At 35.3% G+C, this 125,033-nt stretch overlaps 3 protein-coding genes and 1 long non-coding RNA gene across 6 annotated transcripts in view; 1 reads left to right on the top strand and 3 right to left on the bottom strand.

The window, feature by feature from the left end:
* Window positions 1-11,370: 11,370 nt before the first annotated feature.
* Window positions 11,371-105,312, top strand: pax1b (paired box 1b). 2 transcript variants are annotated; one of them, XM_073933824.1, is made up of 6 exons: window positions 11,371-11,592; window positions 30,555-30,661; window positions 100,951-101,556; window positions 102,306-102,439; window positions 103,212-103,407; window positions 104,795-105,312. In XM_073933824.1, the coding sequence occupies exons 3-6, from the start codon at window positions 101,433-101,435 to the stop codon at window positions 104,869-104,871; spliced, it is 531 nt and encodes a 176-aa protein (XP_073789925.1). In that variant the 5' UTR covers window positions 11,371-11,592; window positions 30,555-30,661; window positions 100,951-101,432; the 3' UTR covers window positions 104,872-105,312. The 2 variants fall into 2 exon arrangements, with proteins under 2 accessions (XP_073789925.1, XP_700877.6); XM_695785.10 differs by lacking the exons at window positions 11,371-11,592; window positions 30,555-30,661 and adding an exon at window positions 98,962-99,105.
* nkx2.2b (NK2 homeobox 2b) lies at window positions 14,134-18,023 on the bottom strand. Its single transcript, NM_001007782.2, has 2 exons — window positions 17,585-18,023; window positions 14,134-15,248 (listed from the first exon to the last, which is right to left on the bottom strand). The coding sequence occupies exons 1-2, from the start codon at window positions 17,778-17,780 to the stop codon at window positions 14,731-14,733; spliced, it is 714 nt and encodes a 237-aa protein (NP_001007783.2). The 5' UTR covers window positions 17,781-18,023; the 3' UTR covers window positions 14,134-14,730.
* Window positions 25,101-61,319, bottom strand: gfus.3 (GDP-L-fucose synthase, tandem duplicate 3). Its single transcript, NM_001077284.2, has 10 exons — window positions 61,227-61,319; window positions 54,882-55,024; window positions 46,076-46,190; window positions 43,459-43,587; window positions 35,017-35,090; window positions 31,238-31,371; window positions 30,506-30,637; window positions 26,587-26,666; window positions 25,729-25,828; window positions 25,101-25,629 (listed from the first exon to the last, which is right to left on the bottom strand). The coding sequence occupies exons 1-10, from the start codon at window positions 61,296-61,298 to the stop codon at window positions 25,574-25,576; spliced, it is 1,035 nt and encodes a 344-aa protein (NP_001070752.2). The 5' UTR covers window positions 61,299-61,319; the 3' UTR covers window positions 25,101-25,573.
* A 12,122-nt stretch (window positions 105,313-117,434) lies between the features above and the next one.
* Window positions 117,435-125,033, bottom strand: part of LOC141379465 (uncharacterized) — an 8,940-nt gene continuing 1,341 nt past the window's right edge. Inside the window, exons 1-3 of one of the 2 annotated variants that reach the window (XR_012396144.1) lie at window positions 119,955-121,937; window positions 119,516-119,672; window positions 117,435-118,908 (exon numbers count right to left, since the gene is read on the bottom strand). This is a non-coding gene — a long non-coding RNA (uncharacterized lncRNA). Of the gene's footprint in view, window positions 118,909-119,515; window positions 119,673-119,954; window positions 121,938-125,033 lie in introns of those variants that run through there. The other variant, XR_012396143.1, reaches the window with a different exon arrangement.

The raw sequence follows: 125,033 nt of genomic DNA, 5'->3' as shown, positions 1-125,033 counted from the left end.
ATTATTAAGGTTTCACGAACAGATAAGATATGGTATTTTTGTTGGAATTTTGTTCGTTCACGATTATGTAATTGTGCATATTTATAACTTTTTCAAAACGTTTACCCTTAATTTATTTAAAAATAAATGCATCTATTTAGCTTTCTGTTAGGCTTATAAATATTAGTTATGAAATGTATACAAAAAGCTTTCAGTGTTTGGTCTAACTAATCGTGTCTTCAGTACGTTTTTTTTTTAGCTTTATCGTAAAAGCCTCAATAATATTTGACAAATATCCTACAAAAAATAAAGATGCATTATATAACAAAATGTCGAAAAACACAGGAAATAGATGTTATTTATGAATGAAAATGCTTGAGCAAAATGAACAATCGATTACGTTTTTTTTGTAAGACAAATATACGGATTTATAAAATATAGTCTTTATTTACAAAGCTAACAAAACATTAACAGACGTTTACGCTTCAGACAAACAAATTTCAACCAACTGTACATGCTTCAATTAATGTTTTGACCGATAGCTACATCAGTTTATTCAACACAAAATTTACTTTTAATTTCCACTTATATGCCTAGCCTATTACGTGAAATACACATTATCCTACGATAAATACTGTAACACTGAAAAATAAATTAACACATCGCTGTTCTCCATTCGTTTCTGTAAGAAAACTTAATTAAAATATGGTAATGCATTATTAATTTTAATTATGTAAAATGTCATAATATTGTTTTTAATATCTACAACATTTGTTAGTAGCGCTTTGTGTTTTGCATAGTATCTATAAACTAAATTATACTAAATGCACTAAATTAATTAGGATGAAATATGGACAAATACATTTTTTCCCTACTCATAATCTACACTGTAAAAAAATGCTGAGTCCCACACAAATCTGTCTTGTTGTCCCAACACAAAACGTTTAAGTTTACGCAATTATTTTTACACATTTAATGGGATTGAACATAAAACAATTAAGTTGTCCCCATAAAAAAAATCTCAAGAATTGTGTTGCTTCAGCTCATTTCAAATAAGTTGTTTGAACAAGCAACATAAATATTTCGTGTAGTCTTGTAGAATATTTCAATACGGTCATGTCATTGGCCCATGAACATTTCCTGCTTATCAAACTATTTCAACTGTAACAAGAGGCAAATCAGCCATAATTTAATATTAAAACAGCCACCATAACATTATTTATCAATACGTGGCTCTTTTTGGATTCACGAAAGCTACACTCAAAAATATTTTTGCTGCTTGTTCAAACTACTTATTTATAATGAGCTGAATCAACACAGTTATTTGTTTTTTTTTAGAATAACTTAAATATTTTATGTTTAATCAACTTAAATTTGAAAAAGCAATTAGGTTAACTTAACAACATGAAGGATTTGTGTGGAACTGCATTTTTACAGTGTGTAGAAATTAAAAATGTAAATCAGGATATACGTATGAACTATTGTTTTTGTTTACATTCCTCAGAATGGTTTATAGGCTTCCCAAAACATTAAAGCAGTCATTAATATGAATGAGATGCAAACCTAAACATTATCCAATCAGCGATCCTATAAACTGATTAAACATTTGAAGGAATACCACAGATCATCCAGCCATCAACAGCAACTGTTTTTTCCCCAATCCAAATATATCGAGAAGAAAGAGCTGGGTTTTTAGGCCATGCTCTCTGCTGAATTCACATCTGACCTCTAATCTCCTCCCCCTCTTCAGCAGGCTTTCCACCGCTCTTTCTCACACACCTACCCACCTTCTCTCTCTCGCTCTCTCTCTCTCTCTCTTTCTTTTGTCCTTCGTCTTCCCCATCACCTAAAGTAGCAGATCTGCGGCTCTTTCTTTCTTTCTTTCTTTCTTTCTCTCTCTGAGTTTAAATGAGGAGAGCAGCTGAGCTCCTGCGGGATTTTAAGAGGTGACCCACTCGGCCCGCTTTAAAGGCCCGGTTCAGGCCACCTGGCGGCCCCGCATCACCCCATCAAACTACTCCCTCTTTCTGACGCTTTGCTTCCTTAATCTGCGGTGTGCTGTATATTATAAAAGCTGTAGACGTCCATTTAGATTTGATCATTATTTGATTATAATCTAATCTAGAATGATCTGTACGTGTGCCAGTGTGTGTGGATAGATAGATAGATAGATAGATAGATAGATAGATAGATAGATAGATAGATAGATAGATAGATAGATAGATAGATAGATAGATAGATAGATAGATAGATAGATAGATAGATCACTGTGTCAGTTGTGCACATCAGAAAAGCTGTTCCTCATTTCTTTGAATAAGTTGCAAGTGCTTGCGTACATCCATGCAAATGGTTTTGAGCTTTTCTCTGATGTTTCCTACCAATTGCTTATGTCATGTTGATAAAAATGAATCATTTTGGTCTCTGTCTTAGTCTCACCCCCACAACATTTAATCATTTGTTGATGGCATAAATCTTCACATGCAAAATGGCTGAACAAGTTGTCATATTATTTTGTCATAATGCATAATTCATTTAGACCTTTTTTCTAAATCGATCTACAATTATTAAATTTCTCCCATCAGGTAAATCTTCCTTCTAATGAAGATGCATCTCAGAGGAGACTCATATGTTCACATTTCTACTTTTGTTTTGCTTTTTCTTTGTGCTATGTACTGCTGTCTTTTCCTTTCTGTATCACAATGACATTATCTTTCATGTCAAAGTTTACATCAGACAGCCCTCCAGAGTACACTGCTATATTGACAACATGACTAAGTAATTAGACTGTCTGATCCGTACACAAGGACTTGTCATTCTGACGCTACTGACACGTTCACTGATACAGAAATTCAGTTTTGAGAGATGAACTAAGGGTTTTGAGCAGAAAACTGCCTTTTGCTAATCTATGGTGTTTTGCTATTTGCTCGTGTTGTTTTGAGAAATGCACTTACTGTTTTGCAAAATTTCAATTCTGATCTGAGAAATGTTCCCAAGCAAAACTGTAAATATGGACAAACGCTGGGTTTTTATTTATTTATTTATTTATTTATTTTTCTACAGTTTTTCTCAGTGGCTTTGGTGCATTTCGCACAACACTATTTACATTTGCACAACAGCTCATGCATTTCTCTAAACAGTAAGTACAAACTGCAATAGTTGATAACCTGCAAAAGGGTGTCACTTGCTCAAAATGGAGAGCTCATTCCTCAAAAGCAAGTATTGATGTCAATGAAAGTGTCTGTGTCATCAAGATGAAAAGTCCTGACACCATTGTTTGTGAACAAGATAGTCAAATGGCTTTGTCGTGTTTTCATTATGACAGTTTTACTCTGTGCATTTTTTTCCAATGCAAAAAAGTCCGATTTTGGTGACACTTCCTGAAAATGCTCAAGACAGCATACTATTTGCACGGCCATTTGAAAACTACAGTGAAGTTAGACATCACTGCGTTTAGTGAGGAAACTGAGTACAACACACTATGTATGCTTCAAATTTTTACTGCATTTTGTCTTTACAATTCTACTTTATTCTTAGCATTTTGCAAAAGAATAAACACACCCTTATTTACAACAAACATAAACTCCCTTTGGGTAGAGCTGAGCACAACTGTAAACAATATTGCAGAACATATTAGAACTGAAACTACAACATACACAGGTCTGTAAATCATTCATGAAGTTGTTCTATCCAGAAGACATTTTCAGCAAAAAAAATTATTATTTTTTTTAAATAAAATCAGCTAGACAGATTTTGACTACTAGTTCAACATTTTAGTATGTAATGCCTCAGAAATGAGGACTACTAGTTTTATATGGAATGACTATTCAGCATTCACAAGTTTAGTTCATTTAACTGACATAACAAGCAAATGAAAATGTTATAAACAGCAGAGTTGTATGAAAGAAATTGATTTCCAACAGCATTTGGAATTTGTTGGAAGGAATGAGAAACTGCTACTATGATGTGCACAAATGACTAGTTGTTTTGAGAAATGCATTAACTGTTGTGCAGATGTAGACAGTGTTGTGAGAAATGCACCAAAGCCACTGAGAAAAACTTTAATTGAAAGCCTAAATTTGGGGGTTTGTACATATTTCACCAAAATCCTGGGTTGAAATAAATGGTGCAAAAAAATATTTTTTACACATAATTTAGTGGTAAATGTAATAATTTCAAAATCAAAGACTATAGTGTATTTACAAACGCCAAAAAGCATTTAGAAGCATAAGTAAATAGAACAAAATAAATAATATGTGTATAAGATGTGAATTGCTGAAGTGTAAACATTTAAAATATTTATTATATTACCTGCAAGTAAAGACATGCAAGTACAAAGGACCATACGGTAAACAAAATGGTTTGAGAGACCATAATCTGAAATGAAATAATTAGGTCTCTAAGTGTAGACAGATTGGAGTTTAAATTAAATGTATCTTTAAAAAAAATAAAGAAAGGTTACATAATTAAGTATGAAGTATGAGCAAAACATGTCTAATACTTTAGACTTCCGACGGACGGACTGACGGACGGACAGACAAACAGACACAAACACAGACAGACAGACAGACAGATAGATAGATAGATAGATAGATAGATAGATAGATAGATAGATAGATAGATAGATAGATAGATAGATAGATAGATAGATAGATAGATAGATAGATAAAATTTCAAAGATAACAGATACTTAATTTACGGATCATAGACAGACAGACAGACAGATTCAGCATTTATTTATTTCCCTTCATTAACTGCAGATTGTGCTTGATTGGGTCATACTTTGATGTCAGTTTCTGCTCTAAATGCTCGTTTTTAATGATAAGGCCTATTTATGCATCTCAGTCAACACTCCACTGCCATTAAGGATGTCGGGACGAAGTGACATTTGCTGCTTATTTGCTGAAGTAAGCATATGTTTTGTGAAGATGTTTGTCCACAGAAGAGCCCTCGAGAAAGCTCGGAGCACTCAGGTAGATCCACACACGACTAAAATGACATCTAACTTTATGTGGAGACGTTCAGCTTCAGCGGACAAAACCACACAGGGAAAGAAAAGTTCTGGATCAGCAGAATTACAACATCTCTCCACCGCCGTCACTTCAAAACACATGAGTCAGCCGGACAGATCCAGAAACGTGTTTTGGGTTGACTTTTACACTTTTAATAAAATCAGTCTTATCTCCAAACTTTTGTAGGTCTCTAAAATTGTATTCTTCAGTTACTCTCCCTTTCATTGTAAATTTATTATTATTTATTGCTTTTTCTTGTAAAATTTCACACCCATAAATGTACATTACTTTTTCATTTTTTAATAGATATTTTGATATAAATGTATATATGTAAATATTTTCATATACAGTTCATCCAAAGCAGTATTCATAGCGCTTCGCGTTTTCCACATTTTTTGATAACAGCCTTATTCCAAAATGGATTAAATTAATTTAATTCCTCAAAATTCTACACACAATCCCCCATAATGACAATGTGAAAAAGAGTTTTTGAAATTGTTGCAAATTTATTACAAATAAAACACTTGAAATATCACATGTACAGAAGTATTTACAGCCTCAATACTGTGTTGATGCATCTTTGGCAGCAATTACAGTCTCAAATCTTTTTCATTCCTCTTTGCAGTACCTCTCGAGCTCTATCAGGTTGGATGGGAAGCAACGGTGTACAGCCATTTTCAGATCTCTCCAGAGATGTTCAATAGGATTTAGACTGGGCTCTGGCTGGGCCACTCAAGTACATTCACCGAGTTGTGATGCCACTCCATTTATATTTTGGCGCTGTGCTTTGGGTCATTGTCCTGCTGGAGGATAAACCATCGCCCCAGTCTGAGGTCAAGAGCACTCTGAAGCAGGTTTTCATTCAGGATGTCTCTGTACATTGCTGCATTCATCTTTCCCTCTATCCTGACTAGTCTTCCAGTTCCTGCTGCTGAAAAACATCCCCACAGCATGATGCTGCCACCACCATGCTTCACTGTAGGGATGCTATTAGCCTGGTGATGAGCGCTGCCTGGTTTTCTCTAAACATAACGCCATTCACTCTAAAGAGTTTAATTTTAGTCTCATCAGAGCAGAGAATTTTGTTTCTTATGGTCTGAGAGTCCTTCAGATGCCTTTTGGCAAATTCCAGGCGTGGAGTGGCTTCCATCTGGCCACTTCACCATACAGGCCTGATTGGTGGATTGCTGCACAGATGGTTGTTCTTCTGTAAGGTTCTCCTCTCTCCACAGAAGAACGCTGGAGCTCAGACAGAGTGTCCATCGGGTTATTGATCACCTCCCTGACTAAGATTCTTCTCCCCCGATCACTCAGCTTAGATAACCGGCCAACTCTAGGAAGAGTCCTGGTGGTTAAACATCTTCCACTTACGGATGATGGAGGCCGCTGTGCTCATTGGAACTTTCAGAGCAGCAGAAATGTTTCTGTCACCTTCCCCAGCCTTGTGCCTCGAGACAATCCTGTCTTCAAGATCTACAGACAATTCCTTTGTCTTCACGCTTGGTTTGTGCTTTGCCATGCACTGTCAACCCTGGGACCTCATACAGACAGGTGTGTGCCTTTTCAAATCAAATAAATGTGCCTCATGTGAACTCCAATTAAGCTGCTGAAACATCTCAAGAATGATCAGTGTACCTGAGCTCAATTTAGAGCTTCACAGCAAAGGCTGTGAATACTGATGTACATGTGATTTTTCAGGTTTTTATTTTTAATAAATTTGCAAAAACCTCAAAAACTCATTTTTCACATTGTCATTATGGGGTATTGTGTGCAGAATGTTGAGGAAATAAATGAATTTAATTCATTTTGGAATAAGGCTGTAACATAAAAAATGTGGAAAAAAGTGAAGCGCTATCAATACTTACCGGATGCACTGTATAATCTCCTAAAAGACAATCTAAATAAATTAATTATAAGTGAAGGAAAATGAATGAATGAATGAATAATCAATTTGTTTTTGGACAACATGGAGGAATTGTGTGCAACCCAGCATTTTTTACAATGTAAACCATAGTGTTTTTGAACCATTTGATAGTTTTAAGAGTTCACACTTAGCTGAGGATTGATTATAAAGCTTGTTTGGCATGCTGTCCTGGGAGAGAGCCCTGAGCTCTTAAGATCCCCCCCGTTCGCAGGGCGAGAGGAGAGTTGGAGCTCAGGTAGATCTTAAGAACTCCCCTGCTGTAGTAACTAATGAAAAGATAGTGATTGCTTTTAAGAGATAACTACTTAATAGCTGCATGTCTATGATATCAATTTGGATTCGTCAATTAACTTAAGCTGCATGTTTTTGGATGGTGGGAGGAAACCAGGAAACCTGGGGGAAACCTACGTGAGCACTGAAAGAACGTGTAAACTCCACAGAAACGTTCTTGTGTTCACCGAAAGGAGGAGGAGGAGTAAGGGTGGAAGGGGGGGGGGATTCTTCAAAACGAAGATGGCTGTTATATGAAACTTAGGGTATTTATGCTGGCTTAGGAATCATCTGATTAATGAATCATAAATTAAATAATGCGGGACCGGCTACAAGCAATCATAAGCACGTGATCCTCTCGAAAACTTTAAACATTCAGCTGAGAGTTCAGAGTTCAACTTTGAGTAATTTGTTTATATTACTATAGTTGTTGCGTTACCATAGCACAACAGATTATTTACCATATGATTCAAAAACACAATAGTATTTACTAAGTAGGAATGAGATGTTGAGAAGAAAATGTAAAATCTATAGTAAAGTAAAGTAAAGTAAAGTAAAGAACTTTTATTGTCATTGTAGTTAAACAACGAAATTTGTTTGGTAACTCACAGAGACCAGCAGCAATATAAAAAGAGAGAAAACAAACAATAGACATAATACTAAAATATAAGATGCAAGATAAAATATACTAAATGTAATGTCACATAAAACAAACAATAGACATAATACTAAAAATATAAGATGTAAGATAAAAAATACTAAATATAATAAGTCACAGTATTTACATTGTGGCAAATGAGTGCAAACATGAATATCCATAAAGATTCTAGTCATATATAGTCATTCCTTAATTCATTTATTTTTATTTACATTTATTTTTTTCGGCTTAGTCCCTTATTTATCATGGGTCGCAACAGCGAAATAAACCGTCTATATGTAAAATCTATATAGTCAAATATGAGGTATATTATTGCACATGATGAAACACCATAGTTTAACAGAATCATTTTTAAGATGAGAGTCTTCTTTACACCTGAACTTTTGAAATCATACATTTTTTACAGCTTCTTTCTTATTTTGATTTAATTTGAACACAAAACTGATGGTTGACTTTTCTGAAATGTCGCCACCTCCAGGCCAAAGACAGAATAATACAATAATAAGGGATATAAACAGCCATTGACTTCCAACAGAATTACTATAGATGTCATTGGCTGCTTTCCCCCTGATAAAAACTTGAATGTGAGTACATGTTGAGGACATTTTAATTATTTGGCTCTTTAAGAGCACTCTGCATTCTGTTCAGTTGTGATAAATTCTGTTAAACTGAAACGATGACTAAGTAAACAAAATGCTATAGGAAAAATACTTAAGTAGCTATTAAATACTAGTAAAGCCTACATAGTAAAGTAGGCTACTTAAATTTATCTGTTGTTCATGTACAAATTTGATATGAGCAATATGTTTATCTTCAGTTGTTTCACATTAAAGGCAGTGAAAAATTAACTTTTTTTCATAAAAGTGAAATTATTGGAAAATAATTTACAAGGAAAAAAAGCTTATTGTAGAAGAACATGTCAGATTTAAGCAAATATGCAATTCGCATAAATGGCATACAAGTTCATGGTTGCATTTTGCATATAAAAACATATGTACAAGTATGTAACATATATTTCAAAATATTACAAAATCGACATTTAGATACATATTTTTCAACCATTATAATTACAAATATGTTGAAATATTTTAGCTACAATTTTATATAAATTATATGTTAATCTATTGACATATATCGTATTTTATATGAGGTGGTAATTATATACAGTTGAAACCAGAAGTCTACATACAATAAAAAAAATGAACATAACCATTTAAAAAAAAATGTCTGATGGTAAATCATATTAAACGTTTACTATTTTAGGTCCGTTCGGACAACCTAAATGATTTACATTTGCTAAATGCCAGGACAATGAGAGAATGTTTTTTTTGAGAATGTTTTATCAATGTCTAGACAGTCAAAAGTTTATATACATTTCCTTGGTATTTTTTTAGCTTTGCTTTTAAACTGTATAACTTTGGTCAAATGTTTTGGCCATCCTTCCACAAGCTTCTCACAATAGTTTGAAGGAATTTTAGCCCATTCCTTCTGGCAGAATTGGTGTAACTGAGTCAGATTTGTTGTCTTGCGCGCACAAGCTGTTTCAACTCTGCCCATGCACAAATTCTCTGTAGGATTGAAATCAGGGCTTTGTGATGGCCACTCCAAAACATTCACTCTGTTGTCCTTAAAGCACATTTAAACTAATTTGGCAGTATGCTTAGGGTGATGGTCTGTTTGGAAAACCTATTTGTGGCCAAGTTTTAATTTCCTGGCTGATGTCTTGAGATGTTGCTTCAGTATTTCTATATAATGTTCTTTCTTCATGATGCCGTCTATGCTGTGAAGTGGACCAGTCCCTCCTGCAGCAAAACAGCCTCACAACATGATGCTGCCGCCCACATACTTCACAGTTATGATGGTGTTACTAGGCTTGTAAGCTTTCCCCTTTGTCCTCCAAATGTAACTCTGGTCATTATGGCTAAACAGTTCAATCTTAGTTCCATCAGACCACAGGACATGTCTCAAAAATTAGTCTCTTTCCCAGTGTAATTTAGCAAATTGTAATCTGGCTCTTATGTTGATTCTGGCTTGTTGATTTTCCCATGTTGTCACACAAGGAAGCAGTGAGTTTGAGGTTTTCCTTAAATACTATTCTACAGTTGTGCCTCCAGTTAACTAAAATGTTGTCAATTAGCCAATCAGAAACATCCAAAACCTTGACACCATCATCTGAGCTTTTTTAAGAGGCATAATAATCTTATTGTATGTAAAGAAAGTTTAAAACAATTTCTCAAAAAATATCTCTCATTAATCTGCTATCAAGCACAAAAGAAACAAATATGATAATCTTAATTTACCTAAAAGAGAAAAAGTTTAGTCATATAAGCATCTGACTTTTTTTAAATGGCTATGTGCCTTTTTATACAGTCTATGTACTTCTGGTTTCAACTGTAGTTCAGGCCTGTAGCCAGCTTATTGAAAGAGGTGGGGTTTTTTTTCTGAAAAACTGAACTAAAATCACTTTTTTTTGTAATTATTTGCCTCATTTTATATTTAATTATGAGGTTTAAACATTACATTTTCGTGATATCAAGCACAATTTTTGCTGGATTAGCTTGATGGATTGTCAACATAACACTTTTTTTTTTTGCCAAATTCCTATTTTAAGTGTTTATTTACACATATACATTTAAACTGTAAGTTTTATATTACAGTTTAATAAATAATGTTGAGATTAGCATTTAAAAAAAAATAAAATGAATAAAGAAATATGAAAAGATACTTATTTTTAAAGTACAGTTTTATTTTATTCTTTTTTATGGGTCTGTTAAAGCTTGTTTTAAATAAAAAATTTAAGCCTATAAGTAAATAACAAATTGTCCAGCTCATTCCAGTTTCCTCATTCAGAATTTGGCCATGATTTGAATAATTCACACACAATACTCAAACATATTAACATTAATAATAATGGTAATAATAATAATAATACAGCAGAATATTTCTCTTGCTTTTAAAACATTCTTTGATTGGTTAGTGTCACAATTTATGATAGCAGAAGTAAAACATGGGATAAATCAACACAAACAATCTCACGGCTATTCGTAACTTTTTGATTCAGTGGCTAATTCGTATGAATTCGTACGATCTAATTCGTACAATTTAGTACGATTTGCTCATCACCCAATGACTGTTGGGTTTAGGGGTGGGGTTAGGTGACCAGTTCTGAACCTTTGTCAATGAGGGGTGGGTTTTTCGAACCACCCGAACCCCTCCTGGGTACGTGCCTATAGTTATGGAAATACAACTATTAGGCCAATATAATCTCATACTGTATTCGTTTTTCTGTATTATCCAACACAGTTTGTAGTCAAAATTAAACTATGCATGTGCAGTCAAAATGTACCTGTATGTATCATTCATTTAGGCTAACTATACAGTAGAATAGACTTCACTAGTATTTTTTAAAAACACTTTACAATTTATTATAGATTACTGTAGTATTTCCATGTTAGGCCTTTTATTTGCTACATGTTTTATTTTATTTGTGTATTTGTCACAGTATTTGCGACATTTTGGGGCTTCACCGTGACGTCATCCTTCCCACAATTCTATGCTTGATTTTCTCACCAAAAAAAAAAAAAAAAAAAAAAAAATTTCTCCCCAAATAAAATCAAACCTGAGCTAGCCTGTCTGTAACTTATCATTATAAGTCTCGAGAACATTAATGTGTGTGCTGGAAGCTGAAAACACCCGATTGAAGGACATTCGTGTGCATGTGGCGTTTTCATGAAGAGATCAACAGACACAAGGTCAGTTTGTTTTCTGAGATGTTAGGCCTGCTTAAAATCTTGTTTTTCAATTCTAATAGGTTTCTCAAAGGCCTTGTTAGAATAACATTTAAGTTGTCGTTCTTTTCAAATGTAAAGAAATTTCGTTTTTTTAAACGAATTAAGACCCGTAAATGCTGTCCAGATGGCGAACTATTATTAGCGATTCATTTTTAATATGTGATTGATGTGGTTTTAAGGCTCAATCCTCATACAAAAGCATTGCGTGATCGAGTGTATTGAAAATCACAACAGTTGAGGAACACGTTTTTGTTTGCTCTTTTATTCTCTTAAACTCTTTGATGTATAGGCCTACTCTGAATTTGGCCTGTGTACTCTTTTCTGTGTACTCTTTAAACCAAAACCAGTAAGTGTTGGTTTGTGTAGGAGGTATTCATGGCGAAACTGAATTGGAATGTGTCAAAAGATATTTCTCAAGACTTTTATTATTATTATTATTATTATTATTATTATTATTATTATTATTATTATATTATTATTATTATTTTAGCAATTTCTTAAAGCCGAAAGGGTTGTCGTTTTTAATTATTGATTGATTAGCCATCAATTTATTTAAAATTAATTACATAATACATACAATAGAGATAAAGTTGGCTTTATATTCGCACATTCGGACTTTCCCTTCAATAATATAATTTCATAAAAAATATTATTTGCAAACTCTAAATAGCTAAATCTTATTAGCAGCCAATGACTATTAAAGTACAACATTGTTCATAGTCAAATAAACAGTGTTAATGTTGTTTTCAAGTCACACTTGGATGCTAATTTCTCTTGAATATTCAAAGTAACATGGTAAACAATACAGAGACTTCTAAATGAAGAAATATGCGAATATAAAACCAACTTTACCTCTCCACACATACATACATGAATAAATAAATATAAAAAATACATTTTCGTAATTTGTTTTAATCGCATTTAATAGTCAAATTTAATAGTTTATTTTATGATATAATATTAACAACGATTATTATTATTATTTTAATTTTATTAACAATATAATATTAAAATAATTTATTACTTTTTATTTACTCTAAATATTAGTCTTACTCTACAGATGTTCTTTTCTTTATCCTATTAATATTTTTCACAATCTTTTTGCTAACTTAAGTTAATAAAATACATAAACAATTTATTAACATTCATTCATTCATTTTATTTTCGGCTTAGTCCATTTATTAATGTTTCAAGCTGCGGATGCTCTTCCAGCCGCAAACCCAACTTTATTTAAATTTATAAACATTTTTTCTTTTTTTCTTTCTTTTTAATAAAGCTTTATTGTAATGGAAACATTTATAGTCATAGTCTCTTAGCGCACCCTCGCGGCCCCCTGAGGCTCTCTGTACCCAGTTAGAAACCTTCTGCAAGCAACATTAGTAGTGCAATTGGTGTTTCTCATTTCAGAGATTATACAATGCTGCCATCGAGCGGTCTTTAAAGAGAATGCAGCGTGTGTGCTTCGTATTTGAAGTATTTATAATTTTCTGACATTTGCCAATATGTAGTTTGACCTCGTTGAGTTTTAAGTGCTCCCAAGTTTCTTTCTTTATTATTGTTCGACAGCATAGCACAATAAAATCAACCTGAATTCACTAATCAATGCCACTGAAAGTTATTAAACACCCCATATTTCATTAGTGTTCCATGATTTCCCGAGTTCTTTTAGCTGTAATATCCCTGCTGAAAAATCCAGCTTAAACCAGCCTAGGCTGGTTGGATGGTTTTAGCTGGTTGACCAGGCTGGTTTTTGAGGGGTTTTGGCCACTTCCAGGCTGGTTTCCAGCCATTTCCAGCCTGGTCTTAGCTGGTCAGGCTGGAAAATGACCAGCCAAATCCAGCTAAAACTAGCTTGAACAGCCTGGTTTAAGCTGGATATAGCTGGTTTTGGCTGGACTCCCAGCTTGGCTAGGGTGGTCAAGCTGGTTTTAGCTGGTCATCTCCCAGCCTGACCAGCTAAGACCAGGCTGGAAATGGCTGAAAACCAGCCTGGAAGTGGCCAAAACCCCTCTAAAACCAGCCTGGTCAACCAGCTAAAACCAGCCAACCAGCTTAGGCTGGTTTAAGCTGGATTTTTCAGCAGGGATGTATTATATAATACATATATATTATATTAGTTTACACTGCAAAAGCAATTAGTTACTTAAAAAAATGAGTAAACCTGTTTTAACTTCATATGCACATAGTTTATTTACTTATTAAACGGGGTTTCTCACTTTTTAAAGCAAAGTAAACTCATTTTAGTAATCTTTACTTAAGTAAGGTCATCTAATCGCTAAAGTGTACTCCCATTGTTTGTTTTGTAAGCCTATAAATTTAGATCCCTGCGTGTGTAACTGTGGGACAATGATTGTAAAACAGCTTAAATGAGCCCTGAAAACAGCTACAGAGAAAAGTGCATTGGACGTTAAAATTGTAACATTGTTTTATTCTCACAATCAAATTTAACCTCTCTCTAGACAAAGATTCAAAGGAAAAAAAAGCTTTCAATAAAAACTTTTCATTCACAATTTTTATTACAGGTTAGTCTGAATAATTCCAGCTATTCAAATAAAATAAAAAACAACATACTATAATCTACTTTCCCCAGTCTTTTCTAATTGCAACTAAAAGGAACATATCAGAGAACTGAACTTAAATGAAATCAATACAAAAAGATACTCTCCAGCATAAATATATCTACATGATGTCCCAAGTGTATGTTTTTTTTGTTTTTTTATTAAATTGCAACTAACAGATGGGAAATACAATATTAGACAATTGAAAACATAGACATAAAGAATCCACCTTGCAGTAAAGACGAAAACAAAAGCGCTCCGTGCCCAAATAGCACACGTTCGTCTTCAAGAAGTATTTGGTCTGGAAAACATCTGCTGTGTTAAGAGGTCTGATAAACGTCATAAAAAGATCTGCTCCCAATTGTGACGTCATTGTAATGTCATAAAAGTTCTGCTTGTAATTGTAAGTTGTAAATACCTTAAACACGTACGTCTATATTTAACGTCTCAGATTGACGTCTAATAGGCATTTCACAGATGCTCTAAATACATGTAAGCGCAAACATCAAATCAAGACGTCTCCGCGATGTACGTGTTCTCTTCACCAGGACCATGGCTGCATGTGGCCCAGATGATTGACAGATGATGTCAGATGTGTCACGATGTTGTTATGACTGTGGTGAATCTGCGGAAACGGCTTCATATTAAAGGCAGTAAACGGCGCAGTTGCCGGAGGAATCGAGGCAGTTATGTCCTGAGGGCCGAGAAGATGACACGGTCTTCCGTCCCTCACCAGAACGGGAATTGACACCCTGCGCGGGGAGAGCAGATACGGGTCCAATCCCTTCTCAGCCCGCGCCCTTTTCACTTTGTACCGATGGTTCTGGAACCATATCTTCACCTGCGTTGGAGTCAAGTGTAAAAGCTTGGCTAGATGCTCTCGCTCAGGCGCGGACAAGTATCTCTGTTGCCTGAAGCGTCGCTCTAACTCAAAGGTTTGAGTCTTTGAAAACAGGATTCTTCGTTTGCGCTTTTTCCCGGAGTCCTCCGAGCTTTCCCGGTCAACGGACTCATCCGCGGACAGTTCTGGATTCAACTCCTCTGGAGATGCTGACGGCACTGTGGAAAACAATTTGTTGTTGGCTAAATTAGTTTGATTCCACAATATACCATGCACTTTTCAAAATTAAGGGTTTTACAAGCGATGTAGATAAATAGTCCACATTTTAAGCTTTAGTATTGGCATTTATAGATCAACAAATTACATATTTTGTACAAAACTTATATTTTGACTCAAAATAGAGGATATTGAAGGGGGTTGAGTGCACACACCATTTTGGGTTACCTAAATAAAATAAGAAGTAAAAAGTAAACCATTTTTTAATCTGATAATCGGAAAGTAAAATACGAATAAACGCGTTTTGGTTTTAAAATGTTATGGATGTTTAAAACGCTTCTTCACTTTTATTTGTATGTGCAATAAACATTTAAAATAGGTTTTGGAAGCATTTTGTTTGTAGAAGAACCTAAAAGTCCTAAAGGTCCATACAGTCAAACTGCTCGGTTCTTGTGAACCAACATTGTTTTTTTTATGCATTTTAATGCATTTAACTCAACTGCACTGAAAAAAATTATTCAGAGATGATTCATTATTCAGAGATGATTCCTTGGATTTACTCAATTTTTTACGTTAAGTGGTTGTAAACATTTTATTTGTGTTGAATTTAAACAAACAAATTAAGTTGAACATTGTTAAACTTAATTTGTTTGTTTAAATTCAACACAAGTAAATTGTTTGCAACAGTTCTGCATGCAACACTTTTTTCAGTGATGCTGGGTTTATCCATGTTTTACCCAACTATGGGTTACATTAACCAAGCGTTTTTAAATAGAGTTATTAAAAGAGTCACTCTTTTCATTAAGTACATTTTAATAATAAAGTAAATATGCCTACTTTTTTTGCTTCTGTGGATGTCAAAGTTTATTTACTTTAAAAAAATGCTGGGTTCCACATAATCTATTTTTGTTGGGTTAACATGAAGGAACTAGGCGTCACGGTGGCGCAGTATAGCACGATCGACTCACAGCAAGAAGGTCGCTGCCATTTCTATATGGAGTTTGCATGTTCTCCCCGTGTTGGCGTGGGTCTCCTCCGGGTACTCTGGTTTTCCCCACAGTCCAAAGACATGCTAGATGTCCTTAATTGGCCATATTGTATGTGTGTGAATGAGTGTGTATAGGTGTTTCCCTGTGTTTGGTTGCGGCTGGAAGGGCATCCGCTGCGTAAACCATATGCTGGATAAGTTGGCGGTTCATTCCGCTGTGGCGACCTTGTGGCGATTATTAAAGGACTAAGCCGAAAAGAAAACGACTGAATGAACGTGAAGGAACAGAGTAAACTTGCTGGTTTTAACAAATTTAAGTGGATTGAACAAAACAATTAAATTGTGTCCCCCCAATAAACTCAAGAATTGTGTTGTTTCAGCTAATTTTAAATAAATAGTTTGAGCAAACAACAAATATTTTTTGTGTTTTTTTTGCCTATATTTTTATAAAAACAAGAAAATTATAGCCTACTTAATTTTTAAGCTGTTTGTTGTACTTTATTGAACTCAATGTTGTATTTTTCACCACAGTAGCATATACGTAGCCTAAATAAAAAGGCGAATCCAAAAATATAATTACAACAAATATAAACAAATTGAATCTAATCCAAGAGTGCAGTTACAATCGTCTAATTGTGTGATTAGTGTGGATAATAAGCTAAAGTTTAAACAGCAATCTGTGTTGATAACAGCACTATATGTGTTGGTGCTCAGTGGGTAAGGCATTCATCAGCATAGACAGCAAAAATTAGTCCAAGGCACTCGAAAAATGTGGCCTTTATTAACATGGTCATTAACATGGATTATATAACATAATCCTTGTGTTTTGAAGTTTAGGCATGATGAAGGCAGTTTTTGCTGTTTTTGAGGGCGGTTTTTTTAAGGATTAGTCGTATAAATAAACGCTTTTAAATATTTTTTCCACATTTTTCGAGTGCCTTGGACTGATTTTTGCTGTTTATGCTGAGGAATGCCTTACCCACTGAGCACCAACACATTATTTAAGATACCTGCCCTGAGCACTTTTTGTTTGATTTTAATAATTTAAACCGTCGATGTCAATTAAGAAAATGTAACGTGTGTGTGTATGTATGTATGTATATATATATATATATATATATATATATATATATATATATATATATATATATATATATATATATATATATATAGAGTGTGCGTACGATTCCAAACAAAATCTCTAGGGATTAAGCGAAAAAAAAAAAAAAATGTCAGAGATGATGATTTTTGTTTTGCACTTTAATAGTTTTTTTTAACTTAATTTCATTAGAATATAAGCTTCTCCAGCGTATTGTAGTAGGCTAAAATAATCAAAATGCGTACTCTTACCTGGATATTTGTGTCCGCACGAAGATCCGAGCCAGAGCGCGTCTCTAGAGGAGTCGTGCTGTTTTTTCTGATTTGCATTGAGTCCTTCATCCTGCTCATCTTCAGTGTCTTCACTCACAGATCCTTCGTCGTTGGTGTCCGGGAGGTCTAAAATATCACGTACAGTGAAACCCGACTTTGAATTCTTTAGGGACATTTTCCAAACCAGTAGGACTGCGACAGTGAAGGTCTCTCGGTGAAGTTATAAATAATAAATATCCTTCCTATTGGACAGCGCACACACGGATCACAGATGCTTTTCAGATGTTACAGTGCTTGACCGAACCAATCCATTAGTCTGGTCCATTTAAGGTCGTGGATAAGTGTTGGAGCTCCAGGAAAAAAGCGGCCTTGGCGATTAAGGGTGGATCTGTGGAGTCAAGTGCTCGAGCGCTTCTGCGGGTGTGAAATATAGTGAGTTGAGCTTCAATCAGCGGAAGATCAGAAATGCATGAGTGGGATGAGGTGACACGACTAAAACACGCAGAAGAGGGGGAGAGATGCCCCCCGGACGCATTTACATATCAGTGGCGCAAATGGAAACCCTCCGTTATAATTATCTTTAAAAACACTCGCTTTATTTTAACCCGTGATTGGTCTGCGCATTAAAGGTGGCGTTGTGGATGACGAGCTGTCCGTGTTGAAATTAGGTTGGTTAAAGTGGCAAGTGGACAAATTATGGAAACCTTTTGGGTCAATATTTTGTTTAGAGCTTAAGTCAAGTACCAAATTCATCAACCCATATTTGACGACAAGAGCCGAATCCTGTTATACTGACCTCCTTCAGAATTCAAGCTATATATATGATGTAGGTCATCGATACTTTTAGTCTGGTGCTTAAAAGCTTTTCGTTGATGATTCATTCAGATGTTTAAAATAAATTGATGGCTGAAGCACGTTATACTTCACTAAATGATCACAAGCCAATGCGTCTATTTTAGGCACGACATATATTATTGAGTATATATCAGGCTACACACTCAGACAATATTTTACAAATGCATTCAGAAACTTTTGTAGATTTTTATTATTATTTTTATTATTATTTATTTATTTATTTATTTATTTATTTTATCATCATCATTATTATCATTATAGCTGTAGTGAATCCTTTGCTTTTTGTATGTTCATTTGTGATTTGTTTTCATTATTTTTCTATAGGCAACGTTTTTTTTTTATCTCCAAAAATGAAGTTAAACTATAAATCAATGCAATCGAAGCCATTTTCGCTTCTTTAAAGAACAATTTCAACAAATATTTGCTTATAAAAGCTTTGTTGACAATTTAAATGTGGGGATAATTGGCCCATGAACATTTGCTTGTTCAAGTATTTCGTACAAGAGGCAATTCAATCACAACGTTACATTAAAACACCCGCCATAGGATTATTTATCAACATGTGAAGCTTTTTGGAGTTTTCTGAAGCTATGGAAATTGACAGGAAACGCATTTGGACCATTCTTATTGTTTACATCCCTTAAAATGGTCTATATATATAGTCAATGAAAATTATGTTTTAAGATTGTCGTTTTTTCTCTCCATTGCTTGCACAAACTCCTTTGTGCTTCCTATTTAATTAGCCTCCCAACTTTTAGACGCATAAAAATGCATGCACGAATAAATGCAACACAATTAGCCTACATCTAAATGTAAAGGAGTGTGTGGCTCTCGTTTTGTTCATATCGCCTCATTTTATTCGAGTTGTTGTGAAATGATTTTGGGTGTCTCCTCCTTCGGACAGTGTATATTATGTGATGTGAATGTTCAGTGGGCTCTGCGTGCGTCATGGGTGGTCGGACTGTGCAAACACATCTACAAACCAACAGCTAAGCTCTGGACAATAGGCCAATGAAAGGCTCCCTCTGGAAGTTTTTTGTGCTAGATCAGGTTTTGCATTTATTTGGGGCGCAAGAAATAATGGTTGATTGACGCCCCCGCACAATACACCCAAACTGGTAAAATAAAAGTGAGCTCGTTCCTTGTTGTCATGGCATTCAACTGGCTTCAATGAACGATCCCTTCATTCGTGTTTAGGGCTTTGACTGTCTTTTTAAAACCAGATTAGACTAGATAGCGAAATGTTTGCGTGTTTTTGGCAGTTATAATTTCCTTCGGTAATACACATATTTCCGTCTCACGTTGCATGGACCTGACAATTAATTAGCAGGTGTGATCTAAAAAGACGCTTACTGTTAATGAATGAGAATAGGAGTTTAGCCAAGTGCTTTTTAAAGATTGAGGCTTGTACACAGATCAAGCTTTTAAGAAAACTGCACAAAACAAATCTCAAGGATGATTTTCCGATTGAAACAGCTGAATATTTTCAGATGCTGCCTTAAATTTGGGTTATAGCTAAACTTTCCATACAATAAACTGAGTTAAAATCAAGTTAAATATATTATGTTTAATTTAATTGAATCCTTCCTCGTCATTTCAATAAGTTAAAATAACACAAGAAACGTCACGACTGCGATATTTAATAACCTTTATTTAATCAGGTAAGTCAAATGAGAACCAGTTCTCATTTACAATGACGACCTGGCCAAGAGGCAACATACAAACCAGATAGGAAGCAGCAGGGACACAATACAATAACCCAAATACTTGTATGACCAGAGTGTTTTATTGGTTATGTACAAACAATGGTAAATACTGGAAAGCACACTTGAAATAATATTTGATCCCAAGTGTGTTGTCGAGCATTTACCAGTGTTTGTACAGGTACATAATCAAGAAATCACTCAGTCATACAAGCATTTGGGAATTTACATATCGGGCTCTAACATGGAACACCCATGTAAATTAGAAAGCCTTATCAAAGACTTTATTTTCTACGAATGTTAGGGTTCTATGATGTTGACAAGAAAATCATATACTTATTTCATCAGGCTGTGTTTGAGAGTGTCATCAGGTATGGTCTATCTACATAGTATGGTAATCTTTCTGTAAATCTAACTACTATCAGAATTACTATGAGATTAATAGGATCAGAAATTTTCACCAGTAATCAAACATTCTACGAGCAATGCACTCTAAATGAAGCGAAAATAATTCTGAAGAATCCATCTCATATTCCCATGTTATGATTTTTTACATTCTGGTAGAAGATGCAGAACCTTCCCCTGGAAGTGAAATAGACTTAAGAACACTTTTATCCCAGTGTCAATCAGACTATTGAACACTGATCGATATTATGCATATGTTTGTATTTGTGTAATGTAAATGTAATACTTTTGCATGTTTGTTTTTTATAATTTTTATCATGTCAGAACCTGCCCACAATCCACAGAAAACTTCCCCTTGAGGGACAATAAAGTATACACACACACAAACAAACAAACAAACAAACAAACAAACAAACAAACAAACAAACAAACAAACAAACAAGCAAACAAACAAGCAAACATATTAATTTAACAAATACAGATAATCAAATATAAAACCAAAGAAAAAATAAAAACAAGCACAGTGATCTTGTTCTGTTAACTATAATACACTCTCAAAAAAAAAGATACAAGGTGGTACAATTAATGTTCGTTAAGGAACAATTTTGTACTTTTGTAAAAGTTGTCCCTTATATGGTACAGAAAAAGCCAATTATGATACTGTTCTGTACCTTTTATGGTACAGCTGAAGTAAAGGTACACAATTGTTCTCATATAAAAGGTACATAAGTGTTGAACAACTCCTTCTTTATTACACTGTCTATGAAAATAAATATTACTGGAAAGGAAAAGTAATTTAATGAATAATTTCCATATAAAAACACGAATCATTACAAGCAAATGCTTAAAGAAACTCATAAACATTAATTATTAAGTTATATAATACAAAACAACGGGTAAAACAAAACTATCGGTATTGTAAACTAAACATTTACGGCATTTTTATTAAACATTCGAAAGGCATTTTCTGATAAATACAGTTTCGTTATTGATATCCACGCCTTTTGGTGTTTGCTTTTCACTACACGCATAAGCTGGCAAAAGTCCTGCATATGCAAAGTGTTCATGCAGACATTATAGTATTGTAAAACTAATAAAACATTGTGCAAATCTCATTACAATACTTTTGCATAATTCTATTTCTATTTTAATATTAAGTCAATGAAATGAAGTTTTAATTGGTTATAAAGGTGATTATAAAGCAGTACCTTTGATGAAGGTACAATATTGTATATGCAAGTTTTAAAAACCAAAGATGCATTTTAGTTTCCCCATGGTACAATCATACTTAAAGGTACAAAATGCAATGTTTTTTTTTTTTTTTTTTTTTTTTGTCTTAAGGTACAATTTTGTTCCATAAAAAAGGTACTGCCCCAGTGACAAGGGTTTGTACCTTCTTTGGTACAACATTGTACCCTTTTTTTGGAGAGTACACTATATACACACTAGGAAATAAAGGTACGAGAGCTGTAACTGGGGTGGTACCTTTTCAAAAGGTACAAATTTGTACCTAAAAAGTCCATATTATTAAATTAAGGGTAAATTTTAGTACCCTAAAAGTACAAAAGTGTTCCTCTTTAAATTTTTAGGTACTAATATATACTTTTGAGGTACCAATATACCCAGTGACAGCTCTCATACCTTTATTTCTGAGAGTGTATTGTGCTATATTAAAAGTGTTGAGCTTTAAGGTCTGCTGCAAATAATTCCAAGCATCAGAAAACTGAAAAGAGTATAGCGACCAAATGAAGTGCGAACTTTAGGTATACAAGGGTTAATAAAACAACTAGAGTGCAGATTTCCACATGTTTTCTGAATGTTAAGAAACAAGGCGAAATTTGGGCTGTCAGTGAAAATCTTAATAGAAGTCTAAGAATAGGCCAAAACTAGACTCATCAAATAAACATAATTTATGACTACACATATAAAGTCTGTCTAATCTGTCAATTTGATGAGTAGTCTAGTTTTAGACTTTTCTTAGATGTCTATTTGATTTTCACTGACAGCACAACTTTATCCTTGTTTCAGCCAAGCTGTCCACATTTAGATTTCTATTAGACGTCTATTTGAAACAAAATTGCTTGCTGGGTATTAAATGATTCACTAGTAACAAAACGAATTGCTGCATGGTAAATAACATCCAGTTTGTGAAGGAGAGTTTAACTGAATTCAATTGAATGTACCGTAATTTGAAAGAACCGAAAATTTAAGGCAAATAAAGTGACTTCATAGCCTAATATATTACAACTATAACTATTATACAAAACTTATTTTGACAATTAAACTTTTTAATTTAAAACTTAAGGAAATTCAACTGAATGTATGTTTTTTTGTGTGTTTTTTGTTTTTAAAAATTAAGATATGCTTAAATTTTGTAATAAGCTTCCTTTAAAAGCAACACTATATAACACAATATAACATGAGATACATACATTTAAATTATTTATGCAAAAGGGAAAGTGTAAAGTGTTATGTTGCAGATTTATTTGTATTTACATGTATTTGTTGCCTCAAACTATGACAAAGGATAGCTACATGTATGTAAAACAAACAAAAAAGCTGATTTGAGTGCGAGCGCCTCCTGTAGGGTTGCGTTGTGCGAGAGCGCCACCTAGTGTCGAATTATCGTAACTTTTTGTAACAATATTCAGCAGTTCTCTTTTTGGCGACTTTATAATCTGGTTTTCTAAAGTAGTTGTCTAAATACAACCATCAGTAAAAAATAAATAAGTAAAAAGAGTCCTACATAAACGGCTTTGATGTGGCATATTTGGATTAACAATTTCTTGTAATCAGTTATTTGTACACCAAAAATTCCTGGTTGCCTTAAAAATGTAAGCTGAATTAAATTAACCTTATGAGTCAATTTAACTTATATTATGTTAAACTGACTTATAACAGCTTGCATAACTTATAAAATTAAGTTAGAACATGATTAGCTTAGTTTAATAAATCACAATGACCTAAAATATACAATATTCATTCTTTTTCCACTGCAGTATGACTTTATTTTCTATACTGGAGATTGTTTCTGTTCAGTGACGGGACTTTTGTCTCAGAAAAGTCAGAGCTCACTGTCCTAATTAAATATTTAAAAATCAAGTCATGATCATATTTTATTTTGGTAAAATAAACGTAATCTAGAGGCCTTTGCCTGTCATACAAGCCACTTCTGATACCAAATGATCAACTAGAAGTCAAGTTATTATTTGTTGTTCCTAAAACTTGGATAGGCAACAAGAGTTTTGTCAGGTAGTGTATTGAAATACTTTATTTCAGTCTTTCTCATCATGTACCCAACACTGCATGTTTTGAATATTTCCTTTTGCTCTCACACTTATTACAGGTCTTTCAGTCTCTGCTTATGAGCTGGTGATCTGAATCAGGTGTGTTTGGTTAAGGAGACATGGAAACTGTGCAAAGCTGGTGGTACCTGGATGAGAAATACTGCTTTATTTTATTAGCACTCCACCTCGTGGAAACAAAACGCCACTGCCGGTCTTGAGCTCACACATAAATGGGCTATACTTATAAATACGTCCTAACATAAAATAAGATATATTTGTGTGTATGTATGTTTATATATATATATATATATATATATATATATATATATATATATATATATATATATATATATATATATATATATTATGTTCACTTTGTTAAACTGCAGAGTTGAATTTGCAACATCAAAAGCATTTTAATTTCTTTTCTCTTGAAGTGAGAAGGTACATTTATGCTAGAGGGGATAAAGCTCCGCCAGGAGATTATTAACGAAAAATATTATTTATTTACTAACCATTTTCACTATGTTTTATTAACGTTTACCTCTACCCTAAACCTACCTCTCACACTGTTGAAAAAAAATTCATTGTTTATGTACAGTGTCACAAAATTATGTCATGATGTGCGCATGCCAAGTCTATCCGCAGCTTTCGCCCTCATAAGTCTGGAGACAGCTGCGGATACTCGCATATATAGCATAAATTTCTTGAATCTGCACTGCAATAATAATTTATAATTTTACATACTGTGAGGGTTGGGGTAGACGTATATAATTCAACGAGTAATAGGCTAAATAATATGAATTGGTATAATTAGCATTAGCTACTGTGATGGTAAGTTTTAGAGTTGGGATGGGTAGGCTAGAAGTCAATGGGTAGCTAATGTAATAAATCATAAATTCTAGGTGTAACATAGCCTAATTACTGTTTTACAGGCATGGGTGTGGTTATGGTAGTGGTAGTATTCAATAACATATATAGGCCTACAATTAATGGGTAGCTTAATGTAATAAATAATGCAAATAATACTCGGTATAATTACTGTTTTTACATTAATGTGATGGTGGGTTGAGTTATGGTAAGGGTAGACGTTAAATTACACATATTATTTCGAACTACTAAAATGTCAATAAAAGTCAATTTGTTTAACTGTAGAGTTGAATTCGCAACATCAAAAGTCGGCAGAACAGAGATCAAGCTAAATTTACAACCCTAAATAAACGGAAAACACTTGTGAATCAAATATGGAAACTTCTAATAAACATTTATTTGCAGTGTAATGAAAATATTCAATTGACAGATTTAAAAATATCCTATAGGATAAAGTGAAATTCCATTAAAGTGTTTATTATACTGTAAAAATCAAATAAGATCCTAAAAGAAAAGATAGAAAATCCAGTAAATTAAATCATAATGCCCAAAGGGATTTTAAAATGGACGAAGTGAAATTATTGTTGGAAAATGCATAAAAATTCTTAATACATTATGGATGTCTATTAGAAATGTAACAATCCATTAAGATCATGTGACAGATAAACTGAAATTCCAACAGTTTTTATTAGCCTAATCATTTGTAGAAGGTTGCTTCACCCCAAACAATGTGTTTTTTTAAGATAAAACTGAACCAAACCTGAAAAGAAAGTTAAGACGTAATTATATTAAAGCTTTAGTATAAAAATATGGCTTTTCGTTTATATGGCTCCCAGCACTCAACATCTTCATTTACGGGCGATGTCATAATTGGCCACAAACCAATCGCACGTCTCCTTGATGGCTGGAAGAAAAGAAAAACATTTGTAATGTTTTATCGTTTTTAACTCTTAGAGTAGCTTACTCCTAGTAAAACACACTCATATAGTCTATGACTGATCACCTTCTCTGAACGGAGTGAACTGGAAGTCTGGCAGGTATTGGCGCAGTTTGGCGTTACTGGCGGTCTTCTTGAACTGGCCGTCAGCTTTACTGGTGTCGTACTGAGCCGATGGTTAAGATTTGTTAAAGTGTTTTAAGGTTTCGTTATCAACAGAAATTATATCATTTAAGAAGTACTTTAATTGTAATTTTTCTTCACTCTTGATTTTTTTTTTTTTTGCTAAAAAATACAGCTCCGGCTAGAAGTTAACGTAAAATATTATTTATAACAATTTTCATCATGTTTTATTACCGTTTACCTCTACCCTAACCCTACCTCCCACACTAACGGGAAAAAAAACATGTCATTATTGCTGTACAGTGTCACAAAATTATGCCATGATGTGCGCATGCCCAAGCCTATCCGCAGCTAGAAGTCTAGATGAGATACAGCTGCAGATACTCGCATGGATATAGCATAATTTTTGTGACACTGTACAACAACAATTAATAATTTTGCATTACTGTGAGGGTTGGGGTAGACGTTAATAGAATATAATTTAATGGGCAATAAATAATATGAATAAAACTAGGTAGCTATTACCGTTTTTACAGCTACGGTGATGGTTTTGGGATAGAGGTAGACGTTATAATATACAATTAATGGGTAATATAATACATAATATGAATAATACTCGGTTAAATTACTGTTTTCACTTTAATGTGATGGTGTGGTTTAGAGTTATGGTAGGGATAGACGTTATTAAAATACAATTAATGGATAATATTATAAATAATATAAATAATTCTTGTTAACTTCCGACAAATGATACAGCTGTATCTCTTCTAGCAATAATCCGACTTTACCGTTGAAGGATACAATTACATCACCGTTGAATCCCAAAGCGTCAACCACAGCATCTGCACAGTCCTTTATAGACAACTCGTCCTCCTCGCCGACTACAAAAAAAAGGTCAATGATAAACAAATTAGGTGAAGGAAATTCGTTGCAACGCACCATGTAATATGCAATACACCTTTATGTAAAACATGGCCACATGTTAATAGGTTGCTGAATACGTTTTATTCAGTAGGCTATAGGGACACTTGCAACACTTTTTGCATTTCCTTCAGTTTCTCAGAGACTTTTTTGAGAAACACACAATTTTAATATAACATATTATATAGTATGCTGTATATACACTATATTATCCAAAATTAAATTTCATCTAAACTAATAAAATTACAATTATACATTGTTAATATCACAAGCTTATAAATGAATGTTGTAGGGACTGATGCAACCATCTCTGTCAATGATTAAACATATGTAGATACAATAGCTTTAACACTTAAAAGCTATACCTACTGAGAAAGCATTTATATAAACTGTATGATCAAACAATGTTTCACAAAAACAGATTAGACATAAGAAATTTTCCACACACACAAACACACACACACACACACACACACACACACACACACACACACACACACACACACACACACACACACACACATGTATATATATATATAATTTATTTATTTATTTATTTATTTATTTATTTATTTATTTATTTATTTATTTATTTATTTATTTATTTAACCTCAAAATTAGTTTTATACTGAAGGGATGGTCACATATGGTTGATTTCCTTCAGATTGAAGGAGGGTCTACATGAATATCACCACAATATCATTCCTGAATGTAGAAATACACTACCTGACAAAAGTCTTGTTGTCTATCCAAGTTTTAGGAACCGATAAAGTGACTTATATGAAAGGCAAAGGCCTCTAGATTACGCTTATTTTACCACAATAAAATATGATCATGCCTTGATTTTATATTATTTAATTAGGACAGTAAGACTTGACTTTGCTTAGACAAATGTTTTGTCACTTATTAGAAATAATGTTGAGTATAGAATATAAAGTCATGCTGCAGTGGAGACAGAATGAATATTGTGTCTGACTCCTATGAGCTTGGAGAACTGCATCTATACATCTCTGCAATGACTCAAATCACTGATTAATAAAGTCATCTAGAACGACAAAGAAAGCATTCTTGCAGGACTCCCAGAGTTCATCAAGATTGTTTGGATTCATCTTCACTGCCTCCTCCTTCATCTTGCCCCAGACATGCTCAATAATGTTCATGTCTGGTGACTGGGCTGGCCAATCCTGGAGCACCTTGACCTTCTTCGCTTTCAGAAACTTGGAAGTGGAGGCTGAAGTATGAGAAGGAGAAGATGCCTCAGGCTGTTGATGTTGCCATCCACTCTGCAGATCTCTCGCACACCCTCATACGGAATAAAACCCCAAACCATGATTATTCCTTTACCATACTTGACTGATTCCTGTGAGAATCTTGGGTCCATGCGGGTTCCAGTAGGTCTTCTGCAGTATTTATTATGATTGGGATGCAGTTTAATGGATGATTTATCAGAAATCGACCTTCTGCCACTTTTCCAAATAATCAGCTAGAAGTCAAGTTATGATTTGTTGCTCTTACAACTGGAATCGATGACAAGACTGTGAAGTCTTGCTGCAATAGCCCTATTTTGCAACTGTCCACAATCTCAATCATTACAGATTATTTAGGTAGGCTATATGAGATTGAGTAAAATGCTAATGTTTGTTTTATTCTATGACACATATATTGTGAGGTCTGCTATGATGATCCTTATTTTTAGATTTAATTATTTTAAAGCTTTTTAAAATGTAATTTAAAGTATTTTGAGTGTTTTTATTTCTTCAGCAATCAACTTGTCAGAATTACCAATATATTATTGTATTTGTTGTGATTTAAAATGACCAAAAAATGTTCACCTTTAGCCATTGAATCATCCCTTTTAGACTTTTGTTTTACTATTTAAAGGGATAGTCTTAAGCTGAAAGTCCTGTCATGGTTTACTCACCCTACATTTGTTCAAAAACAATTTGAGTTACTTTCTGTTGGACACCAAAGATGATATTTTGAAGATAGCACAAAAACCATAACATTAACTTCTATAGTATTTGTTTTTCCTTCTATGGAATTCAATAGAAACAGGTTTACAGCTCTCTTCGATGTTTTCAAATTTTTTTCAATGCTTTAATCTTCTTTAATGTTTGACATTTGTAATTATGTACACCCACTGCACATATACATTTGTAATTATGTTTATTTATCTGCATACTTTTGATTATGTACAGCAACCTGTACACATATTCATTTATTGTAAATCTCTGTTCACAGCTAATATAACTTGTATATAATGTTGATAGCACATCCATCTGTAAATATCACCATAGTTTTTCTTTAACTGCACTTTATATCTTATACCTGTATCCTGCACTTGCTGATATTGCACTGCTGGTTAGACCTAAACTGCATTTCGTTGCCTTATACTTGTACATGTGTAATGACAATAAAGTTGAATCTAATCTAAACAGAATTAAGAAACCCATAAATATTTGGAACCCCAAGGCTAAGTAAATAGTGGGTTAATTGTCATCCTTTTATGTTAGTTATACTTATTGTAAGCTTCAGTTGGCTTAAACTTTAAAACTCTGGGAATGCTAAACCGTTAATATTTGGTCGATTAAAGGTTTGACATTGATATCAGCCTGACATTGGGTTTTGATGTCAACCAGATTTCCATTTTAAATGCAACGTCCCCAAGACGTTGAGGTACAGCGTCAATCTGACGTCATGTTGACGTCTTGTGTCTGCTGGGTGTTTAAGGCCATTTTGGTCATCATACAGTAAACATCCGTCATCTTTTCATCAGTGACATGCATCTAAACAGTCTCTGAGTCAATGCGTGTAAAGATTTTGGACATCTTGGACACTTTTATTGCTTCCAAACAGTTTGCTGCAATTGTAAATCACCCATGTCTTGAGGTAATATAGTATGATGGGATTTACTGTCTATGTGCGATTTGGACAGGAATCACAGGACTGATTTTCTAATCCCCATAGACAATAAAAAATAAAGTAGTGACTGCAGGTTGAAGAAAAGTAGTGGAGTAAAACTAGCGATACTGCACTAAAAATGTACTCATTTATTTCATCAAACCCTAGTTTTCCTCAATGTTTGTAACATTTTTTCAACGCTTCAATCTTCTTTCATGTGTGACAGAATAAAAAAAAGTGAGTATTTTTTCATCCCTTTAAGTTAGTTATTACTTATTGTGAGCTTCAGTTGGCTCAAAGCTTATAACTCTGGGAACACCGAGTACACCTTAATACTGCACACTTAATATAACACATAATCATTGCACTACACTGCACAAACCCATTTATAAATGTACATATCTACTGCACATCTAAATTCTAAAATTTATGCTATACATATTACCATATCTATTTGTAATTCCTGCAAGTAACAATATATTGTGTATATTATGTTTATATATTACATATTCCTGAATAAAGCAATATTTGTTTTCAATTTTCTACAGAACAAACCATCTTATGCAATGATTTGCCTAATTACCTCAACTTGCCTATAACCTATTTAAGCCTTTAAATGTCACTTTAAGCTGTATAGAAGTGTCTTGTAAAATATCTAGTCAAATATTATTTGTTGTCATCATGGCAAAGATAAAATAAATCAGTTTTTATGAATGAGTTATTAAAACTATTATGTTTAGAAATGTGCTGAAACAATCTTCTTTCCGTTGAACAGAAATTGGAGGAAAAATATACTATAATATATATAATGGTTAGACGCCTGGTCAGACCGAAACTGTATTTCATTGCCTTGTACTTGTACACGTGTATTGACAAAAAAAGTTGATTTTTTTTCTACCTGAGAGAATGATTGGATCCACTTCATCGTATTCCCTTAAAACCCACAGGAACAGACGAGCCAGATCCAAAGAATAGATGAACTGACGCAGAGGTTTCCCTGAACCCCAGACCTGCAGAGGTTTACCTTCCTCTACAAGACACACAGGCACAAATGGTTAGTATCAAAAAGAGAGCTCAGCTTAAATGAGATTTTAAGCCTTTCATAATGTGTATTTGATTTTGATGGGGTTTATGCATGCACACAGACTTTTTTTATCTGTCAGTCAGCTCAAGCGCATCCAGTGAATGGTCATGCCATTCTAAAATCGCCATGTTTAAGATCTGATTTCTTTAAATATCAGTGATCTTTACTGTCTTATTGATTAATATATGATATAAAGTGGGTCTCAGGCCGGAAAAGAAGCGCTGCATTACAATGAAATTTAATGCAATTCTATCATGTCTTTAAAATATGGAAGTGTATTTCACCCCAGTATTTTCTGTGTTTTTAGCCTGCTGCTACTGACGGCACTATAGTTTACATGGTTTTTCATCTCGTTTTACTCTTGAAAAACTTAATGAATGCTTAAGTTTATTTAACTGATTGTATTTTAATCACATTACATAATCAATGCTGTAAAAGGAACAGTATAGAAATTGAAAATCGTCACATAACCGGAAGTTCAACTGGAAGTTCAGTCAGTCACAGGCTGAAAGACACTAGCTGTGCATGTAGCCCATTGTATCTCACTTTTTGCCAGGTAGGTCTTGTGAATCAATCCTGGCAGCACGTGACCGTCCTCAATGTTGAAGTTGTCATGAGCGCCAAACACATTGGTAAGAATACCGGCTGTGTATCGCCGACCGTACTGCTTAAAACAAGTCCTAATGAACAAACACACAAAACACACACAGGTTTGAATTTTAAAAGCTATAAACAATGTTTTACCAAAAAAATAATATTGAAATACAGTTTGGGTTTTTCCTAAATAGTGTTATTAAACAATTAGTTATAATTAAAAACAAAAAAAAAACTTTCTTTAAAATGGCCAAATGTTTGTTCATTGTGGTAATGGCTGTGATTTATTTAACTTATAATGATTTAACGGCATAATTCACCCAAAAATTACAATTTATTTGACCTCAATTGGTTGCAAACCTTTATGAGCTTCCTTTTTCTGTTAAACACTAAAGAAGATCTCTTAAATAAGGTTTGAAACCTGTAACCATTGACTTACATAGGAAAACAAATACTGTGGAAGGCAGTGGTGACAGGTTTTCCAACATTTTCCAAAAGAACTTATTTTATGTTCAGGTGATTAAAGAAACTTAAATAGGATTGTGACAACAAGTGAAAGTTTCAGGTTGAACTGAATAATGAACCAATTGCTTTGGTTGAACTGTCACTTTAAATGCATCACAGTGACAATATTTAAATGAAATCCACCTAATAGTTTAAAGAAAATTATAATAACATTTAAATCAAGTGGGCGACGTGGTGACACAGTGGGTAGCACAATCGCCTCACAGCAAGAAGGTTGCTGGTTTGAACCTCGGCTGGGTCAGTTGGCATTTCTGTGTGGAGTTTGCATGTCCTCCCTGCGTTCGCGTGGATTTCCTCCAGGTGCTCCGGTTTCCTCCCCAAGTCCAAAGACATGTGATATAGATAAATTGGGCAAGCTAAAATTGTCTGTGGTGTATGTGTATGATTGAGTGTTTATGGATGTTTCCCAGTGAAGGGTTGCAGCTGTAAGGGCATCCGCTGCGTAAAACATATGCTGGATAAGTTGGCAGTTCATTCCGCTGTGGCGACCCCAGAGTAATAAAGGCACTAAGCTGAAAAGTAAATTAATTGATTTACAGATAAAAACGGATGAACTCATAACTGAAGTGAAAAATAAAGAAAAAAAATGTGTTTAAATCTCATATAAATGCGTTGGTGAAATTGCAATGATATAATGTAAAATAAAACAACAAATAAAAAAAAGTTTGTCCTTTGAAATGCATAATGTCATAAATTGATCACAGTGAGATGAGCTAAATCGGTTTTATTTTAACTAGAACAGTATTTGTTGTAGTTACCCGGCCTTACCATTCACTAACCATGATCAGACTGGAGGTTCTGAATACCAGAAAATACTGTGATGTCTGAAAACAGCTGAACAACTGAAGTCTCCCCTATACCATCTGAATTGTACACTGTAAAAAAAAAAAATCCTGGTTGCTTTAAATTTTTAAGCCGAATCAAATTAACCTTATGAGTTCATTGAACTTATATTATGTTAAACCAAAGTCCCTTTAAGGCAAGTCATTTCACTAGGCGGTCATCTTCAAATGCCTCTCGGGCAGTATGCTCAGGCATTCTGTTTGAATGAGTAAACATCAAATTCTCCAACATTACTTGCCAAGCTTACCATTAAATTTCATATTATGAATAACCAATAAAAGTGCCCCCTCAGTTTTTATCAAGAATTGTTCACTTAAAACTGAAAATTCTTTCTATCATTAATTACTAACACTCCTGTCATTCCAACCTTCAGAACACACATTTAGATATTGTATAATATGAAATAGCAATAAATTATGAAAATTGTGAGATTAAAACTAGGCCTATAGTCCAGAGATCTGGTCCCCGCGTCAGGTCAGGGTGCGTCCGTATATAGTCTTTAAAACGCGAATTCGGTGGTGGAGGCGCACTCAACTCACAAGGGAGAAAGTGGACTAGTAGATGACATGAGACGAGCAGCCTAATTCATTACATGTTTTGGTTAACTAATTCTTTAAGTACAACTCTCTTGAACTCTAAAAGGAAAAAAAGCTGAAGAAATTTGCAGTTTAATTAATTTTAGCAAAAACGCAACTGCCAGTAATCTTCACAATAGTTTTTCAGTTAGAAGATATGTAGCCTAATAAACATGTTTAGTTCACTGCACAATCCCACAGTAGTCTACACTATAATTAATATTACTATTTATTGTATTCATTATTAATATTAATAATATTAAAATTAAGCTAAAATTGACGAAACGCAGAACCCTTTTGAATGTTTGCTTTCATTTTGATATGCTAAAGCACACTTTTACAGTTTTGTAGAGAAACATCCCATTATGCAGCAGCAGTCAAGTTAGGACACTTATAAAATGCCTTTTGCGTTTATAGATGATCGGCCTGCGAAGTCAAGTTTACAGTTATAAATGAAATAGGTATATAGTGTATAAGTGGATTTGCGGTGGATCAACCTCTCACGTGCGCTGCAGGTAGGCAGAATGATAATCTTTTAAAAATATGTCATTTAGGCTATACTGCTATTTGCTCATGCAAAATTAAACACCAGAAAATATATTGTAGGCCTATATTAAGAGCTAAAATACAGTTAGCACATCAAGATTGCTTTGACTTGTAGCTCACGGCCCTACAAAATTAAAATAACCTGAAACAAGTGATTTAAAATAGGCTAAATAACTAAATTAAATGACGAGTAGGTCTAGTAACCTAATAGTTTATGATGGTGTTTTTACAAATGGCAACCAGACAAATCACATAAAAAAAAACATAATTTACAATAGCCTAACATAGATCTTTATTTTTACTTTTAAAATGATGAAAAAAAAGTTAAATAGCATATTATTTGTTATCCTAAAAATTAACCAATTTTCACGGTTATAACTGTGAATTTGGAAAGAAACAAGCAGAATAAAATATGATTAAAAGAACTCGTTTGGCGCTGAAGCCATGATTTGTGTGCATTAATAAACGGTGTCGTTGCATTACTTTATTTAAAAAAAATTAGTAATTGCAATACTGCATATTATTATTATTATTATTATTATTATTATTATTACTATAGAAAAGGTATATTACTGCCTTAAGTCAGTAACTCAGGCAGTAATGCAAAGTAAAAATAAATGTGAATAAATAGCCTAAATGAAAGGAACAAGAGGGACCAAAATCAGTCACCAGGTCTAGGGCCTCCTGCGAACACAGGGAGAACATGCAAACTCCACACAGAAGCGCCAACTGACCCAGCCAAGGCTCGAACCAGCAACCTTCTTACTGTGAGGCGATTGTGCTACCCACTGTGCCACCGTGCTGCATAATTCTTTACATGTTGCATAATTTTACATATTCAGTTATTCTCTTGCCTCTCATAGTTGCTTCTGCTCTTCTGCAGGCTGCTCATCTTTCACACATAGCACAATTTTAGCCTGGCTCATTTCTTCTTCAATACATGCTTGACTTTCTTTAAGTTGCATGTCTGTACACTTTTAGAGACACTACTGCATACTTTTGGAGAATACTAAATCTTCTTTATATACTACACTACTTTCCAGGCTGCGAGAATTGCTGGAATGTTCCACAATTTAAAATATTATGGCTTTTTATTCTCTTTTTCTTTATTTATGTTACGCTTCCTTGATACAATCTTTATTATAAAAAACACTACAGAAATATTGATGTATTGCAGTGCATTGAAATGTGACCCAGATATGCTTTCATGTGGGGCATACATGCTTTAAACCTGTTTCTAACCTGTTTTGGACATCAATCATGCGCTTGGCGAAGGCATAACCGAAATTAGAGTCATGTGGTGGACCATTGTGGATCTGAAACAAACCAAGCAGTTACAAATAAATGATCATAAACATACGGCCTTGTGAAAAAGAAAGTACACTCACTTTTAATTCCATTGACACAATAAAAATAGTCTGGTTCATGAAAAGTGATAACTTTAACTGGACTGAAACAGTTTCAATTTACACTTCTATGTTAAGCTGCTTTGACACAATCTATTGTAAAACACTATAGAAATAAAGTTGAATTTAATTGAACCACACCTGGCCTTGATTTGGAGCACTCACACTTGTCAAACTGCAACACTGACACTTGGCCCTGCTTTCCCATATCTATCAGCTGATAGCCACTGATAATGCCCATTTAATCAAGTGATAACATTAGAAGCGGGCGCACCATTATACTCTAGATAAATACAAATAATACTGATAACATCTAAAAAAAAAACTTTAATTTTATTGGACCTTTAAATGCTAACTTCATTACCTCATATTCCAAACGAAAAAACATTTGTAATTGTGTTGTTCAATTTGAAACTCTTCACATCATGATAATCAGAATTATTTTATATGTGGCAACACTTAAACCTATTGGCATTCAGTGCACACATACGCTGTAAAAGAAATCTTTCTGCCTAACATTTATTTTAGTTTAATCAAATTAGGTTTTCTAGTCATCTTAACTCACCAAAAATGCATGAAGTGAAACTTTTTATAATTAAAAATATTTAGCTGAAACCTGATTATCTGTAACATAAAGACGTTTTTTACAGTGTAGCTCAAGTCGTAGTTCTCAGAAAATAACCAGTGCACAAACTGTAACTGAGTTGACAGTCATAATGGTTGTTTTCAATATATGACATGAGCGCAGCAGTTGTCATCCAATCCTCACCTATCCAACAACTATCGAGCCAATGGTTGGTATGAGGCAGTGCTGTCCGAACTTGTTCCTCACTTGTTGTTGCTATCATATTAAATATAATCAAAAAGCAAATAATGTCCTTTAGGCTTTTTCGAAAAATGCATGTAATTTGCAACAATCAACCAAATTTGAACCAATTTGAGTTTGAACCAAATGCAGAGTAGTGTCCCTGGTATGGGGTGTTTATGCTGATATGCCGTGTTTTGTTTTTCAGCAAACATGCTACTGTGCATTGTGCACAAACATCTCCTTATTGGTCCATTTTTGTCCAGAATAAATTTTTTGCTGGAGTCTCGCTTGGAGTATGCAGAGTTTATTTGAGTTTTCCTGGGTTCGGGTTTCCCTCACAGTCCAAAGGCATCCACTGCAGTGAATTAAAACTAAGATTAAAAACTAAATTGGCAAAGTGTATTGGTGTTTCCCAGTGATGGAGCTTAAAACTTATGGCACCTCCACGACACCGTTAACGTGTGGTCTTCCCCAAGGCTCAATTATCAAAGGAGAAAATTACATCTGTACTTATTTATTTTAAAGGCTCTTTTAGGTAAATTACCATCCTATCTTTCTAATTTGTTAACATTTCACACAAATAACCAACACACTAGATCTGGTTCATGTATTCGTCCAACAGTCCCAAGGGTACTGTCAGAACTTGGCAGACGTGCTTTTTCCGTTTACGCTCCCAGGGGTTGGAATGACCTGCAAAATCAGCTCAATCTTGACACACTTCCGACTCTGAGTACTTTTAAACATCTTTTATACAACATCTTAAAGGACACTTGTAATTGTTCTTTATGATCTGATGTTTTTATGAACAGTGATTTTGTAACTTTGTGTTATTGTTTTTGTGATATTATGTGAAACTTTATGTGCTGCCTGCCATCTTGACCAGGTCTCACTGGAAGAAGAGACGGTACTGTCTCAATGTGATCTCCTGGCTAAATAAAGGAAATAATTATAATTCTAGCACCTTCACTATTCTCTCTTTATATGCTCTCACTAGGTTCTTTTTTTCAGAAAATATGGCCTGCACCTTTATCCTTATGCGCGCGATAAACAAATCAATCTGTCATTCAAAAAGGAAAATGAGTCCTCTGTTTTGAACTCATTGTCGCTGTGCCTGGGGATAGGTAGAAGCATGGCTTTCTGAGAACTTTTTACTTCTAAATGAGGAGAAAACAGAGGTTGTTATATTTGGGCCCAATGATTTGTCGGACTGTAAACGCCTCAGGTTGGGCAACTTGAAGGAATTCAGATCACCCTAAGTACGTAACCTGGTACATTAGACCAGAACTTAAAGTTTGATAAATGTATCTCAAAAGTGGTTGGAAATAGTTTCTACCAACTCTGCCTTCTCTCTACAATGAAATCCTCTCTTCCTTAGAAATTGCCATACATGCGCTTATAACCTCCCGGTTGGACTATTGTAACTCTCTCTATTTTGGGCTGCCTAAGTCTCAGATTGCTCGCGTACAGTTAGTGCTAAACACAGCAGCTAGATTTTCTCCTATAAAGATGTTACTCCTATTTTGAGGTCTCTTCATTGGTTTCCAGTGACACAAAGAATCCAATTTAAAATCCTTCTCTTTGTGTTTAAAGCTCTACATGGTCTAGGCCCTCAATATTTATCCCAACTGATTGTTATTTACACTCCATCCAGACACTTGCGTTCCGCTGATCAGTTTTTATTAAAATTTCCAAAGGCCCACCTCAAAAGTAGCTAAGCAAGTCTAAATTAAATACTCATTTATTTTCTAGGTCTTTTAAAGCGCAAAGCCTTCTCTTCGGGGGTGGGGGGATTGGGGTGTTGGGAGTGGGGAGGGGGATCAAAACAGACCTGTTCTTAATCGTGTTTAGTGTTGGTCAACTGTGGTAGCATCTTTTAATTAGGCAAAATAAATTTTTTTTTGTTTTTTTTTATTGTTACACTTTCACTGTTTCTTTCTTATGTGCCTATTGCTGTTATTGTTTTTAAGCCCATATCTTTTGTTTATTTTTTCTCTGTAAGGCACTTTGTTCTGCCTTGTGGCAGTTGGAAACGTGCTATAAAAATAAATTGAACTTGAACTTATGCCACAGTAATTGTCAGTTCATTGCGCTGTGGCGACCCCTGATAAATCAGTGTAAGTGAGTGAACTTTGCCAAACTAAGCATTGCTCTTATGGTGTTTTCAGAGAATCAATCCTTCCAAACAGTCTGTTGTAGTCATTATATCGTCAAGAGCTGAAACGTTTAAAATGCCAATTTGAAGAGTTTGAGTTGTCGCTCATAGACAATTTTTGTCATTGCATAGGGAAATTTTCGATCTTCTGTGATCTGTGGATTATCTTGGATGTTTTCCACATGCAAATCATCTTCAGCATAGTAGATTGATTGACTTCCTCCTGAATATCCTCATTTCTCTTCATAAAATAAGCAGCCACAGTTGTTTCCCTAGAAAGATTGTTGACGATAGACCTACAGAGAATCTGCGCCCATCATATTTCAGCCCATTATTGAGTTGAATTATTTAAATGCATGTAACTGTCTATTTGGTCAGTTTCATATCAATTATACACAGAAAAAAAAGATTCATTGGATTTATTAAACATTTTTTAATGTAAGTGGTTGCATTAGGTGGAAGGGTCAGAATCATCCAGTCAATGTCTTATCATGTTGGCATTCGTTGAGGTCTACATGATCAGTTAATCAAGTGCATTCAATTTGTAGCCTTAACTCATATGAAAGCTGTGGGGCTGTACTTTGTTTTCCACACGTTTTTTTTGTTTGTTTTGGTTTTGGTTTAGTTTTTTCTAAATAGATAATAAATATATCTGTCATCTAAGGTTGTTAAACTTAACATTTTTTCAAGCTGCTAAGAATGGGGGCAGATGCACCATCAGTGTGCAATTTAAAACATAGCTTAGTTGACAAAAAGGGATAAGAGGTTACAACCTGCGCACTAAAAAATAGTTTTCTGTTGCACCATTGAACTTGGATTCAATGTAACTATATGGAGGCCCCTCCTCTTTTTTCCTTTTTTGTGACAGTTTAATTTTCGTTCAAACAGTGTTTTGTTTGCATCCAACAATATAGAAAAATAAGAACTTACTGAAGTTTTCTTCGCTTTCATGTGTATTGCAAGTTTAACATTTTGATTTTAATCACTTTTCACAGTATTTTCCTGTCTAACAATTTAAAGGTTTCCTAGAACTGGGTCGCATGCTGGTGTAAGATGGCTAAATCTCTCCAGAATATCAGACCCTAATAACTCTTATGGACTTTCATGAGGCAAGACCATAAGAGTTGCTATGCAATGCTACAATGGACTTTCTGATCTAAGAAGGGATCAGGAAACCAGCTGTTCAACTGTTCTATTCAAGTCATTCTGATTAAATCTTCCTGACTGTATGTCTTTGACAAAATCAGGGAAGAATGCCGGAATGCACCCTTCTTTCACCCCAAGCCCCTCTTCTTGACCCTAAAGCGACTTGCTGATCAGAGCACATTTCGCATAAAATGTCCAAGGTTTTAATATGGTGTATCTTGCAGCACTATATTCATGTTTGGTATCAATTTAAATGTCTCAGTGTGATTGGTAAAGTGGTCTTAATTTCACTGTATTATTTTACTTGTACATGCTGATTTGGTTTTTGACTTTGATTAAGATCTTTGCCAGATGCTCCCCTGACAAATAAAATGTTAAGTTTTGATTAATTCTGGAGTTTTGCGAATTCATTGTATCCAGTAGATTACGAGGAGTCTTCGCTACCCTTATGGTCCGGCATAAATTATTTGATTGATAGGCGCATTTGATTATACGTAGCCATTCCGAGCCGATAACATGTAGACCTTTTAATCATTTAACCACTGAAAGTAGCAAGTTGCACAGGCTTGGCTAAAGGATCTATTCTTTTAGGAATAGGTGAGCGTTATGCAACCAACCTATTTGAATATTAGTTAATCCTGCACCCTCTGACTATTTGTAGAGTGTCGACATATTGTCCCTGAGAAGACAAGCAAACCCGGGGCGTGAAACTCTGAGCGATATTGGTCCCTAATGAACGTACAATTTAGAATATCGGAACTCAGATATAAATCAAAACTCTAAATTAAATCATATATGACGAATGTGATCCGTTCTTACAATTAAAAATACAATCTAAATTTTAGGATCATTTAAATTGGAGTCAGATTGAATTAGAAGCTAAAAAACGAATATAAATAAATTCTAATAAATAATACAACTCTTTTCAGAAGCACTAGAAAAGGCTTACATGCATTAAACCTTCGACCATGCTGTTAGTTTCGTCATTGGGCTAATAGGTGGACTCCTACACTGGAAGGGCATTTGCTACGTAAAACTTATGCTGGTATAGTTGGTGGTTAATTCCACTGTGGTGATCCCTGATAAGTAAGGGACTCAACCAAAAAAAACTATTTAAAGGCCTCTGATTAAGTATTGCGTCATTCAGTGCAACTACTGAATGTGTAAGAGCCAGTTATGCATAATTCATTTGTGATAATGGTCACACTTTACAAAAAGGTTCATTAGCTAATGTTAGCAATGCATTTACTAACAGGAACAAACAATGAACAATACATTTACTACAGTATATATTCATGTTATTAAACGTTAGTTAATTAAAATACAGTAGTTCATTGTTAGTTCATGTTAACTCATGGTGCATTAACATCTATTAACATTAACTATGTTAACAAGCATGGGCTTGGATGTTAATAATGCATTAGTAAATGTTCAATTATGATTAATAAATGCTGTACATGTGTTGTTCATGATTAGTTCATGTTAGTAAATGCATTAACTAATGAACCTTATTGTAAAGTGTTACCATGATAATAATTTAGTTAAAAAGGTCAAAACATGATAAAAATTGATATTTAAATATAATAAGAATTAATTGTGGTTGTATTATCTAAAATGCATAATTTAATAATTGATACAGTTTAAAAACCTTTACTTTGGTATTTTGGCTTCCGACAGTAATACGTCCCAGGGTCATTAGTTCATACGTTTAAGTCAGATTGCAGTTATGGATGTTGGAAGCGACACAGTTTTTTGACCGAGCTGATCGAGTCTATTGTAACTTTGTATTTTTGTTTGCATTTCTTCAGTAAACCTATTTTTAAAAGAAGATTCGGTCTTACTCGCATTTTTGCAAATACTGGTTGTTGGAATAGAAGCTGCAAAAGGTGGTACATAAAGATTTGCATGAAAGGTGTGCCGCTACAGTATGCATTACCTTACGGAGAGCTTACTGTACAACCTATACTCTGAAAATATCCGTAAAGTAGTAATCCATATTCATTTTTTCCCCCCATTTATTTGTTTTTAAATTGCATTATGGGACCATGATCTTTCCATCTTTTAATTTTGAAAATTTATTAGAAAGTGACATTTACTGACATTTTTAATGGTTTGATATATAGTTTGGTTTGGTGTTGTGAGTTATGATACAAAATAAACTGCCAATATGTTTTCTGTCATTTGTTATTGAACATAATTTTCTCTATATTATTTCTTATACAATGTATTGTATTATAAATATTATTAAAAGACTCTCGATAAACTGCAGCGTTGAATTAAAATGTAAAACATTGAATTGAAAACATCGTCAACAGAGCAGAGATCTTCATCGCATAAGGCAGTTTTTTTTTTGTTAATAAACAAGAAAAACCTGTCGATCACACGATACATTCATTCATTTTCGGCTTAGTCCCTTTATTAGTCCGGGGTCACCACAGTGGAGTTAAAGGGTCACGAAACACCAAAACACATTTTTTGAGCTGTTGACAGTCGTATATGTGTCCCACACTGCTAAAAACACTATTAGGACACCTATATTCCACTAAAAAGTGTAAATTGGTTGTTTTTGCGTTATTTTAAGCAAATTCGTACTTCCTGTTTGAAACAAATTTTTGAAGCTGCATCACGGTCATGACATAATAGCGTGTATTCCAGCGTGCAGACTGGGCGTCTGTGCCAGAGTGAGTCTTATTACGTCTTACAGTGTGATGCATTAATGCATGAGTAAGGCTTGGGTCAAACCAATCAGCGCGCTCTATTGTGCAACTTCATTAATATTCATTAGTGTCATCGTGTCTACACGACAGAGACGCCACGTTGTGTTGGCAAAACAAGCGTGAAGTGTTGTTTATATAGTTTGCTGCAGTTAAGTTTTGTTTTCATTTTCTCTCTGTGAGAGCTCAGCTGGAGTCACGTGTGGATTAACAGTGTACGTGACGCTCGACAACAATAACTTACGTGTCTAAGGAGGAACATTGTTTACATGAGAGCTGTTCTCATCTGCAAACGCTGAGATCCGGATTCGCTTGTAGTTTTCTCTTTATAAAGACGCGGCTCTAGTTGCTGGTGATTGTCCTGTCTCTACAGATTTGGTAAGTGAGCGACCAGTGCTCTTTGTTTGTTCAGTTTGTTCGTATCGAACTACGTTAACTATTGCACCGAGTGTAAACACGTTAGCACCACAACCAAACTTTAACCTCGGGTAGGGTTTTTACCGCATTTTGTGACTGGAATAACACACGCGGCTTTCTGACGCTACCTGCCGAGTGCATCTAAGTTTCCGGGAAATGCGGAGGGTTTTTTTCTCTCATTCGCCGTGCGGTATCAAACATTGCATGAAAAATACACGGTTAGAGCAGATCCTCGAATCAAATATCTCGTTTGTCGCGAGGGGCATGAATGAATTCCCTGAATGAAAGAGCCAAACTGCTGTTAAAGTCCAACATTTAATAATTTGGCAAATAATTTGACTACAGATGTCCATGTAGTTTAAACACCATCACTTTCTCTTGTGTGTGTATTTTGACTCCGAAACTTGTGCGTGCCCAAATAGACACTCCCACACCCTCCCACTTTAGTTCCTCCGACACTCCCCCTAAACAGAGCTGGACACGCCCACTTTTCTGACTTTTTCCAAAGTAGAGGTGTGAAAACACCCTGCTGAATCGAGGGGGTTTCATGGCCCTTTAACAGCCAACTTATCCAGCACATGTTTTTACCCAGCGGATGCCCTTCCAACTGCAACCCATCACTGGGAAAGATCACACGATACAGAACCTGTTAATTAATAGGTAATTTTAGAGTTCTGCCTTACAAACATGTGGTCTTTGTACAAACTATAACTAGTTGCTAATCTTCTACTGTGGAATTTACATTTCATTTTAAACAAGAGCTTATGGACAGTTGGTGGAACCCTACCCAAATTATGATTTTTTTATTGTGTCCTGATACAGGAAGAGTTTAGAGGTTGTCCTTTTTTATCATGTGACTCCACTAAAATGTCAAAAGGTGTTCAAAGTCTCTCAGGTCCTAAATTCTCTAAAAAATAAACTTGATCAACTGGTTTGTAATTATAGAGGAAGGTTTCAGTCAACTGATTATGGTCAACAAATGCATCATGGTATGTGAAAATGCATGCCAGAAGCTTTTAAAGTAATGCTATAAATATTTACCATGGTCTCATCAATAGGGTATGTGGTCTTATCTGGGAAAATACAGGTGGACAGGCAAGAGACGACCTTCACCACTCCAAATTCATTAGCCGTCTGAAGCACGTTGTCATTTATGAACACATTATTTCTCTGAAAACAACGACAACAAACAAACAAACAAACAATACAAGTTATCACAAGTTACATGTCCACCCTTTTATATGCATTATATATCAGGGCCGGAGTGGGACTCCTTTTTAGCTCTGGAGTTTCAAGCCTTAGACTGGCCCACCTCAGTCGACAACTGACTATATTAAAATAACGTCATTTCCAATTCAGTTTCAAATGACACTAACACATCTTTTTCAAGGACAAAGCTGCTTTAGAACTTCAAATGTTTTTCATAAATATGAGAACATTAATTCTTTATCGATATCCAGTCCTTTGTAACAGTCGTCACACACACAAAAAAAATTTGTATCCCTACATAAGTAACCCAAACAGTATTTTATGTCTTAATACTGAAAATGAAAAAAAACACATTATTCTCTGGTGAGGATCGAACTCGGGACAGTCGCATCATTATGTAACGTGCTAACCACTAGACCACGATGGCACTGTTAAGCTATAGCCCCTTTCACACAGTGATACCGGTAAATATCTGGAAAATTTATGGAACGACTTTACCGGTATATTCAAAAAAGCGCTGTTCACACAGGCGAGGACGTTACGGAAATTTTCCAGAAAAGAGCATTCACACATCCATTCCAAAATAGCGGTAAATTCTGACATCATTCACCACAAATGAGCTTTAAACGGCTGCGCTTGTGTTTGTAAACATTTGACTAAATTACAAACTCTGTGGATGATCAATATTGTGAACAACTTTCGCAGGATCACTTTCGCATGTCGAGATGTTCATAATATGTGTGTGTGCAGGCGCTCACAGGCTGTTTCACAGGCACACACAAAGCTTAAAGGTAAACAAACAACGGCTTATCATAAGCATCTCATTTATGATTATTTACACAGTTGGCATTAGGAAGAACATATAAACGTGATCTGACTAACTTCTAGCAGCTGAATGTGTCTGGAAAAATATTCAAAGGCTTTTATTCTCACAAACCGCGCGGACGTAAATGCGTCTGACTGTTGTGATTGGCTAAAGCAGACGTCTCACGTCAGCACGTTCTAGACGTGCACGCGCTTATTCCGGCAGTCTTCCATCTGCGTTCACACAGCGCAGCATTCCGGCAAATTGCCGGTAATGTTAAAACTTCTCTTTCCGGAAAATAGCCAAAGCGAATTTACCGGTATTTTCAAAAAGGACCTGTTCACACATACAAGCTTTCCGAAAGGTCTGTATGTGTGAAAGGGGCTTATGTAATGTTATCTGCTCCTATTGATGTCTACTCTTTTTGTACCCATTTTAGATTTCTGATCAAGTTATATCAGATTTATTAATGTAGTGCATCATCTGATTTTCATTGAGCAGGTGTAATATTCGTTAATATTAATTAATATTCAATAAGGTGCCGTTGTTTGGGGTGAAATGGTGTGCAGCCCGCAGGTTAATGATCATCATTAACCTGCGGGCTGCATTTTGCTCACTGGGCTGCGAGAAAATAAATAAAAAGAGCGGAGCTGTGGCAAAATAATGATTAAAAAGAGTGAGGTTATGCTCAAATAAACAAATAAATTTCAAAAAGTGCAACTGCTGAGGATGCAAGCAGCTAGGGACACCGGCCCTCGCGGCCAAAAAACGGACCGGCCCACTGGGAATTCTCCCGGTTCTCCCGATTAGCCAATCCGGGCCTGTTATATATATATATATATATATATATATATATATATATATATATATACAGCTGGAACATTTTGGATTTTTTTTTTTCTAGGAATAATATTTCTAAAGGAGCTGTTGACATGGAAATTTGGTAAAATCCCAAACAATACACACACAAAAGTAAAACAAAAAAACTATTTGAAAATGAGTTCTGTGTAACAACAATGAAATGACACAAGGCGAAAGCGCTGAACTACTGAAATGTGTTTAATATTTTATATAAAAGGCTTTTTTGGTGCTGGCAGCTTAAAGATGCTGAGAGTGAATGAAGTCACATGGAATTCTCAGGTGTGAGTTTCTCACAGACTTCAACAGAGTGTAAAAATCTTGATGGTTCTGTGGGTCTCGTCTATTAAATCTGAGCTTTATTTTGTGTTTTCTATTGGATTTAAGTCAGGTGAGAGTTTCCTTGGCTGTGTTTTGGATCATTGTCTTGCTGAAATGTCCAACCTGGTTTCATCTTCATTCTCCTGCTAATGTAGATGTTGAACTGAAGCAGCTGATGTTTACACTGAGTAAGAGCAGAGGGTTGCTGAAGAACTACTGAGAGATTTTAGCTGCTGTCTGGGCTTTCACTGCCTTTCTACACCTCCCTTTCTTCATGTGTTCAATACTTTTTCCCTACGTCATTTCCTTTTATTACACATAACTTCATTTGTGAACTAATTACATTTGTTTTCTTTGGATATATGGATTTTGTTGGTTGTTACCAACATCAAAATTGATGAAAATTCAAGTCAACAGCACTGTTCAGTACTCATTTCCCCCCACATTTCAAGTGTTAATAATTACCCAGAAGTCCAGGTTTTGTCTCATGTTCCTGAAGAGCCCGCCCACCATGGCAGCTAAATGAATGACGTGTGTCGGACGATATTTCTCAAAGATTGCCCTGGTCTCTTTAGCGCTCCTAAAACAGTGAATGTTAATATAGTTATCATGCATGACAGCCACGTTAAAATCTGTTTGTATTTCTAAGGAACAATATTCAGGGAAATGTTTCCAATATGTGGATTGATGACATGGTTTACTTTCGGGATTATAAAAATACCTGTTTTTTACAGCCATTATAAAATCTGCTTGAATTCCTGAGAAACAACATTCAGGGAAGTGTTTCAAAACTGTGGATTTATGATCTGGTTTACTTCTTATACAAAGACCAGTTCTATACTGTATGATTTAGGTGCACACCTCTTTATTAAATTAACCATATAGGTGTGGCTAACTTGACTTTGGGATTTAGCTGTATTGATATCAAGAAGCATTGAGAAAAATAAACAGACAAAACAAATACAGTAGGGAACAGGCCCGGCGCCAGGATATCAGAACTGAGGGGGCATTTTAAATCCAGAGGGGGGCACTAGACCTGGTGGCTGATTTTGGTCTCTCATGTTCCTTTCACTTAGGCTATTTATTTACATTTATTATTACTTTACTTTGTTACTGACCTAAGGCAGTAATATACGTTTTAATAGTAATAATAACAGTTTCGCTATAACTGATTTTATTAATGATGGTAATGCAACGATACCGCTTATTAATGCAGACGGATCATGGCTTTAGTGCCAAACGAGTGCTTTAAATCATATGTTATTCTCCTTATTTATTTCCATTTTATTTCAAATAACAGGCATATGAATGTTTAAAGTTTTAGGTAAAGACGTCAAATTATGCCCACACATGCAAGCTGACCCACGATCAGTATAACCGGTAAATAAATATAGTGAAATCAGCTTAACCGAGTCATCACGCTTCACGTAGCCTATTACCCAACCAACATCAGTGTTAGGGAAAAGCTGAATGTTACAATCTAATGTCATTCAAAACAATTACTTAGTGCCATTTTAAGGCATTAGTGTAGCCAGAAAAATACCTAAAAAAGATACCAAAATTCATAGTTATTACCGTAAAAATTAGTTTGGCACGGATAACACGCAACTCAGGCAATATAACTTTTTTTCTTTAAAAATAAAGATTTATCTTAGGCTATCATAAGTGTGTTTTTCGTGATATTGTCTGGTTGTCATTTGTAAACCATCATAAACCATTAGGTTACTAGGCCTACCCGTCATTTTATTTATTTATTAAGCCTATTTTAATAACTTGTTTTCTGGTTATTTTCATTTTAGGGCCATGAGATACAAGTCAAAACAAACTCGATATGCTGACTGTATTTTAGCTCTTAAAATAGTTTTACAATATATTTTATGCTGTTTAATTTTGCATGAGCAAATGGGAGTATAGGCTAAATTACATGTTTATTAAAGATTATCATTTAGCCTACCTGAAGCATGTGAGAGGTTTCTCGGTTGATTCGTGGTAAATCCACCTAAGCAATATATTCCATTTATAACACTGCAAACTTGACTTCGCAGGCCGATCATCTTTAAACGCAAAAGGCATTTATTAAGTGTTATACCTTGACTGCTGCTGCATAATGGGATGTTTCTCTACCCAACTAGTGCGCTTTTTAGCAATGTCAAAATGAAAGCAAACATTCAAAGGGTTCTGCGTTTTGTCAATTTTAGCTTAATTGTAATCATATTAATAACAATATTAATTAACAAATTAAAATATTATATATAGTGTAGCCTACTGTGGGAAAACACTGCCTACTGGTTTTATTAAAACATTTTATTTGGCTACATCTTATCTTCCCAAATAACTAATGTGAAAATGACTGACAGTTGCGTCTCTGCTAAAATTAATTTAACAGCAAATTTCTTTTGCGTTTCTTCCTTTTAGAGCTCAAGAGAGTTGTGTTTAAAGAATTAGTTAACTAAAACATGTAATGAATTAAGCTGCTCGTATCATGTCACCCGCTTTTCTCCCTTGTGAGTTGAATGCGCCTCCATCGCCGTGTGCGCGTTTTATTTACGGGCGCACCTGACCTGACGCGGGGACCGGATCTCTGGACTATAGGACTAGCTTTAATCCCACAATTTTCATAATTTAATTGCTATGTCATATATTTTAAAATATTTAAATGTGTGTTCTAAAGGTTGGAACGACAGGAGTGTTAGTAATTAATTACAGAAAGAATTTTCAGTTTTGAGTGAACAAGCCTTTATGAAAACTGGGGGGGGGGCACAAATTCTTTCTGAAGGGGCAATGCCTCCCTTTGCCCCCCACCCCTCGTCCAATATAAAGTCCAATATAGTCCAGTGATAGACTTGTAGTCAAATACACATGGGTGAATACATTTTGTCTATTGAATGACTAGTCTGTGTCTTGACTGTTGTTGAACATCTATTACATTTTCTTTCACAGCCAAAATTTCAACCAAGACAACATCTATTTTTAGATTGTTATATTGTTTAGTTGACATCTATTAAATAAAGAAAAAATGTTTGGTATGTTAAACAGTAAAAAAAAAAAAAAAAAATGAAATTGCTGTCATCTGAGGAGTTTCTTCCTTATGTTGAAAGCAAACAATCTTTTGAAGAATGTTTGTAATCAAATACTAGCTGTTTTCTCATACAGTCATAAAATATAAGTCCATTTTTGCAAAGTTAATGGCTGTAAGACATGTACAGGGCATCCGGAAAGTATTGATAGCGCTTCACTTTTCTCCCACATTTTATATGTTACAGCCTTATTCCAAAGTGGATAAAATCCTTTTGTTTCTTCAAGATTCTACACACAATACCCCATAATGACAATGTGAAAAAAGAGTTTTTGAGCCTGTTGCAAATTTTACAAAAATAAAGAAGCTGGAAAATCACATTTACATCAGCATTCACAGCCTTTGCCATGAAGCTCTAAATTGAGCTCAGGTACATTCTGTTTGTACTGATCATTCTTGAGATGCTTCAGCAGCTTCATTGGAGTTCACATGAGGTCAATTCAGTTGATTGGACATGATTTGAAAAGGCATACACCTGTCTATATAAGGTCCCAGAGTTGACAGTGCATGTCAAAGCACAAACCAAGCATAAAGACAAAAGAATTGTCTGTAGACCTCCGAGACTGGATTGTCTTGAGGCACAAGGCTGGGGAAGGTTACAGAAACATTTCTGCTGCTCTGAAAGTTCCAATGAGCACAGTAGCCTCCATCATCCGTAAGTGGAAGATATTTGGAACCACCAGGACTCTTCCTTGAGCTGGCCGGTCACCTAAGCTGAATGATCGGGGGAGAAGGACCTTAGTCAGGAGGTGATCAATACCCGATGGTCACATTGTCTGAGCTCCAGCAGTCTTCTGTGGAGAGAGGAGAATCTGTGCAGCAATCCACCAATCAGGCCTGTATGGTAGAGTGGCCAGACGGAAGACACTCCTCTCCTGGAAATTCTCTTTATGGAGTGAATGCCAGGCGTTACGTTTGGAGAGAACCAGGCACCGCTCATCACCAGGCTAATAGCATCCCTACAATGAAGCATGGTGGTGGCAGCATCATGCTGTGGGGATGTTTTTCAGCAGCAGGAACTGGAAGACTAGTCAGGATAGAGGGAAAGATGAATGCAGCAATGTACAGAGACATCCTGAATGAAAACCTGCTTCAGAGTGCTCTTGACCTCAGACTGGGGCGACGGTTCATCTTCCAGCAGCACAATGACCCAAAGCACACCGCCAGAATATCAATGGAGTGGCTTCACAACAACTCAGTGAATGTCCTTGAGTGGCCCAGCCAGAGCCCAGAACTAAATCCTATTGAACATCTCTGGAGAGACTTGAAAATGGCTGTACACCGTCACTTCCCATCCAACCTGATAGAGCTCGAGAGGTACTGCAAAGACAAATCGGCAAAAACTCCCCAAAACAGGTGTGCCAAGCTTGTGGCATTATATTCAAAAAGACTTAAGGCTGTAATTGCTGCCAAAGGTGCATCAACACAGTATTGAGCAAACTCTGTGAATACTGATGTACATGTGATTTTTATTTTTATTTTTTATACATTTGCAACAATAACAAATCTTTTTTCACATTGTCATTATGGGGGATTGTGTGTAGAATGTTGAGGAAATAAATAAATTCTATCCATTTTGGAATAAGGCTGTAACATAAAAAATGCAAAAAAAAAGTGAAGCGCTATAAACACTTTCTGGATCCCCTGTAAGTGTTTATGGTTAATAACATTCTCCAAAATGAAGTAAGTAAGTTGAACATGTGGAGGTTGGATAATTTCCAACTTCTAAAACAAACCAACAAAATAATGCAGTAGCATTCGAGTACTATTGCAAGATGCACTAAAAGCACAAAGCATTCAAATCTTATGAGATTTTTATTTATTTTTTATTATTTTTTATTTTGGTACCAAAAGGAATGGTTCAGTCAAAACCGAAACTTCTGTTAACATTTATACTTGCAGTACATCACTTGTTCCCATTTGAGGTTTTTCTGCTAAACACAAAAAAAGATATTTTGAAGAATGCTGGCACCCATTGCCTTCCATAGCAATGTTTTCCAACATTAGAAGTCTTTAAAATATCTTCGTTTGTGTTTAACAGAAGAAAGCAATGGACGAAGGTTAAAAGTATATGAGTGTGAATAAATGAAAATGTAATTTCTATTTTTGGATGAAATATGCCATTGAACTTCAGTGACCCAATGCACACAACTATGTTTTATTTTTTACATGTATAAAATGTTTTTTTCTTTCTTTATATTTCCTTCTGGGAAGGAACCCTGTTGCTGATGCCCAATTACACCAACAACAATAAACAATCACTCTAGTATTATGAGAGAAAGCACTGTAATTTCATGAATTGTTTTTATTTTTTATTTTTTGGTACTTAAAGGGATTTCTGTCATCATTCATTATACATCACTTACAACCTATTTGAGTTTCTTTCTTATGTTAAACACGAAAGAAGATGTTTTGAAGAATACTGGCACCCATTGACTTCCATAGTAATTTTACATGCATTGGAAGTCTTCAAAATATCTTCTTTTGAGTTCAACAGAAAAAAAAAAAGAAATGTATGAAGGTTAAAACTACATGAGTGTGAATAAATGTCATTTTCATTTTTTTTATTTATTTTTGTGAAATATGCCATTGAACTTTAGTGACCCAATGCACACAAGTGTTTTTATGTTTTGCATGTATAAAATGTTTTTTTTTTTTTCTTTCTTTATATTTCCTTCTAGGAAGGAACCCTGTTGTTAATGCCCAATTACTCTAAGGACAATAAACAATCACTCTAGTATTATGTGAGTTACTGGAAATGGATTCAAATTAAATTGGTGTTGACCTTAATTCAGTTACCATACTTGGTAACAATGGTCCATTATTGCACTTTCACTCCCCATTAAATGACAGAAAGAGAGTAGAAAGAATCTTGTGTAGGGGTATTATTTCAAAATACAGCCAAAGCACTCAAATTTCATGATTTTTTATTTTATTTTTGTATAAAGGGGGGATTCAGCCAAAACTATCATTTCTGTCATCATTTATTCATCCATCACTTGTTCCTATTTGAGTTTCTTTATTCTGTTAAGCACGAAAGAAGATATTTTGAAGAATGTTATAGCACCCATTGACTTCCATAGCAATTTCCTTCTACTTTGGAAGTTTTCAAAAAATCTTCTTTTGGGTTCAATAGTAAAAAAAATAAATAAATAAATGTATGAAAGTTAAAACCACATGAGTGACCCAATGCACAGAACTAAGTTTTATTTTTTACACAAAACATTTGTTGTATTTATTTTTGGAAATAAACCCTGTCATTAATGCCTAATAACACCAAGGACTATAAATAATCACTCTGGTATTATGAGAAATACTGGAAATGGAATTAAAATTAAATTGGTGTGGGCGCTAATGTAGTTACTGTAGTTGGCAACAATGGTTTAACACTAAGGGCTCTATTTTGACGGTCCATGCACAAAGCGCAGAGCTCAGGGTGCAAACGCATTCAGTGTCAGAACCCACTTTTGCTAATTTAAGGACGGAAAAATCCGCTTTGCGCTGTGGCGCGTGGTCTAAAAGGGTTGAGTTTATTTTCTTAATGAGTTATAGGTGTGTTTTAAGAATAAACCAATCAGTCTCATCTCCCATTCCCGTTAAGAGCCAGTTACATCGCGCCATGACACATTTGCTATTTAAATGACGTGTTTTTAATAAAACAAATATAAATATGGACATAATAAATAATACTACTAATAATGATAACATTATACACAAGCAAATTAAAGGCACTGAAAAAGCCTCCCGAGATGAAGGAAGTATGAAGTCAGTGGTTTTTAAATTCATGTAGGCTAGAAAATAATATGTTTTGTAATATTTTAATCCTTTATATTTACATCCTATATATATCCATATTATATCCTCTAGATATATCATATTTTTCATATGTAAAGATATTTGCATATTGCTCTACATCTTGTGTGTAATAAACAGTGTGTAAGCCAGGCGCACTCTGCGCCATACAATAGACCGGCTTTGTTCTGGTCTAAAGAACAGACTATTATAGTTTCTCAAAACAGCAACGTGCCAAAACACGCCTGCTTTTTTAGACCAGAACGCCTATGGGCGCACAAATGAGCGCAAATGCATTTGCTATTTAAACAGCGTGGCACAACACCTCAAAACAACTCTTGTGCCGAGCTGAAAGTAGCACATAACAATTGCGTCACGCCTTGCGCCACATTGCGACGGGTGTATGATAGGGCCCTAAAACACACTTGAAACCAAACAGAAGATCCCTCTGGTGCTGTGTGATTTATCACTGCATGGCAAAGCAAGCTTTTGGGGGGTCATCCTATTAGATCTGAGCATGTGCCTAAGATGCTGCTGTTGCACAGAATGCTGAGATTGGTGATGCTATGGCACAAAAAGCTGTTTTGAAAACCAGTGTAAACACCAACAAATAAATGTGTTCTTATAAAAAAAAATAATCCTGACTGTTCCCACATAGAAATCTGATAACTGACAATGTATGCGAATTTCATACTTAATATTTGGATTAAACATATTTAAAATATGTGGCTTTAATGCAAAATATATTTTGAAAGATTGCAAAATTTGAGATATATATATATATATATATATATATATATATATATATATATATATATATATATATATATATATATATATACGTATAGAGTATAAATACAGTAAATATACTGATGAAATATATATGTATATATATATATCAAATTTTGCAATCTTTCAAAATATATTACATTATATTATATTATATATTATATATATTATATATATATTATATATATATATATATATATATATATATATATATATATATATATATATATATATATATATATATATATTGCATCAGTATATTTACTGTATTTATACTGTATACGTGTATATATATATATATATATATATATATATATATATATATATATATATATATATATATATATATATATATATATATATATAAAAAATTTTCATCCAATGAAATTGCAAATATGTACATATATGTTAAATATATATTAGCTTAAATAATTTTATATGTGTTCATATGTTCACATTTACTTCAACCTAAATGTCCATATTCATAATAATAATGGTGGGGGTTGCATGGATGACTTATACAGTAGTCAACATTTGAAGTGGATCAAAAAAGTCGTTAAAACTTTTTTGACACTTTCTATGTCAAGAAGTCGCAGAGAAAATATGTTTAATATCTTTGGGGGCTATGTCAAATTATTTGTGTCTCTGTTGAACCAAATAAACGTTTAAAGAACCAAATAAAGCATTTAATCGGGCATGAAATGCATTTTTAGTCAGTGATCAATTGTTTAACATTAACGCTTGTGTACTGTTTCAGATATTTTCAGCCACTCTGGAATGATTATGAGTATATTTTGGCCTCAACTTTCTCCTTGTTTCTGCAAATGGAATGATTTTGGGGGACTAATGATGTTTTGACATATATTTTGGGAAAATGCTTTTAAATCTTTTTTTTTTATTATTCAACTCTACACTCTGTGCAAATTTACTACCTCTTCACTATGTTAGGGGCTGTTTTTGCCCCATTTATTGATGGATTTTTAGATAGCAAAGACATGATCTCATATTTTTTATGTATTCTTGATTGTTACTGGTTTTCCCTGCTGGGAAAAGGTAAAATTTTACATTTTTATTGTTGATCATCAGATGAAGTGCAAAAAATCTTGAGACCTTTGCGCACTTATCTTGGTATGTATGAGAAAATCTAAATAAGCACCTCAGCTCTCCGAAACATAGTAAGTGTATTTATGCACCCACTATAATCTGCTGTTTTACTCCATATACCTCTATATAAGAGCTAGAGACATTTTATACAGGCAGATTTAAAGGTTTAACGCTGCGAACTGATGATCGACTGTAAAAAAAAAATACACTGGGAAAGCCACCAACAAGCAATAATGCATGATTATAAGCTGTCATGGCTTTAAAATTGTAATTATAATGGAAGTCAATGGGGCAAAAACAGCCGCCAACATAATGAAAGGGTAGTTAATTTGAACTGGACACAAACATTAAAGCATAATTCATCTGCAGTTCACTTCATCAGGTAGCACTCAGGGTTAAAGAGCAAATAATTATATTAATGCGAGGGGTGTGATGGCTTGACATTTTAATTACTCTGTTGTGTAATTTGTCTGACAAATGATTTGTGTTTTTTTTTTTTGGAGTTCTTACAAAAGATTGGCTTCTTTGGATGAGAGGAATGTCCATTCTTCTCCTCCTCTGCCCTCCTCTTTCACCACCCGCTCTATGGCTCGCCCCACCAGCCCACTGCCGCCCGTCACTAGCACACGCATTGGCTCGACCGTCCCGTTCATCTGACAGAGAGAGAGAGGAAAGAGGTTTGATCAACATTACAGGTGTTAATGTGTAATACGCTACCTGACAAAAGTCTTGTCGTGGATCCCAGTTGTAAGAGCAACTTCTAGTTGATAATTTGGAAAAGTAGCATCAGGTGGATTTTTCAGATGAATCGTCTGTTGAACTGCATCCCAATCATCACAAATACTGCAGAAGACTTATTGGAACCCGCATGGACTCAAGATTCTCATGGAAATCAGTCAAGTTTGGTGAAGGAAAAATCATGGTTTGGGATTAGATTCAGTCTTGCGAGAGATCTGCAGAGTGGACTGCAACAATAACAGCCTGAGGTATCAAGACATTTGTGCTGCCCATTACATTACAAACCACAGGAGAGGGCAAATTCTCCAGCAGGATAGCACTCCTTATACTTCAGCCTCCACATTACAAGTTATTAAAAGAAGGTCAAGGTGCTCCAGGATTGGCCAGCCCAGTCACCAGACATGAACATTATGTTGCATGTCTGGGGTAAGATGGCATTGAAGATGAATCTAAAGGATCTTGATGAACTCTGGGAGTCCTGCAAGAGGCTTTCTTTGCCAGATGACTTTACATTTACATTTACATTTACATTTAGTCATTTAGCAGACGCTTTTATCCAAAGCGACTTACAAATGAGGACAAGGAAGCAATTTACACAACTAAGAGCAACAATGAATAAGTACTAAAGGCAAGTTTCAGGTCTGTAAAGTCTAAGAAGGGAAGTGTTAGTAGTTTTTTTTTTTTTTTTTTTTTTTTTTTTTTTGTACAGTTAGTGTGATATTCAAAGAGGCAATTGCAGATTAGGAAGTGAAGTGGAGACTAAATAGTTGAGTTTTTAGTCGTTTCTTGAAAATAGCGAGTGACTCTGCTGTTCTGATGCAGTTAGGGAGTTCATTCCACCAACTGGGCAGATTGAGCGTGAGCGTTCGCGAAAGTGATTTTTTCCCTCTTTGGGATGGAACCACGAGGCGACGTTCATTCACAGAACGCAAGTTTCTGGAGGGCACATAGATCTGCAGAAGTGAGTGCAGATAAGAAGGTGCTAGGCCAGAAGTCACTTTGTAGGCAAACATCAGAGTTTTGAATTTGATGCGAGCAGCAACTGGCAGCCAGTGCAAACGGACTAGCAGCGGAGTGACATGTGCTCGTTTAGGTTCATTGAAGACAACTCGTGCTGCTGCATTCTGGAGCAGTTGAAGAGGCTTGATAGAGTTAGCTGGAAGCCCAGCTAGTAGAGAGTTGCAGTAATCCAGTTTGGAGAGAACAAGAGCTTGAACAAGGAGTTGAGCTGCATGTTCAGATAAGAAGGGTCGGATCTTTCTGATGTTATAGAGTGCAAATCTGCACGATCGAGCAGTTCTAGAAATGTGGTCAGAGAAGTTTAGTTGGTCATCAATCGTTACTCCAAGGCTTTTCACCATTTTGGATGCAGTAATGGTTGCCCCATCCATCTGGATTGAAAAGTTACGGTGTAGAGTCGGGTTGGCAGAAACTACAAGCTTATTAATAAGTGCTTATTACAAGCTTATTAATAAGTGATTTGATTGCAGAGATGTATGGATGCAGTTCTCCAAGCTCACGATGGAGTCAGACACAATATTCATTCTGTTTCCACTGCAGCATGACTTTATATTCTATACTAGACATTATTTCTGTTCAGTGACAAGACTTTTGTCTAAGCAAAGTCAGACCTTACTGTCCTAATTAAATCATTAAAAATCAAGGCTTATTTATATTTTAATTTGGTAAAATAAGTGTAATCTAAGAGACCTTTGCCTTTGATATAAGCCACTTCTCATACCAAATGATTTAGAAGTCAAGCTATTATTTTTGTTACCTAAAACTTGGATAGACGACAAGACTTTTGTCAGGTAGTGTAGGTAAGAACTATTCATCTGTCTACAGTAATCTCAATTTATTATGATTTGCTCATCACCCAGTGACAGTTGGGTTTAGGGGCGAGGTTGGGTGCCATGCCTCCTTTTTAAAATCTTACATATTCGTACAACTCCACTCATTTTCATAAATGCTCATCTATGCATGAACCGCATCAATAACTCGCCAGTTAAGCATTTCTATTGCGCATTGGTTCATTTTCATATGGTTCATATACGACACATGTACAAGTTATAGCTCAAATGAAAGCTCTTGCTGGTGTTCATACGGTTCTAGCATTCTTTTTACTGAATTATATTCACATATCAAACAGTTGTTGAATGAATCGTGGTGTTTCCATGGCGCAGAAGTGAAAACAATACATTTATGATCAATAAGCAGCCCCAGATAGCACAGACAGCTGTCATCTCTTACCTTATGCTGTGCACTTCAGGGCCATTTCTCCTCTGTTTTTGAGGTGCTGTGCATAAGTAATCCTTTTATATGTCTGACGTGGTCCAAACATGGTGAATTATGTTTGATCAAACAAAAGAATAGTGAAATATGAAAACAATGATCGCTCCCTGTGGCTTGTACAGCACCTCTCATCAGTTGGAATACAATAACTTTTACATATATTATGGTAGAGACATTTTTCTTTTTTCCTATGATTACAGACATGTGCAGGAACCACCAAAATTAAGTACAGCACTCTAGACCACTTTCAAAGGTACACTTTCAAATTTGAGTTTATAAAAAAAAAATACCAAAAGCGCCTCTTTTTTTAGGAGTTTATTATAACACAGACAGCATATACAGATATTTTAAACACTTTCAATTGTGTTTTATGAATATTCAAAGGGTTTTCTTTAAAATGAAACCAAATTTTTGCATTTACACCTCTGCGTGTGGATTTGGGAAGCTTTTAAATTTAGGCAGGCAAAATCCAAGCGGAAATCCCAAAATAGCAGCAGACTTTAAATGGTTAAATATGAGTATAGTTTAAGCTAGGGTGAGGCTCACTATACTGGGGAGATATGCAATGTTGTTGATGAGTGTTGCGATTATGACATTTCTTACGATATCACTAACTTGCAAAACGCTATTTTATCAGTAATCTTAAATAATATTTATGTAGTGATCATACTAAAATAAACAGACAATACATATTTTTATGAGCTAATTCAATCTAAAAAATGATGTCAAGGAGCAAACAGTGAGACTTTAAAAAGCCCCTTATTGTGCATTTTAAAAGGTCATATTTTGGTTTGGGTGGTCTCCAACAACATGCTGATATGCATGCAAAGTCAAAAAAACACTTTCATTGTTTTATAATATGCATTTCTTTTTACCTAATAATCAACACGACTCCCATATGATTTGCTTATCAATTTATTTGTTCCCAAACCCCACCTTCGTGTGATGCTAATCTGCGCTGATTGGTCCGATGACCCAGTCTGTTGCAATTGGTCGACTGCGTTCAGCGTGGGACAGAGAGAAATGCCCAGTGCGGCTTATCAACATTTTTAAGGAAGTCAGAGTGCAGAGTGTATACACTGAAAAATAATTATATGCTTGATTTACTTAAGAATATAGTGCAGACTTTTTTGCATCCCACTTTTTAAGCAATTTTCTAATTAAATTTAAAGCAATATTACCTTAAAATCTTTATTGGTTGGTGCAACACAATATTTTAAGCAGTTTCTGTTTACAAATTTAAGTCATTTCTACCATTAAAGTTCTGTTTATAAAATCTTAAGCTCATTTTAACTGAAAATGTTTAGTTCTTTTACTTTAAAATACCAAGTCACTTATTATCAGTTACATTACAAAGAGTGGAAGAAACAACATATAACAGGGTTAAAGTAAAGAACTACTTTATTAGACAAATGCATTTTAATATATTTCTTAAAACATTTTTAGCTGTTCAAAAAATTGCAAAAATGTTCAAAATGTACTGCTTTAATAGTAACGATTGTTGTTTTAAGAGCATTCTTAAAAGTAGAGTTTAAAGCTGTGCTTGTCAAACATTCAATGGGCACCAAAAAAGAAAACAAAAAGATAATATAAAAAAGATCATATACTTTACTATGAGCCCAATGCAAGAGTGCATTAAAGCAATGCAGGTAAGCAGCAGCATATTGCTCTATTCTTAACCATGACACATATTCAGTATTAATCCACACTGCCAAAAGCTGAACTTTTCTGAAACTTGACCACTGCACGTGTGTAGGAACAGCTGACAGTTTAAGTTCTAACACAATTAATTACTTAATTTGCAAGCTAGAGAAAACATGGAGGCAGCCATTTTAACCACACTTACTTACACTTGTGAAATGGAGGAAGAAACCCTTAAACTGTGTACTGAAGTTCTTGTCAAGCTCTGGCAAAGTCCCATACATTAATAGTCTTTTCTGATCCTTCCCTTAACGAACGACTGGCGAATGCCTTGTAAGCGTGTAGATTACTGAAGCACTCGGAAAATTGACGGGAAGAGAAAAAATAACACTAACTTTCTCTCACACTTTAGAGCGCAGCATCTTCGCGACATGATTCAACCAAGATCTGCTACAGTGTTTGTCTTTCTCTTTTTCTTTCTACAGTGTTTGTGGGCGGGGCCGAGGGTTTAAAATTTCCCGGGTCTGCGCATACAATAAATGGACGGGGCTTGAGTTCTGTATCAATGTCACGTCGGCATGGCGTAAAAGTCGACTTTTTTTTAATACATGAATCAATAGTTTTAAACATGGTGCACTTTCAGATTTAAACCATAGCTGGATATTTCACTTAATTTGGAGCTGTGTTACACACTACATGGAAGGTCATTTCAAAAACCCGTAATATGGGCTCTTTAAAAACCCACAAATGACTGAAAACATTGGCAGAAATTCTTATTCACATATTGGCTCATTGTCTTCATGCGTCTCCCAACATTAGTGTTTAATAACCTATAAACAGGTGCATCCAGAAGTTTAATTTACCTATACATCCCTACTACATGCATGAACAACGTTCATTACTTTCTTTTGGCTTTACAGCCGGGTGCGTCTTTGAATTGTGTTCAAACTACTCCTACACTAGGAGTAAAGTATACAAACACGCTACTAAACTTTACAACCAAACTAGACATATTTAAGAAGATTCCATCTGTATTATTGATGTTTATTTTCAGGCTTTTTCCTTTATACTTTGAAGATGTATTTTTGTTTATAAATGTGTAATGTAAATGTGTTTACAAGACTAAAACTACAGCTAAAGTAAAATGATAGCAAAATTAAAAATATTTAAATAAATAGATGTGCTTCGAACAACTGAAATGAAATAATGATAAGATTATATGTGAAGGTTTTAAAGCTTCCTGATACCTTCATTGCTTTTTTGTATGTGTGTGTTTTTCAACTGTGTTTGTATCCTCACCTTTTTTGCCTCTTACTTCAACAAAATGTTTTGAATCAATTAATATCTATATTTTTTAGCATGAGCGTCACAACTGTGGCGATATTTATCAGGACTATTCAATGATTAGTTTAATTGACATTTTTTTTAAACAATTACCACACAGCGACAGAGCGTTAAACGGTTAAATATTACATGCACCATTGTTCATTCCATCGCATTTCCTGGTGCTAATCCCTCATGCCTGTAAAGTCTGTTTTCGGCAGAAAGATTATGTTGCCTTTTCTGATGCAACTGAAACTTGTCTAACTATAGTGTTGGCACCGACTCACACACTCACTTTGATGGCCAATTTTTACATCCAGTTCACTGAAACTGAGATATGAACTTGCGGAGCTATTAAAAACGAAATAAGTGAATAAGGATGAAATAAAACAAGCAGATATTCGAATAAAACTGCATTCTGTGGTGTAATACAGAGTTTACCAAGGTTAAGCAAGTCAAATTAACTTGAGAACACAAGATACACGTCTTACATTTCACATAAAGATGTAAAAAATAAAACTTTTAGTGTATTTGATTGGCCGAAAATGATAGTTTTGGTAATTCATGACCTCTTTTATCATTTTATTTATATATTCTTTTTATTTTAAATATTATTTTTTTCAAATTGGCAGATTTCCAGCATCCTACCTAATAAATAATTTGGGTGGATGGATGAAATATATTTAAAGTCATCGTTTTACACACAAAAATCTAATACAGAATGAATTTTACAATTTTTTTTTACTTTAAAATGAGTGAGCAGAGGCTTCAACAACAACTAAAAAAGTGAATTGCCATGAAATAAACAGATTGACCGCATTTAATTTCTAAATATTCAATGAAACCATCGTGTTACAGTACCTTCTCTCTAGATTGCTCTCCGTCAGTCCGTGGACTTTGCGGAAGCGGAAGATCACCTTTATCTATTAGCATTGCAGATGGTCCCACCTTATTTGTATGCATTTATCCATCTCCTATGGCAGGTACTGAAATAAGGGTGTCAACACACTGAGGAGCATCACAGAGACTGCCCACAGCATTCTGCCACTGCTTTCTTCTCTTCTTCAGAGTGGGGCATGTCATTATGTTATTATAATAGAAGATAAAGAGTTCCTTGTTAATCTCTCCGCTCACCGGTGGATTTCCTCAGCTCTTAAATAAAGGCTCGTCTGTTCGCAGTCAGGTTCAAGTTGCCAAAAATCTGACTTTATAGCAGCAATTAATAAAGTTATAACAATAAACCAGCCTTTCTTTGTTGTTGGTTTGAGTGTGGCATGCTGCCAGCAGTGCGTTTCAGGTAATAAAGTGCATGCAGTACAATTTTTTCCAGCAGCATTTCATGACTTTTAAGTTTTCTTTAAGAGCCCATGAATACACGCAGACACACACATATAAATATATACAGTTGAATTCAGAATTATTAGCCCCCCTTTGAATTTTTTTTCTTTTTTAACAATTTCCCAAATTATGTTTAACAGAGCAAGGAAATTTTCACAGTGTGTCTGATAATATTTTTTCTTCTGGAGAAAGTTTTATTTGTTTTATTTTGACTAGAACAAAAGCATTTATTAATTTTTTATACACCATTTTAAGGTCAAAATTATTAGCCCCTTTAACCTAATTTTTGTTCGACAAACCATCATTATACAAAAAACTAGCCTAATTCCCCTAACCTGCAGAGTTAACCTAATTAATCTAGTTAAGCCTTTAAATGTCACTTAAAGCTGTATAGAAGTGTCTTGAAAAATATCTATTCAATATTATTTACTGCCATCGTTCCACAGATAAAATAAATCAGTTATTAGAAAAGAGTTATTAAAACTATCATGTTTGAAAATGTGTTGAAAAAAATCTGCTCTCAGCTAAACAGACATTAATAATGAGAGTAGTTGCTGCTACTCTTAGGGGGCTAATAATTCAGGAGGTTAAATTATTCTGACTTCAACTGTATGTAAATTACTTGTTTAAATTTTGGGGTCATTATACTGTAATATCAAGGCTGTTTGCAGTTTTACAAATATTTTGGAAAAAATTCAGTAAGTTTAGCACTACAGTAGATTTTACATGACAGGTACATTTTATTTACTACAGTTCGCAAGCTTATTTATCCCCCATGATTTAAAAACATTCATTGATAAATTTTTTTTAATGTTTCGCTTGAGATCCTCAAAACTAAGATATTAGGATTGTGCTCGAGGTCTTGATTTTAGCTGGTCTTAATTTTTCTATTCTCATAACACGATCACTTGTATTGAAATGCTTTATTTGGATATTGTTTAAAAATGTTCAATGAAAATAAAAGCAAATAAGAAATTAAAGTTCTAGTTCTTTCTTTCTCTAGTCCAAAAATGATTAGCTCTGCTATGACTACAACAGACACTAACATTTATTTAAGGGCACCTGTGATGAAAATCCTCTTTTGTAAGCTGTTTGACCGAACTGCATGTTGTTATAGTGTGTCCACAGTCATATTGGAGTGATAGAAACACAATAAGTCTCTTTTTTTAAGTTTCCTGACTTTAATATAAGTTCCAAATCCCTTTCATTTTGAGGCCGACCACATTGTGCCATAGTAACACGTATAATCATATCAACAAGACAGGACGTGCACGAACCAACAGGGACTAAAAGATCTGTTCAGCTCTCTGTGATCATCAGTCATCATCAAATGTGATCAGGAATCAGTTTTACAACTTTAAAATGTTTTTAAAACAGTGCATGTTTGTAATAAATTACAGCGATTTTACTGTCTTTATCACCACAGCAGCATGTCAGTACAATTACAAAAGAAGACGCCTCAGTCCCAGTTTGTCGACATTAGACCAGTTTACTTGGGCTTTGGTGCCATGCGCTTGGTGCCGCCTGAGCCCGAAACTGAAGACAAGATGTGACTTTAAGGGACTGTTTCATATGGATTTATTAATCATTCTTACTGTTCAATGAACGAAAACTGTCGTCGATTATAAAAGACGCAAACCCCTCTCTGCACGACAGCTGCACCTTCAGCAAACCTCCTAATTCCTGCAGCAAGAGGACTTTTATGATGACTTATGACTGTCAAACGTTGTTGATCTGATCGGTGAAATATTCCAATGCGTATCACTGCATATCAAACGACTAAAATGATATAATGAAAAGATATCTCCAATGTGCTGAGCGAGAGCACTTCTTCTTCTTCACATCGTTTCCCGAATGCGATGTGAGTGCAGGCCATCTGAGAAGATGGAAGGTGGGGCAAGCGTGCTCAGGCCAGGTTCAAGGCAACAGTAGTGTGAGTACACCCATAGATGAAAGACTGTTTTCTGCAGGTGGTTTGTAAAGCCCACTCACCTTTGTGAGGTATACTCAGTTTGGGTTGTTTTGTATGGTGAGGTGGGGGAGAGAAGAGGGGGTCCTAGTTTTACTCACAGGGGTTCAGCTGATTTTGGAAGAGTTCTGTTTTTTGTTGTCGCCTAAATGAGCCACAGTATAGGCCGTGGTTAATTTGTTTGCGCTGTCATGGCGAATTGTGAAAGCAAAGGTCACTGGTTGATGTGGGATTAAGCACAGGCATTTTGCTATAGCCTGAGAAAGGCTCATCCTTGGTGCCTGGAAGTAAAAGCAGCAGTGATGGGGGATGGCTGGTGTGGCCAGAGGCTTAATTATTGTGTTTTGTGGGGTGTTGCTGCGCTTGACGTTGGCTACAAAATGCAGAAAAGACTTCATGCAGTTAAAGGCTTTGCACTCAGAGAATAGTTCTAACTCAAATTAGTTACAGTGATTGGGTGTGTAAATGATTGAAAACTCGAGAGATAATGTAGGTACAATGTTTTTCTACTGATTGCATAATAGTATGATTGCTAATGCCGGAAGGGATGTGTCAATCATCTGCGCGTGCTCCTGAAATTTGTTTATAAAACATCATTTAAACTAAGTGTTTGAAAGAAGTATTTATCCTTCAAGTGCAACCAAAAGTTGGCACTCGTAGCACAGACCGCACCCATGGTAATTATACAGTCAGTCGGCTAATAGTTTCTAGCCATAAAGGAAAGTAACAGGTATGTTTTATTAAAATTGACAACCATGCAGCTCTTGCAGGGTTGACTTTTTGTGGCCCTAGGCAAGATTACAGATCGCACTATTATGTCTTTCTTTTCATTTTCATTCCTTTAAAACCTGTTTTAACACATTTTAATCAGTTTTTAATCATTTTTAATTATTTTAATCATTTTCTTGTTTCCTTGATTCTTGTTTATGTAAAGCACTTTGGATTATCATTTTGTATGAGATGTGCTATATAAATAAACTTGCCTTGCCTTTCCTACTATATAATCACAATCCTTTTGAACCTCCTCCTTGTAAAAATGTTGCTTTGTTTGCTTTATGAAAGCAAAGCTGATAGTTGTGGAGCTCCAGCAAGGCTTATTTATTCACTCTATATATGAAGGGATACTTTTCATTTTACTAGTGATAATGCCCATGTATTTTTACATGACTCTGCTATGTTAGCAATAATAACACTACCTGCTTGATTTATAATATTGTCCACAGCAATTTTTTAAACTAAATTGTGTACTCAAAACATCTGTTGCTTGCTGTCAGGGTGCACATTCTCAAAGTTCTCATGTTTTGAACAGTAATGATCATAGTTATAACTTAGCGATAATAAAACATATAAAAGAAGCAGGCGTCGCGGTGGCGCAGTTGGTAGTGCTGTCGCCTCACAGCAAGAGGGTCGCTGGTTTGAGCCTCAGTTGAGTCAATTGCCGTTTCTGTGTGGTGTTTGCATGTTCTCCCCGCGTTCGCATGGGTTTCCTCCAGGTGCTCCGGTTTCCCCCACAGTTCAAAGACATGCGGTACAGGTGAATTGGGTAGGCTAAATTGTCCGTAGTGAATGAGTATGTATGTATGTTTCCCAGAGATGGGTTGCGGCCGGAAGGTCATCCGCTGCGTAAAACATCTGCTGGATAAGTTGGCGGTTCATTCCGCTGTGGTGACCCTAGATTAATAAAGGGACTAAGCCGACAAGAAAATGAATGAAAGAATTAAAGAAGCAGCTTGTACACAAAGAAAGCAGATGGATACTGTGATGTTTAATACATTTGCATTACATTTAATCAGCAGTGTTGGGTAAGTTACTTTAAATGAGTAATAAATTACAAATTACTGAATTAAGTTTTACTACTGGAAAATTGTAATCTGATTACATTAATTATTACTTAATGTAAAAAGTAATCAGATTACTAATTACTTTACCTTGAAGATACTTTTAAACATATAATATACACCTAAAAAAATACAAAATAAACTGCAGCTCTTTCAGTTATTTGATATTCACTGGAAAAACATTACAATAGGTTGATCACAGAAGCTTGACATATTCAAAGGACTTAAAGAGTTCACCTAAAACTTTAAATTCTCTCATCGTTTGCTTGTTCAAATATATTTTTAAAAAAAATTTTTAACACAAAATAATTCATGAAGAAAACTGGATACCTGTAACCACTGACATCCATAGTATGCAAAAGCACTGCAGTGTTTGGTTGTTCTGTGTTTGTCTGAGTTTATCGTGCGGTGTGGTGGGGGAGAGAAGAGGGGGTCCTGGTTTTGTTCACAGGGGTTCAGAGATGAATTTTAAATTTGGCGTATGAATGATTTGTCAATCCACAGTCCATGTGGGAAAGAGAAGGTCATTCCACCAGTGAGGAACGTTGAATGAAAAAGTTCTGGAAAGTGGCTTACAGCCTCTCTGTGAAAAAGCCACAAGCTCCAGTTAGGAGGCATTACATTTTTTGTGTCCAGAATTAACCTAGAATGAGGGCACATATTATATCAAGTGCACAATCTACCTAACAAAGGAAGAAATTTGTAAATTGTGTGCATGTTCTAGTAAATTAGGGGAACAAATTAAAAACGTGCACACTATGTATCTAAAGCAAGGGTATGTATTAATAAACAGTGCACAAAATTTACTTTAAAAGAAGAAATGATTGAATAAATCCTGTGCATGCTCTTTTAAATCAAGGGAATGAGGTAATCAATTTTGACCATGATTTATTTGTTTTATGCCATGTCCATGTCTTTGTAGAAATCCATGTCTATCAGGGAATCTGTCTGTGAGCAGATATATGAGGGATCTGCTGACTGATTACCCAATATAAAAATATGGAATTCAAATCTTCTTATTTCTGTGTATCTATCACTGGGAAACATCCATACACCATTCACACTCATATGCTATGGACAATTTAGCTTACCCAGTTCACCTATAGTGCATGGCTTTGGACTTATGGGGGAAACACACACCAACACAGGGAGAACATGCAAACTCCACACAGAAATGCCAAGTGACCCAGCTGAGTATTGAATCAGTGACCTTCTTGCTGTGAGGTGATCATGCTACCCATTGCGCCACCATGACACCCTTACAAAAAAGTTGCTCCAGCTAATTGCAGAATGATTATGATATTACATATAAGTAGCTTGGTGTAAATCTGAATAACAAGTTTGATCGGTCTGAAAATACAATTCAGGCGTATAAGTGTCAGAGTCACATTCATTTAGTAAGACGACTGAAGCCCTTTGGTGTGTGTCAGACACTGTTAAAGGCTTTTTATGATTCTGTGGTGTCATCTGTGATGCTGTATGCTGTAACCTGCTGGGGACTGTTGAAGAAGGAGAAAAACAAATTAAATAAGCTTAGAAAAGGGCAGGTTCTTTTGTGGGGTGTGTACTACCCACTATAGAAGAGATTGAATGAAAATGACCAAGTAAAGCCTGCTTTAGACAGATTTTTGAGTATTGGGCATTCACTGTAAAAAATGGCCGTGATTTCAACGGTAAAAAACTGTAAAAATGCTACAGTACAAATCCGTAACATGGTTAACGGTATGTTTCCTTAATATATACGGCGAATAACCGTAAATTGACTTTCCCAGAATTCCCTGCATGGCACTTAACTTTTCTTTTTTACATCATTCAGAACAAAGACAAAACACAATCTTTTTCAATAGCTGTCAAAAAATGTAAATCTGTAGGTTAGAAATGGCCAATGCTGCTTCTGGAGGGGTGGTATAAAGCTAATTTCAGTTTCAACTGTAATCTAAACATACTGTACCCAAACCAGCTAATCAAGGTGTTCATGGTTATTCAATATTGACAGGTTGCGGCTGAAGTCTGCACGACGACAACGAGTTTATTCATTCCTGATTTAGATGTTTGACAAGCTCGGTTTGGTGCTGTTTGGTAAATAGCATGTGGATGGATATAACAAAAGCGAATGCAGGGTGTTTTATAATAGACACTTGTGTTTTTTTAAACCAAATTATTTACATCTAGTACCTTATGTGAGAAGTTTAATGGCAAGATCAAGATTTTTACATGTTGGTGAAATTTTTCAAGCTGATGTGCAACCAACAACAATGTTATGGTGTTTATGATCTTTCAAACATCTAAAAATTAAAACCACACAATGAGATTCAGCACACTATTGCAATACTAGATACACCTTACAAGTACTGGGTTGGACCCCCTTTTGCCTTCAGAAGTGCCCTAATCTTTCGTGTCATAGATTCAACAAGGTACTGGAAATTTACCTCAGAGATTTTGGCCAACATTGACATGATAGCTTCACGCTACAGATTTGTCTGCTGCACATCCATGGATCGACTCTTCTGCTCCACCACATCCCAAAGGTGCTCTATTGGATTGAGTTCTGGTGACTGTGGAGGCCATTTGAGTACAGTGAACTCATTAGCCCCTTTCACACAGTGATACCAGTAAATATATATAGAAATTTCCGGAAATAAAAATTCACACAGGCAAGGACGTTACGGAATTTTTCCAGAAAAGAGCATTCACACATCCATTCCAAAATACCGGTAAATTCTGACATCATTAACCAGAAATGAGCTCTAAACGGCTGCGCTTCTATTTGTAAACATTTAACTACATCACAAACTCCGTGGATTCATCAGTATTGTGAACAACTTCGATGAAAACATATAGAGAAACACTTTTGCATGTCGAGATGTACATGATGTGTGTGTGTGCTGGTGCTCACGGGCTGCTTCATGGGCACACGCAAAGCTTGAAGGTAAACAAACAGCGGCTTATCATAAGCATCTTATCGATAATTATTTACACAGTTGGCATTAGGAAGGAACATATAAATGTTATCTGACTAACATCCAGCAGCTGAAGGTGTCTGGAAAAATATTCAAAGGCTTTTATTCTCATAAACCACGCGGAGTGTTCTGATTGGCTAAAGTAGACTTCTTAAGCCGCCTTTCCACTGCACACGACTGTCCGAATATGCCCCCTTGTGGCAGCTGCACAGTATTTTCAGTGTTGTCGTGCACCACAGGGGAGAAGCTGATTCTCTTGGTGTCCGAAATAAAGGAGGGCAAAAGCAAGAGCCTTTATTTTCTGTGCGTTCACATAGTTTAATGGATGAATAAATACTAGAAACTCATAGACCGCTAAAATATTGGAGGGAATGTGGAGACAACATTAAAAATATATATTTTTATTACTTTCTTACTTACATTTATGAACAGAAAAGTTTTTTTTTAATATAGATGTTTTATAATTCAAAAAATAACCAAATAAACTCCTATTTCTCATCTCGCACGCACAGATCTGCTTGGACACCACTGGAATAAATCATATCCGGTCGGCAGGTCGTATACTTTTGGTCGTATACAACTGCTCCAGAACGCAGCAGCACGAGTGGTTTTCAATGAACCTAAAAGAGCACATGTCACTCCACTGCTAGTCCGTTTGCACTGGCTGCCAGTTGCTGCTCGCATCAAATTCAAAGCTCTGATGTTTGCCTACAAAGTGACTTCTGGCCTTGCTCCTCCTTATCTGCTCTCACTTCTGCAGATCTATGTGCCCTCCAGAAACTTGCGTTCTGTGAATGAACGTCGCCTCGTGGTTCCATCCCAAAGAGGGAAGAAATCACTTTCGCGAACGCTCACGCTCAATCTGCCCAGTTGGTGGAATGAACTCCCTAACTGCATCAGAACAGCAGAGTCACTCGCTACTTTCAAGAAACGACTAAAAACTCAACTATTTAGTCTCCACTACACTTTCTTATCTGCAATTGCCTCTTTGAATATCACACTAACTGTACAAAAAAATAAAAAAATAATTACTAATACTAATACTTCCCTTCTTAGACTTTACAAACCTGAAACTCGCCTATAGCACTTATTCATTGTTGCTCTTAGTTGTGTAAATTGCTTCCTTGTCCTCATTTGTAAGTCGCTTTGGATAAAAGCGTCTGCTAAATGACTAAATGTAAATGTAAATGTATATGGTCTAGTTGCAGGAGTTCAAATATTTCAACGGATCTGCAGTTTAATTCGGATCCGAATTTTCCGCATACGGAGATGATCTGAACTCAACGCAGCTCCATTGGATGAATGACTTCCGGTCTGTCACTTGTCGTTTGTCGTGTGCAGTGAAAAGGAGGCTTTACATCTGCGCATTCTAGACGTGCACGCGCTCCTTCCAGCAATCTTCCTTCTGCGTTCACACAGCGCAGCATTCTGGCAAATTACCAGTAATGTTACAACTTCTCTTTCCGGAAAATAGCCGGAGCGAATTTACCAGTCTTTTCAGAAAGGGCCTTTTCACACATACAGACCTTTCCGAAAAATTGCCTGTAATTTTCCGGAAAGGTCTGTATGTGTGAAATGGGCTGTCTCTTTGTTATTTGGCTGCAAAAGAACATGCTGAGCACATATGATAATAATCCATCCTAAAAAGGACTCGAAAAATAAAATGGTCACACTTTATTTTGATGTGGGCAAAACAGGCGAGAGGTTCAGGGCAGGCAGCAAAGAATCAAAACACGATAAACAGTCCAAAATCAAAAACACTGGAAACAGGAAACAAGGAAATATGCTTGCTTAAAGACAGCAACAGCTAAACAATACTCAGCAACATGTGTGTGGAACAGAAGGGGTTAACTAGTCCAAATAATCAATGGTCATAAATATCAGCTGTGAGAGTTAAATCAGTCAGTATCTGGAACCGGTTGTGTGTGTTGCATGACTGAATATGTAGTCCACAACATGGCGCATTTGTAGTTCATGTGAATGTGAGTGTTTACAAGCCCTCTGCATAACAGCAGATGCCACCCACCCAATGCACAGCTTCTTCAGTCTGCTGCCATCAGGGAGGAGACTGCGCAGTCTCCAGGCCAGGACCAACAGACTGAAAGACAGCTTCATCCATCAGGCTGTCAGGAAGCTGAACTCTCTCCCAGCTCTGCTCCCCGCTCCCTCCCCACGCACCTCCTCCCCTCGCACCTCTGGACTCTGACACACATACACTCACACTCACACACACACACACACACACACACACACACACACACACACACACACACACACACACACACACACACTCATCTGCACTGGTCACTTTATGCAGACACATATACTACCTCCCAATATGTCACTGTCACTTTATCACAATTATCATGTTTACAAGTTCTTTTTGCACTATACTGTTTTTTATCTGCACAACTCTGGTTTACTTTGCACTCATTGCTATATGCCCTTAATGTCACTGTATTGTTTACAATTTTTTTTTTATTACATATGTATATTTCTTAGACCACATTTATGTGCAATGTATATACTGTAAATTTTCTAAATTTTCTTTTTTTTTCTTAAACCCTACTATTTTTTTTATATATATATTTTATATTAATGTTAAGCACCTTGGGTCTGAGAGTAACGCAATTTCGATTCTCTGTATGTCTTGTACATGTGGCTGAATTGACAATAAAGCTGACTTTGACTTTGACTTTGACTTTTGACTTACAACAAGTAATGTGAGTGTTTGTTGATGATCGTGACAGTGTGATTGGGCTTGGAGCTCAAGTTAGAAGATCATCAGCCCTTTGGGCACCCCTGATCTAGACCATTCATAATCAGTTAAAAATTGTGATCAATCAGGATCCGCTGCCATTTTGAGACTACTATGTATGGCATAGAAAATTGGATGAATCATTCAGGGTATAGGTTGTGCAGTCGCTATCCTGTTTTACTGTGTTTGATGTGGAGTTTATTGTGCTGTTCCTCTTTGTTTCCCATTGAGTTCTTTTATTCTCTGTGCCACACCCATGTTTGCCTCCATGGCTACCACTAAAGTTTGCTCCGGTGATTCATGCTTCAGCTGTTTTGCTGCTTCAGGACCTGGATGCCTTGCTGTGATACATGAAGCAATGAATTCTGCAGTGTACCAAAATATCATTATTCTTGTATACACACATACTGTATTTTCCGCACTTTAAGATGCACTGGATTATAAGGCACAGTCTCAGTAATGGGGAGGGCTTGACTTTAACTTTTTTGATCACCAGCCACTGTGGCTAGTAGTTTTCTAACATTACTAGCCACTCGCCATTTTTACTAGCCACAATTTTGTTGTCGGGAAAATTTATTTTATGTACTGTAGATAAATTTGAAATTACTTGATTTATATTTTGTGTTATGTTAACCTGCCCTCTTACTCCATGTCACTTTTTGTGTGTTGTGTTGACACAGTATGTCACTCTATATTGTTCAATAGGATGAAGAAATGGCTTGGCATCCCTGGCACTGCGCTTAACTGATTTAAATCTTATTTTTGGAATGTATGCAATCTGTGTTCATGGGAACTAATCAATCTGATGTCAAACAGGTCTGAAATGGTGTCCCTCAGGGGTCGGACTGAGGTCCCATACTTTTTAACATTTATATGCTTCCACTGGGGCATATCATCAGTAAATATGAACTGGGATACCACTTTTATGCTGATCATACCCAAATCCATATCAGCTCAAAATCCAATCTGTCTGATACTGCCTCAATCCTCTCAGAGTGTGTGCAGGACATTAAAACATGGATGCATCAAAACTTTCTAAAACTGAACTGTTCTAAAACAGAGGTCCTCCTTATTGGCACACCAGCAGCCACTCTCAAAGACAGCGAGTTTAAATTGAATCTGGATAATACTGTCTTCTCTCCATCTACCAAAGCAAGTAACCTTGGTGTGAATTTTGACACTCATCTATCACTAGACTCACAATAGACTCAAGAGCATTACAAAATCTGTTTTTCATCATCTGAGGAACATTGCAAAAATTAGGTCCTACCTCACTCAACCAGATGCTGAAAGACTCATTCATGCATTTGTCACTTCCAGGATTGACTATTGTAATGCACTCTTTGTTGGTTTACCTGCTAAATTAATCAAACGGCTGCAGTACATTCAATACTCAGCAGCACACTTTCTCACACACACCTCACCACGGCAGCACATTACTGGTGTGCTTTATGGCTTGCATTGGCTCCCCGTTCAGTCCGGTAATGTTTTTAAAACACTCACACTTGCATATAAAGCTCTAAATGGTACCGCTCCTTCCTATATCTGTGACATTGTCTCTCAGTATACCTTCTCGCTCCCTGCAGTCTTCTGATACTCTTCAACAGCCACCCTGTAGACTAAAACCAATGGAAGAGAGAGCTTTCCCTGTTGCTTCACCCAGGTTATGGAATGCTCTCACTTATTCTGTAAGAAATGCTTCCACACTAGCTAGTTTTAAGAAGATGCTAAATACTCATCTTTTTAAGACTGCGTTTTTAGATTCTTGATTATTCCGTGTTTATAATTTAGAGCATTTTTAATGTAAACTTGTATTTTTTTGCCTGTTTAATTTCTCTGTTGTTGTAGCGCTTTGGGTCTTAGACAAGCGCATTATAAATAAAATGAATTATTATTATTATTATTATTACTATTATTATTATTATTATTATTATTATTATTATTATTAATATTATTGTGTATGAGCTTCTCAATAAGAGCCCACAAATGGGCTGTGTTTCACTACATTTAGTATTTATTTCACATGACTTTTCTAGGCTCCACAGTTATTCTATTTAACAAAAAACTCACATTATTTTTTTAATCAATCATCTTCCACAAATCCATCAGTCCACATCTTCTGTGTTTGAATTGAACAGCTAGACAATTTCTGCATCAAACATGCCGGGTTTCCTCTCATCATTGTCGAAGTCAATTTTGTTATCAGGTGGCTGTGCAGCAATGATGCTAGCTGAAAGTTTAGACAATAGTTAAAGCAGATATCTTAGCCCAGGCATCCACAATACATTCACATATGGTGGTGTAACTCACCCATCGCTGCCTACCAGTCTTAAGAGAAGGCGTGTTCGCTATATGTCATTCATTACTCCTATGCGCTTACAACTACACTTTGAACGCTCTGTTCACACCAATGTCCAGCGGTTGGAGTTCTTTTGTTAATCCTCCCGGAATGACAGCAAACTCCGAATTTATTTGCTTCACTTGGTTTTTCACAGTAGCAGTGAGATGGGTGTGCATGGATCAACAGGGATGGTGATGTGTGGAAAAAAACATCCGGTCTCTTTACATACAGCTCTCTCAGCCACTTACTTATTTTCTCCTCATCCATCCAGCCCTTCTGATTGGCTTCAACGATGACTCTAGCTGGAAACTTTAAGCTATATTTTTTTGAAAGCCTACAGAACAAATCATCCTTGGTGGTGGTGTAATGGTGTGGGGGTTATTTTCTTGGCACACTGTGGGCCCATTAGTAACAATTGAGCATTGTGTCAACGCCACAGCCTACCTTAGTATTGTTGCTGACCATGTCCATCCCTTTATGACCACGGTATACCCATCTTATGATGGCTACTTCCATAAAGTGCTAATCTTCTCAGACTGGTTTCTTAAACATGACAATGAGTTCACTGTACTCAACTGACCTCCACAGTCACCAGAGCTCAATCCAATGGAGCCGAGAAATTTGGAGCAACTGCTTTGATGCTATCATGTCAATATGGGCCAAAATCTCTGAGAAATATTTCCAGTACCTTGTTGAATCTATGCCATGAGGGATTAAGGCAGTTCTGAAGGCAAAAGAGGGTCCAACTAGGTACTAGTAAAGTGTACCTAATAAAGTGGCCGGTTAGTGTCCATATAATGTTAGAGAATTATAATACTAGTAAAAGTGAACTTATAAGGAAATGCAAAAATATGTTTCACTCTTGTTGATTCACTTCCTCATGACAAATTGTGTCCACCAAATTCCACAGTAAAAAAAGGTGTTTAAACTTTATCTTCCTGCTGGTCTTGCTCGGTAACTAAATGTTTGATTTTAGGATAACAGATATGCAGTAGATCAGTGGTTCCCAACCTGGGGTCCGCGCCCCCCTAAGGGGGGCGCCAGAGTTCACAAGGGGGGCGCGGGAGAGGATAAGTGTTGAGGTAGAAAAAGGCATAAAAATGCTCCACTATTATATAGGGCTGTACAATTAATCGAAAATCCGATTTCGATTTCAAACGACTATAAAAAAGCATTAATCGAGATAAACGCTTATTGCATCATATACCGCCACCTTTCTAGTTGTACACGTGTTGCTCCTAAGGCCGTACTCACACTAGGTACAGTTGCCTCGAACCGGGCCAAAGCACGCTTGTCCCCCCTCCCGTCTCCCCCGACGGCCCGCGCTCACACCATACCGGGCCACGGCACGCTTACGTCATCGCTGCTGCGCTATTCAGAAGCGCTCTCTATGGCAAGCCTTTTTAGCATTTAAATCTTTGTTCTGACTCCATAAATATATTTAGAGATATCTCTAATTATACTTTGACTAGTCATAATTATAATTCGACTAGTCAGAATAACAATTAGAGATATCTACAATTGCAAATGTACTAGTACGAAATCAGATTGGAGATACCTGCAAATATATTATGACTAGTCATATTCCTCCATTGACTTCCATTGAAAAATATTTGCAGATATCTCTAAATGAGTTTTGACTCGTCACAATTGTAATTAGAGATATCTCTAACTGAGTTTTTACTAGTCATACAGATGTCTTTAATTCGTAATATTTAGAGATATTTACAAATATATTTGAAGATATCTCTAATTAATTTACTAATAGTCGAGTTACAGTTGTAGATATCTTGAATTGGATTTTTGACGAGTCAAAACTCAGAGATATCTGCAAATATTTTTCAATGGAAGTCAATGGAGGAATATGACTAGTCATAATATATTTGCAGGTATCTCCAATCTGATTTCGTACTAGTACATTTGCAATTGTAGATATCTCTAATTGTTATTCTGACAAGTCGAATTATAATAATGACTTGTCAAAATATATAATTATATCTCTAAATATATTTATGGATAGTCAGAACAAGGTTTAAATGTTAAAACGGCTTGCCATACGCTCTCATTTAGCAGCACAGTGGAGATTTCTCTAGTTATATCGTTTCAGTCGTTTGTTATGCAGTGACATGCAGTCAAATATTTCGCCAAACAGTCCTTAGGGATGCGGGGACACACAGTCAGATATTTTACCGAACAGATCCGCCACTTTTGGCGCTCATAAACAATCAAAGCTCTCGTGCTGCAGGAATGAGGAGGTCTGCTGAAGGCGCGCAGCTGGCGTGCTGTGAGGAGTTTGCGTCTTTAATAAACTACGGCAGTTTGCGATCACTGAACAGTAAGAATGATTAATAAATACATATCAAACAGTCCCTTAAAAGTCACGTCTCGCTTTCGGTTTCGGGCTTTGGCGCGTTTCGCGCTCACACACAAGTGTACCGCGCCAAAGCCCAAGTGTACCGCGCTCAGGCACACCTCTTCCAACCGGGCCAGGGCCGGCCAAGTGAACCGTGCTTGAGCCCGATTCAGCGCACTCACACTTCTCAAACGATCCGGGAAACGGGCCTGGGCACGGTACGGATGGCATAGTGTGAGTAGGCCCTAAAAGCCCGAACGAGCGCGTGCTTATGTGTGTGTGCGCAGCAAGCACACTCAGTCAGAAGCATGCGGCCGGTCAGCATTCGCTCATTCGCACTCTGAGACGAGCAGAGGAGCGCAGACATCTAAAGTCATTAACATGAGCTTTCTAATGGTCAAATAGGTGATAAAACGCGGTGATTAGTGATTATTTATATTAACCCTCATTTCTGTAATAAACAAACGAGTTGAGAATCAAAAGACATGTGAAAGAGAAACCAAAGAGACAGCGCGAAATATTCCTGCTGCCGGTGGTTTCTATGATTATTAATCAAACAACTAAAAAATCCCTCACTAGTCTTGACTGAAGGACTGCTGTAGCTAAAGTGTTTTTCTTACAGTGGAGATGCTTAAAGCACAGTTTGTTTAATATTTTTATTCTATTGTATTTATTTCTCTTTCCTTTGCAGGTTGGAAAATAACTGTATGTAAACACTTGAAGTCAGAATTATTAGCCTTCCTAAATATTAGCAACCCTTTTCCACCCAATTTCTGTTTCATGGAAAGAAGTTTTTTTTTTCCTGAACATAATAGTTTTAATATCTCATTTCTAATAACGGATTTCTTTTATCTTTGCTATGATGACAGCACATAATATTTCACTAGATATTTTTTAAAATACAAGCATTCAGATTAAAGTGCAGTTCAAAGGCTTAATTAGGGTAATAAGGCAAGTCATTGTATAATAGTAGTTTCTTCTGCAGACAATCAAAAATATTTATTGCTTAAGGGGGCTAATAATATTGACCTTAAATTAATTATTTTAACCTGCTTTTATTCTAGCTAAAATAAAACAAATAAGCCTAGAAGAAAAAATATTATAGGAAATACTGTTAAAATTCCTTGCTCTGTTAAACATAATTTGGGAAATATTTATATTAAAAAAAATTCTCAGGAGCACTAATAATTTTGACTTTAACTGATAATCGTTTTAAATAATCGTGATTACAATTATGACCAAAATAATCGTGATTATGATTTTTCCCAAAATCGAGCAGCCCTACTATTATATATGTACTTTTAAGTACCATATATATATATATATATATATATATATATATATATATATATATATATATATATATATATATATATATATCAAAACATATGCTTAAAATTCCAACATAATTGTAAAAATAATTAAAATAAATAACTTTAAATAATTATTTAAATTTTGCTCACTCACGCAATGTGCTTGTCAATGTGTCGTAAAGGCAAAATCAAAACAAAATCGGCAGAGAGACGTAAATGCAGTGATTCTTCAGAGGCGAAGAAAAAGATTAAACAGTATGGCAAAGCCTACCTAAATTTTGGTTTTATTAAAGGCCAAGACAAGTTAAAACTGATTAATTTATAGTTTCTATACATATTATATATTAATATTACACAAACACACACATACAGTATATATATATATATATATATATATATATATATATATATATATATATATATATATATATATATATATATAGTACATATGTGTGTGCGTGAGTGTGTATTTTAATGGTGGGGGGGCTCCAATGTTTGTATATGCCTATGGGGGGGGGGCCCTAAGAAAAAGGTTGGGAACCACTGCAGTAGATGCATTGTACAGAAATTAAAACCATCCGCAGGCCTTGCTGATTGTGTGCACCATCCAAATACCTATCTAGCTTTTCTGGTACCGGTCCATTAACCAGTTCTTTCTGGTCAAAATATGATGGTACATTTGCAGACCATCCAAGCCATTGTACCAAGAAAAATTTGTAATACTTCTGTAATAGCTGTCGTTGGATCATTCACGCCTAATATTGTGGAATTTGCAAGCTGTTCACATTTAAGCCAGTCCACATGTTTAGCTGTCAACCATTTAAAGTCACCTTAAGAATCATTTTTGACCAGTTTCATTGGTTAAATTGTATTCTTAACTATTTTTTATGATCACCTATGGACAAAAGGTCAAGAGGTAGTTTCTTTTAAAACATGTTTAAACCTTTCAGGGTTAACTGTGCTGTCAGGGTTAGACACACTGTCATCACGCACACAGATTTATGTTTTTGGGTTTTGTTTCACAAAGTTGTAAAAATAATCTGATGGTATCAAACATTACTGTAATGTAGAAACGTTATATTTATAGGCATGTTGCCAGGGAAAGCGTGATTATTTTTCTTGGCATATTTTTTGGCATTTATTTCCTTTATTTTGAATATAATTATGAGGCTTAAATGCAGCATTTTATTTACATTGTATCTACTATTTTCATGCGTTTGGGAACAGAGATGAGGTTCTCAAGGTGAATGCACACATTGGCTCTAAGGGTCAAACAACAAAAAATAAGGTCAAAAATCCTGGCGTGATTTTGGAGTCAGATATGAATTTCAGTAGTCATGTCAAAGCAGTCAGTAAATCAGCATACTATCATCTCAAAAACATTGCAAGAATTAGATGATTTGTATCCAATGAAGGCTTAGAGAAACTTGTTCATGCTTTTATCAGCAGCAGGGTGAATTACTGTAATGGACTCTTCACTGGCCTTCCCAAAAAGACAGTCAGACAGTTGCAGCTCATCCAGAACGCTGCCAATTCTGACCAGAACCAGAATATCAGAGCACTGTGCTCAGGTCTTTACACTGGCTCCCAGTAACATTCAAAATATATTTTAAAGTATTATTACTTGTTTATAAATCCCCAAATGGCCTAGGACCTCAATACATTATAAATATGCTGACTGAATACAAACATAACAGATCACTCAGATCTTTAGGATCATATAAAGAAAGTCATTCAAAGCAGGGTGAATTCGCCTTCTATCTGCCCCTATCCAAGTTTTAGGAACAACAAATAATAACTTGACTTATAGTTGATCATTTGGTATGAGAAGTGGCGTTTATGAAATGCAAAGGCCTCTAGATTACATCCATACAGTACATCTCTGCAATGACTCAAATCACTGATTAATAAAGTCATCTGGAATGGCAAAAAAAGTGTTCTTGCAGGACTCCCAGAGTTCATCAAGATGCTTTGGATTCAGCTTTAATGCCTCTTCCTCCGTCTTGCCTCAGACATGCTCAATAATGTTCATGTCTGATGACTGGGCTGGCCAATCCTGGAGTATCTTGACCTTCTTTGCTTTCAGGAGCTTTGATGTGGAGGCTGAAGTATAAGAAGGAGCGCTGTCCTGCTGAAGAATTTGCCCTCTCCTGTGGTTTGTAATATAATGGGCAGCACAAATGTCTTGATACCTCAGGCTGTTAATGTGCTATCCATCTGCAGATCTCTCGCACGCCCTCATACTGAATGTAACCCCAAACCATGATTTTTCCTCCACCAAACTTGACTGATTTCTGTGAGAATCTTGGGTTCATGCTGGTTCCAGTAGATCTTCTGCAGTATTTGTGATGATTGAGATGCAGTTCAACAGATGGTTCATCAGAAAAATCCACCTTCTGCCACTTTTCCAATTGATCAACTAGAAGTTATTTGTTTCTCCTACAACTGGGATCGACAACAAGACTATTATCAGGTAGTGTAGTATTTTTAATAAACTTTATTTAAATTGTAAATATATTGTGGTTACAATTACTTTGACATTACAGTGAATTAAATAATATTGCAACATTACTGTAAAATTAAATGTTAATTTTTGAATGAAGACATGAAATATCGGTGTATACAGTTCCACTGTGTAAATTGTACACCATCTATCATAAGAAAAAACAAACAAAAAATTTTCCAGGAATCCTTTTAAGCTTGTGTAAAATTAAAACTGTAGTATATTGTCAATTATTAGATTCATAATAAATTGGCCAACATATTTCATCAAAAGTCCATCTACCATCTAAATTAAACAAATATTAAAACGTAATAATAATAATGAGGTGCTTCACGTTCTTTCCTGCCTCTCTTGTAAAAAAGTACATTTGAAAATTCATGTTTAACACAAAATACCCACATTGTATTTCAGTATAAAATTCACTGCTTTTGGCACTTTTTTTATCTGACGTTTTGTGTTTCACATTTAAGAATCTGCTACTTACTTTTTTTCTCCATGTAACAACATTAAAATGAATTGACAACCTCCGATATAGATCATGCCTCAGGTATATTCCCCAGTTTCTTGTTCAGCTGGATGTTGGAGCTGGATGTTGTGCCAAAACTGATAAAGCTGATGTCTAAAGTACCAAGTGTCAAATATGACGACGGTTTCAGGCTGGATTTGTGGGTGCCACTTGCTGTGAAACTGGAGTAACCAGCCAGCAAATGACCAGCCCATAATTTATTTTCAATATTTTTATTGCCTTTTTTTTTTTCAAGATAATATACAAGCTGATAAATGTATATGGAAAATAAAAGTCCTGTCAGCAAAGTGATGACATGAAATATATAGCAACAAAAATAAGAAAACTCTTAAATCAAACTTACACTTTTGTACCCCCTTCCATGCACCATCCCTCCCAATTTTCTGAGGCCTTTAATAAGTATACAAAGATGAATCAAGACACAGATAAATAAATAATAAACCAACTGAAAAATTAATTAATTAATGAATTAATTAAAAATTTAACAAGTATATGGGTAAAAATAGAAGAAGTAAATGTAAAGTAAACACTAAAAGTCCCTCTTTCTCCCTTTTGAAATTCTAGTCAGCAGGTCCTGAAATGTTCTCAATGACAGACAGTATATGGGACTCCATGTTTTGTTAAAGGAGTTCAGTGATCCTTTAAAACGATGTCTCAGTTTCTCAAGATGAATGTAGAACCTCTTTAATCCTGTGTTCTGATGATGGAGGGGACAGGTTTTTATTTGAGGAGAATTGTGCGCCTGGCAAGCAAGGCGGTAAAGGCAATGAAGTGGCATGATGATGTTTGTTTAGTTGGGGTTGGAAGATAACCTAAAACGGCAGTCAGAGGATCAGGAGTGATGATTATATTAAGAGCTTGAGAAAGAATTGTAAAAATATTAGACCAATAGTTTGTTAATTTTAAACATGACCAAAACATGCGAATATAATTGACCGGTGACTGCTTATATCTGTTACAGGCATCACTTCAGTCTGGATCTATTCTAGAAAGTTACCATGAAGTACTTAACATTATAGTAGGGCGTGTCTGGCACAAATAGATGAAGAGTGAACTAAACTAAGAATGTCCTTGCATTGGTCCTCAGAAATCTCAATACCCAGATCTTGCTCCCATGTTTGTTCAAGTAAACCAGTTGGAGATGGAAGCAAAGTAGTTATTCTGACCAGACCATAATTTATGATGGAACAGCAAGCAAAACAAGACAAGGGAGCTCATGTATAGGACAAGAAACTTGATAAATTCTGGACTCTTGACTCTTGGTCATTCTTACCACTCAAACCCCCTTCTGGCTAGCATAAAAATAACATCAATTTAAATTGTAATAGCAATTTTAGATCATTTTACATGTGCATTTAATCGTTTAATATGTTATTTACTGAATATTAAGACAAACACAAGCAATAAAATATATAGAAATATTTTATCATTTATAAAAATAATGTTTCTAACCAAAGATTTTATGATGGCAAGAATAACGTTTGACAAAGCAATATTAAATACCAAAAAAGAAAAAAAGAAATAACGGGAGGCAGATTAAAACAAAAAACAAAACAGGAACACAAAAGCCTCTGTCCAGCGTCCCACTCTTTGTCTTTTTAAAACCATGGAAACCACTCAGATTGGCCGAAGAAGCCACCACGTCACCGAAGATAACGATGATTGACTGCTCCTACAGCCAATAACAATTCGAAGGGGGATTGAACCTGTAAAACCGAAAGAGAGAGACAGAAAGAACAGGTGCACATGTGCGCAAGAGAGAAATGGAGAGAGAGCTAAAGGGCTCTATTTTGACAATCCATGTGCAAAGCGCAGGGCAAAAACGCATTCAGGGTGTGTCAGAATCCACTTTTGCTAATGTAAAGACGTAAAAATCCGCTTTGCGCCGTGGCGCATGGTCTAAAAGGGTTGAGTTTATTTTCTTACCGAGTTATAGGTGTGTTTTGAGAAAAAACCAATCAGAGTCTCATCTCCCATTCTCTTTAAAAGATAGTTGCATCGCGCCATAGCGCATTTGCTATTTACATGGTGGACTTGCTATTTACACGTCACTAGCAAGAAAACAGTTAATCAGAGCATCTGCAGCGTGAGAATGAGAGATGAGCCTCCCCATTATCTACTTTCACTTTCACTCTCGTGGATAGGGAAACGTGTTGTACTCAGACATCCATTAGCCTATAAATAGTTAATTTCATTTGTTAAGCGCAAATATTTGTTTCAAAACTATTTCTAAATTCAGTTCTAATTTCCAGCAAACGAATAAATGATCAATAATGATGAAGTGTGTTAAAAAAACTGATTTATATCCTTAAACACATGCTGTGCCCCATTTGGTCTAAAACCTGACAGGTGGACAAATCTAAGCTTGTTTTTAATAAAGCAAATAATAGAAATATTCATTCATTCATTTTCTTGTCAACTTAGTCCCTTTATTAATCCGGGGTCGCCACAGCGGAATGAACCGCCAACTTATCCAGCACATTTTTACGCAGCGAATGCCCTTCCAGCTGCAACCCATCTCTGGGAGAGATCCACACACACATTCACACACACACACACACAAACACACTCATTCACTACAGACTATTTAGCCTACCCAATTCACCTGTATCGCATGTGTTTGGACTGTGGGGGAAACCGGAGCACCCGGAGGAAACCCACGCGAACACGCCAACTGAAACGCCAACTGAGCCGAGGCTCGAACCAGCGACCGTCTTGCTGTGAGGTGATATCACTACCTACTGCGCCACTGCATTGCCCAAACATATATATGGATATAATAAATAATACTGCTAATAATTATAACATTATACAGAAGCAAATTGTCACAAATAAATTAATTAAGCCCCCCGAAATGAAGAAGGCATGAAAGTATGGTTTTTATATAACTGTAGCCTAGAAAATAATATGTTTTGTAATATTTTATTCCTTTATATTTATATCCTATACATATTCTTATTATATCCTATATATATATATATGCTTCATATTTTAATTATTTTTCATATGTAAAGATATTTGCGCATTGCTCTACATCTTGTGTGTATCAAGCAGTGTGTAACTAACATGCTCTGCGCTGGACTATAGACCGGCTTTGTTCTGGTTTATATAACAGACTATTATAGTTTCTCAAAATAGCAACGCACCAGCAATGCGCCTCAGAACGCTTCCTTTTTAGACCAGAACGCCTCTGGGCGCAAATGCATTTGCAATTTAAACAGTGTGGTGCAAAACGTCAGCTAAAACTAGCAAACAACAATTGCGTCGCCCCTTGCGGCACATTGCACCGCATGTATGATAGGGCCCCAAGAAAGACATACATGCAAAATTCCAGGAGCATAACAGTCACTAATCCTAGTTTGATCACTAATCCCAATTTTAATCAACTATTAAATGATATATTACTGAAACCAATAGAAAATTACTTTAAGGATTTTGTTCACCTCATGACTTTTTACAGAATTCCTAAATTACAGCTTCCCATCTAATGCATGCTAAAAACAAAAATTACAAATGCAGCAGGAACTTAAAATGTGAAACTGTAATTACAATAGACGCCATTTTCTGATTACTATGATTTTTTCCTATTCATTTTTCATCAAGTGGTCTATCCTATGATCGGTCGCCTTGCATGTACCAGAAAAAAGCTGGGTGACATTAAAATGTTCCCACATAACATTCTAAGTAATGCAGTATCACAGCATCTACTAATGTTATGACCAGGGGCGGACTGGCCATCTGGCAAATCTGGCAAATGCCAGAAGGGCCGGACCAATTTTTAAATGTGGGCCGGTCAGTTTTTTTTTTTCTTGTTTTTTTTTAAAATATGTATTGTTTTTACGTGCAGGCAGCTTTTATCTCTTGCTAGATGTGATATTATGATGTTGATAAAAAAATAAAATAAATAAAAATAATAATAATAATAATAATATTAATAATAAATGTTAAACATTTGGCCCAATTGGCGACGGCCGCCTGATTTCAAGATTGGCCGACCCAATCCGAGGTCATCCGGACGTTATCAAAATCTGGGAAGAATGTCATATTATTTTACCATCTGTACACCAAAATAAATACTGAATGTGCGTGTCTGTGGGTGGGGCTGTGTCGGTGTGGTAATGTGGGCTGATGTGGCTACAGTGCCAGGGCTGAATTTTTGTCCCAGTCCGCCCCCTCAAAAACTTTACATGACCACACGCAGAGATCATGTGTGAACAGGCCCTTTTTAAAAATACAAAGCCGATAAAGGTATTTACTGGTCTATTGTTTCTTGAGGTTTGTGAAATGTTTGGCATCAACTTCACATTTACAGTAGTGGCTACTTCATCTTTGTTTTCAACTCATCTCATACAATTAGTTGGTTACTTTACATCTAATAACCCATAATGAAAATTCAGTTTTGTTCCTACACTGCAGGGTGTCAGTTTAAACATGCACCTTGCCAGTCCAGGTGTACAGAACAACAGGTACAGTATTCCCCATATTGACTTTACACTGAGTAAAATAGATGATCTGCCTACTGTTTTCATGCATAACTCTCTCTAACTTCAAATACCTTCCCCTGCTGTAAACTTGATCACACAGCTCTTGCTGATTGTCATATTTACTCAATTCTATGGGAGTGGATATTTCAATCACACTGGCTCAATGTTTGATATATGACAGCTTTACGCCCAGGTTTGTTACAATTGCTTAAAGAAATAGGCGTTGGCTTCAAAAAGGAATGCCTAATCTGGCTCCTTCAGCTTTTCGTGAGTTCATTCTGACATGCTGCTTTGTAGGATTGGACAGATGTAGATATTTTGAGGCATGTAGAATAAATTCATTTATTCATTTTGTTTCCGGCTTAGTCCCTTTATTAATCCAGGGTCGCCACAGCGGAATGAACCGCCAACTTTTCCAGCATGTTTTTACACAGCAGATGCCCTTCCAGCAGCAACCCATCTCTGGGAAACATCCACACATATTCATTCACACACACACACTCATACACTACGGACAATTTAGCCCAGCCAATTCACCTGTACCGCATGTCTTTGGACTGTGGGGGAAACCGGACCACCCGGAGGAAACCCATGCGAAGGCAGGGAGAACATGCAAACTCCACACAGAAACACCAACTGACTCAGCCGAGGCTCGAACCAGCGACCTTCTAGATGTGAGGCGACAGCACTACCTACTGCAGCGCTGCGTCACCCATGTAGAGTAAATGTATTAGCCACAGCCATGTCACCCTGCAGCCCAAGACCGGTTACTCACTGAAGCTAAGCAGGGCTGAGCCTGGTCAGTACCTGGATGGGAGACCACTAGGGAACACTAGGTTGCTGTTGGAAGTGGTGTTAGTGAGGCCAGCAGGGGGCGCTCAACCTGTGGTCTGTGTGAGTCCCAATGCCCCAGTATAGCGAAGGGGACACTACACTGTCAGTGGGCGCCGTCTTTCGGATGAGACGTTAAACCGAGGTCCTGACTCTCTGTGGTCATTAAAAATCCCATGGCACTTCTCGTGAAAGAGCAGGGGTGTAACCCCGGTGTCCTGGCCAAAGTCCCTCTATCGGCCCTTACGATCATGGCCTTCCAATCATCCCCTTCCACCGAATTGGCTCTATCACTGTCTCTCCACTCCACCAATAGCTGGTGTGTGGTGAGCGCACTGGCGCCGTTGTCCTGTGGCTGCTGTCGCATCATCCAAGTGGATGCTGCACACTGGTGGTGGTGTGGAGAGACCCCCCTCATGATTGTGAAGCGCTTTGGGTGTATGGCCATACACAATAAATGCACATTATAAATACACATTACATTTACATTACATTACATTACTTTATAATAGGTAACCCTTTATAGTAACTACACACTATGAATAATTTATTACGCATTAGCAAATAGGTAATTCATTATTTGTTTAGCATGAACTTTACATTAATAAATGTTACTAAGCAGTTTATAACTACATCCTCAAACGCTGTATTCTAGACTTATAAGCGCATGTATAATGTGCTGAATGATTGTGTTTTCATACTTTTATGATTAATTTTTTATTATTAAATTAAGTATTGCGTTACTTACAAACCAGTTATTTAAGAATCGTTGGTGTTTTTTTTAAGATAATTCAAAATGCGTAAGTAAATGATTAATAAACTATTCAAATTAACATTCATACAGTTAGGTCCATAAATATTAGCACTAGGGCTGCACGATTCTGGAAAAAATGTGAATCACGATTTTATTTTTTGCTTACAATCAAGATCACGATTTTCCTCACGATTCTGTAGATGTAAAATAAAGGTTAATATGATTAGCCTATTGTTATTGTTAATTCTCAAACATATGGTAAAACAACAACAGTAATATTAGGCCTAAGTGTAGGTCTACTGTTGCTTAAAATGCAACGTTTTGTATAGTCATTATGGTGGACTTGAACTATGGTGACTTTCAATATGTCCTTGTTTGTTAATTCACAGTAAAATCATGACATCAGAATATAGCTATTCATAATTAATTGATTTATTATGTTTAAGACGTGCTTGTCATCTGTTATTGACAACATTATTAGACCATTTGTTTTCACTGGTAAAATTAGAATTGTCATCAGATTCCTTCTTGCTTGCATTATATTCAACATTGTATATAGACTAGAGTTGTTATACTGACAGTAAACATTTATTTTCATGCACAACACTGTTCGCTATGAAAGAAAAAAAGCATATCAAATGCTTGTCATAATCATAACTCTAAAATGCCATACAATCATAAAAATGATGTGTGCACAGGTTCACTTTCACTTCTGAGAGCGGCTCATGGCTGCTGTCACTGCAAGAAAAACACAAGCATGCAAATCAAACCTCCCGCATGGCCCTCAAACGATTGCTCTGTGCGTTATTTACAACTTTATTATCTGTTATTCACAGCCTATGCAGGTTCAGTTCAGTAAATAAGGCATCATTCGTGCACGCACGCGTTCTCGAAAGTAAGCAAACACCTCGCGGTCAGCTCACGTGTAATTTTTGGGCCAGGAAAACATCATTACATTAAGGCAGAAATTACATCTTGGGTGAATTATACCTTATAAATACAGTATGTGACACTCTTAACGCCATTTGAAGGTGTCAATGTTGCTATGATGACTTGTGCATCTGCATTTACTCTTCTCTCCTGACCTTAAAAATATAATTGGCTGAATCATAGAAAAGCTGAATTAAGATCGTGTGTAGGGTTGAATCGAGATTGTGATCTTTTTTTTGATTAATTGTGCAGCCCTAATTAGCACATTAGCACTAATTAGCACACAAAACGTTTTTGGCTCTATAAACCAACACAATGGATATGAAATGAAACAATCAGGATGTGCTTTAACTGCAGACTGTCAGCTTTAATTTGAGGGTATTTACATCCAAATCAGCTGAACGCTGTAGGACTAACAACAGTTTGCATATGCGCCTCCCACTTGTTAAGGGACCAAAAGTAATTGGACAGAATTATAATCGTAAATCAAACTTTTACTTTTAATTATTTAGTTGCAAATCCTTTGCTGTCAATTAGAGGCTGAAGTGTGGAATGCATAGACATTACGAGACGCTAGGTAACTCCCGAGTGATGATCTGCCAGGCCTCTACAACAACTGTCTTCACATGCTTGTTCTTGGGGGATTTTTCCTTCAGTTTTGTCTTCAGCTAGTAAAATGCAAGCTCAATCGGATTCAGGTCAGGTGATTGACTTGGCCATTGCAAAATATTTCACTTCTTTCCCTTTAAAGAGCCCATATTATACATGAAATAGGGTCATATCCTGGTTGTAAGGGTCTCCAACAACAGTTTAATATGCATGCAAGGTCAAAAATCACTTTCGTGGTCTTATAATCTGCATTTATTTTTACCTAATTATCCCAGCGACTCCTGTATGAATCGTCCAGTGATTCATTTGTTCCCAAACCCATCCTTAGCGCGAAGCTAATCTGCGCTGATTGGACCGATGACAGCCTGTTGTGATTGGTCGACTGCCTTCAGTCAGAGAGTGAAATGCCAAACAACTAATCAGCAATATAAAAGTAATGACAGTTCATACACGCTCGATAGTGTAGGCGTGGATTTTAGCTGCCAGTGGGTCAATGTAAATACAGACGATGGACTTGAAAATTCAGACGACTAACTATTTTATTGAGCAAAATCTCCAAAAACAGTTGAGGAGATCTCCTAGCTTCTCACTCTGCTCTTTTCACAGACACACACACACACATATTGCACACACACACACACACACACACACACACACACACACACACACACACACGCTCGCACTTAACCCTGCTCCGGACGACAACGCGCGCGCGCGCGCACACACACACACACACACACACACACACACACACACACAAACACAAACACACACACACACCTCCGGACGACAGCGCGCGCACACGCACACAAACACAACTCCTAGTCCACGGAGCTCCGTTAAGAAAGCAGCACGCGTCGCGTTTTTAACGTGACTTTGCACGCGGGAAGAGAATATAGCCAGTTAACCTGATACAGTACACTCGGTTACAAGTAACAAATCACAACTAAATACATTTGCAAGCTAGAGTCAACGAGGCAACAACTTTAACCGCACGTACTTACACTTGAGAAATGGAGGAAGAAAAATCCATCCTGACGTCCATCAATAAGTTACTCTTTACTGATCCTTCCTTTAACAAACGCTGATGAAGTATTCTTTCTAGCATGTAGTTTCCAGAAGTTTCCAGTAGTTTCCAACTGCTTGGCTATAATGCTGAGGTTTCATCTTTGGGTAGAGACTCAATATATCCATCTGCAGTGTGACTTCAATCGACCGGCATGTTTGTGTGTGTGTGTGTCTGGGTTTCTGCGTCAGAGGGCGGGACCTCAGGTTTGAAATCTCCCGGGTTTGCGCGTGCACGTGAATAACTTGGTTTCGTTCGTACGTCATGGCGAAACACCTAATGAATCGGTATCAAGGCGATTCGTTTGAAGCACTATGAGTCGACTCTTTTATAGATGAATCAACCGTTTTAAACCCTGTACACTAACAGATTTAAGCCTTAGCTGGATACTTTACTTCACTTAGAGCTGTGTTACACACTACATGGAGGGGAATTTTCAAAAACCCATAATATGGGCTCTTTAATTTGTGCTTTATAAAAGAAAAGGATTTTGTTATATCCACCTCGCTATCATAGATATGGCATAACAATGTACAAAGCAAAATGTCCTTTAAACTCTGATAGGAAAGCCTTCCTGTGTCTTGTGTTGCGTTGCATATTTTTGGCAATAGCCAGAATTTATGGGTCAAAATTATATTTTTTATTTATGCCAAAAATCATTAAAATGTTAAGCATCATTCATGAGGCCCTGGACAAACTGTTTGAAAATTTGTTAAAAATATTAAGAAAAATGCTTTTAAATTTGTGCAGATAAAGTGATAAGCAATGCATATTATTAATCCAAACTTAAATTTTTATATATCTACAGCAGAAAGTTTTAAAATGTCTCCATTTTACATGATTGAACATCTTTACGTAATATTTAAAAGATCTTTGGCATAAATAACAATAATTTTGAGCCATACGATGTGTTTTGGCTAATATACCTGTCCAACAAAAGATTGGTTTGTGTAGGGTCACATACACTCACTGGCCACTTTTTTAGGTACACCTGTCCAACCGCTCGTTAACGCAAATTTCTAATCAGCCAATCGCATGGCAGCAAATCAATGCATTTAGGCATGTAGACATGGTCAAGAGGATCTGCTGCAGTTAAAATCAAGCATTAGAATGGGGAAGAAAGGTGGTTTAAATGACTGAGTGTGGCATGGTTGCTGGTGCCAGATGGGCTGGTCTGAGTATTTCAGAAACTGCTGATCTACTGGGTTTTTCATGCACAACCATCTCTAGGGTTTACAGAGAATGGTCAGAAAAAGAGAAAATATCCAGTGAGCGACAGTTCTGTGGGCGCAAATGCCTTGTTGATGCAAGAGGACAGAGGAGAATGGCCAGACTGGTTCCAGCTGATAGAAAGGCAAAAATAACTCAAATAACCATTAGTTACAACCGAGGTCTGTAGAAGAGCATCTCTGAACACACAAAACATTTAACCTTGAGGCAGATAGGCTAAAGCAGCAGAAGACCTCACGGGTGGCTACTCCTGTCAGCTAAGAACAGGAAACTGAGGCTACAATAGGGTCAGAATTTATCATCAACATGAAAGCTTGGATCCATCCTGCCTTGTATCAACAGTTCAGGCTAGAGATGGTAGTGTAATGGTGTGGGGGATATTTTCTTGGCACACTTTGGACTCTTTAGTACTAATTGAGCATTGTGTCAACGCCAGAGCCTACCTGAGTATTGTGCATCCCTTTATGACCACAGTGTACCCATCTTCCGATGGCTACTTCCAGCAAGATAACACACCAAGTCATAAAGCGTGAATCATCTCAGACTGGTTTCTTGAACATGACAATGAGTTCACTGTACTCAAATGGCCTCCACTGTCACCACATCTCAATCCAATAGAGCACCTCTGGAGTGTGTTGGAACAGGAGATTAGCATCATGGATGTGCAGGGGACAAATCTGCAGCAACTGCGTGATGCTATCATGTCAATATGGAGCAAAATCTGAAGGCAAAAGGAGGTCCAAACCTGTACTTGTAAGGTGTACCTATTAAAGTGGCCGGTGAGTGTACATCCAAATGTATTATCCTTAAACTCTACAAGTAAAGCTGCATGTCGACAATTTATTCCTTTTTGTTTATCAAATGCTTGTCAAATGCATGCTTGTCAGAATGAGGTCCTGTTTGTTTTTGATTTGACAGTCAGAGTAGGAAAAGCCACACGACAGGTCTCTCACACAAATTCTCAGCCACTTCCAACCAGTATGATCAGACTAAAAACCGCCGCTGGGTTGTGGAGAGATTCTTCAGTGGATAATTTTTCAAAAGTGACCCTTAATTGATCACACTTTACAATAAGGTTCATTAGCTAATGTTAGTAATGCATTTACTAACAGGAACAAACAATGAACAATACATTTATTACAGTATTTATTCATGTTAATAAACGTTAGTTAATGAAAATACAGTAGTTCATTGTTAGTTCATGTTAACTCATGGTGCATTAACTAATGTTAACAAGCATGGACTTGGATGTTAATAATGCATTAGTAAATGTTCAATTATGATTAATAAATGCTGTACAGGTGTTGTTCATGATCATGTTAGTAAATGCATTAACTAATAAACCTTATTGTAAAGTGTTACACATTAATTTAAAACCAAACAGAATCAGATTTAATTGAACAAAATTTACTCGTTCAGTGCTCTGCTTCTTGTCTGATAAAATGTTAGACAATCTGAAATATTACACCATTTTATTAATTTGTAATCTTTGTTTCTGTTTATGTAAAGTGGACTCAGTTTACATTGAAAAAAATGTTACAATGTAATTACATCAAAGATTAAAATAGTTGATTGCAATGGCCATTAATCAGCTCTGTAAACATGTCAAACTCTGTAAATAATGCTGGTTTCCACACAATCAATTTGTGGTGAGACATCGTGAAAGAGTTAAGATAACTTATTAATTTTAACAAATTTAGGTGGATTAAACATAAAACAATTAAGTTGTTCCAAAAAAAACTCAAGAATTGTTTTGTTTTTAGTTTATACTAGCCTAAATTGTGTGCAAGTATCATAAAAGGTTTGATTAATTATAATATAATTATAATAATACATTCATTCATTTTCCTTCAGCTTAGTAAATTTTTTTATCAGGGGTTGCCACAGCGGAATGAACCGCCAACTAATCCAGCATATGTTTTACCCTTCCAGCTGCAACCCAGTACTGGGCAACACCCATATGCACTCATTCACACAAACACTAGGCCAATTTTGTTTATTCAATTTGTCTATAGTGCATGTGTTTAGACTGTGGGGGAGAACATGCAAACTCCACACAGAAATGCCACCAGATCCAACCGGGACTCAAACCAGCGACCTTATTTCTGTGAAGCAACTGAATCACCGTGTCGCCCCTATTATTATTTTATTCATCAAATTTAAATGTTTTCAAGAGTTCACACTTGGATATTGTTTGACACATGATAGCAGGTTTGGCATGCTGTCTCGGGAGAGAACCCTGAGCTCGGAGATAATTAAGCCCAGGGCTCCCACTGGTCCACTGAGCATGTAAGGAGAGCACGAGAAAATGTAGTTCTCAAGAGCTCCCCGTGGTAAAGGAAGAAAAGGGGTGTGTGGGGGGTTTCTGCGGAAAACGAAAATGAGAGTAATTTTACCTGGGCTACTTATGGCGAGTTTGGATTAATCTGATTGGCTAACTTGTGATTGTAGATGAGAGACCAGCTGCGGTCAATCATATCACATGCTCCTCTCGAAATTAGTTTGCGATACTTCACTTAATTTATCTTGTTTAATTTGCTTGTGGATTTCATCACATTGAATGTTTGATAACTTACAGGCAATATTAGCAGTGCAGCCAGTTCTTGTTTCAGAAATCATAATAATAATGCAATGCTGTCGCCGTGTGGTCAATGAAGGCAATGCAGTGCGTGTTTTTTTCGTATTATTTCCTGTGAGTGAAGATAAAAATAATACATTTCTTCGTTTATTTACCTGTTTGTAACCTTTTTGGAGCAAATATGATATTCATGATAGTTTTTTCTCGTGTTAAGTGACTATTTAGGTTAGAAAACGGCTATTATATTAGCGTCGAATATAGCTACTAAAGAGCTCCATTATCAATTTGAATATTTTGTATGGGAAACATTTTATTCATAAACCAAAATTTTCTTATTCGTTTTCAAATTATTTTAATTTAAATTGATGTGTTTATTAAATCTCTTTTTGTGAAGAAAAAAAACAAGAAAATCCTAAAATGTAATAATTATTTTGGAAATATCACTGACCTATGCGTCTGTATGCAAATATTTTACTGAATGCAAATATCACTGATGAAAAATCTGTAATTGCTGTTGGGCTGTTTGTTTGTATAATTTATTTAATCTATTTAATTTTTTTTTTTTACAGTTTTATGTGTATTTATAATATTATTTAACTTGATCTGTAAAGTTACTAACATTACAAATGCTTTTATAGGTTTGATCTTTGTATGTGTTATTGAGCCTCGGCTGGGTCAGTTGGCGTTTCTGTGTGGAGTTTGTATGTTCTCCACGCGTGGGTTTCCTCCCGTTAGTCCGGTTTCCCCCACAGTAAAAAAGACATGTACTGGTGAATTGGGTAGGCTAAATTGTCCGTAGTATATGAGTGTGTATGGATGTTTTCCAGAGATGGGTTGCAGGTGAAAGGGCATCCGCTGCGTAAAACATATGCTGAATAAGTTATCCGTTCATTCCTGTGGCGACCCCAGATTAATTGAGGGACTAAGCTGAAAAGAAAATGAATGAATGAATATTAGCGCCACCTTCCTGCGGATCACAGCATTTTGAAAATGGAGAATATAATTAAATTTTATTATAATTGTTGCAAAACAATTCACATAGCCTACTTTGTCTTATTATTTGCCTAAAGTTTTGATAGGCTATACACTACCTGGCAAAAGTTTTGTGGTCAATCCCAGTTGTAAGAGCAACAAAGAATAATTTGACTTCCAGTTGATCATCTGGAAAGGTAGCAGAAGGTTGATTTTTCATGTGATCATCTGCTGAACTGCCTCCCAATCTTCACAAATATTGCAGAAGACCTATTGGAAGCCACATGGACCCAAGATTCTCAAAGAAATCTGTCAAGTTTGGTGAAGGAAAAATCATGGTTTGGGGTTACATTTAGTATCGGGGCATGCAAGAGATCTGCTGAGTTGATGGCAACATCAACATTGGGGCAAACAAAGAAGGTCAAGATGCTCCAGGATTGGCCTTCCCAGTCACCAGACATGAATAATATGAAGCATATCTGGGGTAAGATAAAGGAGGAGGCATTGAAGATGAATCCAAAGAATCTTGATGAACTCTGGGAGTCCTGCAAGATCGCTTTCTATGCCGTTCTAGATGACTTTATTTATAAATTATTGGAGTCATTGCGATGTATGGATGCAGTCCTCCAAGCTCATGGGAGTCAGACACAATACTAGCTATTTTTCCACCGCTCCATGACTTCTATTATAGAAGATTTTCTTATGATTAAACTTATGTGAGTGGTTACACTTTACGGATTAATTAAAAAGAAAGGAACCAAAAACAGAGGCTACTAAACTTTAGCTACTTCCTCAAGTTTCATTTTTACTAATGTACACTGATTTTAATAAACACAAACCAAGAAATTACATTTTACAGCACAGCACATTAATAAAAAATAAAGCAAATTGAAAATACAAAGCTGTTTGGGATATTGATCAACACAAGTCAAGAGCACATTATTGGATTTTTGTCTTGTAGATCTAAAACCTATAATAAATTCCCACATTACCAAAAAATGGCCAACATATTTAAACATTTTGGACAAATTAGATATTCCCAGTGCATATTTTATCAATGGGAACAGATTTTTTCATATTTGTCTAACTGAATGGGCAATTCAGGACCCACATGTTTAAAAAAAAAAAAAAAAAAACATTAAATCACATAATCTAGTCTTGATTTTGTAGGCATATGTGTTATTCAAAAACTAGGTGGGTTCAATCAGGATTTTATTTAGTCTTTGAGCCATGCATTTTTCTACATAATATTTGATTTATGAAGCATTCCTGCCCTAAGACTAGCAAGTCTAACCTGTGTTTTGAAGCACTTATTTGTAGACCCATCTTACTTGATACTTGTAATGCTGCCATTGAACAAAAGATGGCGATGTTGGCATGCTTTTTCCTTTTGAGTTGATTGTCTTTGAGCTAGTTAACACGTTTTTTTGTTAAATGTAACGTACTTTAATCTACTTTAATCGTTGTTTTTAGTAACAATTAATATAGCCTTGCCTGTTGTTCAATTTCCTTATTCATTTTTAGAGTTTCAAATTTGTGGTTAAAATAAGAGTAAAGCAAAAGGAGGAATGAACTTGAAACTGCAGGCCTCACATTATCACCACAAGTGTTTTTTTTTTTTTATCACACCACTTTTTAAAATGATAAATCAATGTTTACTTATCACTTTTCATTGGCGGTGGGTCAACAGAAGTGTTATACAATTCTCTTGCAAAAAAAATTTGTAAGTGCAATTATATTTTAGCCTATATTTTGCTAAATATTTGTTGATTGTTCAGATTGAGATGTATTTGTTTCATGTTAGTTAAAGGGATTCACTTAAGAATGATAATTTACTGACTAATTGACTACTCACCCTCAGGTGGTTTCAAATATTTATTAGTTTAATTCTTCCTCTTTACAAAAAAGGAAGATACTTTTGAAGAATGCTGAATCATCTAACCAGTGACTTTAATAGTTTAAATTGCAAATATGGAAGTCAGTGGTTACAGATTTTCAGCTTTCTCCTAAATAGCTTATTATTTTGTGTTTAACAGAAGAAACTCTTCTTTTTTAGGGGTGAACTATCCCTTTAATGTGAAGTGTAGTCTAAAATATTAGATAAAAGATTTTTAAAAATGCTACATATTTCTACAATTAAACTCTTATTTCAATTTTTATTTTCAATTCCAAATTTCAATATATTAAAATACCAATATTAGCTGTTATTCAGATTTTGCATTAAAGTGTCAGGAAAAGTGCATTTCTATGCTCCCATTTTCATTTACAAACCTCAGTATATTAAAATACTGATATTTTATGTTGTTTATTTTGCATAAAAAGTATCAGTAAAAGTGCATTTCTAAATTTCCCTTTTCATCTACAAACCTCAATATATTAATATTTATTTGTTGTTGTTCAGATTCTGCATTAAAGTGTCAGGAAACGTGCATTTCCCATATTCCCATTTTCTTTTTCAAACCTCAATACATTAAAATACCAATATTTGATGTTGTTTATTTTGCATAAAAAGTGTCAGTAAAAGAACATTTACATATACAAATATTAAAATACTAATAGTTGCTGTTGTTCAGCATTGAAATGTCAGGAAAGGTGCATTTCTATTGCACTTTCATTTACAAACCTCTATTTTTTTAAATACCGACATTTGCTTTTGTTTATTTTGCATTTAAAGTGGTGGTCCACTGTGATATCATATTTTAAACTTCAGTTGATGTGTAATGTAGCTGTGGAAACATAAACAACATCTCTGAATGTAAAATGCTCTAAGTTCAGTGCAAATGGAGACCTTGGTTTTTACAGAGTTAGCTTAGCAAAGCCTACAATGAACGAATTTTGGGGACTACAAAAAATACTTCTGCCCCCTGTGAGATAACAAAGGTTTGTTTATTGTGCACACAAACTGCACAGCTTAGGGCCGTGGCTAGAGGCGCTGTGATGTTATAGCAGAGATGAAGCTAAAAATGTGTCTAAATGCTGCTGTTTCCACAGAGCTTCGTCTGTTTCTATATTTGGGCTTCCAAATGGCACGAAACAAAAACATAAGTGCTTACAGTTCAATATTAATTATGTTCCAGAGAATTATAAAATACAAAGCAAGCATGATTTGACAAAACAGCTCCAGAATCTCTCCCAGTTCAGTGCTGGATTCGGCTAAAATCTCAACTCAGAAGCTGTGAACCTCAACCTGTTAGTGTTTTTATTAGTTAAAATGGATCATGACATGTACAGTGTCTAGCGTTAACGGTATGCTGTAGCAACGATGTAAACAATGGGAAATGCTGATTTGCACTGCAAACGATTGAGCTACAAATCCATATTTATCAGTCAAACTGCTGTAAACACACACACACTCCACCAGCACGTTCATGTCTCTTATGTGTGTGCGCGACTTTGCATTGATTGTCTTTAGGCAGCTTTTCCATGCGTTTCACATCTCAGATAATGAAGTCGCAAAAGCTATGTGGATGATTCATATTACTTACACCTGCATATTCCGGATACATGTGAAAGGCGTCGTGTAACACGTAGTTTAAAAAATACAGGATAGCTCACCTAACTCGTGGTAGCAGCAGAAAAATAAATTAAGGCTCACACAGGTCGCATCCCACATCTTGTGCTTTATTCTTCTGTCATATATTACAGAAAATAACTTAATCCGAGCATCAGAGAAAAAGAAAAAAAAAAACCTGTGCACATGCGCTTGTTAAAGTTCACACACACACACACACACACACAATGGCAAACGCTTTTAAAGGAGCCGCACCCCATTTTCACTCCTTACAGACACTTGGACGTGGAGCCGATCCGCAAATCGCAGATGACCAATCAGAGTCACTTAAGAGCGGGCCTATCAGAGAAAGTAGGAAATATATCAGTCATTTTCATGTTAGCTAAGTAGCCGTGTATAATCAAAGTGAGATATGAAAAAGTAACGTGATTTCCTTCAAGTGAAACATGAGCACACATTGCTTTGCATCTAATAAACACTACCAAGCCTTAAAATTACATTCAGGACCACCCCTTTAAGTCTCAGTAAAAGTGCATTTCTAAATTGCCATTTTAATTACCAAACTTCAATATATTAAAATACAGAGTGTTGTTCAGATTTTGCATTAAAATGTCAGGAAAAGTGCATTTCTATATTCTGTTTCATTTACAAACCTCAATGTATTAAAATACTAATGTTTACTCTTGTTTAGTTTTTGCATTAAACTGTCAGGAAAAGTGCATTTCCAAATTCCCATTTTCAAATACAAGCTTATATATGTTAAAACACCAATATTTGTTGTTGTTTATTTTGCATAAAAAGTGTTAATAAATGTGCATTTCTAAATTCCACTTTTCATTTACAAACCTCAGAATATTAAAATGCTGATGATTGTCTATATGTTTATTTTGCATTAAACTTTTAGGAGAAGTGCAATTTTAAATTACACGTTTGATTTACAATTTTCAATACATTAAAATATTGATATTTTGTTCAGATTTTGCATTGAAGTCTCAGGAAAAAAGTTAATTTCTAAATTCCCATTGTCATTCACAAACCATATTATAATACCAATATTTGCTGTTGTTCAGATTTTGCATTAAAGTGTCAGTAAATGTGCATTTCTAAATTCACAATTAATTTTATAAATATTAAAATACTAATATTTGCTGTTGTTCAGCATTAAACTCAGTAAAGGTGCATTTCTAAATTGACATTTTTTTTTAAACCTTTATATATTAAAATACCGATATTTGCTGTTGTTCATATCTTGCATAAAACTGTCAGTGAAAGTGCATTTCTAAACTCCTATTTTCATTTCCAAACCTCAGTATGTTAAAATACCCATATTTGCTGTTTAAAGTGTCAGAAAAAGTGAATTTCTAAATTCCCATTTTATTTTCCAAACCTCAATATATTAAAATAAATGTGCTGTTGTTTAGATTTTGCATTAAAGTGTCAGTAAAAGTGAATTTCTAAATTCCCCTTTTCATTTACAAACCTCAACATATTAAAATGCACGTGCTGTTGTTAATATTTTGCATTAAAGTGTCATGAAAAGTGAATTTTGTAGCTGTATATCCGTGATGGGCAGAACATGAACAGTGGGGCGGAGTCACGAGCTGTCTATTGTGACTGATGCTTTGTGACGCGTCAAATTGAGCGCACGAGCCAGTCTGCTGGACGGACGTACTTTCTCAAGTGGATCAAAGATTACTGAGGAAAAAAACCCGGCTTAGTCCTAAACTCAGACACATAAGTCATAAAAAAGCAGAAGAGGGCAGTCTTTAGCGGGAGACACGGGGAAACCTCTCAAATGCTGCACGGGACCACAGCAGCACAGTTAAAGGTTACGGGAGCACCACCGCTGTATAGGGAAATATCACAATGCAAATGGGTAAGTTCCTTTTCATCTGTTTTAACATGGTTAGAATTGCGCCTTAATATAATAATGAGTAAGAAACTAATAACTTGGATGCATCTATGATTTTGTTTATTTGTGTATAGGCTATTATGTTGATTAGAGCAGTATATGGCACGTAAACATTGTAGATTTCGATAGATTCTAGGCTACATCAGACCTAAACAGGGAAAAAAAATCAAAGTGGCTAAAAAAATAGAATTAATAAGGGGTGTTGTACAAAAATAATGCTATTTCTCCTCTAAAATGACACGTTTAATTCTATGCGTTAAGGTTATTTGCAGTTTTCTGCAAATGATAGCATTAGCATAGTCTGTACAGTTTAGTTGAGCTCTGATATTTCAGTCATTTTAATATGAGGATATAAGTTTTATTCGGCCTGTACTTTTATTCAGCCTAGATGTTGTACTTTCTACTAATAATAGGTAGCCTGAAACAGTTCATAATACAAAACTTCCTTTAAATAAATTCGCTATAAGACAAATTGCTGTTTTTGATTCACTAGTATCAAACGCGTTGAATAATATTGCATAACCGCAAAACTCTTCGATAATGCAATGCTTTTTTATTATTTTAAAAGTTCATATAGCAAAAAAAAATGTTCTTCAAGCTAAAAAAAAATCATTTTAGTTTGTCTTTAACATTTAAAGAAAAATTCTGTTTGATAATTTTGCGAAACATTCTGAAAAGTTTAGGTTGGGATTATGTGAATAGTAAACTTTTAGAGCTGCATTTGAGAGAAATTATATCCTGGAAGAAAAAAAAAACTTTTCGTTTTGAGAACATTGTTAAAGACCGGACGAAACTTATTTATTTAAGATTAATGAAAATAGATAGTTTTCTAAAGCAATTAACACGAAAGTGCAATTGAAGTTCGAGTATCATTTAAAATAGGGTCAAGTGTTATTTTAAGGTATTTTAATACACTGTTAACTTACTAAACTATGAATTTGCTGCTTATTAGTAGAGGTGGTTCTGTTTGGCTTGGATTAAGCTGTCTGAAATATTCTTCTGAAATTAGCATTTTTGTCAGCAGTCCAGTCCTGTTTATGTTCAGTTGCTTTACTTTGAAAGGCAACGAAAATAACCTATTTTTTTACCATAAAACTGAAAATCATGAACACACACAGAAACCTGAGGAAATGCTAATTGTATAAGGAAAGATTTTCAGGCGGCACATTTTTTTTTTTTTTTTTTTGAATTGTTCATAAAGCATTATAGGCAGGCAATAACCTAGTATTAGTAACGGGAATGGGCAGGCCAACTATTAAAAAATAAAGGGACAAAATTTTTCACTGTGGTGGTACCCTTTTAAAAGGTGCATTTTTGTTATTTTAGGCTCCTATTATGTAAATGTATGGTAGGCTATATATGGAAACTTTAGACAATGATAAGGTCCTTTACGATACCAATATGATTTATTTGGTGCTAATTTGTACCCTTTGTATGCAGAAGTACACTGGAAAAAATGCATTTGATTTACTGATTGTTTTAAGGTAAGTGGTGCAAACAATTTATATGGGCTGAATTTAAACAAATTAAATTTACTAATGTTCATCTGAACTTCTCTGTTTAAATTCGGCCCATATAAATTGATTGCAACCACTTAACTTAAAAAAAATTGTTGATCCAATTAATAGCCTAGTTTTTTCAGTGATAGCCTACCTTTATAACGGGCGCGGCTTCAGTGACAGATTTTATACCAGTTTTTCTGACAATGCAAAAAGTGTTGCTCAAAATGATAATCATTACACATTAATAGCTAATGATAAATCTGCGTTGAGCAGAACTATTTTAAAACGCAGTGTTTCCTTCTTGCAGATCAGACGTACGGGGAGGTGAATCAGCTCGGCGGTGTGTTTGTCAATGGTCGGCCGCTTCCCAATGCCATCCGGATCCGGATTGTGGAGCTGGCGCAGCTGGGAATCAGACCCTGCGACATCAGTCGACAACTCAGGGTCTCTCATGGATGTGTGAGCAAAATCCTGGCCAGATACAACGAGACCGGCTCCATTTTGCCCGGCGCAATCGGTGGGAGTAAACCTCGGGTCACAACGCCAAACGTGGTGAAAAGCATAAGGGATTATAAACAGGGCGACCCTGGGATATTTGCTTGGGAAATACGCGACAGACTGCTAGCCGACGGAGTGTGTGATAAATATAATGTTCCGTCTGTGAGCTCCATTAGTCGCATTTTAAGAAACAAGATTGGGAACCTGTCTCAGCCGAGTCAGTATGACAGCAAAACCTCCCCGCCGCAGATCTCCTACAATCCCGTGTATCCGTACTCATACCCGAACACCATGTCACCCACCGGCTCCAAACTTGGCAGTCCTCCGGCTGTGTCTGTCAGCTTGTCCCGAGCCTGGCCCTCAGTCCACACCGTTAGCAATATATTAGGAATACGGGCTTTCATGGATCCTGCAGGTAATTCAACTACTATATTAAAGATAGCCCTTCAGGATTTGCGCATTCCAAGTCAAAGTTTGACGGCCTATACAGTTTTACGCATGCGTCATGTCGGAATGTTTAAAAGGTTTAAAGAAAACGAATGCATGTGGGATTTATTGGGAATCTGTTTGTTTGGATTATAATTGCATGCTTGTGCACGTTATGTTACGTTTGCTGTTTGTAAAAGTCGTAATTAGTAAAATTAAAAAAAACTGCTCTGAAGAACGCATCCATCATATAAAGGATATTTATAATGCATGAGTTCTCTAGAGCGGTGTTTTATTCATATTAAATACGATTTAGCTGCTAGAAAAAAAAGAGACTTTTTGAGGCTCACGACAGAGGCTATAAAATGCCGGGCTGTTGTTTTCTTTTCTCCAACCGTGAAGAAAAGTAATTTATATTTAATTGAAAAAAAGAACCCAATGTTGAGGTTTTCTATATTTGACAAAACATTGTTACCACAACGCAGGATTTAGCTAAATGCTTTGCTTAGCCTATATCCTGGTTGGGTATTTATTGGGCTTCGTTTTAAATGGTGTTTGCATTTTCCGAGAAGCAGATAATTTCCAGACTAGGTCAATCAGATATCTCTCTATTTTTGTGCCTAGATCTGGTGCATCATGACATAATATAAACCTATGTTTTATAATTATAATGTTTGTTGTTGACAACGTGCAGCTTCTGCAACTATTCAAATTGGTTTGCTTTAATTATTTTAACAGCAATTGCTGGATCAGAGAGTTATCAGCCCAAAATGGAGGACTGGACGGGCGTCAACAGACCTTCGTTTCCTTCCGTTCACGGAGTCAACGGCATCGATAAGCCCCCTTTAGAAAGTGACATTAAGTACACCCAGGTGAATTTATTGGTTTATTTATTTAAGCGTAGGATATGCGTAATTTTTGATGCATGATTATATGTATAATTTTTTTTTTGATGCATGATTATATGTATAATTTTCAATTTCGTGCGCAATTATATTTGCATGTTCCAAAAGCGAGCTGTTATAATATATATATTTTTTACTTTTTAGATTGTCTTTTGTCTTGTAAAGATCGTTTTAATATTTAAACACACTTTTCGGCAATAAGAAACATTCTGTAAAATGGAAACGCTCCAGAGTTTTTTTTCTTTCATGATAATATCCATACCATGAACCTTTATCTTTCAGAAAGGATAGATCTGTGCAAAGAAATTAATTGCATCTGATTAAAAGTGTTCAGTCAATTTGAGTTGAAATGTTTCATCCATCACTCAAAAAATGACATTGCTGTTTGTTCAAGCTTATTTAAAAGAAGCTAAAACAACAACATTCTTGAGTTTTTTTATGAACAACTTGATTGTTTTGGCTTCAATCCACTTACTTTTGAACAAACTAGTTAACTTAATTATTTCATGTTTTCCCAACACAAATCATTTGTGTTGGAAACCCAGTATTATTTATTTATTTATTTTATTTTTTGCAGTGTTTTCTTACTCAGTATTTATTTATTGCATTTATTGAATCAATTACTAATATTTAGATGGGTTAATTTATTGATTGCATTTTATTATTATATAACCTTTTATATTGTATTTGTCATTCTTCTTGTGTTACTAATAAGTTATGTATTTAATTTAATTTCTAGGCTTCATCAAATTTATCGGGATATGTTCCTGCGTGCGCGTACTCCGCCACTAATCAGTACGGTGTTTACGGTGGACATGGTAATTACGGGCACTGGCAGTCTCAGAGCGCAGGTCTCAGTCATCCGAACACCGGCACGATGATCCAGAGCCCAAACCTGCACAGCGCATTATCCTTCAAAAATACTAGCCGAGAAGGTAAGCCACTTGTGCACACGACACTATAACAATAAAGTAAGCAATATTCGACCAGAATACAAAATTATTTTAACTGAAATGTTAAACTTTGCAGACTGTAGCTACGCATATTTATGAAGATTTATAATATAAAATATGAATAAATATTTTAAATCAAATAATTATTTTTTAAAAATAAAAGTCCTGCATGGTGCAACAAATTCCTTGTGCAAACAACCACATTTGTTTTTATTTATATTGTTTTTTAAGCTTTATGCCATATAGAAATACTATACTAATAATGTATAGTGCTTTTTTAAACCATACTAATGCAAATTATTAAAATTAATCTGTTGTGGTAATTTTATAGTTGCCATTATAGCACAAAAAATATAGTTATAATAACAAATGACCCAATACTGTAGCTTTCTACAACTACAGGCTGTATTATACTTCAAAAGACCACAATTTACTGTAGTAAAAACTAAAGGATACTACTGTACTTATTACAGCTTATCAGTATACTGTTGTTGATATTGCAGAATGCTGCAGTAGTTTTGTAAATATCACTACACTGTAAAAAAAATCCTGGTTGCCTTAAACTTTTAAGATGAATCTATTTAACCTTATGAGTCCATTGGATTTATAATATTTTAAACGGACTTAAAACAGCTTGCAAAACTTGAGTAACTTATATTAATAAGTTATAATGACCCAAAACATATGTATTTAGGACTAATTGAATATATCAGCTTTTACAGTGTGCTAATACTACTAATTTTCAAAATGACTATAGTATTTACTGCAAATTAATATAATATTTTGTAATGTGGACATATATTGCATGCATTTAGACAGATTATTTTGAATATTGAGTCTATGTGTATTGTATTATTTGTGTCCTGGTGTTTTTACATAACTTAAGAGCATGCAATTTTGGGGAATTATAGTCTGAGATATGTTTTTATGTCACATTGTGCGCTAGAAAATACACTCTAAAAAATGTTGGGTCATTTCAACCCAATTCTGGGTGTAATGGGGACTAACACAACTCCTGGGTTATTTCTTTTTTAATTAAATGAATAGACCAAATTTAATCCAATGGGTTTTGGTTAGCCCATATTTTACAAAATTTGGGTTTAAATAACTCAGCATTTCTAAGAGAGTACAGTTTAAATATTTCTGCTGCATTTTTTCATGTTTCTCTTTGTGAAGCTTCTGGAAATGGTTTCCTACCATTTTTTTTTCTTACCAACACCACACCTGCCAGATTATACCTACAATTGAATTAAAAAACAAAACAAAATCACACTGACATTGTAAAGGAAGGATATAGCTTTTAGAAAGAGCTGAAAGGCTTGTTTGCATCTTGTTTGCTCCATAAACACTTGCTCTCTTTTGGCTCCAGCTGTAGAGAGAAAGAGTCCACTGAGCAAACACCAGCACGAGGGTCTGAGCGCTGTTCATGGACTCTCAGACTCATAAGAACACAAAGACCACCGAACAGAAAAGCAAAGCACCACTTTCATCATGCAGTTCATCCTTCATGTGCAGCTTCATGGGCTCGTTCATCAGTAAGTTCTGGATAAAACACACCTGAATGTTTCACACCGTTACGGACAAGTGGGATCTGAAGCTGTGGAGATACTGTACCACAGAAGATTTCTGCAATATTTGCAGTAGATTTGTTTGTTGTTGTTGTTTTTTATGGTGCAAATCAGTTATAGTGTCAGGCTGTTGTTATAAATGGACTGCAATGGGGTTGAATATTCTCTTGTTAGTAAATCAGCCTTGTTAAAGTGGTTAGGGAAATGAGTTGCATTTGTATGTGTCTGTATGATATTGAATGGCCTTTGAGTTGGTAATATGTGCATATCTATTTTTATAAATTTATTTCTGCTTAATAAAGGCATGGCAAAAGTGAACTGAACTCGTTTTGCGTTTCATCAGTTCTGTATGGCTGAGTTCTGCTCAACAGTCACAGTCAAGATAACATGTTTACAGAGAGATTATGTGGGATTTTGCTGTCGATGTTTGTTCACATGACTGAAGATCTGCTCGGACAACCATATAAATAAACAGATGATCCCATCAAATTGTTGCCATAAGTTAGTTTAGATGACCTTATGTGACAAAAAACACACTCAAATATGAGTACCTTTGCTGCTTGTTTGAGCTACTTACTTAAAATAAGCCGAAACAACACAATTCTTTGCTCTTTTTAGAGGATAGCCTAATTGTTTCATGTTGAATCTACTTAAATTTCTAAAACAAATTAAGTTAACTTAATCGATTTATGTTGGGACAACATAAAGATTTTATGTGGAACCCAGCATTTTTACACTGAATTCAAAACAATCGATTCGAGTTGGAGCCACATGAAATAATTAAGGTAACTTATTATAAATTTAAGTAGATTGAACATAAAACATTTAAGTTCACATTTTGAAAAAGCCAAAAATTATGTTGTTTCGGCTCATTTTAAATAAGTAGCTTGAATAAACAGCAAACATAATTTTTGAGAGCATAATACATTCATTACATTACCTTAAATAAAGTTTATTGCGAGTAACCAGTGCGATATAAGAGGAGATCGTGTCTTTGAGAAATAGCTACACAAATAAAATTAGTAAGGACTTTTAAATAATTTAGAACATTTGAAACAATTAATCAATAAAAATGCAATAAATTAAATGCACTATACACTGATACATATATTCAGTGTATATGTGTATTCAGTGAATATGAAACACAAGTTTGTTACTAAGTTAATCGAGTTTCACCTACTTTTTTTGTTATGCAAAGCTTAACTCAAAATTTAAATTAAGTTTGAATGATGTAAGGTATACAATATATGTTATAACTTGTGTGTGTGTGTGTGTGTGTGTGTGTGTGTGTGTGTGTGTGTGTGTGTGTGTATATATATATATATATATATATATATATATATATATGTATAATCTTTGATTTAAGTTAAAAAGCAAGAATTAATGACAGTGTAGGCCTACAACAATAACGCCATGGGTACACAGTGAAATATTCGGCTTGCATTTCAGAGCAATTTTGTTTCAATGTAATTAACTATTAAAATCATATGTTATAGAGAAAAAAAAACTTTACAACTAACCAGAATCTATCTTGCTTTAAATAGAGTACATACAGTGTATATTTAGTGTATAGTGCATTTAATTTTCCATCGTGTTTTCATTAATTAGTCGTGATACGCTGTTATAACACGCTATACACGCCACTATACACTGACGATATATTCAGTGTATAATGAATATATTATGAATACAAACTACACATTTTCCCTGCTTGTTCAAACTACTTATTTAAAATGAGCTGAAACAACACAATTATTGAGGGACAACTTAATTGTTTTATGTTTAATCCACTTAAATGTGTAAAACAAATAACAGGTTAACTTAATTTCTTCATGTTGTCCCAGCAAAAAACGATTGTGTGAAACCCATAATTTTTCTAGTGTGGTTATTTCCAGAAATATTAATTGCTTGTTGAACTGTTTAAATGTAATGTTATTAATTGATATATAAAATACCCTTAAATGTTCTTGAATTTGAATTGCATTTGAATTTGTATTGTTGTATTTTAATTTTATTCATGATGAACTGCAATTACAATTTTTACATTTAATCTAATTCATCTTTATTTCTATAGCGCTTTTACAACGTAGATTGTGTCAAAGCAGCTTAAGATTGAAGTTCTAGTATAAGTTGAAAACGTGTCAGTCCAGTTTTTAGAGTTGAAGTTCAGTTCAGTGTGGTATTAATTTCACTGCTGAAAGTCCAAACACTGAAGAGCAAATCCAACAATGCGCAGCTCCACAAGTCCCAAACCAAGCAAGTCCCAAACCAAGCAATGGCGACAATGATTAACAACAATTAACTAAGATAAAACACTTTGCATTTGACATTTAAACATTATTAATAATTGGAATTGCTGTTGTTGTTATTATTGTTGTAGTTTTATTTATTTTTGTTAAATTGACAGGAATTAAATGAGGTATTCGACGTCATTATATTATTATAATCCGTATTCATTTGCAAACTGTGTCTGTCTAAAGTTAGTCACATGCACGCAAGCATGTTTTAGGACTGGAGAACTGGAGAAATAAAACCGTGCCTGGGGTTTACAAGGAAAGTCTTAAAACCTCTTCAAGTAGAACAACTATAAACCTATATATTATCCTTCACATCGTCGCACGATCACGTTGTTTATTTTAAACGCGGTGCAGGTTTGCTTTCTTGCTCGTAATGTCCGCTCTTTTTAAAGCAAGATGTAGGCTATTCTGGTTAGATGTATAGTCTTTTATGTAATGTTTGCAGTGTTTTTAATAGTTCAATGCATTAAAACAAAGTCGCTCTGAAAGGCATGCCAAATATTTCACTGTCACGACGGTGTTATTGCTGTACACTGTAAATAATTCTTTCTTTTTTTAGTTGAATCAAAGAAACTTTTATAGGTACATCAACTTATATCAGTCAAACTGAGTTAAAATATTGAGTTAAGCTTTGCATATCTAAAAAATATAGTTATAACTCGAATAATGTGAAATAACAAACTTGTTTTCATGACCTTTTCACAGTCTAGGGCTATAGATGATTGAATTTTCTATTATCACATATTAAAACCTCATAGTTTCATGTTCATGCCTGAATGGGCTACATGAATTAATAATTAAAAATCAAATAGTTGAACATTTATTAAAACAATACAATACATTGTAATAAATTGGGTTTTATGTAATTTGGCGTGTTATATTTTGTTTTTTATATGCATTCATATTTTTACTTGTTTTTTGTTAAATTTTATTATACGTTTATAGTAGTAAAGCCAATTATTTTTCACTTACCAGACCTTTTTTATCTCAGATGTTAACATTTTTAGCAGTCCTAAATGTCTACTGAATTCCGAAATTTCACTGAATTTAACACTTCCATCCTTCTTTTTGTTATTATTATTATTATTATTATTATTATTATTATTATTATTATTATTATTATTACTGTAATACCTTTTTGTTGTTATTTTGTGAAACCGATTGATACGTTGAATATTGTCCGTCAAATGAAGTTGCTGGTAAACTTGAGAAACATTTGCGTTTCTTTAAATAACAAAACAATTCTAGATGCCACTTTACATATATAATAATATGAAATTATAATATTGCAATTTTAGTTACAGCTGTATATTAAAAGCATATATATATTTAGCTTTATATTAAAAGCATGTTTCGGTTTTGTGGTTTTTGTGTTTAAATGACCGCTCACTTGGACGGATTATGATTTTCTGTCGGTGTTTTTCTTCTTAAACTTCGTGAAATAATAGTCATATTTAGTTTTCTTAATTGGTGTGAACATCTGTTTTAAAAGATTTTGACCGATCAGGTGACATTATTAGACTAACCTAAGCTCCCACACCTGTTTTAAGTTAAAAGGCAAGGTTTTATATAAAACAAAGACATGTTTTGTCATTATAAAAATGCTAATATTTCTCATGTTCACCCTACTTTATCTGACAGACAACATTCGACGTATCAATCAGGTACACAAAATAACAACAAAATTATATCTCAATAACAAAAATAATTATAACATTTGCAGTCGAAATTTCACCCAACGACCAAAATGTAAACACAAGTTAAAAAAAGTCTGATAAGTGAAATATATTTAGCTCTATATTAAAAGCATGTTTCGGTTTTGTGGTTTGCTATTTTAAACAGCCGCTTTCTGGACGGATTATGATTGGCTGTTGGTGTTTTCTCAAAGATTATATAATATAGCCATATTTATCGCTAGTTATCTTAATTAGAGTGTACGAGTCACAGCTCCATGGATTCATAATAAAATGGACATTAAGTCATTTGTCATTTGAACCAAAAAAGGTCTTTGCTTTACTTAAAAAGGTTGATAAAAGGTCCTTACTTTTACCAGGTGACATTATTAGACTAACTTTAAGCTTCCACACCTGTTTTTAGTTCAAATGCAAGGTTTTAAATAAATCACAGACATGTTTTGTCATTTAAAAAATCCAGATAATTCTCAAGTTCACCATTAACTTAATTTACAGACAACATTCGGCATATTATTCGGCTTCACAAAATAACAACAAAATTATATCTCACTACTATGCTGCTACTACTACTACTACTACTACTACTACTACTACTACTAATAATAATAATAATAATAATAAAATTAATTATATTATACTAATTATAATATAATAATAATAATAATAATAATCATCATCATCATCATCATCATCATTATTATTATTATTATTATTATTATTATTATTATTATTATTATTATTATTATTATTATTATTATAACAACGACAACAATAACTCTTTAACTGCCCCATGCACCAAAAATAAAGATTTTGGATTGCATTTGTTACAACTCATCCCATAATTTTTAAAAATATCAATCTCTACCAAATGGTTGCTATGTCGGTTTACTAGTACCGGAACTAATACTTGTACTATGAAAAATCTGAAAATATAAAGTGTATGATCAATTTATTTAAAAACATAATCAAAATAAAACATTTTTAATACTAAATCACCTTTTTTAAGTATGCCATAAATTATTTCAGATTCTCATTTACATGTTTTCTTGTTATTGTTTTTTTAATTTTACAATAAAACCTAAATCAATTGTAGTAGTGCAACATGATTATGTTTGTTTGTTTGTTTTTGTAAACTAACAATGCTGTGTAAAACATTATTTAAAATAGTCAAAATATGGTCAACCATTTGCTATAGAGCAGGCAGTTAAAAGATAATAATAACATTTGTAGGCGAAATTTCACCGATTGACCAAATAATGTAAACACGTTGAAAAAGGTCTGATAAGTGAAATATGATTGGGATTATTATTATAGATCTCTTTGAAAATTGTGAAAATGTGAACGGCATTTACGCTGAATGCAAGAAGACCCACGCAATTGTGCAGTCAAAAGCTATCCAAAAAATTAAAATAAACCTGCTATATTTGATTATCTGCATGCGTGTGAATATTGACACAAAGATATCGCATAATAGGCACACCCTGAAAACAACTATCCTGCTGGAAAGTTGATTATAACAGGACAAACTTTTTTCCTACCATCCTGTCTGGCAGAATGTGTGTGCATGTTCTCATGTGAGTCTTTATCTTTCCCGTCTAGCTTCTCCTTTTCTTCTTACTTTATTCAGAGCTTAACTCTTGTGTTCATTCAGGTATGTCCGGCAGGTAATGTGAGATGTAACATGGTCCAGTTGCAAACATCCCTGAATGAGGGTGTGAGATGACTTTCAGACGTTAAGAGGCTCAGTAATGGCTCAGTTCAGTCAGCCAGAGTGAGACTAATAAGCAAATATAAAAGAGAAAAATGTTATTCTGAGATCCAATGAGGCTTCTAGAGACTAGATGGTTGTTTTTTGTTTGCAAAAGTGTTGCAGTGAAGCCTCAAATAAAGTTGTCAATCGTATTAAAATAATGGCGGCACCTATAAAGTTGGCCAAGAAGGGATACAGCTGCGGATATTTTTTAACGCTGTGCAAAAATAATTAATATTTTTACATTAAGGTTAAGGGGTAGGAATAGGCTTGGATGGGGTTATGCCTTCATAAAATACAATTTGATGGGTAATTTAATGCATAAAATGAATGATACTCGGTATAATGGCTGTTTTGCATTACTGTGATGATCGGGTGTAGGGTTAGGCTGGCATAGGCGTTAATAAAATACAATTTAATGGATAATTTAATGCATATTATGAATAATACTTGGTAGTAACTGTTTTTACATTACAATGATTATTGAGTTTAGGATTAGGGCGGAGGTAGACGTTAATAAAATACAATTTAATGGGCAATTCAATACTCAAATAGAATGATACTCGGTACATTAATGTGATGCTGTATGGTTGAGGTGGCTTTAGGCGTTAATTAAATACAATTTAATGGGCAATTTAATATACAATATGAATAATACTCGGCATAATTGCTGTAACATCACAGTGATGATTGGGTTTAGGATTGGGGTAGGTGTTAAAAAAATAAATTGTAATGGGCAATTTAATATATAATGTGATAATACTCGTTAGAGTTACTGTTTTTACATTAATTTGATGGTTAGTTTTAGGGTATGGGTGGCTATCTTGATAAAATACAATTTAATGGGAATACAATTTAATAAATACTATAAATAATTGCTATAATTTTAATAATAAAATAATAAATAAATACTTTAGTAATTAACTTTCGGCCGTAGCTGTATCCCTTTTAGGAACAACCCAGAAAGTCTTTAAATAAATAAAAACAATCTCGTATATATTTCGTTTAAATTGGAAAATAAACCATATTTTAGCATTTTGAATATATAAAGCAGTTTTAAATTGTGTTTTTTTTTCAAAATGGTTTCAATATTTTGATCTTTTCAATTAGCCTAAGAAAAAAACGCGTAGTTCCCAGCTAGCCTAGTATTTAATAGGATTTTTAACATATTTTATATATTTCACTCAATTAATTTATAAATTTCCAATAATTAAAGTTTTTGCTGTTTTAGGACTTTGAGAAATAAGAAATTTATCAAAATATATACACACACACAAAAATTGGATTATAAATTCTAAACTAGTTAATATTTATAAAAAATATAACAAATTTTTGCTTTTTATTTTAATAACAAATTGTTTTAGTTATACTATATAAAAACCTGCAAATGTTTACATTACATTATTACATTTACATTAAACATTATAGGCTACACATTATAGTCCCTGAGAGGACTACGCCTCGCTCAAAAGAGTTTAGCCTAAACCATGATATTATTGATGATACTCTAATCACTGTGCCATTTTAAAGACTTCAGAGGCAAACAAAAAGCCGGCAAAGAAATACATCACATCTCTAAAGTTTAAACCTCTTAATCCAGGTCTCAGACATAATCCAGCAGAAAACCCAAATTTTCTGATGATGCTGATTTAACAGGCTCATGGTATCACAAGAAAAGACTAATGTCAAAGCCTGGCGGTAATTACGGGGTATTATGAGACGTGCTTTTGTTGTGTAGGATAGTTTTGACTTTTGTTAGTTATGATTGTCCTCCACACCTCAACATCATTAATCTGGTCCGTGTCAAACAGGGTTAGCAGTGTTCTTTTCGGTTTAGACAGCAGGCGCCGGCAGATGCTCCGTTCAGTCAGAGCGTGAAACCACAGCCTTATTGCTGTCTTCTGGCCTCCACACACACACACACACACACACACACACACATGCATTTAAATAAAAAGACATGAATAAACAAAACTACATCCTTCATCTCGGTGCCAGAGAAAACCAGCGATGTTTCTCAATCTTAAACAGAGAATGCATGAGCCTCGTGGAGCATCTGATTGCTATTTAATGGCCCATTGCTAGACTCAAAATAAACAAATAAATTAATAAGCTTATCAAATTTTAAAGGACATGATGAAACAGTTCCCGTATCCTTTCTGGTTGCTGACGTCATCGTTTTTTGCATCCAATCGAATTCTTTACTGCCATTTCAACAGGAACAGGTTGCGTGACAAGCCCTCATCTTCAGAAACCATGACCATAATAAAGATAATAAAAGTCCTATTAAATACAAGTGTAGCTAACAAAGATAGTGAACATGTTTCTGTTTTGTATCCTCGACATTTCCCCCCGATAAAACGACCAATATAGCCTACATTTATACTACACATACACTATCTAGTGAGAACATAAGACTTCCATTGTTTTTTAGTTAGTCCAATTATTGGCTATTTATATACCTTACACACCCCATCACTAAACAGAACCATCACCAAAACGCGCAAAACACTATCAAAATAAAAACCCATATCGGCCGATTTTGAACTTAGGTGCACGATATTTCAAACACACACAGGCTACAGTCCAATGTGAAAGCTACGTGGTTTATTATTATTTATTAATGTACATATGCAATATAAATAATAATAGGAACAACATGGCATCAGTTTAAACATTTTTTGCACATTGCATTGTGGTCACACTTCTGCAGATCATTTACACTATATAAAAAATCTGTCAGAAAAAAATAAAATTCAAGATCATGTTTATCTATGTCATTTAGAATTACTATTTTTCTTTGCTTAAACACTATATTTAGACTATGTGTAATACTGAAATGGCATCTAAAACACAACTATGTGACCATGATGGACCATTAAAATGTTTTATTTGCACTGGTATATTTTGGGCAGTAGACATATTAATGTTGCATGAGTCAAAATGATAGATTTTTTTTGCCAAACTTTACAATAAGCTTTCATTTATTGATGTCAGTTAATGTATTTCCTAACATGAACTACTGTGCTTAGCATATATAAGTACTCCCCTCACAAATCTTTCATTTAAATTAATCTTGTCTATAGGAAGCTTTATTATATTTGTCCATATACCTTAGATTAGTCAGTACTGAAGCCAAATCTGGAGCTTATCTAACAAAAATAACTTACTATAACAGTCCAAAAACTAGTACACCCAAATGTATGTTAGAGAAAAATATTAAAAACAAATTTTAAAAAGAGGAAAAATCAAGAGAAGCACAATAAATTGGAAAATTTAGTTGAAATTTTTGTAGATTGTAATTTTTTTTTTTGCCATATTTAGCTTGAATTTAATTGCATTGTCTTTCAATTTTAAATATGTTTTGTCATTAAAATATTATTTTAATAAATATATCTGTTTAATAAATCTGTTTTGTTTAAATGCAGCAAAATGCATTGCCTAAATTCACAGAGAAATGGATAAAAATATACATTTTTAAAATAGGGTGAACTCCATTATGCTGAGCTCTGTTAGACAATACTTGAATAGCATTTATTTATTTATTAATGCCGGATTAAGATTACAATTCATGCATGTTAACAGTTAATGCACTGTGAGTTGAACTAACAATAAACACTTTATTTCCATCAACTAACATGAATAAATACTGTAATAAGTGTATTGTTCATTGTTTGTTTATGTTAGTAAATACATTAAGTAACATTAACTTATAAAACCTTATTGTAAAGTTTTCATTGTATGCATATTTCATTGTATCTTTCGAACCTCCCGTACTCCCTGGCAATAGACCTGTACACTAATGGAAATGATAAATTGAGCGTTCAAATTATGTAGAAATCTTAATTTCTCTTAATTTGTTAAATCTAAATTGACACTTCGATCACTGGTTTTGCATGGTCACAATTCCCAAAAGCATCATGTAAAAACAGATTCTAGGACTAAACAAACTGGTTCATTTTTGGTTTCCAGTTGATTAAGTTCAAAAGAAGCATGCAGTTCGCTAAAAATCAAACCATACATGAATGGAAATCATGCATTGAGCTTTCAAATAATAAATCACAATTCATCTTGTAATACTTTAAATCTTAATTTGTCTGATTTATAAATCTTAATTTGATAAATCTAAATTGACACTTTGATCGAACTGGTTGTATGGTGCATGGTCACACTTATCAAAAGCATCATGTAAATACAGATTTAATTACAAAATAAACTGAATGTTTTCTGTTTCTCAAGTTCAAAATAAGCAATTAGCTGAAATCAAACCATATGGAAATTAATAATTGAGTTTTCAAATTGTGTAGAAAATCAATTATTATTTTGTTATATTTTAAATTTGAACTTGCCTGATTATTAAATCTTCATTTGATAAATCTAAATTGACACTCATATCTGGTTTTGTGGTGCATGGTCACAATTGCCGAAAGCATCATGTAAATACAGATCTCAATACAAACTGCAGGATCTTTTCTGTTTCCAGTTGATTGAGTTCAAATGAAAGCAGTTCGCTAAAACGAGTCTGACTTCCCAGTGCTCGTTTGCCAATCAAAGTCATTATTTCAATGCATTTGGCGTCAAGGAAACGCAGAGTGATCTTCTCCACTTCCTCATTGATCAAACACACACTGAAGTGGAGCTTCATGGGAAGTGAGTTAATGGATATGCTCGTGTGACCTCAGCAGTTTAGGGTTACTCTGTTTGTTGAGCTCTTCTATTTCTGTCTCTGGTCTTCAAACCTGGTCGACATCTTATAAACAGACTGTTTGCGGTTCTGATCCAGCGACGGGCTCAGCACTTCTGTTTGTTTGAGAGCTCTGGACTGACTGACCTTTCAGACTGAAAAATACGAATTATCCTCCATAAAACGGCAGGTTTTACGAGGTCAGCAGAGGATTTGTTTTAGTTGGTCTTTGGACCAGACAGTTCTTGCAAAAATTGCATGAATATGCTGAGAATATTCAACACTATCAATCTCACGCCAATTCCAAACTTTTTGATCCCATTCAAACAATTTATTTTGCGTGCATTTGTAAATTGCTATTACAGGAAAAATATAAATACAACTAAATGGAAAAGGGTGGCTCAGTGGTTAGCACTTCGGCCTCACAGCAAGAAGGTTGCTGGCTCGAGTCTCGGCTGGGCCAATTGGCATTTCTGTGTGGAGTTTGCATGTTTTCCCCTTCTTCGTACAGGTTTCTCCAGGTGCTCCGGTTTCCAAAGCCATGCCGTATCATCTGCATGGGACCATAACTGTTTTCAAGGTATACCAAGGTTTGGAAAAGTCAAGGTTTTAACATTTTATGTAATACCATTCCTAAGGTATGTGTATGATTTTTTTATTTACATTTTTTTGTTTTGTTTTTAGGACAACAGTCTCTTCAACAGCAAAAAAATATCCAAAGATATAATTTTTAATTGTAAAGAAATCTGTTTTCGAAACTAATAAAGACAAAAAGTTTCAGTTTCAAAGGGAAAAATGGTTTTTGTTTTTTACCCAGACATTTAAAAAGAGTATACTTTAGAGCAGTGAGCACAATACCATGAGACTGTGATATTTTTATCCGAGGTTATAATACCATCAGAACGGGCACATGACCAGTATCATCAGTATAAGTTAATTAGATTAGAACTAAACTGACCATAATGTACACTGTAAAAACCCAACAAGGTAACTCAAACCATTTAAGGAAAATCGATTGCAACAAACCATTTAAGTTCAAAAACGAATCCTAATGAGTTCTGTGAATAGGAACTTAATCCATTTGAGTAAATGAAGCAATGTTAACAGTAATACCCAATTCAAGAATTCAAGCTTAGCTGATGAATGATTATAAAGCTTGTTTGGCATGCTATCCCTGGAGAGAGCCCTGAGCTCATAAGATCCTCGAGCCCAGGGCTCCCTCCCATTTGAAGGGGAGTTTGAGCTCTGGTAGATGAACTTCACCCAAAAAGGCGGAATTAAGGATTGTCATGAGGATGTGCTGCTGATTAAAGCTTGTCTATGGTGGCGATTTGGTTTAGTCAATTTTAATCCACACCAGCATGGAGAGAGCATGGACTTCAAAACCAGAGACATACTTGCTTTGAGTCAACAGTGCTAACCACTGGGTCACCGTGCTGCCCTACAGAGGAAAAAAGGGGGTGAACAAAGATGACTAAGTTAAGACACTTTGGTTATTTATAATAAGAATCGTCTGATTGGTGAATCATAGGTTAGCTAATGTGGGACCAGCCGCAATCATATATATATATATATATATATATATATTGTATATTGTATATTAGCATATTGAATTATTATACACATAATACATATTGAATTATTAGCCGCCCTAAATTATTAGCTCCCCTCCCTCCCCTTAACGGAGATACATTTTTAAAACATTTCTTAACATGATATTTTTAACAACTCATTTCTAATAACTGATTTATTTTATCTTTATCATGATGACAGTAAATAATATTTGACTAGATATTCTTCAAGACACTTCTGTACAGCTTAAAGTGACATTTAAAGGCTTAACTGGGTTAATTAGGTTAACTAGGCAGGTTAGGGTAATTAGGCAAGTTATTGTATAACGGTGCTTTGTTCTATAGACTCTTGAAAAAAATAAAGCTTAAAAGGGCTAATAATTTAAACAATACCTGCTTTTATTCTAGTCAAAATAAAACAAAAAGACTTTCCCCAAAGAGTATTAAATAAACATTTTATTGTTTACAGTGCATGCATTATAGCTTACAAACAATAGCCTATTTGACATTATTAACCTCACTTTAATCTTCAAATGATTACTATTTTCAATAGTACTTAAACACTTTTACAGATTTTTTGTTTCCCTATTTTTACAGGAATAATCTGTAAATAATAATGTAAAATTGCATGTTACTCTATGAAAATACAGAAAATTCCTTTAAAAAAACAGAAAAATAATGTAATAACTGTAAATTTAATGTTAATTGCAGAAAATATCTGTATAATGAAAAAAACTGGAAAATTCTTTTAAAAATACAGACAATTATCTGCAAAATATAGCTTTTAATTTTTACAGTGAACAAAAACTGTCTTTCATTTATTTTGGGATTGTAATTATGTTAAAACTTATTGTATTGTTTAATTATGATTTAATGCATCAACATGTATCTGTTCCTTTTAAAGATATTGATTTTGTTTAGGAATCTGCCTCTTCTAAAAGAAATGCTTGTTTTGTTATAAATTTAATTTATTTTCTTTGTAAATTCCATGCAAATTTATTAATACCAAACCATATATTTTTTCTTTTTTTTTGCAAGGATTTAGTCATTATTGTAAAACAATTTCATTATCTAAAAAATAAGAACGCAAACAGAAGTATTTGATTTTGTCATTACTTTTACTTTTATTTACATTAATTTATATACTGTAGGCTAAATGATTCTTAAATGTCTTGTCCTCATGTTTATATCATGTTCTTTATTTTTTCCAATTTTTTTATTTTTCAGTATTTTTTCCTTTCTCTCTCTTGTATCTTTTTTTATTGACAATGTAAGTCACATTCTGCATGCAAATATTGTAACAAATATGTCAAGTGTTTTTCAGCAAATATAAAATAAACAAACAAAAACATTGTGACACTACACTTTAATGGTAAAATATAATCATTTAAATAATGGCTGTAATTAGTTTTCAGTATTTATTCAAACATTAAATAACAAATACAACGCTGTGAGGTTGAATAAAACTATAACAAAAGCATGTACTGAATCAAAGACTTTAAATTAAATGGACTTTAGTTAAATGTTTAGATAAATGCTGCTATTTTTATCTTTGCATTTTTATTTTACATTTTTTTGTTGTTGTTGTTGTAATATATGCTATGAGGAAATTCCCTCGTTTTTGACCCTCAGAAAGTGAATGGCACCAGCGTAATGGTTCGGAAATTGTTTTTTATGGTTTTTATTCTGTTTAATTATCTTGCAAAAGCCAAACGGGCTGTACATTTTGTGCTCCCAGTTGACTGAAGAACAGGAATCCTCTGCTTTCAATGGCAGACCACCCTATATGACCTCTTTGTATCCCATGATGCAATGCTTCAAATGTTAACAGTTTCCTCACTCTGCTGCGGGCAATGCAAGAAACAGATGCGGAGCAGTTTCTCTCCACAATGAGCCGCTGTAATATGCACTGCAGAATCCTGAAAAAATGCAAAAATATAAATCCTGTTAAATGCATTGTGCATGTGCACTCCAATGGTAATACTTATTATGCAAATTTATAGTGAGTTTTTACATGCTTTCTTGGACACGGTTCTGGGAAATTAAATTAATAAATAAATATGTGTCTTTACTCAAAATTTAACGTTATTTTTCATTTTTTGAAGATACATCCTGAATGTGTAGAGCCTAAAAATACTTATAATATATGTAATGTTGTAAAATTAGTAATTTTTAATTTTTTTAAAATATGTTTTAATTTTATTTAAATCTGTCCATGTTGTAAAGGCTTTTATGTAATTTGGAAAATATTCAACTCATTCCAACATAGAAATTCGACTCATTTCATCAATAGTGATAATGAAAAAATAAAACAAAGCCAAACTAACAATCATTCATTTATTCATTTTCTTTTCGGTTTAGCCTCTTTATTAACCAGGGGTCACCACAGAGGAATGAACCGCCAACTTATCCAGCATATGTTTTACGCAGCGGATGCCCTTCCAGCTGCAACCCATCCCTGGGAAACACCCATACACACTCATCCACACACATACACTGCGGTCAATTTTAGCATACCCAATTCACCTGTCTTTGGACTTGTGGAGGAACCCGGAGCACCCAGAGGAAACCCATGCAACACAGAGAGAACATGCAAACTCCACACAGACATGCCAACTGACCCAGCTGGGGCTCGAACCAGTGACCTTCTTGCTGTGAGGCGATCATGCTACTCACTGCACCACTGCCAAACAAACAATGAAATAAAAATAATTTATAATAGGAAATAGTTCAAAAAGTCAGCAAAAAATTAAAATAAAATAAAACATAGGGATATCTGGATAGGGATAGCCAGAATAGGCTATTACTGTGAAGGCGAAAAATAATACATATACAAATAATACATACAGTATCATACACATTTCTTATTTATCTTCTAGGTTCTAGGCTATTTTAATACTAATTTACTAATAACAATATATAGCCTATGTGTGTGTGTTAGTACACAAACTATATATACACTCACCGGCCACTTTATTAAGTACACCTTACTAGTACTGGGTTGGTCCTATTTTTGCCTTCAGAACTGCCTTAATCCTTCATGACCTAGATTCAACAGGATACTGGAAATATTCCTTGGAGGAATTTAGAGATTTTGCTCCATATTGACGTAATAGCATCACACAGTTGATACAGATTTGCCGCTCTTCCATGATGGGAATCTCCTGTTCCACCACATACCAAAGGTGCTCTATTGGATTGAGTTCTGGTGAATGTGGAGGCCATTTGAGTACAGTGAACTCATTGTCATGTTCAAGAAACCAGTCTGAGATGATTCACTCTTTATGACATGGTGTGTTATCTTGCTGGAAGTAGTCATGAGAAGATGGGTACACTGTGGTCATAAAGGGATGATCATGGCCAGCAACAATACTCGGGTAGGCTGTGGCGTTGACACGATGCTCAGTTGGTACTAATGGGCCCAAAGTGTGCCAAGAAAATATCCCCCACACCCTTACACCACCACCAGCAGCCTGAACCATTGATACAAGGCAGTATGGATCCATGCTTTCATGTTGTTGATGCCAAATTCTGACCCGACCATCCGAATGTCGCAGCAGAAATCGAGGCTTATCAGACCAGGCAACTTTTGTCCAATCTTCTTCTGTCTAATTTTGGTGAGCCTGTGTGAACTGTAGCCTCAGTTTCCTGTTCTTAGCTGACAGGTCTTCTGCTGCTGTAGCCCATACGCCTCAACATTGGACGTGTTGTGTGTTCAGAAATGCTCCTCTGCAGATCTTGGTTGTAACGAGTGCTTATTTGAGTTACTGTTGCCTTTCTATCAGCTGGAACCAGTCTGGCCATTCTCCTCTGACCTCTGGCATCAACAAGGCATTTGCTCCCACAGAACTGCCGCTCACTGGATATTTTCTCTAGTTCAGACCATTCTCTATAAACCCTAGAGAAGGTTGTGCAGGAAAATCCCAGTAGATCAGCAGTTTCTGAAATACTCTGACCAGCCCAACTGGCACCAACAACCTTGCAACGTTTAAAGTCTCTTAAATCACCTTTCTTCCCCATTCTGATGCTCGGTTTGAACTGCAGATGATCGTCTTGGCCATGTCTACATGCCTAAATGCATTTGGTTGCTGCCATGATGTGACTGGCTGATTAGAAATGTGCGTTAAAAAGCAGTTGGACAGGCGTACCTAAAAAAGTGGCCAGTGGGTGTGGGTTTACTTTGGGTTTTCACAAAAAAAAAAAAAAAAACTTTTCCTGAGAAACTGAACCCCTACAGACAGATAGAGTGTCTATAGACTACTGTTCTTTTTACCATAACAAATTAGCGTTTGTATTTCCAGTGATGCAACTGACTGTCTAGCGACTTTGGATTACATTTTCCTGAACAAAGAGAAACAAACATTCTAATCACGCCTTTGCTTGTTAGAGTGCATTAAGAGCCGCTCTGTGCTGTCAACAGTGTTTAAAGGCGCGTCTGTTTCAGAATCATCGACCATGATTGAAAGAGCAGGACGAGTGTTTTTAGCGGTCACGTGACGCCGCGCGGTGTTTCTCATCTTCCGCCCTGACTCTCGTCTGACCCCGCAAGAGTGTTTCATTTGTAACGGTGGTTGAAAACCGTCAAACTCGTTCTTCCACTGCAGTGACACGACAGTCTCTAATCTGAGGCCCTCTACACTCCGTCTGCACATCGGACAAAGGAAAGAAAGGAGCGAAAAAGAAAAGCGAGGTATTGAGATGCTTCTCATTGATGTCATTGTGTTGATTGCGGCGTGAATGCGAGTCTGCGAGTCAAAGGCATGTTTAATGAAAAGCTGCACGCACACATCAACGCGAGCGATCTTTATCTGATCCTGAGGAGAGAAAATATTCAAGTCTTAACTGTAATCCAGAAATTCCATCTAAAACTCACTGGCTGAAGGCCATATAGACCATCTCAGGCCACCAGTGTGGAAAAGTCCAATTTACTGCACCTCCCATCGTTAAAACCCCCCCAAAAATAGTCTATGTGTGCGTGTGCCGACACTGGCTCTAGTGCTTTATGAGAACACACATTTATTCATTCATTTTTTTTCCGGCTTTGTTCCTTTATTAATACGGGGTCGCCACTGCGGAATGAACCACTAAATTATCCAGCACGTTTTTACGCAGCGGATGCACTTCCCCCGCAACCTTTTTCTGGGAAATATCCACACACTCTCATTCACACACACTCATACCCTACGGACAATTTAGCCCACCAAGTTCACCTGTACCGCATGTCTTTGGACTGTGGGGGAAACCAGAGCACCCGGAGGAAACCCATGCGAACGCAAGGAGAACATGCAAACTCCACACAGAAATGCCAACTGACCCAGCCAAGGCTCGAACCAGCGACCTAGCAACCTTCTTGATGTGAGGCGACAGCACTGTGCCACTGCATCACCATGAACAGTGGTGTAGCGGATGGGCCCGCAGGGCACGCACCGCGTGATTAGGGGGCCCCACGTCGTCGCGAAAATCCGGCAACCGCAATATCTAAACTCTTGAGAACAACTGTGGTCGGAACCAAAGTTCACAGGTCTGTGTTCTCTGATCTCCTCTCAAGCGGTGGACTACTTCATTTTGATTGCTTGCCGCCGAACCGAGACAAGCCCGGTCATAGCTCATACCATAAGTTGACTTGATTTCAAATCTCCTCGACGCCCACACAGAAAAAGTCGCGCCGCGCTGTTCCCCGCCGCCGGTTCTCTTTAAAAATGAATGACTTCTGGCTACTTTGACGCTCTCGCCGCTTTCGGTTTGTGATCGCTCCTCAGTTTGTGAAGGCTTCCCTGCGTTGTCGATCCACCCCGCCTTCCTTCCTCGCTCCTCAATTTGTGATCACTTCCCCGCGAAAAGCTTTTTTTGTGATTGTGACTAATGTGACAAATGTCAATATTTTCTTTTAGAAAGAAAAATTTGTAACAATAATAATGTAAAATAGCTATAAGCTAAAACATTATATGAAAATGCTAACAATTCTAGCAGAATACAACTATTTATATGAATATTTTTTGATATTTTCTTGTCTGAAGCAAAGGATTTAAGTATTTACAAGGACACAATGGATGTCCTCATAAACCATAAACACTTAAAATCCGTTAAATCAGCTTAAATGTATAAATGAGCTGTCAAATTAAGCGCACTTATGAAAATCCTTTGCATTATATTTTATTTAGTATTTTACCTTTTTATTATTATTAATTAAAAATGTTTCTCATTTTTTATAACATTAAAAAGTTTTTTTGTTCTTGTGGTTGTGTTATGGTTGTGACTGATAAGTCAAACATCAATATTTTCTTCATTAATTTATTCATTTTCTTTTCGGCTTAGTCCCTTTATTACTCTAGAGTTGCCACAGGGGAATGAACCATCAACTTATCCAGCATATTTTACACAGCAGATGCCCTTCCAGCTGCAACCCATCTTTGGGAAACATCCATACACACTCATTTACACTTGTACACTACTGACAATTTAGCCTACCCAATTCACCTGTACCGCATGTCTTTGGACTTGTGGGGAAACCGGAGCATCCACACAGAGGAAACCCACATGAACGCAGGGCGAACATGCATACTCCATACAGAAATGCCAACTGACCCAGCCGAGGATTGAACCAGCTGCTTTCTTGCTGTGAGGCGACAGCACTACCTACTGCGCCACTGCGTCGCCGTCAATATTTTCTTTTAGAAAAAAAAATTTGTAATAATAATAATAATGTAAAATACAAATGTAATTATATATATGAAAATAATAACAATTCTTGCAGAATACAAATATCCATATGAATATTCTGACAGTTAAATGTCTGTTGATTGAGCAGTATCAATAGTTATTAAGCAGACAGTGCCTACTAATACTCAAATGGACCATCAAAATGAAGTGTTACAGTATTTCACATTTTACATTATTATTATTATTATTAATATTATTAATTAATATTATTAGAAAAGTTCCAAACCCACTCGCAAAAAATACATACTCAGGCCCCGTTTACACTAATACGTCTTAATGTTAAAATGGCATTTTAGAACGAAAATGATCCACATCGTGTTTTACTGAGCATTTCTGAACAGCCCTCCAGACACAGCCACACACTGTCATGCGCTTCTCTGAGCTCCAGAGAGCAGTGTAGGTCGGACAGATTATCAAGGGTGTACTGCTGGATCGCGTCTCAATATAGTTGTTAAACATGATATTTAGACATCCCAAGTCTCCTGGAAGTTCTTGAGTCTCTGTGCATTTGCGGGACTCATAATGCCCGCATACGAGTGATAATCAACCAGAAATCGCGCGTCTCCCTCCCGGTCCTCAAATAAGTCATGCACCCTTCTCACCCCCGGATCCCTCCTCGCTTTTCAGACACGTCACGTGCACTCTGTTAATCACATGATGACGATGCCATCGTCCATCACAATGTTTCACATTAGACATTGTACGATGCCAATTTGGTCGACATCGCCCAACCCTATGACTGATGTGGCAAAACTTCAATATTTTCTTTTAGAAGAAAAATTAGTACATGTGTATAGTGTAGACATGTAGCCTATATCTACAGATATAGCTATAGCATGACCTATAGACCTCGGTATTACGATGTTGGGGTGGCTTATGAGGACATGCATTGTGTTCTTGTAATTCAAACACTTAAATCATACTTAACAGGGGTCTAAAATGTAAATATGCCAAGGTTTCCTGTGAGGGTTGGGTTTATGGGTGTGGGTAGCATGTTTTACAGTATACATTAGGCTTATGGACAGTGAGTCCTCATAAACCAACAAAACAAACATGCGTGTGCTGTGTCAAAAGTTTTGTGGAATTTAATGCAGATAACAAAATCAAAACAACATAAAACATGACTATATATATATATATATATATATATATATATATATATATATATATATATATATATATATATATATATATATATATTTACAACACACACATACAGTTGAAGTCAGAGTTATTAGGCCCCTTGAATTATTAGTTCGCTTGTTTATTTTTTCTCAATTTGTGTTTAACGAAGAGCAGATTTTTTCAGCACATTTCTAGACAT

This window comes from Danio rerio, chromosome 20 (genome assembly GCF_049306965.1).
Source record: "Danio rerio strain Tuebingen ecotype United States chromosome 20, GRCz12tu, whole genome shotgun sequence".
NCBI classification, from domain to species: domain Eukaryota; kingdom Metazoa; phylum Chordata; class Actinopteri; order Cypriniformes; family Danionidae; genus Danio; species Danio rerio.
This window is presented reverse-complemented; position numbering and strand designations above follow the sequence as displayed.

What these genes read in the sequence shown, in the direction of transcription:
- nkx2.2b (NM_001007782.2), bottom strand. Translation starts at nt 17,780, where the DNA reads ATGTCCCTAAAGAATTCAAAGTCGGGTTTCACTGTACGTGATATTTTA. An exon ending in GTGCGGACACAAATATCCAG is followed by an intron (nt 15,249 to 17,584) that starts GTAAGAGTACGC and finishes TGTTTTCCACAG; the next exon opens with TGCCGTCAGCATCTCCAGAG.
- gfus.3 (NM_001077284.2), bottom strand. Translation starts at nt 61,298, where the DNA reads ATGCTAATAGATAAAGGTGATCTTCCGCTTCCGCAAAGTCCACGGACT. An exon ending in GAGAGCAATCTAGAGAGAAG is followed by an intron (nt 55,025 to 61,226) that starts GTACTGTAACAC and finishes TCTCTCTGTCAG; the next exon opens with ATGAACGGGACGGTCGAGCC. An exon ending in GGATCCAATCATTCTCTCAG is followed by an intron (nt 26,667 to 30,505) that starts GTAGAAAAAAAA and finishes TTTTTTTTGTAG; the next exon opens with TCGGCGAGGAGGACGAGTTG.
- pax1b (XM_695785.10), top strand. An exon ending in GTGACATTAAGTACACCCAG is followed by an intron (nt 102,440 to 103,211) that starts GTGAATTTATTG and finishes TTTAATTTCTAG; the next exon opens with GCTTCATCAAATTTATCGGG. An exon ending in CAAAAATACTAGCCGAGAAG is followed by an intron (nt 103,408 to 104,794) that starts GTAAGCCACTTG and finishes TTTTGGCTCCAG; the next exon opens with CTGTAGAGAGAAAGAGTCCA.